This window comes from Syzygium oleosum, unplaced genomic scaffold (assembly GCF_021117445.2).
Source record: "Syzygium oleosum isolate NSW1041296 unplaced genomic scaffold, Sole_v2.1 Sole_v2.07, whole genome shotgun sequence".
Classification (NCBI taxonomy): domain Eukaryota; kingdom Viridiplantae; phylum Streptophyta; class Magnoliopsida; order Myrtales; family Myrtaceae; genus Syzygium; species Syzygium oleosum.
In genome coordinates this window covers 10,231,750-10,371,424 of record NW_026607491.1, presented here as the reverse complement: position 1 = coordinate 10,371,424, position 139,675 = coordinate 10,231,750, and the positions used below count along the sequence as shown (strand labels likewise).

The 139,675-nt window shown below is 41.1% G+C and overlaps 14 protein-coding genes, 1 long non-coding RNA gene and 4 pseudogenes across 19 annotated transcripts; 15 read left to right on the top strand and 4 right to left on the bottom strand.

The window, feature by feature from the left end:
- Positions 1-5,537: 5,537 nt before the first annotated feature.
- Positions 5,538-18,650, bottom strand: LOC115669873 (probable protein arginine N-methyltransferase 6). Of its 2 annotated transcripts, none has more exons than XM_030591033.2 (13): positions 18,244-18,650; positions 16,643-16,708; positions 14,718-14,786; positions 12,390-12,425; positions 11,846-11,911; positions 10,892-10,960; positions 10,635-10,712; positions 9,728-9,806; positions 9,025-9,119; positions 7,515-7,599; positions 6,922-7,034; positions 6,038-6,156; positions 5,538-5,948 (listed from the first exon to the last, which is right to left on the bottom strand). In XM_030591033.2, exons 1-13 carry the CDS (start codon positions 18,520-18,522, stop codon positions 5,906-5,908), a joined length of 1,197 nt encoding a protein of 398 aa, XP_030446893.1. In that variant the 5' UTR covers positions 18,523-18,650; the 3' UTR covers positions 5,538-5,905. The 2 variants fall into 2 exon arrangements, with proteins under 2 accessions (XP_030446893.1, XP_030446885.1); XM_030591025.2 differs by having other exon boundaries at positions 6,922-7,127; positions 18,244-18,648.
- Positions 18,651-23,457: 4,807 nt separating this feature from the next.
- Positions 23,458-30,056, top strand: LOC115684111 (mitochondrial import receptor subunit TOM40-1). Its single transcript, XM_030608843.2, has 11 exons — positions 23,458-23,809; positions 25,120-25,201; positions 25,303-25,402; positions 25,529-25,624; positions 25,727-25,777; positions 26,114-26,179; positions 26,977-27,078; positions 28,061-28,129; positions 28,216-28,299; positions 29,370-29,465; positions 29,555-30,056. The coding sequence occupies exons 1-11, from the start codon at positions 23,662-23,664 to the stop codon at positions 29,609-29,611; spliced, it is 951 nt and encodes a 316-aa protein (XP_030464703.1). The 5' UTR covers positions 23,458-23,661; the 3' UTR covers positions 29,612-30,056.
- Positions 30,057-31,260: 1,204 nt separating this feature from the next.
- LOC115684371 (uncharacterized) lies at positions 31,261-33,526 on the top strand. Its single transcript, XM_030609132.2, has 2 exons — positions 31,261-32,008; positions 32,918-33,526. Exon 1 carries the CDS (start codon positions 31,271-31,273, stop codon positions 32,003-32,005), a length of 735 nt encoding a protein of 244 aa, XP_030464992.2. The 5' UTR covers positions 31,261-31,270; the 3' UTR covers positions 32,006-32,008; positions 32,918-33,526.
- Positions 33,527-34,220: 694 nt separating this feature from the next.
- LOC115683798 (uncharacterized) lies at positions 34,221-39,797 on the bottom strand. 2 transcript variants are annotated; one of them, XM_030608671.2, is made up of 9 exons: positions 39,285-39,797; positions 38,146-38,348; positions 37,479-37,581; positions 37,340-37,405; positions 35,974-36,147; positions 35,778-35,874; positions 34,825-34,958; positions 34,649-34,737; positions 34,221-34,563 (listed from the first exon to the last, which is right to left on the bottom strand). In XM_030608671.2, the coding sequence occupies exons 1-7, from the start codon at positions 39,668-39,670 to the stop codon at positions 34,836-34,838; spliced, it is 1,152 nt and encodes a 383-aa protein (XP_030464531.1). In that variant the 5' UTR covers positions 39,671-39,797; the 3' UTR covers positions 34,221-34,563; positions 34,649-34,737; positions 34,825-34,835. The 2 variants fall into 2 exon arrangements, with proteins under 2 accessions (XP_030464531.1, XP_030464382.1); XM_030608522.2 differs by having other exon boundaries at positions 34,649-34,742; positions 39,285-39,796.
- Positions 39,798-40,096: 299 nt separating this feature from the next.
- LOC115684273 (succinate dehydrogenase [ubiquinone] iron-sulfur subunit 2, mitochondrial-like) lies at positions 40,097-46,688 on the top strand (annotated as a pseudogene).
- Positions 46,689-55,509: 8,821 nt separating this feature from the next.
- Positions 55,510-59,774, top strand: LOC115684197 (transcription factor SRM1-like). The gene is made up of 2 exons (XM_030608944.2): positions 55,510-56,621; positions 58,810-59,774. The coding sequence occupies exons 1-2, from the start codon at positions 56,230-56,232 to the stop codon at positions 59,318-59,320; spliced, it is 903 nt and encodes a 300-aa protein (XP_030464804.1). The 5' UTR covers positions 55,510-56,229; the 3' UTR covers positions 59,321-59,774.
- Positions 59,775-60,193: 419 nt separating this feature from the next.
- On the bottom strand, positions 60,194-62,742 carry LOC115684527 (reticulon-like protein B22). 2 transcript variants are annotated; one of them, XM_030609387.2, is made up of 5 exons: positions 62,729-62,742; positions 62,151-62,613; positions 61,882-62,023; positions 61,716-61,785; positions 60,194-60,521 (listed from the first exon to the last, which is right to left on the bottom strand). In XM_030609387.2, the coding sequence occupies exons 2-5, from the start codon at positions 62,318-62,320 to the stop codon at positions 60,412-60,414; spliced, it is 492 nt and encodes a 163-aa protein (XP_030465247.1). In that variant the 5' UTR covers positions 62,321-62,613; positions 62,729-62,742; the 3' UTR covers positions 60,194-60,411. The 2 variants fall into 2 exon arrangements, with proteins under 2 accessions (XP_030465247.1, XP_056168962.1); XM_056312987.1 differs by lacking the exon at positions 62,729-62,742 and having other exon boundaries at positions 62,151-62,649.
- Positions 62,743-66,582: 3,840 nt separating this feature from the next.
- On the top strand, positions 66,583-74,885 carry LOC115670738 (GEM-like protein 7). Its single transcript, XM_030592092.1, has 4 exons — positions 66,583-66,706; positions 67,554-67,634; positions 74,317-74,594; positions 74,712-74,885. Exons 1-4 carry the CDS (start codon positions 66,583-66,585, stop codon positions 74,883-74,885), a joined length of 657 nt encoding a protein of 218 aa, XP_030447952.1.
- A 2,063-nt stretch (positions 74,886-76,948) lies between these two features.
- LOC115670730 (disease resistance protein RPV1-like) lies at positions 76,949-83,755 on the top strand (annotated as a pseudogene).
- A 1,664-nt stretch (positions 83,756-85,419) lies between these two features.
- Positions 85,420-87,273, top strand: LOC115670772 (flavonoid 3',5'-hydroxylase 2-like). Its single transcript, XM_030592137.2, has 3 exons — positions 85,420-86,098; positions 86,220-86,461; positions 86,581-87,273. The coding sequence occupies exons 1-3, from the start codon at positions 85,435-85,437 to the stop codon at positions 87,211-87,213; spliced, it is 1,539 nt and encodes a 512-aa protein (XP_030447997.1). The 5' UTR covers positions 85,420-85,434; the 3' UTR covers positions 87,214-87,273.
- Positions 87,274-88,927: 1,654 nt separating this feature from the next.
- LOC130138651 (uncharacterized) lies at positions 88,928-90,205 on the top strand (annotated as a pseudogene).
- An 858-nt stretch (positions 90,206-91,063) lies between these two features.
- LOC130138650 (GEM-like protein 4) lies at positions 91,064-91,733 on the top strand. Its single transcript, XM_056313369.1, has 2 exons — positions 91,064-91,348; positions 91,466-91,733. Exons 1-2 carry the CDS (start codon positions 91,064-91,066, stop codon positions 91,634-91,636), a joined length of 456 nt encoding a protein of 151 aa, XP_056169344.1. The 3' UTR covers positions 91,637-91,733.
- A 2,719-nt stretch (positions 91,734-94,452) lies between these two features.
- LOC115670717 (disease resistance protein Roq1-like) lies at positions 94,453-97,984 on the top strand. The gene is made up of 6 exons (XM_030592056.2): positions 94,453-95,080; positions 95,300-96,293; positions 96,482-96,623; positions 96,740-96,820; positions 97,325-97,602; positions 97,721-97,984. The coding sequence occupies exons 1-6, from the start codon at positions 94,578-94,580 to the stop codon at positions 97,892-97,894; spliced, it is 2,172 nt and encodes a 723-aa protein (XP_030447916.2). The 5' UTR covers positions 94,453-94,577; the 3' UTR covers positions 97,895-97,984.
- Positions 97,985-99,835: 1,851 nt separating this feature from the next.
- Positions 99,836-111,941, top strand: LOC115670700 (disease resistance protein RPV1-like; annotated as a pseudogene).
- LOC115670660 (uncharacterized) lies at positions 101,842-105,096 on the bottom strand. The gene is made up of 2 exons (XM_030591984.2): positions 104,436-105,096; positions 101,842-102,084 (listed from the first exon to the last, which is right to left on the bottom strand). Exons 1-2 carry the CDS (start codon positions 105,094-105,096, stop codon positions 102,056-102,058), a joined length of 690 nt encoding a protein of 229 aa, XP_030447844.2. The 3' UTR covers positions 101,842-102,055.
- LOC130138577 (uncharacterized) lies at positions 102,093-104,582 on the top strand. Its single transcript, XR_008816941.1, has 2 exons — positions 102,093-102,291; positions 104,422-104,582. It is a non-coding gene; the product is annotated as an uncharacterized LOC130138577 (long non-coding RNA).
- Positions 111,942-116,695: 4,754 nt separating the features above from the next.
- On the top strand, positions 116,696-118,195 carry LOC115673515 (GEM-like protein 4). The gene is made up of 4 exons (XM_030595746.2): positions 116,696-116,922; positions 117,018-117,098; positions 117,292-117,566; positions 117,678-118,195. Exons 1-4 carry the CDS (start codon positions 116,790-116,792, stop codon positions 117,849-117,851), a joined length of 663 nt encoding a protein of 220 aa, XP_030451606.1. The 5' UTR covers positions 116,696-116,789; the 3' UTR covers positions 117,852-118,195.
- Positions 118,196-120,610: 2,415 nt separating this feature from the next.
- LOC115671331 (uncharacterized) lies at positions 120,611-124,025 on the top strand. 2 transcript variants are annotated; one of them, XM_030592878.2, is made up of 4 exons: positions 120,611-120,766; positions 121,315-121,408; positions 122,550-122,764; positions 123,551-124,025. In XM_030592878.2, the coding sequence occupies exons 2-4, from the start codon at positions 121,319-121,321 to the stop codon at positions 123,852-123,854; spliced, it is 609 nt and encodes a 202-aa protein (XP_030448738.1). In that variant the 5' UTR covers positions 120,611-120,766; positions 121,315-121,318; the 3' UTR covers positions 123,855-124,025. The 2 variants fall into 2 exon arrangements, with proteins under 2 accessions (XP_030448738.1, XP_030448746.1); XM_030592886.2 differs by having other exon boundaries at positions 120,614-120,766; positions 121,318-121,408.
- A 7,878-nt stretch (positions 124,026-131,903) lies between these two features.
- LOC115672343 (omega-hydroxypalmitate O-feruloyl transferase-like) lies at positions 131,904-136,483 on the top strand. Its single transcript, XM_030594138.2, has 3 exons — positions 131,904-132,347; positions 133,541-133,867; positions 135,953-136,483. Exons 1-3 carry the CDS (start codon positions 131,913-131,915, stop codon positions 136,481-136,483), a joined length of 1,293 nt encoding a protein of 430 aa, XP_030449998.1. The 5' UTR covers positions 131,904-131,912.
- Positions 136,484-139,675: the final 3,192 nt, after the last annotated feature.

Below are 139,675 nucleotides of genomic sequence, written 5' to 3'. Positions count from 1 at the left end.
AAATCCAGATGGCCCGTTGATCTGAGGAGCTTCCATCTGAAAGTTTAGTGAAAGAAACTAACCTAGATGGTCTAAATACATGTTTGAGCGCATGCACCCGATTCGAGCAATAGTTTCATTCTACACTGCTGATGTGGTGACATGAATTTCTTTTAAAAAAAATGCGTTCAAATCGAATATTTAACTCGATAGCCATCGTCCTATATGTATTCCTATGCCTATCTCCTTCGTATTGTTGCAACATGCTTAAGCTAATCAGGCTTGGGCATCACATAGTCATATATACATATGAACATGTAAATACAACCGTCACCTATGCCTAATAGCTTTAACTATTGGGTTTAGGTAGTTTGTAAACGACTCTAGTCACGATCTCGTGGTCTTCCAAAAGTTGACTACCAAGGGCTAATATCAAGCTAATTAAGCAAACGATCGAGTTGACATATAAATGCCAAAATAAATTGAAACCTTTACATCATTTCAATCTCCCTTCACCTTTCATCTTCTTTGGCGATCACAATTGTAAGGCCCCCTACTAAAGTCGCACATCTAGCCTAGTACACGATCATTTCCATAACTCATGGACATATATTTTACTCCTTATACTTAGCTTTTAGTACAAAATTCTTTGAGTCAACCAATAGAAGGAAAACTAAGGCTTCTTATGCTATTTTACAACCTCCTCGTGGGTCTCACGAGCAATCAACCTAACTATAGTTAACATAAACTAATACTCAACTTTATGTTGAAATCAATGCGATGTGGGTTTCATGAGTCAGATCTTGCTTTTCGGAATCAATGGCCACTTTTTTCATACTTCTCTGGGGGAGAACTATGTCAAGGGAAAAAGTGGTGCTTCTTTTGCTGATGGATTCATACACGAAGTGCTCATTAAAGTAGGTGTCGACATAAACAAAATGAAAATACACATGTAATGGTCGCACACATATGGCCACATTGCTTAATCATGTCCATCTTTTTGGTCGATGAGTGGAAGATTAGTTCAAAGGCAAAGATGTGGGTGGTGATTAACATGATAGTTTAACGCGATAATGGTGCGCTTAGCTCATCCCTTTGGCTTGAATCGACCAATCATGTATATAAGAACTCGTGATTCAAACTTCAGTTCTGATTTTGGTACTTCTTTTTTCCCATTTGGCCTGTACTTTTCCATGCATAATAAAATTGCATAAGGTTGACAGAATTTTGACGGAGTTTTCATGATTTTTTTGCACCAAGAACTACTTATAGTCTAATTTATACAATCTCGTTTGGTATATGTATGATAAGAAAGATAGGGAATTTGAGGGTGTGAGAGGAGATCAAGATATGGTATAGATATGATGGAACGCCCTAATGCGTAAGTGAAGACAAGACCAACTCACAAAAGCTTTGTTTTTTAAATAGAATGAGGATATAAAATTGGGCAAGAGCGAGTGCGAAAGTCACGTTGGAGTCTGAGATTAGAATATTAGATTCAGGTTAGGAAGTACACAGAAACAGAATATGCACGATCCACCTAATAGTTGAGCCATTATTACCACCTAAAAGTTGCCTTTACTCTTAATAATATCATTGTTCAATTGTTTAATCTCTCTCTGTCTCTGTGTGTGTGTCTCTCTCTCTCTTTCTCTGGCATCCAAAAACTCATGCATGAGACAGAAGAGAGAGCACTTGGGTCATGAATGTAAGAATTGCGTATTCGCATGCACTTTGTCTCGTGAAAAAATATCATTTGAAGGCAACTCCTCTTTTTGTTTATGAAAGTGAATTGAGCCTTCAGAGATTCATGATATGCAATAGCAACCAAAAAAATTACCAATTAGTTTCTCATAATACCGTTCGAGATAGATATCTCTGTTTATTCCCGCGGAGTTATTTGGCTCCGCACTCTTTAATACACAATAGTTCATAGTTCTCGGCGTCTTAAGGAGATCGCTACCGGCATCATTTGATTCTAGACCGATGAAATGTGACAACAGGCCATTTTGGAACTTTGATATCATGCTTCGGTTTTTGGCTTTGGATGCTTCTTCTTTTTCACTGGTTATCGTTTGTGTTTTATCCAAGAAAAGCAGAGAAACAAGAAATATACCAGAAGAAGCAAAAGATGGAGAAGTAGTCTTTGGTTTGTGTTTTCTCCTATGAGTATGGTTTACAAAATAATATGTTAATATGTAAAGCATTGTACATAATACAGTACCAGAGTAATCATATCCTATTTTATATACGTGCATGTGAAGAAGAAAATGAGAGAAATCCGTTTCATAAATTGCAGTTGAACGATGTTGCTTGTTAAGATCTTGCTTACACAAAGTGAAGAAGATCATATCCTATATTATGGCAAACTCAATTTCCAATACCTGCTTTTCCCGCATCATTTGCATAATAGAGAATTGCATTGAATCACACTTTTTCTTTTCAGTGGTTAAACCTTCAAAAAAGTTAGTCCCATTTGCAAAGTTTGTGTTGGGAACGCGCAGCGGAAGCCCGATACCTTCATCTGGGGAGATCGCTAATAGGGAGCTCAAGTCCGAGCCCGTCAATATATCCAGTTGACCCACCTTTACTCAAAAGCTTAAGCCAATGAGTTATGAGCCAACTAAGATATATTAACTGCTTAACACCACATCAATTATCCGATGTGAAACTTTTCTAACACAACTCACACGTGCATCCTAACAATCTCCCCCTCACGTATGAGCTTCAGTGTTAAGTTTGCTCCCCTTTAATTCAAATATCCTTCTGCACCAACATATCTCAACTTAAATCTCCAAGTCATTGTAATGCATCTGCAACTATGCACAAAGATCATCATCAACTGCTAACTTAGGATTGCATCACCCATGGTCTCTATTCGCGTCACCAAACCAACTGTTCATGATCACTTCTCACCAGACCAACCGTGATGGCAATTTCCACACGAAATAAGCATTGATCATGAGATTTTTTTGTTGAGATATTTACCAAATACCGGAACAGATTGGAGGCCCAGCAATCAATCATTGGCTCTGATACCAACACTGATACCATTTGTTGGGAGTGCGCAGCAGAAGCTCGATACCTTCACCTGGGGAGATCGCCAAGAGGGAGCTCAAGTCCGAGCCCGTCAATATATCCAGTTGGACTCACCTTTACTCAAAAGCTTAAGCCAATGAGTTATGAGCCAACTAGGATATATTAACTGCTTAACACCACATCAATTATCCAATGTGGGACTTTTCTAATACAATTCACACGTGCATCCTAACAGTTTAATTAAAATTAAAGTATAATGATTAAAGAAGCTTACAAAGCATTATTGATCGGAAGTGTGGCACGGTAATAGTAGCAAACTATATGCTTACAGCTCTAAATGTTATGTCGATATGTGGTGACATCCGATAGTGGAACTCAGTGAATTATTGTGACTTTGATCGCTTTCACTCATCTGTGGACCTAATGCAGCTAGAAAATGATATCGGTTGTGTAGGATTATGAGTGAAAGTATACTCGATCTCAGAAATTCCTTGTGCACTAGAATCAAATGTGCCCATTTAGATCATTTAGAATTATTTAAATCATAAACTGAACTCCTTTTGTTCATGAAGTTCCGACCAAGATCAGTCAGGATCTTACCCAATATATTTGATGTTACATACGTGACTGGTTCATTAGGAATGTGGCAGACATTTCACAGAAACTTCCTTGATTGCTAGTGTCACAACATCTTCCTCTTTTTTCATTAAGAAATGTTTTGAGGTGGAAAACAATATTGTAGCCTTTAATCACCACTCCTTGTCTCCGAAGCGCGATTATCGTTCACATCGCTTAGATTATACGAATCAAAAGGGACAAATCTGAGGGCCTTGGATGGGGATTGTGATAATGTTGGATATTAAAGGATGTTGTTGGGCATGCAGAAGTACGACAAGGCAAACCGAAGATGGGATAGGATATAAAATTGTGGGAAAGGACGTTGAGTGGGAATGTCACAAAGGCACTAGAGAAAACTTAGGGTTTCGAAGTGTGCGCACGCCCTAATAATTGAGCAATTATTACCTCAAAAAGTTGCCATGAAAACCCTAATAATGGTTGGTGGTGGTCGTCGCCCTCCATGACCATTAGATGCCTAGGAGCATAGTTTTAATTGGAGGGTTTTAAGTATGTCATTTTCACCTTGTCCTCATCAACTTATCTCCCCTTGACACAAATCACGCATCCACCAGTAGTTGTAAGAATCCAAGGTTCTTGAAGCGAGTATGTTTGTATTAGAGTTGTATAGTTTGTCCAACTTCGGTTTTTGCATACATCAAAAGAATTGCATTTGAACATCCACCGATGATTTTCTTTTCTCATAGTTAAATTGACGAGGAGGCAGGGGCGAGATATCAATTCAAGGTCAGCTTGCTAAGGGGTGGTAAATAGGAGAGAGTGATTTGCTGGTGGTTGACATGCAGATAGAAGTCTAAATCATCATGGCTATGGGGGGTAAATTGAGGTCGGTGGTCGTGGTCTCGGTGGCTGGTGAAGATGGAGGTGCTGTGTGGATGAGCAACGGAAGACGTGGTGCGGTGATGGTGGTCAAGTGGCGGTGCCCATGGTGGAAAAGGTGCATAGAACATTTGGAGTGGTGGTAGTCGAGAAAGGTGTTACACGCGCATGCACAGTGACATACTAGTGTCAGCCTAGAGATTCGAATTGTTCTCAAGGGTTCTTGAAGAAAGGACCGTAACTAATCCATCAACAAGGGGCAGACCTCAAGGATGCAAGTATGTTCTAGAATACTCCTGGGGTGGGCAATATTGTAATTGTATCCTCTTAGAACAAATGTAAGCGGACGCTAGTTGGAGAAATACGATCTCCATCGTTAGATTGATGAGAGATCTAGGAATACGATTAAACCTATACTTGTATATAAATAAGTCTCCTCCCTTTATTTGGACATCTCATTCTAAAATTTCGAAATGCTAAATTCAATTAACCCGTGCTACTAGTGTGAATGATGATCAAAGTGATAACTATGCAATAAGTTTTTGTTCTTTTAACCTATGGTGGAACAAAAGTATTTCAAATCACGATCGAACACCATGATACCCGGTTGAGGCACCAAGTTTTCTAGTCACACTAAGGAAGTATGGTCACTTCTTGCCTTTCTTTGTACCCTCCTTCATGTCTTAAAAAGCTTGTTCGAGTGCTAATCGAACGTCTTGCAAAGCAGTTCAAAGTGAATATTGAGTTTCAAGAAAAGAGGAAGATTAGTTTGGATTGAACGGGGTGCCTATTTCCAGATCGTGTGAAGCTTGATTGTGTTAGGGCTCACCACCATCTTAGACATGACATTGATAATGTAATTTGATTTGGTGAGGAAACATGAAATGCAGCACGTCCACATGATTTTACCTATGCGAAGACCAACATAGTAGTAAGATGATATTCTCACTCCGGTGCAAGTTTCGAGCATCGCAAAGCACTCGTATTAGGAGCCGTTTGCTGTTGGAAGACAGCAGTTAAACTAAAAAGAGCCTCCGTCGGCAACAACAGATATAAATAGCTAATTTCATGAAAATGTTGCCGCTATAATTACTTTTAATCTTTCAGTAAGTTTCCATGTTGAAATAATGCAGACACAGTAGCTCACTATGACAACAATGACCTGTCTTGTGGCCATAAAAGGGGCATCACAAGAGAAGCGTTCATCAAACAAGCATCAAAAGAACTCCGTCTCCTGTCCTACAAATAGTTTTAGACCTGATATAATCTGACGGAAAATAGGAATATATAAACTCATAGAGAGAAGATACGCGCTCTTATGTTAGCCCCTTGTGCTCACCACAATTGGGAAGTCCACAAACCTGACTGCTAGCCTCAGTTTGAGATATACATTCGCCTGATAGAAAATCCAACTCTAAGAAATCAAGGAATGTCACCGCATTACGGACTCTTTAACAAAAGATCGACCACCTGAGCTGCAAGAGCACAGAAATTTGCAATGTCACGACTTGCTTCTCTTATATACCTATTAAGGTGAATAAAACCAAAACATCACACCACTTACGTGTATTCAAGGTGAATATTCATGAACCGACGATTTTCTCTGCTTTGGGTTAATGTTAAAGAACCCTCAATGACTTGGTCTTGCTCAAGGTCTATTGGGTCGTAAAAGTATACCATAGTCTGCAAAACTTGCATCAAATAAATGTTAAAATGTCTAGAAAACATCCATCTTGAAAGCACATTGTGTGGGACATTCCTAAAGTTTTCATCAAACTACCATGCAATAAAGGCATTGAGCAAAATTACGAGAAAGACTCGCCCCCACCAGATCAGGCAACGTTCTGGTAGTGTAGTGACTAATTGTTATCTCATTCTAATGAAGGCTATCATACGACATCTTTTTGGGAGTTGCAATTCCTCTTTCTATTAGTAAAACAACAAAGAAGGAAGCTTTAAGCGAGTTCTGGAGCTTTAATAAACAGAGGGTTTCTTTATACAAATAGGGCTAAATCAATGTTCAAGTCCTTATGTCTTACTGTGTCAATGGACAAGCTAGCGAGTATATTTAGGATAATATTCATCGATGTAACCCTTTTTACTCTAACGAGACACCAAAAGATGCCAAACTGTCTCACCCAAAAAAAAAAAAAGAAACAAAAACAGAGCTCATACGAGACAGAATCCACAAGGTCAATCCAATCATTAACATCCAAAAGTAATTCTTACCGTGAAACAACCAGTTTTCCTAAAAGTTCACGCTATAAGGAAAAGGACCCATAATTTGTATCTAGAGACAAGTATACTAATACTGCATATGTCCTCTGTGCAAACCATATGTACATGCCAAATAGAAGTTAAAAAAAACTAACAGAAAAACATTAACGCGACAAAGAATCAAACACACTAAAAGCCCACTAACTGAGAAAAGGATAAACCTACAAATACCTGTTGCCAATGTGTTGGCGGGTCCTCCGGTGCAGTAGAAAGCACTAATGCTTCACTCGGATTACCTCGTTTTTTCCTCTGACTGACATCTGTGGATTGGTTGTTTGAGGACTCTATAAATGACGATGAGACGTGATTATTGGTGGGAGATATTGCATGCCCATTAAATTCAACATCAAACCAAAATGCGAACCCATGCAATGGAGCTGATGAGCAAGAACAAATAGAAATCATCAGTTAGAATAGTAGAGATAATATCACAAGAGGAAGCTAAGTAGCCAAAGGCAATATTAGAATTATACTGAGCGCAAGTACATGCGCAGACACGCAGAGTACTTGCTAAGTGTAGACAACTAGAACAAGATAGTAATTGCTGTAATTTCAGATAAAAACCATAACATGCTCAATATATGTTTCAGCACAGAAATGAAAGAAGACCTAGACATTTTAAAATTTTCCCAAAGAAAACCTGACACTGAAAATTGTCAGTTTAGATCACAAGAAAGACAAGAAAGCGTTTATATAAAACATCAAGTAATAGATCACAATTTGCACAGCAGGGGTTGGGACTGGAAAGAGAGAGGGAGGCATACCACGCATCATTGACTTGAACTTATATCTCGTTGTGACTGACTCTAGTTCACCAAGGGTAACAGTGTAGCAGTCCACATGCTTTACCTGCAATATCAAAATTAGCTAGCTAGTATCTTCTAAAAAGAGGGCATCTCAAAACCTCAGTACACACCAGTTGTGAACATGTACAGCAGATAAATGTGGGTCATCAGAGTGCCTTCAATCATATAGTGAATAAAAATTTTCCCTTTTATAATATACCGTTCTACGAAATCTGAGACTAGTAACAACAGATGCAGCCTAGCAGTAAAATCAGAGCAGATTCCCTACATTGCATACAATTTAGAGGGCATCACTCATCAGATCGATGTTAATGATTGGATGCCCTCTGATTCCCTTTCGATCTGATGAGTGATGCCCTCTGAGTTAAGCAGTCAACAAATCAGAGGGCATCACTCATCAGATCGAAAGGGCAGATGATGTCAGTTTATTTTTCATGTTAGAACTTAACACTATTAGGTTATGTCTTACTTCATGGTAGGCCTTGTCCCAATTTCAATACCTATTCTCTCTAATCCAACATAAGGGTTTCCTGATACAAACCAAACATCATCTAGAACCCCTAGAAGGAAGGTGAAGAAGTGGTCTACAAAAAAAAAAGCCTATAGAAAAAAACATGTGTACTACCAATAGCGTTGATCCAATTCTCAGCTGCAAGATAAATTTAAGGAGAAGCTTAACTCCTTTAATACTACCTGTTGACTTAATAATGAGGAAACCTAAATCCGAACCAAAACTTTAGAATTGTAATCCATGACAAAGCTAAATATAAATGTATTAGCAATCTAGAGTAGGACAGTATATTCAAGTACAATTTCGTCCATATTGAAAGATTACAAAGATCTCAAATGCATGAACATGATGCGCAATTCAGAGAAGAAGTCATTCTCATCAGATAAATGTGCTATCAGAAAGCATACACGAAAAGCCTTCAACTTATAAGTAAAATTGAAGGAAGAAAAACTAGGCATACAACACCCAATTATACTCGAATTGTAACAATCTGAAAAGGATCTTGCTTCCTTGGACATGGAGAAATTAAGAACTACAGACAAAATTTTACTTAACCGTATTGACTCTCAGTAAAAAGTTGCAATGCTTTCTTTAATCATGGGTAAAAAGTCCACGGGGCACTGGATTAGTGTTTGAGAGAGAGAGAGAGAGAGAGAGAGAGAGAGAGAGAGAGAGAGAGAGAGAGAGAGAGAAAGAGAGAGAGAATGCAATGAGTAACAGCAAGCAAGCCACTGGTTAAAGGATTAAGAGTGTGACTGGAGATGGTACAAATACTGAAATAACTGCAAATTTCTGGATGCAACTCAGTTTAATTCTTTTTTAGTACTAAGAAATAAAAAAATCTCATGGTGATGATGCAAAAGCTAAAAGTGAGAGAGATTAAGAGGAGAGGCAGCATGTTGTCCGGTGATACACCAGAAAGAAGCGTGCAACTTTTAATTAGCTCTGGAGTCTTACCACATGTGGCCATGTCAAAACATTTTCACCACTTATTGTCTCTATACAAGGCTCTTCAAAGGCACATTGTTTTGCTAAAGGCAACATAGCAGACACTGCAACCACAACAAGAGAACTATCATGGTTGAATTTTCGACCAGCAATAAGCATTATCATTTGAAAATATTAAAACAAAGTCAACGGTAATGATATTCAACCCATATAAAGCACAATATAAAAAGCTACAATCGTGCAATTAGCCTGGAATAAGTTCACTTGGAGGTGAAGTTGGACTAACAGCAGCTCATATATGCAATTAACCCAACCAGAACACTAACCCCATTCACCTTGCATTAACTTCGACTGTGAGTGCTAGAATAACTTACTAACCTAGACAAATAAAAGCAGAAGAATACAATTTGGCATAAGCATTCAAAGTGATGACACGTGCAGTTCAGGACAAGTGCAAGTTGTGCAATGACATCTTACAGGAGAACCATTTGCTATTGTCACATGGACACTTTCACCCAATTCCCAAATTGTCAAATTTGCATAAGAAGCAAAGAAAAGATCTAATAAAAAACCTTAAACAATAATGACAAGTTTCCCCCCTTTTCGATCTTTTTTGCCATCCTCCTTTTTAATCAAGGTCCAACAAAGAAGTGCCAATATTTGAACTCTTTGAAAATCAGAAAGCTGTATAATCCACATCAACAGTACTCACTATCAATCCCGTACACATTGCGCCAGAAATCAATGCTGTCACTATACCGGTCGCTATGTGTGACAGGGGCCATATACAACTGCAGTAACATAAACCAAAAATCAGCATCAATAGGACATACACTTCAATATCAAACTAAAGCAGAGGCAATTTCAACTGATCACTTCAGTATAAGATCGGGAGGAATATGGAGGAAGCAAAGACAAATTTTCTTCAGTAAGTAAAAGAACCCAATTTTTCACAGTCAGCAACACCAACATGCACCAACCCATATAACAAGACTGAACAAAGAAGGCCTGAGATGCCATGAGCTTATAGAAACTAATTGAATTGTCAACTGAATGAGAATCTAGAGATACTCTGTATAGGACAAGAGTGCGATATTCAGACGTGTTTTAGCTTAGAGCTTCATTAACTTAGGACAATCTGACAGAGAAAGGAAAAGTTTCAGCAAATAGATGTTTTCATGCAAGCAAAAAACAAAATGTATGGCTAAAAAGGTGGAATGAAGAGGTCTCTTAGCAGTTTTTGTATAGCTAAAGTGGCATGGGTGACAGCTTGGGCCTGGCAAGAAATCAAAGTAGAAAAAGAAGCCAATGATCATCAAAAGTTTCCCCTTTCCATTGTTCAGTTATGCGGGCGAAGAGAAGCAAGAGACTGAAGGGATCTAATTGTTTGCTTACCATACCTAATTGACATCATCAAACCTTAGCTATTTAAATGAGCTTCATTATTGTTTTGGAAGCTCCTTTTTCTACACAGGGTTAACAGGCAAGGTACCGCTCAATGGAACTTAACACACACACACACACACACACATATACATACATACATACATACATATATCGTATGTGTGCCTCTGCATGCGGCGTGCGCGCTTGTGTCAGAGAGAGAGAGAGAGATTTACCGTCGCATTTGAAGGAAGGATCAAGCCTCCAGGTTTCAGCCAGCGATCTCTCGCAGTTATGACACTGCCCAACATGCTCTACAATGAAATCCTCAAAAAAGTAAGATAGCAAAAGAAACAATTGCCTAAACATAGAGAATATTACTTATAGCATAAATTCATGCCTAAGATGAATGTAAAGGTTATATGATTGCTAAGACCTAGCAACAAAAGCTCCACCATATCCTGGTTTTCAAATTACAAGGAAAAGGCCGTACCTCATAAAGAAGCAAGTACCCCATCCACTCCGATATTATCACATCAACCTCCTCATCAATCTCAACATCCTGCAGATATCACAATCAGAGCAACAAACGTTCACGAAGTTTCCATAGAAACAAACTTTATTGTCAGGCATATTAAATGAGAGGACAGTAATTTGGCACCGACATGTATTGACAATCTTAATAATATGCCAACCCCGCAGTTTTTGCTTTTATTTCTGCAAGTACACTGTCTACACCCAAAAGCAAGTTAAATATTAATCTCAAGCAGTTTTGACATGACTACATATTTTAATTTCTCGATTCACCAATGCAGCAACTGTGGCCAGAAATTTCCACCTCCCCTATCTTGATTCTTCCATTTATAGCTATCTTCTAACTATTTTCCTTCTCTTTTTAAAAGAGAAAAGGGTGAAATGGGGCAACCAGCATAGCTGTCTCCCTGGGGCATTGCCACAGAAATTCCACACTCTACCACAGCATGTTCGGCTTGTGGGTGTGCCTAGTCCGACGTTGCATCGTCCCCACAGGACCACGGTAAATCAAAGCCGCATAACCTCCGAAGAGGTCTTCTTACTATGGCTGGGCCGTCACCATGACCCCAGCATAGTGCCAACTAGACATAAGCCCCCTTCAACATGAGTGGTTTGAAAATTCAATTCCTGGACTCTCAGGATTCAAATCTATGACCACCTAATGTTTTTGTCCAACGAGATCAACCAACTAATTGGAGCAAACTTGAACTGATAGAGAATGTAAGACTGAAACAAAAATTCCACTCCATCATGAGATAGCACACTTCAGTATAGTCTATTTTCATATGTCAACGCCAATGCTCCATAAAGGTAAAAAGTTGCCAATGTATCAAATGCCAAGTTGGAGGTAACAAGATAGACAAGCCAAGAAAAAAGATAATACTCGAGAATTGCCTCATCTGATGAAGCCTACCTCAACTCGTCCATGTAATACTATGACTGTGTCAGACAAATTATTTGCTTTTACAACTTCATTTGCCTGCATGATTGAAAAACATGAAAGCAATCTAGATCATCACAATTCACTTATCAGTTGATGATGCATTTATTACATCCAATAATGCTTGCTGTTCACTATAAAATGCCTATGAGAAGATATGAGAAAATTTATCATCCCATCTCAAACACTCCCACTGAAGCAGCCTCTCATTGTAGAACCAGCTTAAGAGGACCTCGCTACTGATAAAGCTAAAACGAAACAGCACTTTATGCAAGAATCTGTTTGTTCCAAGGAAACTATTTTCTGGTGGAAGAGAACTTTCTCAGGACCTTTCAAACTTTTTGAGAGAGATAATTATCTTAGAATATATTGAGAGAGATAGTAGATCAATGTGGGAAGAAGGACCTACAGACTTTTTTTAACACAAGAATTTCATACAATGAATGACTGCAAATAACACCATAAAGACAAGAAAAGTACAGGGAATAGGAAAATGGGCAAAACTGAGCTAGAGTACCTGCACCGCAATGTCACTTGCATCCACTGCATAAACCTGTTATCGTAGAAACATAGTGGATGATTATGATCATCATACAGAATCGTGAGATTAATCCTCATACTTGTGAAGTACCCAAAAGAAAAGTTGAAAGAGGAAACAAAATAAGAAAGGGAATAATGGCAACTTTTACATGCTAAATTGGTGTATGCTCGCTAAGGACCATGACGGACTACATAAGGTAGTATGGATTTAGAAGGAAAAGATATAAATTACGAGCCATGTGGACAGATTTAGGCGCTCATTTGCTGACTAGCAATCCTAGAAGTGATATGGAAAGTCGGCAACTTAGGATTAGAAATTAGAAAAAAGTCGATGAGTGGATGACTTCAAAGTCAGAAAGACTTTAAATTTAACCGTGATATGAATATGGTCACTAAATCTGACCTTCCCGACCGCCCCCCCCCCCCCCCCACTAGAGAGTCACACATTGTAATTTAACAAGTCATGGAAAAGTAATCCTGTCCACGAAACTTGATAGATGTTACTGCAGATTGACTAGTCAACGCTCTTAGTAATTTGGCAATATTTTCCTTCCGCTTTAATGCTCGTCATAGAGCTTTATATTTATCTCTAGCATTATCAGTGTCTCTAAAACGAAATAGTGTTTCAATCATTTAAAAGGTTGCATATGTTTACGACATGAACTCCAAAATCAAAGAGATGCTTCCACTGCCAAACTCCTACTACATACGCGAAACAAGACCAATCAAATGCCAACTTTCTTCAGTATTATTACGTATTATTCCTTTTCACCAGTCAAGCTTCATCGCATTTGTTATCGATAGTATCATCTAATCTTCCATCGTGAGAAGAAAAGGGCTAAAGATTTACAAAACTTGTAGACAAAACTTCTAGAGGAAATGGGTCGCGGAACAGAGAGACCTTTGTAAATTATCACCTTTACTGCCCCTTCTCCCCCAGTTTTAAATGATGGAAACTAAACTTCAGTGCATTAGGTAACTTTCTTGTCAAACCTCAATATAAAATTAAGCCTATCGTCCAAATGTTATTTGTTATTTTCTCAAAGCCATTACTATGTCTCCACATCGTTGGGTGCATGTTATGTTCACAGATTTGTTGTTAGTCATATGTGGATTTATTGCTGTTAGAGTAATTAAATATTAAATCAACGTTTTCATCTAACAGCTTAAGTTTTTAGAACAGTTGGCAGTGATCCCACCAAAATCTCACATGATATCAGAGCTAGTGGTCCTGAGTTCAAATCTTTCCAAGCCCCATTTGTCTCCCCAATTAAATATGGCCACGCTTAGTACTAGGCAAAAAGACCAAATTAAGCGTGAGGAGGAGTGTTAGAGTAATTAAATATTAAACCACACTTTCATTTAACAGCTTAAGCTTTTAGAACAGTTGGCAGTAGTCCCACCAAAATCTCACAATTGCTAGTGTTGTTGTGAATAATTCTCATTCAACCCACACATAAACGACTAGTTGCATAAAAAGAAACCCCATTGGAAAAATACCGATAGCTACCCAACAAGGCAGCATCCAAAGTAACTATGCATTTGCCAGTATCAGATAAAAATCTTGGAATTGGAAAGTTTCAACAATGCCACGCTGCATTACAGGGTCGAATTATCAGGTTTCCCATTACAAAAAAGCATTTGGACAAAAATAGTAACATGTAATCAGTCAATCTCCAATGCTTATTTGAATCTCTTCTCACAAAATTAGTAACCGGGCCACCATGCAGTCCCTAGCATCATGCTACATATTCCCCATTCCAACACTTATCTAACCAGCTCGGTATCCATACAAATTTTATCATCACTCAAAATCTTCTACGAAGAAAATTTTCAATGAACTTCAGAAACATAGAGTAAAAACAAGAACTCAATTTCAGCGTATGAATAAAGAAGGCAACTGCATCCAAAGACTTTAAACCATTCTTCTGATCATGGTAATAGCAAATGTTTTTAATTCTTTTAGAAAAGTAAGATGACAATATATTTCAGGAAAAAGAGCAATAGGTGCTCCCTAATTACACATCAGTAATTACATCTCACGAGATCAATCATCAATCAAAATCAAAACAAACCCCAGACTAGTAATGGCTTTTCCAGACCCCCAAAATTTCAGTTTGGAGAGGTATTGACTCTTTGTTGCGTGAAGAGGGAGAAGAATTTGCAAACCAACAATAACAATTTTCAGTAATTATCACAGGGTCTAGCAATAACTTTCAGTAACAAGGAAAAAATGAACATTAACATATAACAAGCATAAGCAAAATGTTACCCATTTAACAACAAATATAAGCAAAAAGTTTACCCGTTTGGCACCAGCCTGGGCACAAAAAATAGAGAGAATGCCGGTCCCACAACCAACATCAACAACAACCTGCAAATGCAACTATGATCAAAGGAGTGACGTCATAGGTAAAATTTGCAACAAAATCTTCAAAAAATGAAAACACAATTCAGGCTCGAGCAGATGATCTTTCAAAAAATGTACACTGTTAGATTGAAATCTACTTTTATCATCTTGAAAACAGGATGTGACTGAGAAATATCATACTGTCGTGAATTCACAAAATCACTGTAGCCCAGGATACACGCAGTTATACTTATGACAACCGAGAAAATGTATAAAATAAACCCAGTTGCATGCCTACAAGATAATCTCGATCTATCACAATCATTTTGTGACTCTACTGACCGATCAAGACACTTAAAAAAACATTTAAATCATAACGAGAGTTCAAAGTTTCTAGAATGATGGACAAAATTATTAACCACACCAGGTACAGGAAAGTTGGTAGAGTATTCAGCTTTCTCTGACGCACAAAGGCCTTAATGCTATGTTTGGGAAATGAAGGAAAATGGAATCTTTTATATTCCGACCTAAATTTTCTTTCCCTCACTCTCCCAAACTTAATGCAAGTACAAAGACGATCTTTTATTGTTTCTGCAAAAATTGGCTTAGTTCCTCATTTACAGACTTGCAGCTAAAGCATTCTCTTCCTGCAGGTTCCAATGAAATGTGATCAGACCTATGAAGTCATGACTTTCTTTCTCATTTCCTTTTACTTCACCGTCATTACACTTACCCAACACAGGAACAAAAATGGGACATGGGACTAATCATAAAAGCAGTAAGTGGTCGTCTCAATCCATTCGTCAATACTGGGCCAAAGGACAAGCACTTGTTGGGTTCATTCACTATGCAATTGGAAATTTAATTAAAATGGTTTACAAAACTACTTATCCCATTTTCCATTTGATTGAATTTAAATGAAAAAGACCACAATTGATTTTCACTTCAGTATCTATCTTTGAATCTTAAATTAGTGAAGGATGCTAAACTTACTTCCAAAGCTTCAAGATGAGCATCACTCCTTATCTTTTGAAACCAAAAAATACCTAGACACCCACGTAACTCTATAGTACTAGAGCCCATTTTATCTGAATTATAAGTGATCAATTCCAAGGTGAGTCAGTTCTAAAGCCAGAACAGCCGAGAACCAAACAAAGCTGGTCTGTTGTAATAGTTTATTATAGATAAATTTCCCTTTACAACCAAATGATGGTCTTAGTTTAGTGGTTGGGAGAGTAGAATCACTCCTCATGGTGAGAAGTTCGAATCTCCACAAGTGCAATTCCACCTCTCTCTCTCTATTTAAAGGGCAGTAATAGCCAGGTGAACCGGGGCTTTAAACAAACCAGGCTCGTTCTGACCAGTTCCCAGGTTGGACAGCACCCGATGCTCCTTCCTAATCCAAACGGTTGTTGTGTATTCATCTGCATTTTCTTAGATTGAACTTCATTATTAATTTCTTTCTACAATAATTTGCATATTCCAAATTGATTCTTTCATCTTGTAAGTGTATGAATGCTCTTAAAATCACATTCTAGTTTCGAAAAGAACGCACGCAAGTCATTCTGCATCTTGTAGAACCTAAACATATCACTGTCACATCTCTTGCTATCCATCCCATACTTCCAGCTGCATATATTGATTATACTATTGCTCTCCGTCCTATCAACAAGCATCCTTATTCTCCCCATTAAAAAGGAAGGAGGAATTCCTTAGCACCCCAAAAATAACATCGACTTCATCAAACTCAAAGTGGACAAAGCAAGTTTAAACATCTAAAAAGGCGAGAAAATGAGCACTAGGTTATACTACATGCAGTTAATGCAACCTATATTCTCCGAATCGAATTATAGCTAAGCTAAGAGTAACATCGAAATTACTTTGCCAGCAATAAAACTCTGATGCCGCATTATTGCTGCCCTGTAAGTGTCTGTTCGGATGCGATCCTGTAAAAGAGAAACTCCATTACTGACTGGAACAAACTTTTTTCAATTAGACCCTTACAGACAGCTCCATAAATCACAATCAATAAAACTTTCCACACTGGCACATAATGCCTTTCGCCCCTCCTAGCATTCTGCTTAACATCAAGCCAAAAAGAGATGAACAGATGGACTTCATAAGCATCACTGCACTAATAATCGAAATATGAGTAACATGGATCTAGGAAAAACATTCTATGAACGAAACAGAGTAAAAATTCCACGATAAAGGAACGTAGAAAAGAAGGTTCTAAAACGGATGAGGGAAAAACCCACGAAATAAAAAATGAGAGGTTTTTCACGTGAAGAGTGGTAGCTCCCATCTCCCGAAGGTTCTTCTACTCCTTCAAGTTGCACCAGATACATAATGTGAAGCTCTTCAAAATAACCTTTTAGATTCAGACTCTCACCTCTGTTTCATTTGCAGCCCATCAACATTTTGATACACATAACCAAAAATGAAACAGCTCTCTGTTCAATTATTTAATCCATGAATCAATTTATTCTCTGGAAAAATTATCCAAAGAAACAGGGAATATTATAATATATAATCTTGAAAGAAATCAAGATTAAAAACTAATTTTTAAATTTAGTCCCACTCCAGCACAATCATACAACTGTGCCAATCAACTTCTCAGTTCTTGGTGTTCAAAGGTGCTTCTGCTTCTTTATAGCAAGGGCTGCAATTTGCCATTTAATTTTCACACTACAAGAATTCTGAAATCTCATCCCCACTTTATCAATTTATGACAATTATAAGCTGTATAGCATAGAAAAATCCATTTTAAATTATACAAGAAGACGCCTGCTTGTCTACCTCTCCTCATAACAAAACATACGGAACTACAAGTAGGCTTAACCACACCCCACAAGTCCATACAAGGGAACCACAGTTCTGTATTCATTTATCTTGCATTCAGGTAGACTGCCAGCTCGTCGATCTTTCTCCAGCCTTTGCTGGTAATAATCTAGTCCTAGAAGCGTAACGGGTAACAGACGAGCAAACCCCCCCTCCCCCCCCCTCTCTTTCCTGTTAGACACTCCAAATTTCGTAACACCAGTTTACTGCGCAGATGCTTTCCTACAAAGGCGTCATTGAAGACCTGTGTCTCCCCTAAACTCAAACCCACACGAGCTCGTATTCAAGCAATCGCTCCTCCAATTGACCAGGTGAACCTTGTTTTGTACCTCCACCAGCTCCATCCCACCAAAGGAAATTCCTTTGAAGCATCTCAGTTCTCTTTGCTAACGCAGGAAGTAGTGGAAACAGTGATAAAGAGAAACTGATCGGAAAAATTCCACCGGCACACTACATAAAGCTCATTTCGCCAACTTCCGGTTGATCAAAATCTCCGACACAGCACAACTAAAAGGCAAACTCATCAAATGCGTACAAGCTCAAAGATCGCCATAATTCATCAAGTACGGGAGCATTCGCACAATCACACGCCCGCAGAAGCGCACGCGCCGGGACGCAAGAACAAAACAAAAAACCGGACCTTGATCATCTCTTCGTGAATGCCGAGGTGGGCGTACGAGTGAAAGTACGCCACGTCGAAGTCCGTGCAGGGCGGAGGCTTCTGCTCCACCCGCTGGTCGGAATCGGCAACCCTAGGGGCGCCGGAAGCGGGGGCATCGGCCGAGTCGTGCGACCTGCCCCGACGTCCCCTCCGCCGTCCGCGGCCCCGGTGGGGCGGCCGGAGGCTGTTGTGCTCCGGAAATGCGCCGCCGTCTTGGTGGTGGAAGTAGCCGTTACTGTGGCCGGGATCGGAAAACATTTCTCTCTTGTTGTCCTTGTTTTTACTCCTGACGGTGGTGCTTTTTAACGGACTAAAACAGTGGACAGTGTAGGGTTTTCTTTTCTCCTCTTTTTTCTTGGAATTCTCTTTTCTCGGTTTTTGGGATTATATATATATATATATATATATATATATATTAATATATGTGTGTGTGTGTGGAGTTAGGATGGAAACTATTTATTAATCGTGTCAAGCGGATCGACACAAGTTTAATATCAATTGGTGAAAATATTGTGTACACAGGTGACGCCATGTCATATTTATACTAGCCCATTTGATGAGCGACACGTGTCACTCTTGGGCTCACCTGTCAAGAATTGGCAAAGCCTATCTCCTCTCACTTCACGGTCTCTCTCTCTCTCTCGACTCATAGGCTATGCTCTCTCTTTCGCTGGGGAAATTGTCAAATCAGTTCTAAACCTATTGCACGGTGGCCAATTCAGTCCTAAACCTTTTAATTTTGCCAATTCAATCCTAAACCTTTCTAATTCTTGCCAATTCAGTCCTTCCGGCCAATTTTGGGCGGCCGGCGCTAACGCGGCCACCGACCGTCCGGCCAACGTTGACGTGGCAATTTTTTATTATTTTTTTTCAACTTTTTAATCTTTTTTTTTTTAATTTCTTCTTCTGGCCGGTCTGGCGACCGGCGGCCGGCCAGAGGGGAGGGCCGGCGAGGTCGACCTCGCCGCCGCCTGGTTCGCGACGGCGAGGTCGGCCTCGCCAGCTGCTTGGGCCTCGCCTCGCTTAGCGGCGGCGAGGCCGAGCCTCGCCGTCGCTGGTTCGCAACGGCGAGGTCGAGCCTCGCCCGGATCCGGCCGAGGCTCGACCTCGCCGTTGCGAACCAGGGCGACGGCGAGGTCGGCCTCGCCGGCCGCTAAGCGAGGCGAGGCCCAAGCGTGGCGAGGCCGACCTCGCCGTCGCCCGGGTCGCGACGGCGAGGTCGAGCCTCGGCCGGATCCGGGCGAGGCTCGACCTCGCCGTCGCGAACCAGGGCGACGGCGAGGCCGACCTCGCCGTCGCGACCCGGCGTCGGCATGGTCGGCCTCGCCGCCGCTAGGCGAGGTGAGACGAGGCCGACCTCGCCGTCGCGAACCGAGGCGACGGCGAGGTCGGCCTCGCCTCAGCAGCGGCGAGGCCGGCGAGGTCGACCTAGCCGGCCCTCCCCTATGGCCGGCCGCCGGTCGCCGGACCGGCTAGAGGAAGAAATCAGAAAAAAAAAGATTAAAAAAGATTAAAAAATTGAAAAATAATAATAAAAAATTGCCATGTTAGCATTGGCCGGACAGCCGGCGCCGACCGGCGGCCACGTCAGCGCTGGCCAGCCAAAATTGGCTGGAAGAACTGAATTGGCAAGAATTAGAAAGGTTTAGGACTGAATTGGCAAAATTAAAAAGTTTAGGACTGAATTGACCGCCGTACAATAGGTTTAGGACTGATTTGACAATTTTCCCCTCTTTCGCCTGACTCATGACGAAAACTTGAAAGAGAGATGAGCGGCGATTTGGAAATATGAAACGAAGGCAACGAAAGAGGCGGACGCGACGTGGTTCGCTGGTGAGGGTGGTCGGAGCTCGCCGGCCATTGGGCATGGCCAAGCCTTCTTTCGATGTCTTGATCGAGCCAAGGCCAAGCAACTCCTCCTCTAGATCTCAGCAAGGCCACGGCCGAGCCTTCTTCGGATCTTGGCTGAGCCATGGCCGATCAACTCCTCCTCTAGATCTTGGTTGAGCCATGGCCGAGCCTTCAGAAAAGATGAAACTAGGGTCGCGAAGCCCTCGTTCGGTCTCGTCTTAATGTAGGCGAGGCAAGGTCGCCTGGCCCAGATCTAGGCGAGGCGAACCTCGGGATGGCCTAGCCGCCTTCACTAGTGGCCACCTGTGACCATCGCCAGGTGGCCACGGTGGCGGCCGTGGCCTCAGCCGAGAGAGAGAGAGAGAGAGAGAGAGAGAGAGAGAGAGAGAGAGAGAGAGAGAGAGAGAGCAAAGCGTGAGTCAAGAGGGAGAGAGAGAGAGAGTGAAGAGAAAATGCAGAGACTTTGCCAATTTTTGACGAGTGGGCCCAAGAGCAACACATATCACTCATTGAATGGGTTAGTGTAAATATGACGTGGCATCACTTGTGTACACAATATTTTCTCAGGAACTTAAACTCACTAAATCCATGCCCCAGCGAGTCGTGTTTTCATGAAGGAAATTACCAAGAAAGTCATAAACCTATTATATTTGGGTCAATTCAATCATAAATTTTTAATTTGGTCAATTTAGTCTTGAACATTTGAACGATTTACCGATGTAGTCAATCTGATCAATTTTGATTAGAAATCGTGAACGTGGATATCGGTTGTTTTACATGACACAGCCAGCGCTAAGGTGGATAATATTTGGAAATTTTTAAAAAAATTTATGAATATTTTTATTTGTTTCCTTTTCCTTTCTTTCCCTTTTATTTTTGCCGGTGACTAACCACCAGCCTCACTTGAGCGAGGGTGAGCACCGACGAGGGCCCCCTACCAGATCTGGCAAGGGCAACCCTCACCATCGCCAACCGTCGCCTATGGTAGGGTGAAAAGGAAAAGGAAAAAAACAAATAAAAAAAGAAAAAAATTCAAAAAATCTATTAAGAAATTATCCATGTTAGCCAAAATTGACCGAATGGACTATATTTACAAATCGCTAAAAGATTTATAACTCAATTACCCAAATTAAAAGGTTTATGACTGAATTGACACAAATACAATAAATTTATGACTTCCTTAATAATTTCCTTGTTTTCATGTCCTATAAGATGTTAGAGTTTTATAAACGTTTTAACATAATCGAATCATTTGTCCACCCGATCGATAACGAATATAAAATGTTATACTTTTCGCTATCTTTTAATAAAAAGTATTATGCATCCAATATTTACCACATACTATTACAACACCTACTTAATTCGATACTAAATTTCTTTTAAAAAAAACTGACAAGGAACAAGTTCATGAGCTTTAGATTTATTAATTTATTATTTAAATTCTATATCATATCTTGATTTTCTAAAATTTTAACCAACTAATAAAAAGAGATTACCGACAACTTTAGCATAACCCTAATAAAGGATTGAAAAATAAATAACAATGAGCAAAAATAGACAAAGTTTTAATAAGAAATGGAAAGAGTTAGAAGGAGAGTAAAAATAGGGTTAGAATTTAGGACATAATTAAAACAAAAACGGTAAGTGCCATTTCTCTGATTATATACTCTATTTGGATGATATTTTTTTTCTATATTTCAAGAATTTTCCATGTAAAATTTGCAATGATTGTGGAAGAAAGTTGTCTACTCATCTTATTGAAATAGATATATCTAAATATCGTATATTCTATTATTTTGTCGCTTCCATCTTCTTTTTATTTTTGCATTCTCATTATTCCTTTTTTACGTGTGAATCGAATAAGACCCCTTCACAATTTAACAATATCAAATGTGACGAAGTGTAATTTTGCAATATAGGCCATTCTATTATCAAGAAAATCTAGACTAGCTATACTTTTATAGTATACACAAACAAATATATATATATATATATATATATATATATATATGAAACTAGGAAAATTTCACATGCTAAGTCTTACTCTTAGCAAAATATAACTACTAAAGCAATGGAAAAGGCCCTCAAAATGACAAAATCATGAAGAAATATAGAGGTAAAAAAATTGGAGTAGAAGTGCAATCTAGTTAATTTTTTTGGATTGGCAACAAAGAGGGAAAATGTAACCTAACATATACAACCACAATGCGTGATATTGTAGAATACGGAATGTGCGATTTAGTTCATAAATATTCTCATTAAAGCAAGTATTCATTATGGTGCAAGTGGGGTTAGAGCCAAAATTGTCTCACCACTGGCACAAGTCGAAACAACTCGACGGTGAATCAAGATTTCACAAGATTAAAGAGGATCAGAACTTGTGAATAAATGGAATTTCATATCACATAGAAGTAAAGTCCTACGACACTTGGCTAGCCATTACGACGGTTTACATCATAAAAGTGCAAATTGCTTTGAATCGGGATTATAATCATGCCCAAGGCCTTTATTAGTGGAACTTACAGAGAATTTCACGGGACCTTAAGGCTGCGTTTGGTTGTCCGGATTTCTAAACATGATAGAACTGGATAGGATAGGATAAGAAATCCTGGGATTTCTTCGTATCCTATCCATTGTTTGGTGGACTACGGATTTAAAGTCGGATATGATAATTTTTTTTTTTTGGCTATTCACGGGTCCGGAGGAGTCGGTGAAGGAAAAAAAGCCGAGAAAATTTTTTGGTGAAAGCGCACAAGGTGTGGGGATGAAGATGACGGCGAGTGGAGCGTAGGGTTTCTGAAAAAATAGGCATTAGAAATCCTATTCAGGTCTATCCCACCCCCCTCGGATTTTTTTATTCGGGCTATATCCGGTCTATATCCGACCTTATCCTATCCTGGACCACCACCAAACATAGGATATGATAAAACATATCCTATCATGACTTTTATCCGGTCGACCAAACGCAACCTAAGTAATCGGGCATTTGTCCCCGTATCCTGGATGACAAAACAAGGAACCAAAAGAACGATGTCTTTTTTGGTATCCCGAACCTGATCTGCTTAAAAGATGGAAATCTCGCCGGCAGAATGCCGAACTGGATGGATAGAGTGAAAAGGCGCATTTAACCGCGACATCCACTTATACAGTGTCGTGTCGTGAAGTGTCGTGATTCGTGTATTTGGCAACAAAATTTCTCAAAGCTATTGAGGAGTTTGTCGAACACTTGGCAAAGAGTTTTAAACATTTTTCCACCCCACTTTCTCCGAGAACTCAGAGGGCCCCACCGACCCAGCCCCCCCTCCTCCCCCGACAGCGATCAGCGCAATCACGACCGTCGGATGCGATCCTTCCGACCCCAACGAAGTAAAACCCTCCTTGAACCCTCGAAAGAGGGAAGTGAAATCCAGCAGTCCGTCGCTCCTCGCTGCGAAGCGCACACCCCTGTTCTTCCTCTCGCTCGCTCGCTCGCTCGCCTCCACCGAGAGCGTCGCGACCCCAGAAGCCGAGCGGAAGAGGAGGAGCAGAAGGAGAAAGGGGTCAGCAATGGCAGGTGTGGTCCCTCCCGAGACGGCGAAGGCTGCGGCGGCGGCGGCGGCGGCGGCGTCGGCGGAGCAGGCGGCGCCCGAGAAGGTGGACTATATGAACCTCCCGTGCCCCATCCCGTACGAGGAAATCCACCGAGAAGCTATGAGTGAGTCCGATTTCAGATCACGCCACGAATGGCTAGCTCCTATCGTTTGTTTTTCTTTTTCTTCAATCTGCGATTCCGTAGTTTGGTTCGAGTCCGGCTGTTGAGGTCGGAGCGAGCAATGAGTGCGTGGGGGTGTTCTGTTGGGGATGGGTCTGGCGTGATCGGTCTAGGTTTTTTGGCAGCAGTGGGTGGGGAACAGAGACCGGATTAGCTGATGGGTCTCGTGTTTGAGCCCGTGCTGGAGAAATGGTGAAATTCGTTCAGTTCGGCCGGCTGCACTGGGGGTGGTTTTCCTGTTTTCGCCAGCAGGGTCGTAATTGTTCGGGGTTCAAAGCATCCAGTGTTCCGAGACTAAGTATGGAGTATTCTTCGTTGTCTCGAACGGCATTTCGTGTTCTGTACACGCGTTAGTAAAGATTGATGGAGATACATTTGGGCTATTGGGCATTCGGGCATGAGATTGAGAAAGTCGAGAGGTGCGAGGGAAAGTCGATTTTCTTCCTTTCGAGGTGTTTGAGTATATTATTGAAAACAAGACCCTGGTAAGCCGTGGCTGCATTATCTGAAGAAGAGTTCACTTGTTGTGCGTGTTTTTTATTTTTATCTTTAGATTTTCTGTGAGGTAACCGCTAGACTTAGACCAATGGTGAAAGACATGGAGGATAGAAAGCTATACTGCTGTCTCTTCAGCTGCACGGGTTCCGAATATTAAGAGAATTTATCCGTCTTCTTTCCAAGTTACGGTCTCTGCAGGGCCACCCTGCCTTTCACCCGCACCGCAAAATCTGTAATGACTTGGCTATGCTTCAAAAAGTGCTCAAAATCCAATATAGTCTCTTTTTGGCGAGTGAAGATTTCTCTTGTTGCTTTTGGTTTCTCATTTTTGACTTTCTCATCAAAAGATGATTTTAATATTGTCAACTCTTCCTCATGCATTCGACCAAATGATTCTTGTGAATTGGAGATTTTGCAATTTAAGAATGACTAAGGAGTAGGTTGGCGAGGCGTCTTCGACAACATGTTTGTATGGAGAAATAATCATCTTTAATAAATGTGATAGACTGCTAACAACAAGATTTGGTTAGATTTAAAACCCAGGTTCTTTGGCTTCTGTTACTTGGCATATAGGAACTCCAGTTAGGAAGAACAAGCAGTTCTGTCTAATTCAATTCTTAATCCATCCAGAACATGATGGTTGCAGGTAATGGAAAATTTTACTGATGATGGTGCCTACTTATTGGATGAGGTCTTTAAGAAAGTTCTGGCAATATCTTCTTGTGCATTGACTAATCTTGTTTTGCTTTATACAGTGTCTCTGAAGCCAGACCTTTTTGAGGGGTTTAGGTTTGATTTTACCAAAGGACTTAATCCACAATTTGCTCTGAGTCACAGGTAGATTTGGCTTGGTTGCTTTATATACTTGGTTTGGTTGTATATTTAATTGAGCATTTTACTCATGCCTATGCTTATTTTAACTTGTCATTGTCCATCAGCGTGTCTATGGGAGTTGCTGAAATTCCTTCTCAGTCTTCTGAGACTATCAAAATCCCCACTGCCCAGTATGAGTTTGGTGTTAATTTTATGGACCCAAAGGTACGGCTGTTCTCCGTCAGATTTCTGGATGATGGTATCAATACTGTGGTGTTAGTAGCTTTTGTTACTACTGTCTTTCCCGATATTTGTTTGAAGAGAGTCATACTAATTTTAATTTAAATACAGTTGATGCTATTTGGGAGGCTTTTGACGGATGGTAGATTAAATGCTAGAGCAAAGTGGGATTTGACCGACAATTTTTCTTTCAAGGCTAATGGGCTGGTACACTTTTACTTGATCATCCTCTCTCTTCTTTCTCTTCTTATTTTGGTTTGAAGATCGTTTCTCATGTTGTGAATGATTAACCTGTAATATTTTTTGCAGCTTACCAGCGAGCCACATATGTCGCATGGCATGTTCAATTTTGATTACAAGGTCAAGTTTGTTATTCTTATCATCTATTTCCTCCTTGCGCAGTGTCATAGTTGAAGCTGTGCCTTTATTGTTACTGTTGGTTGAAGATATGCTCTCACACTAGTGTTATCTATACTAGAATTTAAGATAGCATTATCTTTTGCAAGAATCAGTGGGAAGTGCACCTTAGAGATCCCTTGCATCATAGAACTCAAAAAAGATACTTTGGGGTGGTTTACTTGTGAACTTCAGCCTTCATCTGATGGACTGATGTCTGTTGGGAATTCTACATTGATTGTGTTGCCACTTTTATACTATTGATGTCCTGCTTAAGCTTCTTTTCTGTTACTTTTACAGGGAAGTGATTACAGAGCCCAGTTTCAAGCGGGAAGCGGTGCCTTATTTGGAGCAAATTATATTCAGGTACATGATATATCTATTCATGCTGCGCCTTTAATATTTCTTTTTGCATGGTCAAGAATGTGAAAACTGAATCCATTTGTCAAGAGTGAGTGTCTGTGAAACTTAGTAACAAAATGGAAGCTCTTCCTTTTTATTTATTTTTTCTACTGATTAATGGGAAGCTTTTCACAATGTACAAGTTCGCATCTTAACATATTAAGTGTCGAGGAATCGGCTGTTTATGTATGTATAAGAAAGCATTTGCAAAATCGGCTATTTGAGGGGGTTGCTTACCCATGAACAATGATCTTTATTATATAAACGGTCAATGAGATCCACGATTAGACAAGCATTTGCAATAATCTCAAGATTGTAAAGTACGAAGCGTCTCTATCTAGTAATGAAAATCTCTAATCTAATCACGTGTCAAATTTTGTGTCATAAGTGTGCACAGACAATCTTTCCTTTCCACTTCTCAATAAGTTACAGTTCTGAACCTCTAGTGATTTTAAGAAAAGTTTAGTCCTTAGATGTCAACGATGATTGCGTTATGAGTTCATGTTGCCTAATTTACTAGATACATTGTCAAGGATTGCCTGTACAAGTTTCTTCATTGCTGCATTCCATAGAGAAGCCAAAAGTGCCAAAAGTTTATCTCAGTGTCATGAATTCATGAAATTTTGGTTTCTTTTTCTTTGATTAACAGCTATAGATCTGTTAACTCGGGGCAGCAGAATGCTATTACCTCTCATGTGGAGATTCTTTTATACTCCATGAAGTAGCTCTCATTGGCTCCTTCTACTCATCTTTTCTTGCAGAGTGTGACACCTCATTTTTCTTTGGGTGGTGAAGTATTTTGGGCTGGACAGCATCGAAAGTCTGGTATTGGATACGCTGCTCGATTCAGCACAGATAAAATGGTGCGATACCTTGGTCTTTGCCCTTCTTTGGTCAATAAGATTAAAGTTTGCTCTTTACTTAGGGAATTCCATTATCAGCATTTTTGCCCTTTGGATCACTATAAAACATATATGGATCTCAGCGAGCTCTGTTTTCAATCATTATATTACCTTTTTGCCATCTCATGTACATCTTCTGATGTGTTATGCTATTGCCATCATGGTGAGTGGTGATTCTTGATTGGCACTCTTATTATGAGATATGATGCTTAACATAAATGTTGGACTGTTGGATTGAATTCTCGACTATCAATCACTTATTTACGGTGTATTTAGATTGATTTTCACGCGATGGAGTGTGTAGAGAAGTAAGATATTTGGATGTCTGGCTTATTGGAGTAGGTTCTTCTGTCTCAGCTGATTTGTTAATAATAGATTTTCTTGGACATGCTATATGTGCATTCTCTAAAGATAAGCAATGCAATTATAATGCCCAGGTCTATGAGCTGAAGATTTTCATTACTTTGTTAAGACCTTTTTCATGTATATTATATTCTAACTCTTCGTCGTCAGAATCAAGGGCCTTCTTGAATTGCGAGATGATAGAAGCTATTGCGTTTCTTATCCATTTTTTTTATGTGAGCTTCACTTTGTAAACACTTCTCTTCTTTATAGGACTCATAACCTCTGTCACGGTGTGGTTTTGTCTATATAAAATATAGATTATGCTAGTCTTGAGATTTTTCTACCTGGTTTTCTTCATTTTAATGTTGGAGTTGCTGTTGACTATAAATTTTCTCGAGCATCTGTTTAGTGATTTTCAAAAGCTTAACAAAAAGGCGAGCACTTTGATGGTGCAGTTTACGTTTTTTGTAGTGTAGTTTATAATCTGTCAATGAGACCATGTGTATCGCAACTCACATCGCTTATAGATGTACTTTTCCTATCTGGATGTGCTTTTTGATTTTCTCATGGTCATTGTCATCGTTGCTAATGCATACAGGTCGCTACAGGACAAGTTGCTAGCACTGGAATGGTCGCATTGAGTTATGTTCAAAAAGTGTCTGAAAAGGTGAATAAGCTGGGCTTTCCATACCATTTTTTCCCTAAATTAGTGTTTTGGAGTGTGTTCTTAAGTTTTTTTTCCATCTCAATCAGGTTTCTTTGGCAACAGACTTCATGTACAACTACATGTCAAGAGATGCAACTGCGAGTGTGGGTTATGATTACCTCCTTAGACAGGTAGATCTTACGCGTGAAAATATATTCGTTGTTTTTTCATTGCTCAAGATATGACTGGAGCCATCAACTTTCCTTAGTTGCATTCTACTTGTGTTCAAAGTGGGTTGTATTTGTTTTTTGGATGGTAATACATTACTGCCTTATTAGGCAAATCTTATTTCTACTCTGTAGCTTGTGCATGACCAACTACAATGTTTACCCAGATTAGTGTTAGCTTGTCTATGACCACAATAATAAAACTTTCACCACTAATTTCTTACGTTCGTTATACACGAATTCTATTTTCCAAAGGCCCTTAATTTCCATCTTTATTGTTACTGCGTCTTCATCACCAGCAGCAGTGCTGCCATTGCTAGCACCAATACTGATTGCCACATCACATTTTGTACTACTACTGCCACCATTAACAGTGCTGCTGCCACAATCTGCTCTAACGACCTCTACATTTGCAATTTCCATTGCTTTGAATTAGCGTTAACAAAATCCATGCAAACTTAATTGAATTACAATGGCATCAGAAATATGAAATTTGAGTAAGTTCAGCACAGTGGTACCGAATTTCTTAATTCTGATTTAAGAAAATGTCAATCCTATAGAATTGCAAACCCATGCAATTAAGCACCTGCAAATTTCCCCATTTGGCACAAGAGCATGTTGCTTGATCTTGTTTGGATTTTCATCACTTGATCTCGCATTATTTATGATGATAGATCACGAAAGAGTAAGTTCAGCACAGTGGTACCGAATTTCTCAATTCTAATTTAAGAAAATGTCAATCCTATAGAATGCAAACCCGTGCAGTTAAGCATCTTTAAATTTCCCCATTTGGCACAAGAGCATGTTGGATGATCTTGTTTTGTTGATTGGATTATCATCACTAGATCTCGCATTATTTATGATGATAGATCACGAAAGATATCATTGATACTTCGGTGTCAATAATTTGGCACTGTTATTGTTTTACTTTAGTATGCACTTTGTTGCAGTTTGATTTCATATCCCATGCGAATCCCTATTGGGAGGTGTCCTGGGAATGCTTCCCTTCCTTAACCGTCTTTTGGTTGTTACAGTCTCGGCTAAGAGGGAAGATTGACTCTAATGGTTGTGTTGCTGCATTTCTGGAAGAGCGATTGAATATGGGTCTTAACTTCATACTGTCTGCAGAGGTAAGTAGCATGAGTTTGATAGACAATTTTCTGTGTCCCTGTCTTGACCCGATAACGAATGTGGAACGTGTTGCGTAAATATATTGCAGTTGGATCATAAGAAGAAGGACTACAAATTTGGTTTTGGCTTGACGGTCGGACAGTGAAATTTGATGCGTGGAGCTGTTGATGAATTCCTCCTTCCCTTATTGCTGCTGCAAACTGCAAGTTTGTGGGTCGTTTTGCCTTTCGATTATCAGAGAGCTTTTGTTGTACAATCCTTGAGCAAATTGGTTTAGCTAAATTTAGCCAGCTCTAACATTATTCAGACAGCTCGGAGCTGCTAATTCTTTTTGCTCTCTTTTTCTTAGAATCGTAGCTATCTTCAGTTGGAAGCTAGGTATCTTTCGTGCAAATTATGACTTGCTACGACTTTTAAGTTTGATCTTTCTTAGCGAAGCGAAAGCTCTTCAGAGGGATTCATACTGCAGATTGATGGCTGGACTTACTTTTGAAGCTTTACTGTATTGTCTTGACAAATGGCCGGGGACATTTTCCATGGTTAGATCTAACAGATCGAGTCAATAACATATTTACATTTTCTTTTTTTTACCTTAGCGAGATCCGGAGGAGTGCGCACTATTTCCCGAACAGCTTGATTTACCCGACTGAGTTTAGGGAGCGGATTGCATGCCGGCTTTTATCCGGCAGTAGGATATTTAAGCCAAGACCACCTAGGATGGGATATGGTCCTACCGAAGTTCTCATGTTTGGAACAGAAAATGGTATGGATTGGACAGTGGAGACTGCCTAGGATATGAGATTATTGGGTTAATAATAACGATACTATTAAGGTTATTTACTTGGATCTTCATTTCTAATCACTTTTAATGTGTAGTGGTGCTATAGTTGTCCTTCACAGCAAAATTCATTCACCGTTTTTATCGTTCCATCTGATCCGTCTGGTCCACATCATAGCCATGCCGGATTTTCCCTAATTCAAACTCGATACTTCCTTCTTCTTGTCATGATCCGAATCCGATCGACGTGGCGTGTTGAATTTGTCATGAAATGCTAGTTTTTTCGGAATTTATTTGATGGTATTGTGTTTATTATTATAGCTCGATCATTTTATTGGATTCATAGTAAGCACATGAAATGAGCAGGCTGGGTAGGCTATTGTATAATATGCCCTGGAGACTCAAATGACATTCTTTAGGGTGCGTTTGTTTGAGGGAAAGTATTTTTTGAAATCTCTTTTTCGGATTTTCGCCCGTTTGGTTCATTGAAAATGGTAAGTCAACTGAAAAGGAAAGTGAATTCCCTAATTTAAAAAGGTGAAAATATTTTCCGGGATTGCTTATTTTGAATTTATTAATATTTTTTTTCTTTTCTCTTCTTTCTTTTTCTTCTTTTTCTTTTCTTTTTTGTTCTTTTTCCTTCTTTCTCCCTCTGCTGGTTGCCGACCTTTCTTTTTCCAAAATAAAAATAATTTAAAAATACAAATTTTTTCGATAATTTTTCACTATCAAATTTTCTTCACCAGATAATTAAAAATATTTTGCAAGTCTTTTTTAGGTATTAACCAAGTACCGAAAAACGAACTCATTTTCCTAAAAAATAACTTTCTGGAAAGTATTTTTCAAAAATGATATATTTTCCGTGAAACAAATACGTTCTTAATCTTTTTTGCAAGTTGTAAAAGTAAAATTTCCCGATTTTGTCAGCAGTAGATAATGACTTTTTCTAATAATAACAATAATCAATTAATATGTTTTCAAGAGATTTACATATAAATCGACGAGATATATATTGGGAATCCGGCGATGCTGGGGGGGGGGGGGGGACGACGACAAGCCAAGATGAGGAGGAAGAAGGGAGAGGAGAGAGGAGGCGCCATTGACGAAGTGGAGGAGCTCCTGCGCGCAGCTCAGGACGACGTCCTCCTGAAGCTCTCCCTCAACTCCCACGTCGCCCGTTCCTCCTCCTCCGATCTCGACCCCGATCTCTCCCGCCGATTCCACGCCCTCAGATCTCGTCCCTCCGCCTCCGCCTCCGCCCCCGCCCCCGCCGCGCCGTCGCAGCCGCAGCCGCAGCCGCCGCCTCCTCCTCCTCCTCCGGCTTCTTCTTCGGCTTCGGCTTCGGCTTCTTCTTCTTCTTCGCCGTCTCCTCTTCAGGTCGATGACGAGCTGAAGGCCGTTCTGGGCGATGATCTGTCCGCTCGGTTCGCCGCGCTCAGAGGATCGCTGTATCCTTCGTCTTCGTCTTCGTCTTCGTCTTCCGATGCGGCTGCGGCTGCCGGCCCTAGCGCGGCGGCTGGCGGTCGCGATCGGCGTGAGGCTGGTGATCTGAAGAGCCACGGAGAGGAGGATCGACCAAAGGAGGAGGAAGATGAAGTGGAGAAGCTCATTCAGTGGGCGGTGGACGCCGCTCGTCTCGATCCTTCTCCGCCTTCGGATGACGACGACGGTCCCGACGACGACAACGACGATAGCAGCGACGACGACGACGACAGTGATGACGAGAGCGAGCAGAAGAAGAACAGGCAGAAGAGTAAATAGCGTGTAATCTCCTCACACCCCTTGTTATACTTCCGTGGCTTCACTTGAACACTCTCCCTGCACACGCTTATATTGAAGATGGCCCCCATTTGTGTGTTTAGGGTTAGATTGTGCGGAAAGCATGTTTTCCCGGATTTCAAATTGATCGTCACTATGAGGTTGTGTACTCAATCCAGGACTTGAGCGATTTAGACTCGTGAGGGGGTGGAGTAAGGATAGAATAGAGAGTGTTTTGTGTCTGTCTCGTGCGGATCAACGCGATACGCATCGAATTATAGTTGAGGGCATGAGCGTGGAGACTGACTTTTCCGTCCATGTTTTATCTTGAGTTTCCCATTGCATTTGGTGCGAGGTTTGGTGATTTCGGACGAAAAAGCCATCTCGAGAAGCTGTCTGTATATTGAATTTCGTCGATGCTGTTCAGTAACATGAACACGATACCGTTTGATCTTCGTGGATTGTTCGATTCAGGCACCATTACGGTATCCGCTTGAAATTGTGGCAATAAGGAAAAACAAAGATTTGGACTCGGCGAGTTCTTCGGCAGCGCTTTGGTGGTTTTTGGTGGCATGGAAACGGGGCAAAGTACGTTCGGCTTTACTGCAAATTTTTGGTCGAGTCATTCATTTTGCTTAGATGATGGAGGAACAGAGGGAGCTCTGCAATATGCAGACTTGTCATATGCTTGTTTTGTATGTTGTCAAACTCTTTTTCTTGATGTGCTGTAGCCTCTATCGTTCTGCTTGTCGACGCTGCTTTTCTCTTCCGATGTTCGATCCAATCTGCCTTTTAATACCTGCCGCCTACCAGAACCGTGAAAGTGTTGCTGAGAAGTGTCGGATCTATCATTTTGGCAAGGATGAATCTCATAAGAGCTGCTTCAAGGTGTTTCTTTTGGTTTCTCTTTTGCAGCCTGTGCGGCCTGGCCTTGCGAGGAATTATTCTTGCGCAATCGGCGAATTGCGTTTTACTGCAATCCCAGTTGTTCTTGAAGTCGATGCGGACATTTGCTTGGAGTTTGAAGACAGAACAATGTACATCTGCGCGTGATATAGGAAACGCGATACGATTGATGAGGAGACACTTCATGCGGCCTCAAACCTTTAAAGCTATTGCCCTACCAAATCCTCTTTTTCAGTAATGGTTGTAGCATCTGGATGCGTGAATGCCCTGCACCAGCGTCGAGCCGGTCAGATTATCTGCAAATGCTCGAGATGGTTGGATGACAGCGAAACCACGATATATCTCTTTGTGGTAGTGTGACTTACTTGTGAGGAACCGATTTTGGACTTCGAACCTCTTTTACGCATCGAAGGTAGAGAGCATGGGGATTCGTCTTCAAAAGAGTTTTTACAGTTTCCCTCTCTGAATAGCCGAACCATTCGAGGTGTGCAGTGCCGCGTGCCGTATGCACGCGTCTCGACTTCGGCAAGCTCTCTCTATTTGTGCACGTGCGTATTTCATTTTGGAAAAAAGGAAAATGTTGAGAACATCTCAATTGTCTTTCTGGATTCAGGTTCAGTCTCCGTTTGACGGGACTTCTTCGAAGTCTATTGTTGGCGTAAATAGGAAGTGGGTGCGCAACTGTGCGATGACAGGCAAGCTACGAAGGGGTGGTTCTTATTGCAAGAGAAGTGGCTCCGCCAGTTCAGCCAAATTTCACGGAGTTAACAGTGTAGTCGATTATCGCTTCGCATCAAACACTGTTTATCGCTTCACATCAAACACAGTTCACGTACGCTGGCTTGGTTAAGTCTCTCCCTATCCCTAACAAACAAAGGACGCTTTGGCCAGACGGTATAGGTATCCCCATTTAAAACCAAGGGAATGCGGTCAAATCGCGAAAACGTCGCGAGAACGGCGAACTGAGAGCAGCAGAACAATGACGTTGTTAGATGAGCGATCCTACTATACTTTCAGAGGCACATCGATTGTAGAAACAAATTTCTTTAGTTGTCATTCATCGATTATAGAAACAAATTTCTTTAGTTGTCATTAGGGTGTTGAAGTATCGAAAGTAACGCCAATTCTGTAATCTTATGGAAGGAGAAGGGCGGGACTAGTTACTCTTGAGCATATGATCCGATACCATCAGAAGTGGATACCCCATGTTGCGCAATGTTGCACAATGATGGCAAGTTAATCTCCACGACGGGACCATATATCTCATGATCGAAAGCAACCGTGAGTTTCCACATAAACAATGATCCGTATGTACACAAAAAATCTAATACATGAAACTAATGGAGATGTGCACATTTAGGTTTGGACCTTCAATTATTGAAGGTTTGGGACGAACATGTATGCTTAGATTGTTACAAACGCAAGCTAAAGATTTGCAATGTGGGGCCGCACCCGTATCAATCTACTCTATCGGTCCTTCCAGGTTCAAGAAAAGATGCTATAACTTAGTGACAAACAAATTGAAATAAAAAAAGAAAAAGAAACAGGAAAATAAGTCAGAAATATCAGATCGCTACAAAAATGTTCGCTACAAACTTTATATTGTCACAACAATACAATTGCAAGAGACTTTTTTCCGTGGTAAGCACCGATCCCTGCAATGAAAAGCCAAAAACATAAGAATGAAAAAAATTAATTTGCATGAGAAAATTAAAATGAACAAGGAAAGCAGATACTCACCACAAGAATCAAGTCCTCGTGACACTTGTTAAACGATGTTGAACCTTTCAGTAAATCGTTTAAAATGAATTCCTGCGTTTGTCGATGTCCTGGACTGGCATTAAAAGTCTAGAGCCGTAAGAGACAGGAACTGAATAGCCACCAATATGTCGGGAAAAGGGAATAATTGCTCTAACCTAGTATGAGATCAGCGGAACTCGTCGTGGTAATCATACTCATCTTCATCATCATTGAAGACGGCACTGTAAAATACATAGGGGTTGTCAATCATCTCCGTCAATGTTAGACGCCCATCCTTGTCATCATCCGCCTGCATTGACAAGTAACTAGCATCAACCAGAGGAGCACTCCATAAGGAGAAAAGGAAGCCAATCTAATGAATTATGCCAGCAAGCTCAATCAATGAAACAGTACCATCATACTTTAATGGTAATACACGAGTGCTTCCCAAATCAAGAAAGGACAGATTAAGACATCCGATAATTCCAGTCAAAGAGTAAATATTTTCATGAGGCCACTCCCTGGAAGATACGATCCTGGTATCAGCCAGGTTTTGGAGTCTGTACAAGATTAGAGTAGGTATTTCCATGTTCTTACAGAAACAGGGCCATTGTAACTTCATAAATGAGCACAAGATGAATAACAAGCGTATTGTGCTACAGGAGGAATAAACATTGAGGCACTACCCAATTGTCAGCTGCTCATGCTTCCAATGTTGGGCATTGCCGATCGAGTATTCAGACACGGCATGATATGCAAGTTAGTTCTAAAGGATGAAATAGAAACATTATCCCCACGAACTCCTCATTCCTGTCTTCTGTTTGGTATTGGAAAAATATATGAGACTTTTGAGAGCCATGAGTTTTCTTGATTTCAGTTGCATGCATATTTTTTAAGCACCAGATGACTCGAAATAATGGAAGTATTTTAGGATGTAAAGAGTCCATGGAGACCAATTGTCCCAAGCAACACTAGTCCATTGGTTGCCATAAAATGTGATAACCAGTATCAACAATCCTACAAAAATTACTATCGTGACCCATGATCGAGTAGCAAATTCCAACTACCTACTTCACACAAGCAAACACATGTAAGACCAATTCAAGAAATCCTTTTCACTCGAGAATACCTGTGACAAGATGTAATCTGCTTGTTGCTTGGCATAATAACGCTCCGAAGGGTGAAGCTTTCCAATGAGAGGTAGCAGTTCTACATCTGACAAGTATCTGCATAGGTAAATTTAAGCCCATAAGACAACAATTTCTTGGAAGCAGGATCAAGTTGATAATGGAACAAGGAAATATGTGGAGGAGGAAAATGAGTACCCATCACCATCTTTGTCGAGCTGATTATACAGTACTCTGGCAGGAGCCTCCATTGAATCATCAGAACTATGTGATGAATTATGGCTTTCTTCATCATAGTTTCTTACCAAGTCAAAAAGCCCATGAAAGAACTCTTTGAAGTCGACCTTCCCATCTTTATCGGAATCTCTTTCCCTGGGTGGAAGAGCAAATTGTAAAATCAGCCTAATAATGGTCACAAGTTACAGTCAAAGCCACAGACGGTTGAGAGAACATGGTTATTACAACTACCTTTTGGAAATAAATGCGCATTACATAAATGATAACAACATCAAGTGTGAGAACCGGTCTTTGTGACAACTTGATAAGGTGATCCAGGCAAGGGGTAAGTAACTACTCGATCACATTCACAAAATATAAATAATTTCAGGAGGCCCTTTTGCAATTAGTAATCAAGTGTCCATCATTTATTCTAGACCTAAAAGGAAAATTTCTACATTCATCCTTGTACTTTTGCTCCCCTACTTCCAATTTTTTTAATCAAGTCCTTCTACTTACACACAATGTCTACTCAAGTTCCTCCGGCACAAAATCCGACCAAAATCTAACTAATGTGGCCGTCAGGGGAAGCAAGAGGGTGACGTGAATTAAATATTAACAATGTGGACTCCCGCCGTGATTGTGGATAATGAATAGGTTGTTCGTGCTTCCACTAATTCACTATCCACTACGGTTGTCTACGTAGCGATATTTAATCCACGTCACACTCTAGCATCTTCTGACCGCACGTCAGCTGGATTTGCCCAGATTTTGTATCGGAAGAACTTCATTAGACATATTGTATAAGTACAAGAGCTTGACTAAAAAGTTGAAAGAACATGGATTTTATTAGAGAGGTACTAAAAGTATAAGGAAGAAAAGATAGAATTTTTCTAAACTAGATCTACTCGTAGAAGTAGCATGTCCCTGAATGAGAAAGATATGTCACATGCACAATCAGAGAACCGTTAATGGTTTTTTTGGCTAAAACTTATCAAAGGATTAGAAATCCATGATAATGCATGTTTGCTATTGCTATGAGACAATCTTTTTGTATAAGATTATGCTTGTCGGGATGGCCATAAATGTTACATTTGCTAGCATAATATCTGTTCCGACATTGGCCAAAGTTAAACTATGCGCAAACCCGACCTCAAGTCCACATTATATGATCTCCATCCAGAATTTATCCTTCTTACATAACAGAACTAACTTTGTAGTGACATTAAATACAGCAACCACGTCAAAACAGTAAACAGAAGACTCAGAAGATACTTTTGAGAGAATAAAATAGAGTATAGAAAATTTGAAAGAAAAACGAAATGCGTGATTTAGGAATTAATGTCACCTTACTTCCTCCTTGCTTAACCAATGAAGAAGCTTTGGATTGTTGCTGTCAGCTGGGTGGAGAAAGCTGTAATTATCAAAATATGCATAGTTAACTCATCTCGTATTGTAAATTGAAATTATGCTATTTCATTGCTTACTCATTGAACTCGGTAATATTGAGTAGGCCATCTCCATCTGCATCCGATGCGTTAAAATGCTCCTCTTTCCACCAGCCCATATTAAAAGCAAAGGAGTCGTTATCTGCAAGGCAGTACTGAACAAGTTTTCACACTTGAATAAACTTAATGCAGCAAAGCTGAAGGCCCAGTTTCTACAGAAAGATCTGAATTTGTAAGCACAGTTCCATGAGAAAGCCTTAACAAAAATCCCATATCCTGTTCCTTTAGAATGAAGCCCGGTCATTTCATTTTGATTTTCTTCACTTATGAAGGCAAGGGTGCCTTCAGTATCTCAAAAAGAGGCAAGAGTAAATTCAGTAGCATGCAAATGTCCTGACTGTCAACAAACCTTCCCACATCTTTCCGTGATTTATAGTTTTGAATATTATCCTTACTAATTTCTACTAAGTTTGTAGTTCTGTAAGCTAATTTAGGTTTTCCTGCTCAATGGTGAAAATTTTAGTTTATGAGGCTTCACACTTTTTCTTCATATATGGATGTGATTCACCTTTTATATATGACTGAGCAAAATAATGTTTGAGTTGGAATCCCTAAGAAGTTCAATTATCTTCATCTACAGCATTAGTCTCTGATCAAGATCTTGCAACTAGATGACAAGTAGAAGCAAAAAATATAGAACATCGACCTGAACTGTGGACCCAGCTAGGCGGCTCATATTCTGCAAATGAGACATAACCGTCTCGGTTCTTGTCGTGAAGCTCCATCTCTCTCTGAGTCCTATGCATGACCTCACTCTCGGCCTGCTGCAAGTTCCACTCTGTCAATTCATGCTCAGTCACGAACCCATCTGGCGGATCCACATCAATCTTTGGAAATAGCGAAACCAGCCTATTCATCCAGTTAAAATCTCCACAACCTCAGATCAAAATAGAGATCACAAATATCTTATGCATGCATGCCTCCTAGCATATTTACTCTAAGATGATCTTAGATGCCAAGAACGTTTGAAGCAAACAGTCTTGACAAATATTATTAAGAAAAGAATTGCACCAACCAGGAAAAAAGTACAGGGAGACAAAAAGAGGAAGGTAAAGAAGATGGTAGGATGGGTGATGAAGAAGTATCCCTTCAAAGATAGGACATGCAAGCAAATACTAAGGACATTCGGTGCCTGAAACTCACAAAGCCTGGTATCTAGGGATTATCAGTAATTAACCAGCTCTACAGCTTCATGGCCATAAAGAATGCATCAATTTCAAAGTCTGTAAAAAATTTTGTAACACTGGGCATCACCAAATAACCATGCACACTTGCTTGGACATGCCCCTTTCTTCCCATAACGGAATAAACAGCCATATCCACTACTCATTTTAAAGAATTGAACAGCTATCGCCCAAGAGAAAAAAACCACTAAGAACCCGACCCTGGATATTATTACGTTATTCCCCTCTATACCACACCCATTAATGCACGAAAACCGAAACTACCGTAAAGCATCAAAGCATAAGTTTAAAGCACCAAAGTTGTCAGTCTCTTAAATCCACGGATCACTCGCAAACAACAGTGCAATTCACGATGCTTTATAAAGTAACATAAAACCCCACCTCTAATCAACTAGACCTCACAATTCTAATCATCATCATCGTAATCTCAGCATGACCCACGATTGCACGAGCATTGCAAGAGAAAATGAAGGCAAAACTTGCAGTCCACCTACTTCTGGAACATACAGGTTCCATAGAGCCTATTCCAAGTAAAAATGGAACTCGCAAGCGATGTGAACTTGATAAAAGACAAAATGAAGCGAACGAAAACATCACCAACCTATTGGTGACATTGAACCTCTCCTCGTCATTCAAGTAATCCTCGGCGTCCATGAAATCCTCCCACTCCGGCTGCGACTCCTCCCCCGGCGCCGACTCCGCGGCGGCGCGCTGCACGACCTCCGGGTGCGCGTGCTCGAAGTACTCCCTCTCCCACTGCTTGTCCTCCCTGTGCCGCTCCAGCTCCGCCACGAGCGGATCGAACGGGACCGGCTCGCGGCGGGGGTGTTGGGCGGCGGCGGGGGCCTTGACGAAGGTGAAGTTGGACCGGAGCTTCAGGCGGCGGTGGCCGCGGCCATGGCCGGAGGGGGACCTCGGGGAGCGGGAGACGAGGAGGAGGAGGAGGACGGCGACCGCAATGTAGGTGACGACGGAGAGTTTGCCCATCTAAGGGGAGGCGGGGACCGTGCACGGAGATCGGAGGTAGGGAGGTGGCGAGGGTTTTGGATCTGGAAGGATTTGCAGAGAGGGAGGGAAGGTGTTTGACGAAATGGTGGACTGAGGTTTTGATGGATTTTGGCCGTGGGGAAGTGTGCGATTTGCGCGTTCTTTTGCAGGTTTTGCTGGTGACGAACGAACTCCTCCGCTCTAGAGAGAGAGAGAGAGAGAGAGAGACCTGAAATTATTGTTTTTTTTATTCTATAGTGCAATTCAAGTTGCATCATAGCGTATGATCCACATCTTGGTGTATATTTTTTGACCCATGAAAAATCAATAAAGTTTAGTTGCTTTCTTGAAGAAATTATTCGACACGAACGCTATAAGTGACCCCTGTTTCGCCGAGAGTGGCCTCGAACGAAAGATCTTTTACCGATGGGGAAGATCTTCGGCTTTTTTGTGAGTAACCGGATCCTGTGTCGTTTCGGAAAGGAAGCGACGAATTCTACGTTAATGGCGAACAAAAGTAAACGGACAAAAGGTAAATTGTGCTACAAAAAACAAAAGATAAATTAACGATGACAATTGAACAAACGGGATTACAAAAGGTATTATTTTCTATGGTCAATTTGACAAAAGGTATGATCTCTTGAAAACTATTTATAACTAACGCTAAAGAATAACAGCTACCGAATAGTTACTGTCTCGATTTTGGATTATTCGATCTTCTTCCTGATAATCGCTCCTTTTATTTTGCGATATTATCGGCACCAGATGGGTTAACCACTCTTATTTTTATCCCGATGTCCCAATCGATTATTGGTGCCGAGTTCTCGATATCCCATATATTGGGCCTTGTGCGACTTCATTACCCAGTCTACTGTTTAGCAATTTGAGTCTGTTGTATTCCTTCTTTCTTTTAACCCAATCGGCCAAATTTGAGCGCCATCAGACCTAAAATACAACTCAAATCAATTTCTATTTTCCTGAAATCAAAGAAGCCCGACCCGGTTTGTGTTTTTTGTATGTGTTTGAGATGAGGATTATGGTATGAATAGACAATGCGATCATGTTACTTTAGAAAATTTATCATAGAATAGATTTTTAATGGGGTTATGCTTTTCTTTTTTTGTGCGCGGTAGTTGAATATGGAGCAATTGTTTCATATATATATTTCTTCTCTTGCATCGATGCATGGTAATGATCACTTGTTTGGAGGTGTGAATTATATGCATACGTACGATAGCCAGACTTGATGGCTCTGTGTATAAATTCGAAATCCGAGGACACCATCCATTTAGCGTTCTGAAAAAAGTTTGCGCAAATGCACATGCTGCACCCAACATTTGCTCTTTTGATTCGAGCGCGGGGCCCTTATCAATGGTTGGGCTCTCTATTAAGGCTGCGCATGGCAACTTGCCAAATAGTGTTTGATTCTGTTCTTTTGTTCCCAGAATCAGTTTGGGAACAGAAATCCGTATGTTTAATTTTTTGATTACGGGCACAAATTCTTGCAAATTTGTGCCCAAAATCGGTTTTGGAGCGAGAATCGAATAAAAAAAAAGTAGCTTCTCGATTCTGGGAACAAAAATGAGAATCAGTTTTTTTTTCTTCTTTTTCTTGGTTTTTAATGTAGCTTCTAATATCCTGCGCGAGAGCTACCCTCGCCATATCTGGCGAGATTAAAATATTTTAATAAAAAATATTATTAAGAAAAAAAAAATTACTGGCAATGGCCAGCGACCAGGCTATGGCGAAATTTTTTTTTATAAAATTTATTAATAAAAAAATTTATTAATAAAAATTTTTTTACCGGCCATGGCGAAAAAAAATAAAAAAATATATTTTCGATAAAAATATTTTAATAAAAAATATTATTAACAAAAAATTTATTTATAAAAAAAATATTTTACCAGCCATGACCAGCGACCAGGCCATGGCGAAAAAAAAGAAAAAATATTTTCAATAAAATTTTTTTTAGTAAAATATTTTAATAAAAAAATTATTAATAAAAAAATATTTTACTGGCAATGGCCAAAAAAATAAAAAAAATTATTTTTAATAAAAGTATTATTAATAAAAAAATATTTTACCGGCCATGGTCAAGAAGGAGGAGAAGAAAAAAAGAAAGAAATATTAAATTTTTTATAATATTATTAATAAAAAGAAATTTTATGCCGTTACCAAACGTATTTATGTTCTTTTACTATTTCAGGAATGGAAATTTTGGGCTGTTACCAAACGCCTTCAAATGCTCAGAATCAATTCCCGGGCACAGAATCAAAAAGAATTATTTCTGAGCAGAATCAGTTTCTAGGTACAGAATCGTTGCCATGCGCACCCTAAGCCTCGCGACGTATATCTTTTCGAGGTGTCAGGAGATGTTCCGCATCAATGAACTAACTTCACATGCTGCAGCATCGCCGTCTCCCCTTCGCTTGCACCGAAAGTTATCACTAAAGCATTGTGTCTCGAGTTCTCAAAAGAAGGGAAAATTCCATTTTGGTACCCCAAGTGAAAGCGTTTTCTCAATTTGGTACCCAAAGTGGACACGGTGTCAAATAAGGGCCTGAAGTGCCAAATTAGTCTCAAATAAGAACCCGAAGTGTCCAAAAAGTCTCAAATAAGGGTCTGGGTCGCGGGGCAGCCAAAATTGCCTGCCGGCCAGCAAGAATGTTACTGTTCCTGCAACGGCGAGGTCGAGCCTCGCCCGACGTCGGCAAGGTCGAGCCTCGCCAGCGACCGGCGGGGCCGAGCCCTTGCCAGATCTGGCGAGGCTAACCTCGCTTAGCCCAGGCGAGGGAGGCCCTCGCCCGACGCCGGCGAGGGCCGCCTCCGCCTGAGGCGGGCGACCTCCGCCGACCCCGGCTATGGCCGGCGGAGGAAGAGAAGAAAAAAAAAAAGAAAAGGAAAAGGAAAAAAAAAGAAAAGGAAAAATAGAAAGGAAAAAATAATTAAAAAGAACATTCTTGCCGGCCGGTAGGCAATTTTGGCCGGCCGGACCCAGACCCTTATTTGAGACTTTTTGGGCACTTCGGATCCTTATTTGATATTAATTGAGTACTTCAGATCCTTATTTGATACCGTGTCCATTTTGGGTACTAAATTGAGAAAACGCTTTCACTTGAGGTACCAAAATGGAATTTTCCCTCAAAAGAATTGCGCAAACGGGACTAGACACGACAAGGATGAGCGAATGCGATAATCCGATTTCGAACCATATGAAATGAATGCTAAGGACAGAATAATGCGCGACCTAATTAACGCGACCCGTGTTTGAACTCCTTTCGTGGCAAAGCAAAGATCGGTACTTGTTCCCGGTCACGTGGACCATGGTCGACACACGAATCCCAGCAAACAAAAGCAAAATTCGGGAGCAACACTCGCCGAAGAATTGCCACGTCACTAATTCCCGCCCCCCCGACGGTCCAGAATCCGCCACGTCACTAGCTCCCCCCTGTAAACCTCCACCGATCCACGGTGCTCAATTAATCACCGCAGAATGGCCAGCGATCATTCCTGAAATCCCCAAAATGCCCCCGCGTTCCGCCCCCCTTGATCACTGTCTAAACCGACTCTTTCGGTCATTTCACCTTCCTCCCTCCTCCTCCTCAGGCTCTTCCCCCGAAGAACCCTCCCCTGCGTCCCCTCTGTGTCGTCTTCCTCTCGCTCTGCAAATCAGCTGCGCTCTCTCTCGCTAGCTCTGCAACAATGGCGACCGGCGTCTTGAAGCGGGCAATCCCGATCTCCAGGGCGGCGGCGGCGCCGTCGGCGGCCCGCCTCCTCCTCGCCCGGCGCCACGCGAGCGAGGCGCAGGCGCAGCAGGTCGAGCCCAGGGCCAAGCCCGCCACCGACCTCAAGACCTTCTCGATCTACCGGTGGACCCCGGACAACCCCTCGAAGCCGGAGCTCCAGGACTACCAGATCGACCTCAAGGAGTGCGGCCCCATGGTCCTCGACGCCCTCATCAAGATCAAGAACGAGATCGACCCGTCCCTCACCTTCCGGCGGTCCTGCCGCGAGGGCATCTGCGGGTCCTGCGCCATGAACATCGACGGCTGCAACGGCCTCGCCTGCCTCACCAAGATCTCCGACGGGGCCCCCACGACGATCACGCCGCTGCCGCACATGTTCGTCATCAAGGACCTGGTCGTGGACATGACCAACTTCTACAACCAGTACAAGAGCATCGAGCCGTGGCTGAAGCGGAAGAGCGCGCCGCCCACGCCCGGGAAGGAGATCCCGCAGAGCAAGAAGGACAGGGCGAAGCTGGACGGGATGTATGAGTGCATATTGTGCGCTTGCTGCAGCACCTCTTGCCCCAGTTACTGGTGGAACCCTGAGTCTTACTTGGGACCAGCTGCTTTGCTTCACGCCAATAGGTATAGTGCTTTTCAGTTAGAATTAAATCGATTCGGTTGGATTTGGGTTTCTTTGTTTCGTCATTGGGGATGTCATTATTGATGCAGACAAGAAATTGGTAAGGCTGGTCGAACTTTGTTTGCACGATGCTTTCTAGTTCAGTCAACTATTTACTATGCTGGGGCTTTGTTTTAGTTATTCATTTATCAGATTACTATGTTGTGTTATCTGAGTACATCTAAAATAGAACTTTTGCTTCGTTTGGGTTGGGAAATCAATGATTTTTTTTCTGGCGCTGGCTTTTAGCTTGAGAGAGCATTGTCGTAATGAGAGAATGTTGCAATCGAAGAGGGTGATTAACCTGGCACTTTGTTTAACTGAAAATCTGTAACTTCTTCGAATGTAGTTTGCGATAGAGAGCCTGGGCTCAGTGTTCACCTCAAAGAAGGAAACGAAGTATGAATTGAATTCTTGAGTAAATATCGTACAATAGTAGTTTTTTCCGTTTCCATAATCATTTGAACCATTATTTGTTCTTAAGCGGAGCTTCTTTGCGGAATGGTAGTGTCAATCCATCAAAAACAACTCTTCTTTTGACCTTCAGTTGGGAAATAATATTAAAAGGGCACTATACTACTCCTTTAAAGTCTCTTATGGTTTGAAAGCTGGGAAAATTTTTCCCCTTTGATCATCTCTATCCATTTGAGTTTGAGAAGTCGAAAGTAGAGTTTTGTTGGTCATGGTAGCTACTTGTCCTGAGGAGCTTGCATCATCCAGAGGTAGACATGACTGAATTGGGACCAAGTTAGTCCGCAAAGATTCTGTCTTGAAGTTTCTTTTCTGTTGTATTTTGGTTGAACTTTTCATTTTATAAGGCTAAGTGCATCTGTCCATCTCAAAGTTTGTCCTCAACTTTTTGACTGTAGTGCTTAGATCCCTCATGTTTCTGAATAATGGCATCGACATTCTCGCAGATGAATGTTTAATGTTTGACCCCTGGACTTTAAATTGTATATATAGAGCCCTGCATCTTATGTCTTTGGTTTGTGTAGGTCCAAAATAATCTTGCCAGAAAATGTTAAAATTAGGAGTGCCTCCTGTAATATTCCTTCTTTCCCATAGATTACCGCTTATTGTCATGTCTCTCAGTTTTTTTTTGCTGATCGAATGCCTACAGATGGCATTATTTGTAGAGTAAAGTAAAAGATTTTTGACCCCTCTGAACTTGTGCAATATAACTTTGCTTACAGTTTTTAACTTGGTTACATGTTGGTATGCAAAAGGACCCAGTCAAGGAGGTTTCCCTCCACTAGCTTTGACACTCTTAAACAAGGTGCTTGAGGGTGATTCTTTCGTGAATAAAATTTGAATGGGTTCAATTGTAAAAATGGAAGTTTGAGGTGGTTTAATTATGTAAATGGAGGGAGCCTTATTGTATTCACACTCTTTTAATACTGGTTATGGCTTCTTGGGGAACTTCATTCATAATTGAAGGGGTTGGGCATGTTCTTGAAAGGTCGTAACTTCCAAACTAGGAGTATCATACATTATGATGCTGGTCATCTCTCTCCTGTGCTTCAATAAGTCTTTGTGAAATATTTTAATGAGGGTGCTATCTTAAGATTCCTACATGCTCAGACAGTCATACACACAAACTCTGCATCTGGATTCCACACATGTTAGTTGCATGCACATGTACACAGTATCCGTCTTTCTCTATAGAGTGATTACATGCATTCACGAGAGTAAACATTACTACTATGACGCTTTCTATCAATGACTAAGTTCTACAATTAATATGAAGCGGTTTGTTATCTATCTCTCTTCTCTCCTTTTCCTGTTTTGCTGGTTTTGGACGGTTTTGTTGATCAATCTTTGTTGTACAATATTTCTGTTTGCCTTAGCGTCATTCGGTGTTCAAGGTTGAAGGTTTTAGTCTTTGTTCATGAATTCCAGCTACGTGTTAGCTTCTTGTCGATGCATTGCAAAATCTAGAGCTTAAGGATTGGCTTCATAGTTTGGTTAGCTGCTGTTGCACATTCAATTAGTTCCGACATCAGAACTTTGTAGACAGAACGCTAGCTTCACAGATAAGAATGAAGGCTGCTTGAGAGATTACCATGCATCATCATCTATAATGTTCAGATTGCTCTCATTTTTGCTGAAGAGACATTTGGTATTCAGAATTCCTTCATTATTTTGGTGAATGCAGGTGGATCATGGACAGCAGAGATGAATTTACAAAGGAGCGGCTTGATGCGATTAATGATGAATTTAAGCTCTACCGTTGCCATACTATATTGAATTGTGCTCGAGCCTGCCCCAAAGGATTGAACCCAGGAAAACAGATTACAAATATCAAGCAGCTGCAGCTTGCCAAGTAGCTTGTGGGAAGCATAAAAATGTTTTTTATGGCCAGCGACATGGGCAATTATTTTTTCCAGCTTTGTGAACTTTCTGTTATTTACCTAATAAATTGTGCGCTCAGTACTTTCCATCCGTGTCCTATTTGTTTTAACTCAATTCGATGCGCATGTATAGGTTCCGCCAAGTAAATGTTTGGTAACCTTCTAAACCAGTTCTAGATTAGTTTGTCTGGAGACTGTATGTTTTGATTGTGCAAAAACAAAGCAAAAGTCGGATGGTACTTGTATTTTTCTGAGTACATTGTAATGTTCGAGATGCGCAATTGTGGTCCTCATTCAGTCATCCTGGTCATTCATTGTGCATGTATGATATGTGAAACCTCTGAAAAATTCAGGAAAATGGTGCTGCTTATGTGTCAGTGGTGGTCCTCTCACAGCATGGGCAAGAGAATATTGCATCTTGTCAGAGAAGTATGGTATTTGAATGTTACTTTCCTCTTCTCAGGAATCCATTTCATGTAGATAGATGCCTGTCAGTAACGAACAGGCCAAATCACATTGGTATGTTAGTGCAGCGCTTGGAGAGCTAGATACAAGAAAGAAGTTGCCGAACCATCTGCTGTAGGACAATCAGAAGTTGTTTCGATTCATTCTACAGGTAACTTAACGAAGAACATGAAAAAGGCAATCTCTATGCAGGTTCTGTTTCTAAAGTTAAAATCCGGACTGAATTAAACAGATCCGATAGTGCACAAGAAATGGTTGCTTCATATGCTACTAGATTTGTTAGACTGGTGGGTCGGGTCGGGTTTGGGTCGAGTCATAAATGGTCCGATCCAAATTAGCCCATTGAATCCGTTTATGATCCGTTTATCACAAGGCAAATATCTCGATCCATATCGGACTCGACCTATACCCCATTCATACTCGAGCCAACCCATTTAATTAAATCTAGGAAAGCTTATTTCTATTAATTATTTTAATAAATTGTATTGCTAAGACATTTTTATGCAATACAAATCTAATGGACAATTTTTATATATATTTTAATAAAATTGAGACTCCGTTTGTTTCACGAAAAATATGAAATTTCTGAAAAATTATTTCAAGAAAATGACAATGTTTTTTTTTTAAATTTTTAAAAAATTGTATATTTAATTATTTTTCTTTTCTTTTTCTTTTTTCTTTTCCTTTTTCCTTTTCGTTTTTTATTTTTTCTTCTTCCCCACCGGTGGCCGGTTGTCGCCGTGGCTGGCCTCGGCGGAGGAAGAAGAAAAAAGAACAAAAGAAAATGAAAAGAAAAATAATATAACAAAATAAAAATAAAAATCAGAAAATTGAAAATGACATGTATATTATTCACTTAAGCTCGTTGGGTAACCCATTTGTAATCCATTTAATACCCATTAAGTTAATAGACAATCTATTAACGACCCATTCAAGTCTACTTTTAAAATTAAAATCAACCTATTTATAACCCACAATCATTAAATATGGGTTAATACACGGATTTTTGATCCATTTACCATCTCTAGATGGCACACCACCTAGCGGGTGATGTGAACATGCCTAGTGACTTTTCGGGTGGTCATTTTTTAGAACAATAGGGGGAGTCATGGGTGGGGAGTTTAATTGGTCGAGTTGCGTATTGTGCGGTGCTCATAGCGAAGTTACGAGCTACCTTTAGAGGTTGATCTCGAGCATGAGAGTTAACCTTTAGAAAGATGATTGGCGGAAGTCGGATATTAAAGGCGTCATCGATCCTGTAAAGGACTTTGATTTTGCCACACCGGGAGGTGCTGGGTTCCCATGTTCAAGAGAGTAATCCTCGTGCGGATTGGCCTTGCTAACATGGCTTGCCGCTCGCAAACGAGTTGACATTCATTTGAGATGCAGCTGGAGTGATGCCTTATCCGAGAGATTATATTACGTGTTCTTACTTGATATGAATCTGAATTAATTCTTACTTGTTTTCCATTTTTTTCCCTTCGAAATGAAAAAATAAGGGATAATGACACAAATGGTCCCTGAACTTTAATCCAATATGCAATGTGATCCATGAACTTTTAATTTGTTTAATGTGGTCCCTGAATTTTAATTCAATGTGCAACATAATCCCAGAATTTTTAGTGATAACGATATGTAACCTTATGCTTTTTAATGATAACTTTTGATGCGAGTGAGGGAGAGACCGTAATGCTGCACATGAGATTAGTTAATTGATGCGGAACATCTCGAAAGGAGGTACAATAGAGGCCCCCCCAACAATCGGCACGGGCCCCGTGCTCGAATCAAAAGAGCAAATGCCGCGTGCAGCATGTACATTTGTACAAATATCTTTAAGAACACTAAATGGGCAGTGTCCTCGATTTTTGAATTTATACACAAAGCCATCAGATTTAACTATCGTTTATGCACATCCGATTCAGACCTCCGAACAAGAGATCCTCGGGTGGATGCGTGACACTCGATTTGGGGCTCATGCACCAAACCTTCACTTCGCATTTATTGCACCACGCCTACATATAGGCCCTCTCCATCTTAACGAGGGTGCAGAACCTTCGCCTGTTTATCTTCTTAATCCTCACCACCACTGCCCCGCCCGGCTCCCTTCTCGCTGCATCTGCTTATCTCGGACATGATCTTACGTTTTATGTAATATGCAATCAAATGACCTAGTTCTCTTTTATATTGGATGATAAATAATAGTTTCCTCTTCCCAAATATAGATTGAATGCATTATCACACTAATTGATACAAAAAAAGGAAAAAAAGCTGGTCAGAGAGGCGGTGTGACGTCATATTTCAAGTTGAAATAATTTCATCTTCTTTTAATAATAATAATGTGTTCATATACGTACGCTCCACGTGGGTTGCACGTGAGTTGCATGTCCATTGTACGTCCATTGCATGTACGATGCACGAGATAAAAAATATTGATTGCACGTGAGTCATATTTTCATCCAATCAAAGTTAGGAGAACTATCGGTTGTCATATTCCGAATCACACTTGTTAAGTGATTTCTATGCACACTTTAGGCTATGCTCCTAGCAAGATTTCTCCTCTTCTGCTCTTGGAAAACCATATTCTCATTTTAAGGGCGTGTTCCTCACCAAAAACTCTACCAACACCGCGGTCTTGAACATCTGATCGCCCAACTGATTCGACAACAAATACTTTGTCGATTTGGTTAACCGCCAAGGCTTGCTTCACTTGGACCAAGATTTGTACGAGGACCACACGACGAGGGACATTGTCACTAGCTTCACCGAGGACTACACAACGAGGGACATCGTCACTAGCTTCACCGAGGACTAGGAATTGTTCTTCGAGAAGTTCGTCCTCGCTATGATGAAGATGGGGCAACTCGGCGTGTTGATGGGGAAGAAAGGAGAAATCCGAGCCAACTGCTCGGTCAGGAATCCGAGAATCACGTTCTCTTGATGATGACCCCTTTTAAGGGTGCGTATGTATCAACATGAACTGTCTTTGCTAGGGTCTGCAACTTTTGCTCCTCTTGCTTGCTTGTTTATAGATTGTGAAGGTGTCTAATAAATTGCTATAAGTATATCAAGAATATGCAATCAGAAGCTCAACATTTCTGTCCCTTGGCAAAATGTTGCGTGCGTCTCTTGTTGAAGAAACATCCGAAGGAGCAATTGTGTGTTTGTAAAGACTACATCGGCCACCTCATGATGGATTTGCCAGATTTGTGCATGTTGCCTCGGCTGCGTAGGTGGAGGTATTGGCGTTGGTTGAAACCCTAAAATTTCTTCTTGCACGAAGTGGAGAAAGCTTAATCTTGGAATTTGATTATCGTGAACTAATATGTGCTCTCTTAGGCACAACTCAACTGAAGTGGGAGGTTAGGAAGTGATCTACAGATGTGCTTTTCAAATCTCCAACTGGCCATTACTTTAGGAGTCTAATTAAGTTGCAGATTGGGTTGAAAAAGCCCAATGAAAGAAAAGCTTGTCGAGAAATTGGATTACTTACCCACCTCAAGTGGAAAAATTCTAAATAAGGGCCTGAAATAGATTTTGTCTCAAATAAGGACATGAAGTGTTCTTATTTTCTCACAAAAGGGCTTGAAGTGGACTTTGTCTTAAATAAGGACATGAAGTGCCATCATTTTCTCAAATAAAGGCATGACATGAAGTTTGTTTCAAATAAGAGTCTGAAATGGTCATATTAGTTTCAAAAAAGGGTCCGATCTTACCGGGGTCAAGGGCATTTTTGTCTTTTAATTTTTTTGATTTTTTCTTTTCTATTTTTTTCTTTCCATAAAAAAACAAATTCAAAAAAGAAAAAAAGGCTAAAGTTAAAAAAGAAGAAGAAAAAACAATCACTATGGCCGCCACCCCATCGACAATGGGGCGGCAGCCCCTCCCGCTTGTTTTTTTCTTTTTGAAAAAAAATGTTTATTTTTAAAAAATTTAATCTAATTTAACTATTCAACCAAAAAAATATAATATAACTAAAATTTACGTTAAAATTATTTTTTTGGACGAAAATGCCCTTGATTGGTTGGAAAATTTGGCCGGCCGACGAGCCGACGGGGTTAGGTTCTTATTTGAAATTGTTATAGCCACTTCAAACCCTTATTTGAGACATAATCTACTTCAGGCCTTTATTTGAGAAAATGAGGATACTTCATGCTCTTATTTAGAATTTTCCTCACCTCAAGCCCTTTGGGACTTTCTTTACTATGAAGCTTTAGATATTTATCCTTCTTTTTTATCTAAATGAACGAGAAAGGCTATTTCTAACCCAAAAATAACCACACCTTTGTTTAACATTTTAAACTTTTAGAACGGTTAAGAATGGTTATATAAAACTTACACTATCTAGTCATCAATCATTTTATTTTATCAATAGTCTTTTGACGATTATGGATATTCACTAGAATTTGCCATCACGAAAGAAAAAAATCCATATTTTTTGGGCATGAAAAAAAGAGTTTGCATTGTATTGGACATCATAGAGAATTTTATGGTCCTCTAGCCGATTAATCTCTCAATTTGATTTCACATGAAAAATAAGTCATGCATAATGGAGAGAATAGCAATTCCATTCATGCGGATGAACTTTTGTCACAAGCCACACGGATCGAGTTTCGTTGTGTTTGTGGGGTTCCAAACCTTTTCACATGTGTATTTCAAGCATTGTGTCATCTTCATTGAATCATGGTTTGAGACTCAGAGAAAAGTATTTCGATGTGTAAAATGTTCCTGAATCATATGCAAAATCATGATCAAATCTGCTGTCCACAAACTCCTGAACAGAATGGTACTGCTGAAAAGGAGTATAGAAATTCTCTTTGAATTGGGCTTATCGAGAGTGGTTTCAATACGAAGCACTTGCAATTACAACATCCGTTAATCGCACGCATATGTCACGGGCCAGCAATTGAGGTCGTGGAATAGCCCGTGCGAAGCTTGGCGAGTCAAGAAGACCTTAGGCCAGCTTTCATTCAATCTGATTTTTCATGGTTGCAACAAAGAAGATGATATGCAACTGAGTTTCAATTTCATATATGTTCTTTTAATGGTTAACAAAATCCACTTGCAAGAAGCAAGTATAGATCAATAGTACAAGAAGAAAAGAATCTCATTGAGTACCTTGTAAGGCATTCCTAATCTCGACGGCAAACTCTTCCCGGTGTTTCCTTTGATTGTTTAAACTTCTTAATTCTCTCATTGAAGCAGACCTGTCGACCACATTCAAACTATATATGCCATCTTTCTCTCTTCTGTAATTCGCGATGTGTGGTGTCGGTACTAGCAATGGTCTCTATTTTCGCCAACACCGGGGCTCATGCCTACTTTTGGAGACGACTTCTAGAAAGATTTGTTGTTCACTATACACGTGTTTGTATGTGCATATAAAGTAAAGTTGTTTGACAAACCTGAAATGAGTGATCCGAATTTGACGATTGATCCGAGCCCAACGAATTCACGTTGTGTCCTTAAGATAATTTGTCCCCTCTACCAGTACCCAAAGGTCATTGAACAATTGCCTCCCAGGATAGAACGGATCGCCTTTCCTATGAAGCGGTACTACTTCAAAGGAAATCTTCGAACGCAAGTTCGCAGAATAATCGCACAAAAGATGACAACGATGAAGAACGAGAGTGCAGCAGAATGCCGTGAAAAGATGAAAATACCAAGAGACTTTCAAAAATGTTCAATTCGTCATATATATTTATAATGAATAGTCACCAAGGAATTTCGGATATAGAAGGATGAAACTGAAGAGTCACCAACCGAACAATTTCGTTCGGTTCTACGTGAACAGTCACGAGCCGAGCCTTGAACCGGTTTGGTTCGTGAACAGGCGCGCGAAAGGGTTTCGGTTTTCGTTCGGGCGAACCGAACCTCACGAACAGACATGTTTGTTTGTCCAAAAAATAAATAAATAAATAATTTCTAAACAACTTGTCTGTTCGAAAAAATAAAAAATAAAAAACCGATAGAGAGTGGACCCGGAACCGAACCGAGCCGGCCGGACGGGCGGCGGCGCGCGGGGGGTGGACCGACCTAGCTTGACGTAGGTCCTCTCTCTTCCACAAAAGTGGGGTACCCCTTGGGGCCCAAACCCATTTGTGAGGCTCAACTATTTGAACCCATCTCCCATCTCTGTTCTACCCTATGTGGGACACTTTCACCCACACACTTCTCATTCAATTCTATGGGATTTTGGTGACAAATCCCAACAAGATTGTATGACGAGGACCGGAGATAACAAGAAAGGCGGGGCACTTTGCTTGGGTTGGGCGTCCTCTAGCCTGAACGAGTTGCTACTCGTGCTGCTCCCGGGTCTTGGCTTTTGGTTATCATTTTGTACCTATTGTACCCGCGTCCTTGAGTTCTGAACTTTGGCATAATATTGTCGACATTGAATATTAGTTGAACATGTATCAAAAGTTCATAAATTATACTGAATAAATTAAAAGTTCAGAAATTATATTACACATCGAGTTAAAGTTTATTAACTATATTAAATAAATTAAAAGTTTATGAATCATACTACATGTTGTGCAAAAATTCAGGATTGTGATTTTTCGACGAAATAGAGATGGGTGAACCAAGTCTACTGTTGGGTAGTTCAAGTTTCAAACTTTTTTTTTTTAGGGTTAATACCACGAAAAATCCTAAACTGGTACAGTTGTGACAATTTTACCCAAAACTATTTTTTTGACCACAAAAAACCCCAAACTGGTACACTTGTGACAAATTTACCCCGAACTATTTTTTTGACCACCAAAAATCCCGAACTGGTATACTTGTGACAATTGGGAAAATGACATAAATAGTCCCTGAATTTTGACTCAATGTACAATTTGGTCCCTAAACTTTTAATTTGTTCAATGTAGTCCCTGAACTTTAACCCAATGTTCAATATGGTCCCTGAACTTTCGATTTGTTCAATGTGGTCCCTGAACTTTTGGTACATGTTCAATATAGTCCCTGAACTTTATAAAAATGTTCAATGTAGTCCTTCCATTAATTCAAGTTCATGGACTATATTGTATATTTTCATATAGTTCAGGGACTAAATTGAACATTTACTAAAAGTTCAGGGACCAAGTTGAACAAATTGAAAGTTCAGGGACCACATTGAATATTGGGTTAAAATTCAGGACTACATTGAATAAATTAAAAGTTCAGGGACTAAATTGCACATTGAGCCAAAGTTCAGGGACTGTTTGTGTCATTATCCCTGTGACAATTTTACCCAAACTAATTTTTTAATATTATTTTTTTTTCGAATATATTGTTTTATTTTTCTTTTCTTTTTTTCCCTAATCTTCTTCATCTTCAATTTCTGGCCGATCGTCGGACCGACGACCAGCCAAAGGTGGAAGCCGCCCACTGGCCGCTGGAGAGGCTCGACCTCGCCGGCCGCTAGCGAGGGCTCGCCGGCCGCTAGCGAGGGCTCGCCGGCGGGGCCGAGCCCTCGCTGGCGCTGGGCGAGGCCGACCTCGTCGTTGTAGGGCCAGGCCGACCTCACCAGTTGTCGGCGAGTTCGAGCTTCGCCAGATCCGGCAAGGGCTCGGCCCCGCCGGTGAGGTCGAGCCTCGCCAACGGCCGGCGGGGCCGACCTCGCCGGCTTCCGCCTCTAACCGGTCGTCGGTCTGGCGACCGGCCAGAAATTGAAGATGAAGAAGATTAAGGAAAAAAAAAAATAAATAAAAAAAAATAAATAAAAAATTTGAAAAAATAAAAAATAATATTAAAAATTTAGTTGGTGTAAAATAATATTAAAAAAATAAAGCCGGTGAGGTCGGCCCCACTGGCCGCTGGAGAGGCTCGACCTCGCCGGCCGCTAGCGAGGGCTCGCCGGCCGCTAGCGAGGGCTCGCCGGCGGGCCGAGCCCCGCTCGGCGGCGCCGGGCGAGGCCGACCTCGTCGTTGTAGGGCCGAGCCGACCTCACCGGTTGCTCGGCGAGTTCGAGCTTCGCCGATCCGGCGAGGGCTCGGCCCGCCGGCGAGGTCGAGCCTCGCCAACGGCCGGCGGGGCCGACCTCGCCGGCTTCCGCCTCTAACCGGTCGTCGGTCTGGCGACCGGCCAGAAATTGAAGATGAAGAAGATTAAGGAAAAAAAAAATAAAAAAAAATAAAAAAATAAAAAATTTGAAAAAATAAAAAATAATATTAAAAATTTAGTTGGTGTAAAATTGTCACAAGTATATCAGTTCGGGGTTTTTGATAGTCAAAAAAATAGTTCGAGGTAAATTTATCACAAATATATTAATTTGAAATTTTTTATGATAAAAAATAATTTGAAATAAAATTATTATAATCGTATCAATTTAAAATTTTTCGTGGTATTAACTCGTTTTTTTTTATCGCGCGGCAAAGAGAGAAATAAATGCTCACAGGCTGTCGCATCGCGTTTCTCCTTTGTTGGCAGCCCCCCCCCCCCCCCCTCCTCCCTTTTCTATCCGTTTTGCAGGCAATCTCTCTCTCTCTCTCTCAGTTTTCATCGTCAGCGTCTTCTTCTGCCATCTTCCCCTCCATCATTGTCGGTTAATCCTTGGACTTTCCCACCCTCTCTGTGTCTCCCTGTCCGTGTCCGTGTGAAAATCTTTTCACTCTCTCAGTCACACAAAACTCTTTCACAGGAGGGTCCTTCTACTGATGGTGGAAGAGGTCGCTCGCCATTATTGCGTCACGGATATTTAGGGGACTTCACCGAGAGATATTTCTGCTCCATGGGCCATGCCGAACAGCGCCAACTGAAGCCGACCCTCTTCTCCTCCTCCTCCTCCTCCTCTTTCTGCGCTTTTGCCTTTTCAATTCGTCCATAGGTCAGCCACAGCCACAGCCACAGCCACAGCCCAACGAGAGAAAAGAAGGGGGCGAAAAAGGAAAGAAAGGAAGGAGCTTTTCTCTTTAATCGACTCGCGCAGGCGTCCAATTTCCCAAATTTCGGAGCGAATCCCCATACGATTCCTGCAGATTCAGCGGGAATTCCGAAATTCCTCTCCCCTCCCTATTTGGGTTTCTTTATTCTTGCCGAAAGAAGAGTAAAAAACCAGTCTTTTCGTCCGCGCTCGCCTTGTCGGCTTCTTCTTCTTCTTCCTCCTTCCTGCTCGTGGTTTCGCGGCGCCACTGCAACTTGCGGCCGCAGCGATAATTTGGGCATTAGCGGATTCGAATCCCGAGGAGGTTTTCAGGATAAGTGCGCTGCCAGGAGCTGGTATTGGGGGAATCAAATTTGGGTTCGAGAGCTTCCCGTGGATCTGTTCTTGGGTTTCGTTTGTGGCGCTGCCGAGCTGCGGAGTTGTTCGGAGTTGCAAAGGTGTGGGCTTTTTGAGCCGGGGTTTTTGCTTTGATGACTGCCGATGAAGCGGTGAGCCCTAGTGGTTCCTCGTGGAGTAGGGAACAGGACAAGGCGTTCGAGAATGCCCTGGCCACCCACTTCGAGGACTCCTCGGATTGGTGGGAGAAGGTGGCGTCCGACGTGCCCGGCAAAACCCTAGAGGAGATTAAGCTTCACTACAAGCTTCTGGTCGAGGATGTCGATGGGATAGAGTCTGGTCGCGTGCCCCTGCCTTCCTACAATTCGTGCTCCTCCTCGGATGGCTCCGCGAGTAACTTAGGGGAGGAGGACAGTGGGAAGAAGGGGGGCGGTTCGGCAAACGGCGAGTCGAACCAGGGAGGGAAAGGTTCGAAGTCTGATCAGGAGAGAAGGAAGGGGATTGCTTGGACGGAGGAAGAACACAGGTGGGGTCTTTTTCTAGTCAATCAGTAAAATTTTGTCTGAAATGTGATTTCAGGAAAGAGGGTACGTGTGCGCAATAGTTAATTGGTCGCGAGCAGATATGCGACACTGTGATTTGCTTTTGCTGCCCTTCCTTTTGTTTGGTTGATCTGTATTTTGGGGACTTGAGTGACTTGCAGATTAGTTGCCGATTTCTGATCTAGCTTCATTTCTATTTACTGGCATATCTGTTGGGTTGAGTTTAGTAATGTGCAGTTTAGCCCCCTTTTAATTGCCAGTTAGTGCTTATATCACACAAGAAAGCTTAGCAGGCCCCTGCGGAGTACAATGCCTTATTGCTCGCTGGGTCCTTGAGCGTGAACATTGAGGTGTACTCTTGAGTTGCTTTGATGCCCTGCATTCTCTTCCTTTGTATGAATTTTGCTTCAATTGGTATCTCTCTCTCTTGAAGAGGTTGGTACTTGGTAAATAGAAAGGTAATTCCTAATGTTCCAGCTAGCTCAAGACATAAGAATTACAACTTGAACTCAATTTTGGTGAGGAGTGACTAGATGCTTATTTTTTCCTTTTTGTATTCATTGACTGTCCAACCCATTAATCTAGTCATATTTATTAGAAGTTTGCACACCCGGAGCTTTGTCTATCCATCCTGCCTATCTAAATCTTCAATCATTTGATGGTTAGACATTGGCAAGCTGGATTCAAACCCACTTAATGAGGTCTAGCTTTCATTCTTTTGACATTACGTTTGTGATAGAGCTGCTAAAGTAATATTGCGGCAATTGAGCATTTTTTCATCTGTTGCAATTTTTTGTTAAAGAAAAAAAGGCAATCTGAGTCCTAAATGGAGACTGGCCAATTGTTCTATTCGAGTAACATGACTCAAACTGCTGAATGTTTCAATGAAGTTCTCTGAGTGCAAAGACGTATTAAGATCCCCTCCCCATTGGTGGAATAAGGCTTGGTGATGTGGTGGTTGGTTCACATGCTCAATTAGGCTGTAAGGTTAAAATGAACTAGGCATTGCTACTTCAATTGAACATGACTTGATACATCATCTGATATCATCGAGTGGAATTATAAATAAAATACCAAATACCAACCTTGGTTGGGTCAATGGCAATGATCTGTGAGGTAAAAACTGCCACTGCTGATGGAAGGGGAAGTGATGGTAACCCTCAGAAGGCACGTGAGCTCCATTTTCAGGCAAGAGTTGCTCGGAATTGTGCTTCTTGATGTCTTTATCAATGGAATTGAGAATTGACATTATTAAGGAAAAAGTCAAATGATAGCCTTTACCGTACCGATGGTGTTAATTTCGTTTTTGTGTAGTAGGTTATTCCTATGGACGTGGTAACTAAAGCTGCTATAGTGACTTAATGTTTCTTTGTTGGTTACAACAAGAGGAGATGGTTGGACATGTTATCTTGATTGATGGGCTTGTGAAAGCATTATGATTTAGATATGTGATGCTTGCACGAGATGGTTCTTTTCTTGTAAAGTTTTTGCTAAGCTGGTTTGTTGTTTGGGTTCAGTAGGATGATCTATGTATAAAATCACATGTTTCTCTTATCCAGCAGCCATGTAGCCAGTAGGCATGGCTAATGGCAACAAGCTACTTGAAGAGAATACCTTTCTAAGGGAGCTTTTTAAATCTTGAATATTTTATTAGTTGATGTTATGATCCAGATTTAAAGTTTTTATCATGGAAACTCTCTCTCTCTCTCTCTCTCTCTCTCTCTGCAATTACGGAGGACGTAAAGAGGTAATTAGAGGGTAGAGTCAGCTCATGCCCCTCACTAGACTCCATAACTAAATTTAGCTTGTTTTGTTTATAGGCTTTAAACGGAAAGTTGCAATCTATGATGTATGTGGTGAAACCCACCCGTAATTTAAAAGTTTCTAGATCTAATTGTAAGCTTCTTACTGAAAAGTTTGCATCTTACATGCGTGCTCATTGTTTCAAGCCCTTGATAGGCTAGACATATAAAAAAGTTTACTGCAACTTATAGCTGTTGCCTCCCCAGTTTCAATTTTGTTGCAGGCTGATCTTAACTATTTGTCTGATGATTGAATATATGGTGATGTTACTGTTTCGAATACATTGTTATGGTTTGATGCTATGCTATGCCTCTTTTGACCCATACATTTCAACCTTGGGTTTTCATATCAGTATCATTTTGGAAGCAGGTTATTTCTTCTAGGCCTAGACAAATATGGGAAAGGCGATTGGCGAAGTATTTCCCGGAACTTTGTCGTCACCAGGACGCCTACACAAGTTGCAAGCCATGCACAAAAGTATTTTATCCGACTGAACTCGGTTAACAAAGATAGGAGGCGATCTAGCATTCATGATATCACCACCGTGGGCAGTGGAGACCTTTCAGCAAGTCAAGGCCCTATTACGGGTCAAAATCAAACAGATGGCTCCACGGGAGGAGTATCTTCTGGCAAATCTAACAAACAATCTCCTCAACCTCCAGCTGTGACGTCAGGTGTTGCAGTTTCAGGTTCTCCATCAATTGGACAACCGGTGGGTGGCCCTTTTGTTTCTGCTGTTGGTACTCCAGTAAATCTCTCTCCCGCGCCGCACATGGCATATGGTGTTAGAGGTCAAGTACAAGGCACTGTGGTTCCTGGTGCGCCAATCAATATGGGCCCCATGACTTATCCGATGCCACATGCATCGGCACACAGGTGAAGCAGCTTAGGTTGTACAATATCGGAATGGCGAAGCTATTCTCTGCTTTCGCTCCTGTTGGATGATGGAATGCTTGCAGTGAATCTGATAATAGGATGGTTTAGTGCGAAGACAACTATTATTTCTGTTGCTTTCAAATAAATCGTAGTGGGAGGAATAACATCAATCTATAGTGGCATGGCGAAGATGTGGCATTTCAGGGCATCAAAGCGTACTGTTGTTCGTTTGTTTAGATCCACACTATGGTGCTAGAAGTAGTTCATCAAAGTTCTTTTCAGCGGTGTCATTTGTAAAGAAGTGTTTGGGTTGTAGCGATTAGCATTACAGAGAGCGACTTCATGGCAATGCATTTTAAATTATGATCTGCTTGCTTTTGCCTTGGGATATTCAATGTACTATGGTGGATTTCACCTTTAAGGAGGCAAACATGGGAAATATATAGATGTCGTGGCTATGATGCATCTCTCGTTTGATATAGAATTCGCTAGAAAGCAGATAGCGCTTAGAGTGAAAATGTTTGAAAATAGCATACTGAAATCATAGAATTGCTCAGATGCATCAATTTCATTAATATGTCCTTATTTTCCATTTTTTAAACATGGTCCATGATGTATCCGGTGAAAGGGATTTTACAATAACGAAGTAAATGGACTATGCACTTCCAAATTCATGTGTTACAGAAGATGATATGATAGGACCGGGTACTTATATAGCTTCTTAGCTGTATGATGAAATATAGAAACAGGATTGACGCAGCCATGTAATGAACTCCCCAACAGGGGGTACTATATCTGGGGGCATTGATTTCGTTTCTCAACATGAATGTGAAGAACATAAATTTCAGAGAGAGAGAGAGAGAGAGAGAGAGAAAGCTAGTTAAAGACTGACAACTTCTCCTCAAAATAACATCGATCGGTTGCACTCATGACCAAACATAAAATTGCACCTCAAAGTTTCCTGTGTGTAGCCGAAAACATTTATTCACTCACCCCAAAAGGGGGGGAAAAACAGTCACATATGTACGGTCACAAACTAAGGGTCCAAGAAGTGGGTATAATAAGAATTGGATATAGGTCAAGATGGTTTAATGGCTACGTGTTATCCTGCTCAGCAGCACCACTTCTCCTCAAGAATCGGGCAATGCACGTGCTGATTGAGGGCGAGCACTCGGCGAACATGTAAAGACAGAACAAGCATAATCCTGTCTCAAACATACAAAATAAGAGAGTCCCAATCAATCACAGCTTCGACACTGTTCGAAAAATTGACAGAGAGTATTGATAAATATTCAAAGAAGCGATCATGTGGCCCAGCGCAAAGTGCAGCTACACAACAATTGTGAGTGGAAAATAGGAAGAAAGTGTACCAAGAAAAGCGTTCTCTAACTTCTCCTTCATGAAGCATTTTCTAACACCGGCACAACCAATGGTGTCTATTGTGCTACAATTACTACCAATAAGATTTCATCATCAACTTTTGTTACCATCATAACCTTATAATTGTCATTAGCAAACATTTGTCCCAAAGGGCAGTAAACTTTCATCATTAAAAACCAAAAATATTGATAAGTACATCATACTGATGAGAGCGAAGAGGGAAGAAGAAGGTATATCTGTAAAATAGTTCTCGAACTTTTCCTCTAGAGAGCACGTTCTAACAACAACATAGTCGATAACGTCCATTGTGCTAAAATAACCGCTCCTCAAAAATCCAATATCGACTTTTGGACACTTTCAACTTTTGTTATGTTTTAGGGAAACTTTTGCTACAGCTCAGCTTATGACGCTGAGAAAACATGTGGCAGTCTGAGGTTTCCACTGAAAACCGAAATTATTGACAAGTATACAGGAATTATCCACTGCGGGTAAAATCTATGGTCATTTCTGCGTAAGTCTTTGGCGGGTTAGGTAAGGACCGTAAGGGGAAAAGGCTTCATGCATTGAGTCATGAGAAGAACCTCTTTCATTGCAAGGTTAATTTCTGACCTCCCCCACACATGTAATACTTAAATTGCAGGAGCCTTGTGCAAGAGGATGTCCTGTGTAAGGAGAACGCCCTAATGCAGCTACAGTCCAACAACGAAGACGGTATATTGATGTTCATTTGACAGGACATCACAGAAGGCAAGCTTTAAGGATCAAGTAAAACAGCACCAGGGAAAGAAAACAACGAAATAAGGCCATCAAAGAGCTATATCTACGAGAGGGAAAAAGAGACTAAGTAAATTTTGTAAGAACAATTCTTCGATATGCTGGCTGCCATATGATCATGTTTTCTCCCTCGTGCCAGGGGTAAGGCCATATAATAGTGAGAGGACTAAAATCTACTCCACTCCTCAAACGATTCATGGGAAACAGGCTGAAGGCGAAGCAGATTGATGAGAAAGCGAGCATACCAACATAAGCAACGGTGACGCCAGAGAGCAATCTCCCCAAAGCGGACAGAATGTAAAGGCAAACAATCACCTGAAAATGAGAATTATGCACACACTAGCTTAGGTCCATCACGACAAGAGAGCGAATAATTCGTCGAATCTACAACAGAAAGCAACCGAATGTGACCTTAACGAACAAGCGCTTGTCGTGGCCGGTGGCGGCAACCCTAAGGACAGACTCGGTGGCTCCGACGGTGTTGGCGAGGCAAGCGACGATGCTGCTGGCCGTGTCCTGCGATATCTGCCACTCCAGCGGGTCCACCGGCACCCTTTTCGACACCACCCAAAATTCAATCCTTTTCTTTTCCCAACAAAAACAATGGAAAAGCCACAAGAGGGGAAACGGAAATGGAAACGGAAACGGAAAGCCAAAGAAAAGAGATCAGAGAGAATTACGAGATGTTGAGCTGGCGGAAAAGGAGGCCGAGGATGGCCAGGGAGCAGAGGAGCACGATGAGGACGTCGGAGAGGAGCGACACGAGGCTCGAATTCCGGTAGGCGCAGTGGTAGTACACCAAGCTCCCGCACACCAACACGATCAGCGGCTTCCCTATCTCGTTCCTCATCCTTTCCTCACATGCCTCCTTCCTCCTCCTCCCTTCCTTCCTCCCTCGGTTCTTCTTCGTATACCGTCGAAAACAGAAGCGCTCGGGCACGCTCCGACCTTCGCGATGCGCGCGCGAGCACGACGACGATTCAACACCGCCGCCCCACCAACAGATCGCTAAACATAGAAACGCGATCGGATTCCGAACTCACCAGACGCACGAATCGCCCGGTCTCGCCGGCGATCGATCGATCGAAAAGCCCGCCCGCCCGCGACGCGAGGCCGGGAGAATCGGTGGTCGGAAAAACACCGCTGCGTCACGGATCAAACAGGGACGTTGAGACCGCGCGAGGAGATGATCTCCGGCGAAGAAGCTTCAACAGAAGATTCAGGAGAGAGAGAGAGAGAGAGAGGGAGAGGAACTCACAGGCGGCGGCGGCGTGGGCGGCGTGGGCGGCGACGGCGGCGGATCGGCGATCGGAGGGGGAGAACCGAGAGGAGGCCCTCTTTCCCGTTCGCGAGTCTCTTTCTGATTCGCGTGCGCGAGTGCCCCCTGCTTCGATTCGAACATGTGTTTTTCGGGTCGGGTTCCGGTTCCGGTTCGTGACCGGATCCCGAGTCAAAGATTTCGGTTCGAATCGTATATATCGGTTACGGTAGCTCGTATTCGCGTATTTGAATAGTTGACGTGGAGTGGGCTAACATAGGCAGGTCGAACATATCTAATATAATTTTTTTTCCTATTTTGATGACTGATTATTTTATAGGGGAAATTCCAAAATGTATGTATATATGTGAATTTTCGCAAATTTATTATAATTTTTATTTTGTTTTTTCTCTATAAGTTGCGGTCCTGATAAAAAAATGTTCTTTTAAAATATGGGCCCTGAGTTCGTTGAAATTCCTTTGAATCCGAGTCGAGGCCCTCGACTCGAGGGTTGACATCGCAAAGTAGATTTTCGACAATGCATTTTAGTTTTTAATTTACTTGCAGTCTGGTTACAGTTTTCCATTTCATAATGTTTCGTTTTGTTGAAAATTTTTTTTGGTTTGTAAATTAGGAGTGAAAATTATGAGCAAAAGCCACAAAAAACCCTAATTCAAACTTTTTTCTGTGATACTAAAAATTTCAAACTTATATATGTGTTATCAATGGAACCGTTAAAAATCTACTTACATGGATGCCAAAAAAAGTTTAGGTAAATGTGTGGCATAATTTTGGGTTAAGTGGGCTTGGTTTGAATTTTTTTTTTTATTTCTTCCTCAACCGGTCACCGGCCATGGTGATGGGCCACGAGCGAGGCTCGGCCTTGTCGCCCAAGGCCGGCGAGCTCGAGCCTTGCCTCGCCCAAGGCCGGCGAGGTTGGCTTGTGGTCGATCGCTGGTCGTCGCCATGGCCGGCGACCGGCAGAGAAAGAAATAAAATAATCAAAAGGAAGGAAAAAAAAGAAAAGAAATATAAAATATAAAAAATTCAAAAATAAAATAATTAAAAAATTATATATATATTTTAAAAATAAAATAAAAATTTATTAAAACGATTGCAAGAAGGAAAAATAAAATCAGATTTTCCATATCGAACGACGGGAATTATTTTCTAATTCATTTTTAAGTTTCAGTTGAACATTGAAAAATATTATCATTTTCTTGGAAAATGACTTTTCAGAAAATATTTTCCAGAAATGTTACATTTCCCGTCAAATGAACGGAGCCGCCAGAGGCTGTGAGCTCGCCGGCGACCCGCCGTGGAAGATGGAAAAGAAAAAGGAAGAAAAGAAAAGAAAAGAAAAAGAAAGAAAAAAGAAAAGAAAAGAAAAAAAATAAATAATTCGATTTTTTTTAAAAATAATAAAAATTTATTTTTTACAAAAATAAATAATAAATAAATAAAAATTCGAATTTTTAAATAAGTTGTTTTTATAAGAACAAACGTTTCATTAACTAAGGACCCGAGCCCAAGCACCACCGAGCCCAAGCGCTAAGAAACTGCACATGGCCTTCGTGGATTCGGGCCGGAGGGTCGGGACTAGAGCTTGAGCATCGGGGATCCAAGCACGGCCTTTATGGACCCGAGTTGGATGCTGGAGCATTGGGTATGGGCATCAGGGGTTCAGGCTTAGCCTCGATGGACCCGGCCATGGGTGCTGAGGCCCGGGCTCTAGATACCGAGGTCTCAAGCCCGGCCGCTAAGACCAAATCTTGAATGTTGGGACTCGGAAACCAACGTTGGAGTTTTTGTGCCTAAGCATAGAGTTTTGGGTCCAAGTACCGATAACTAGTCATTATTTGAAAAATGTTTTCCGGTTCTTTTCAAAAATCATTTTCCTGAATTTAAGCTTCGGTAAGGAAACATTTTTCGTTGATTAATTTTCCTTAGCAAATCAAACGCCAAAAAATGAAAAAAAGTATTTTCTTAAAAAGTATTTTTCGCGAAACAAACGGACCTATAAAGTTTTTGAATTCCGTTTGCTCACAGATGAACGATGTGTTGACAATCCAGTAGACTGGGGCCGCCGGCTTGCATGATCCGATAAAAACATTGGTTTTTTTTTTTTTTTTTCCGGTTGGAGAGTTCACTCAGTAGAGCTCGAGTCACCGAGTTGACTGAGTCAAGGACACCGCGAACTGAAACCCGAGGTGACCGAATCGCGGTGGGCTTTTTCTATTTAAAATTCATGTTGGACTTTCTAATTTCGGGCCAAGAACTCCGACAAGGACACATCAAACCGCCGGCAGTTTCAGACCAAATCGTGGACGACTTTTCCTATTTAAAATTCATGTTGGACTTTCTAATTTCCGGCCAAGAACTGCGACAAGGACATATCAAACCGCCGGCAGTTTCAAACCAACTTCTGTGCAACAGGACATTGCATAAACGTAATCTGCAACATTGGTTTGAAACTTTCATGTGCTGAGCGTATACATAATTCAACTCGGGTCAGGTTTGTTCAACGGGATCAAGCTGTTGGAAATATTAAAATTGTTTTTGGCACAATTCTAAAAAAATTAGAACATGGGAATTGCTTCAGTGTTGAAGTTGGTTGTATTTCCACAAGGAGGAGAGGTATTGAAGTTTGACAAGAAGACATCCAGCTGGTATCTTGAAGACTTCAAGAAGCCACACGTGGAGCTCCTGCTTCTCTCCACCGATTCCAACATTAATGGCAAAGAGGACAGATTGCATTAGCTGGAACAATTTGTGCTGACTTCACTTGGCGGTGGAGTCTTTTATATATATGTTTACCTGGTAGAGTCGTAGTAGATAGAGAGTGAGAGAGTTAAGCTTGTAGAGAAAACCTTGTAAGAGGGGGACTCTTAGTGTGTGCGTTTGTTCTACAAGTTGTAAGCTTACGCAAGGCATTTTGAGTATTATTATCTCTCCTTTGTGTATTTGGCTTCTCTCCTCATCAAAATTTTCAAAGTTTCTATATCCTTTTGTTTCCAACAATTGGTATTAGAGCTAGCAATGGCATCCACCAGTTCCGTTCAATTGCAACTTCCAAAGTTGAACGGAAGGAATTTCTACAATTGGTCTGTCCAGATGAAGGTTCTTTTCAAATCGTAAGATTTGTGGAACCTGGTGGAGAATGGCTACATCGAAGTAGCTAATGCTGAAGCATTCGATGCTTTGAAAAAGGAGGAGAAAGATTCGTTGGTGGAATCCCGAAAGAAAGATCAGAAAGTATTGTATGCGATCTTTCAAGCCGTGGAGGAGACGATATTTGAAAAATATCGATCGCTGAAACTGCGAAAGCAGCGTGGGATATTTTGCAAAAATCCTACAAAGGCGATGATCGTGTTAGGCGGGTGCGGCTCCAAGCACTTCGAGAAGATTTTGAGTCTTTACGCATGAATGACTATGAATTTATCTCATCGTACTTTGATCGTGTGCAAAACATCGTTAACCAACTGAAGGTTAATGGTGAAGAACTCCCAAATGTTCGAGTTGTAGAAAAAATCTTAAGGTCTTTAATCGAAAGATTTGACTACGTTGTTGCTGCAATCAAAGAAGGCCAAGATATATCAACCATGACGTTGGAGTAGTTGATGTGTTCACTATGCTCGCATGAGCAAATAATGAATCAGAAGTCCATCGATTCGAATCTCGAGCAAGCATTGCAGAGTTGGGTCGCTCACTCAAATCAAGGAGGCCATCATAGTGCCCGAGGTAGAGGTGGATATTCGAATTCCACGGGAAGGTATAAAACACGTGACAAATCAAAGGTCAAGTGTTTTAAGAGTAACAGATTCGGACATTACAAATCCGAATGCCGAGTAAACATGGGGCACGAGCAACCAGAATGTGTATATGTTGTCGATGCTAATGAAAACGTGGTGTTAGCATGCAAAACGGATGACTCGAGTACCATGGACACAAATATCTGGTATCTCCATATTGGGTGCAGTAATCACATATGTGGTCGAAAGGAGCTATTCTCCCAGCTAGACGAGACAGTTCGTGGTGAAGTCAACTTCGGGAATAAATAAAAAATTCCCGTTTTGGGCAAAGGTAACATTGATATCAAATCAAAAAATGGTACTAATGTTACTATTGCAAACGTTTACTTTGTACTTTTCTGGAATTTGCTAAGTGTTAGGCAACTTTCAGAAAAAGGCCATAAAGTTAACGTTGAAAATGGAGTTTGCACTATCAGAGGTGTAAACAATAAGTTGATCATGATGGTGCAAATGACAAAGAACCAGATGTTCCCTCTTTCCCTTCATACGAATACTCTGTTGAGTTTTCAAGCGATGACAAAAGATAGCAAGTGGCTGTGACATCTTCGATTCAGTCATCTAAATTTTCGTGGACTAAAATTATTTGTCCAGAAAAAGATAGTGACTGGCATGCCTTTGATCGACGGTCCAAAAGTCGATCAAAGGTGTAAACTCTTACTAAAGATCTAGATAAACTCTATCGTTCATCACACTGAGTAAGCACAATTTCCTCGCACCCGAACCCTTCTAAAAAGCTTCCACTTTTCTTTGCAGAAGACAAGGCAGAAGGAAAGCCAACTGCAGGATCCCGAGATAGGAACTTCGGCAATGTTCCCGGAGGCAACATCATCCGAGCATTCTGGACGACATCATCAAACAACTTCCCCAGTTGATGAATCGCAAAGTTCGATACAAAGTAGGAAGTTGTTCATCTCATTAGACTGACTTCTCTTTTTTCTTTTCATTTGTTTCATTTTGGCATCTATACATAAACTAGAGAAGTTTTTCTAACCTGGATGTTTTTGACATAACAGATAAAGTGAAGTTTGTGCGTGACAAGATTAATATGCTTGGGAAGAATGCAGATGTAATTGCACATGGTTTCCGAGAGCATGGTAAGATGATTTCTTCTGTCTGTTCAGAGTGTTATTGCATTCACTGAGATTCAGTAGGTGTAATGAAAAACAAGAAAACCGTCATATAAATTTTGTTGTACATATACGTGTGTTTGTATGAGCAAAATAAAGTAAAGTTGTTCGACAAACCTGAAATGAGTGATCCGAATTTGACGATTGATCCGAGCCCAACGAATTGACGTTGTGTCCTTAAGACAATTTGTCCCACAATTGCCTCCCAGGATAGAACGGATCGCTTTTCCTATGAAGCGGTACTTCTTCAAAGGAAACCTTTGAACGCAACTTTGCAGAATAATCGCACAAAATGACAATAATGAAGAATGAGAAAAAAATGAAAATGTCTAGAGTGCGTCGGGAAAATGTCTTGCCGGAATAAATATGCCACTAAGTGTCACCAGACCGAACTAAACTGTTCGTTATATAAATGGCGAAAATGAAGAGTCGCGAGTAATGAAGACTCGCTTGCGGTTCCCGTTCGGTTCGTGAACAGTAGCGAAGGCTCACTTGAACCGGTTCGGTTCGTGAACAGTCGCGAAGGCTCACTCGAACCGAAGCGGTTTTCGTTCGGGCGAACCGAACCTCACGAACAGACATGTTTGTTTGTCCAAAAAATAAATAAATAATTAATTTCTAACAAAACGTGTCTGTTCGGAAAAAATGAAAAACCGATAGAGAATGGACCCGGAACCGAGCCGGCCGGACGGACGGACCGACCTAGCTTGGCGTAGGTCCTCTCCCTTCCACAAAAGTGGGGTACCCTTTGGGGCCCAAACCCATTTGAGAGGCTCTTCAAAATAAACCATTTCTCATCTCCTCTTCTATCTTATGTGGGACACTTTCATCCACACACTTCTCATTCAATTCTATGGGATTTGGATGCCAAAATCCCAACAATCCTTCACATGAATGACAAGTTCAGATATCATGACTCTTCGTGTATGCATGAGATGCAATGTGCGATTATTCCACGACAGAACGTTGCATTGGGATAAGTAGTCTGAGGCTTTGAACTTTCCCTAGTGAGACCTATCGGACTTACTCGGTCAATCAGTAGACTTGATGTCTTTGAACTGTCGACCTTCGGTGTAAGTCAAGATAATAGAAATTACACAATTATCTCTCAAACAAAGTTGGTTCTCATTGTTGTGTTCATTTTGGCCATGAACACCGCCTGGTTTCATGAGTGCTTTGAAGAATTTGGCCTTTCAAATTCTTCATAGAAGTGGCCTTCACTTCACACTCACATAGGTGATTTCTGATTGTGTGGTATATTACGTACCCGAATCAGAATCATTAAAAGCTTACACTTAACCTCCACATGTTAGTACCGTCTCCATATGGGAATGAGTAAGAGTTGACAGTACACTACTCCGCCTGCATAACTTGGTTGTCCCTTTGAACCTAGATCTTGGGATCTCCAATCAACTAGGAAGGGTTTCCGCTATGATGACTTATTTTATAGGCCTTAAACCCATTCCCCTTGATGTTTTTACAACCAACTCTCTAGTTAGGCCTTTTGTTAATGGATTCGCAACATTATCTTTTGACTTCACATAGTCAATCGTGATAATTTCACTAGAGAGTAGTTGTCTTATAGTATCGTGTCTTCGACGTATATGTCGGGACTTTCCGTTATACATGACATTCCTTGCCCTCCCTAGTGCCGCTTGACTATCACAATGAATACACACAGCTGGCATTGGTTTAGACCAATTATGAATGTCTTCTAGGAAATTTCGAAGCCACTCAGCTTCTTCACCGGCCTTATCCAAAGCAATGAATTCTGCTTCCATGGTAGACCTTGCAATACAAGTTTGTTTGGATGATTTCCAAGACATAGCTCCCCCACCAAGTATAAACACATACCCACTTGTGGATTTTGTGTCCCTTATGCCGGTTATCCAATTTGCATCACAGTATCCTTCAAGTACCTCTGGATACTCTGTGTAGTGTAAAGCATAATTTTGAGTATGCTTCAGATAGCCCAATACACGTTTCATAGCTTTCCAATGATTTTCATTTGGACTAACTGTAAATTGACTTAGCTTGCTCACAGCACAAGCAATGTCTGGCCTAGTACAATTCATGACATACATCAAGTTGCCTAGTATACTAGCATACTCATTTTGAGCTTTGCTTTCATCAGTATTCTTTGAAAGATGTAAATTAACATCTATCGGAGTCTTTACTGGTACAATGTCTAGATTCTTGCACTTTCCAAGAATCGTCTCAATATAATGGGATGGTGATAGAGCTAATCCTCCAGATGTCTTGTGGATTTTAATTCCTAAAATAACATTTGCAACCCCCATATCTTTCATATCAAATTTACTTGTGAGCATTCGTTTGGTCGTATTGACAACCGCACTATCGCTAACCATTATAAGCATGTCATCTACATACAAGCACAAAATAGCAAAACCATTATAAGTGTTCTTAACATATATACATTTATCACACTCATTAATCTTAAAACCATTTGCCAATATGACTTGGTCGAATTTAGCATGCCATTGTTTTGATGCTTGTTTCAACCATAGAGGGACTTGATAAGCTGACATACTTTCTTCTCTTGTCCTGGAACAATGAACCCTTCGGGTTGTTCCAAATATATTTCTTCTTCCAAATCCCTGTTTAAGAAAGCCGTTTTAACATCCATTTGATGGATTTCAAGCCTATATACCGCTGCTATAGCAATTAGCATCCTTATAGATGTAATTCTAGTAACAGGTGAATAAGTGTCAAAATAATCAAGGCCTTCTCGTTGCTTATATCCTTTTACCACAAGCTTAGCTTTGTACTTATCAATAGTACCATCCGCTTTTATTTTCCTCTTGAAAATCCACTTACATTGTAGTGGTTTATTACCAGGAGGAAGGTCAACTAATTCCCATGTATGGTTTGACAAGATGGATTCAACTTCACTATTGATAGCTTCTTTCCAGAACGGGGCTTCTGGGGATGTCATAGCCTCTTTAAAGGTCCGATGCTCATTCTCTAACAAATATGTTATAAAATCATTTCCAAAGGACTTAGAAGTTCTTTGTCTTTTACTACGTCTAGGTTCATCCTCTATAGGATCGCTTTTAGGTGTAGTATCCCGAGGTCTCTTATCATTATTAATTGGCTCATATACTATATTATACGGAAATATATTTTCAAAGAACGAAGCGTCTCTTGACTCAATGATCGTATTAACATGTATATCGAGGACCTCAGACTTATGAACAATAAATCAATATGCATTACTATTAATAGCATATCCAATAAAGACACAATCAACGGTTTTCGGTCCTATTTTACCTTTTTAGGTTTAGGAATCGCAACCTTAACTAGGCACCCCCACACTTTGAGATATTTCAAATTAGGCGTTCTGCCTTTCCACTTCTCATAGGGAGTTTGTTGTGTCTTTCTGTGGGGTACTCTATTCAAAATAAAATTCGCCGTCAAAACAATTTCCCTCCACAAATTCTGTGGTAAACCGGAACTATTCAACAATACATTCATTGTTTCCTTTAAAGACCGGTTTTTCCTTTCCGCCACTCCATTAGCTTGTGGCGCATAAAGAGGAGTAATTTGGTGAATAATACCAAACTCAGAACAAATTTCTTCAAAAGGAAATTCATATTCACCTCCTCTGTCACTTCTTATCATCTTAATTTTCTTATTTAATTGAGTTTCAACTTCGGACTTATAAGTTCTAAAAGCATTCACAGCCTCATATTTGCTACTAAGCAAATAAACATAGCAATACCTCGAGCAGTCATCTATAAACGTTATAAAATACTTCTTACCACCTCTTGACGATATTGCTTTTAAATCACAAATGTCTGTGTGTATTAAATCTAAAGGTTCTGTGATTCTATTATCTATAGAATGAAAAGGAGGCTTAGAAAATTTTGATTCAACACATACTTGGCATTTTTCATTTGGACAATTGAATTTTGGCAATAGTCCCATGTTCATTAATTTCTTTATTGACTTATAATTAACATGTCCTAGTCTAGCATGCCATAAATTAGGAAACTCAAGCACATAAGCAGAAACAACTTTATTCATAACATCATTAGGTACAACAGTCATTACATTCAACTTGAATAGACCATCACTAAGGTATCCCTTTCCTACATACATCTCATTTTTGGAGAGTACAAACTTATCAGATACAAACACCAACTTGAAACCATTCTTGCTAAGAAGAGATCCGAACACTAAATTCTTGCGTATGTCTGACACATGTAGCACATTGTTTAATGTCACAACTTTCCCAGATGTCATCTTCAAAGCAACCTTTCCAACACCTTCAACCTTAGAGGTTGATGAATTACCCATGTAGAGTTTTTCATCACCTTCCATGGGCGTGTATGATGAGAACATAGATTTATTGGCGCATGTATGACGAGTTGCTCCAGTATCAATCCACCATTCTTTGGGGTTTCCCAGCATGTTGCACTCGGATATCATAGCAGTAAGATTGATATCATCAACACCATTGAAAATCTGTTCCACCATATTAACCTGAGTCATCTTTCTTTTCTTGGCTCTACAGTCTTTGGCACGATGTCCAGACTTTCCACAATTGTAGCATTTGCCAATGAATTTTTTCAGGCCTTGGGTGGATCCCTGTCCATAGTGTTTCCTCTTCTTGTTGGTTTTTGATCCTTCTTCAACAACGTTGACCCTTGAGACCGCCAGATTGCTGCAAACTTTCTTCTCGAAATTCCTATTGTCTTCCTCTATCCTCAATCGGACAATTAGGTCTTCAAGTGATAATTCCTTTCTCTTGTGTTTGAGATAATTCTTGAAATCTTTCCAAGACGGTGGTAACTTTTCAATGAAAGCAGCCACTTGAAATGATTCACTAATCATCATACCTTCAGCATGAATGTCATGCATGATCACTTGAAGTTCTTGAACTTGACTTAAGACGGTTTTAGAATCTATCATCTTGAAGTCCAGAAATTTGCCGACGATGAATTTTTTCAACCTAAATCTTCCGTTTTGTATTTCTTGTCCAAACTTTCCCACAACTCCTTAGCCATTTTCAGCGGACTATAAACATTGTAGAGGGAATTGTCCAGACCATTGAGGATATAGTTGCGACACAAGAAGTCAGAATGCTTCCATGCATCTACAGCAGCAAACTTTTCCTTGTTTGTCTCTCCTTCGTCCAACTTCGGAGCATCCTCCATGAGGAACTTTGCCAAGTTCAAAGTGGTGAGATAGAACAACATCTTCTGTTGCCATCTCTTGAAGTCAGCCCCATTGAACTTTTCTGGCTTCTCTCCATGAGTCGGAACAGACGCAATAGGTGTCATTGATGTTGTAGCCATTTCTGAAATCACATTGACAGAAATGATTGAGAAATGCAATTATACAAACACGATAGAAATTGTCTTAAGATTGTTGTTGCGTAATAGTGCTTGTATATGCAAAAATAGAGTTAGTTGTTCGACAAACTTGAAATGAGTGATCCGAATTTGACAATTGATCCAAGCCCAACGAATTGACGTTATGTCCTTAAGACAATTTGTCCCCTCTACCGGTACCCAAAGGTTGTTGAACAATTGCCTCTCAGGATAGAACGGATCGTCTTTCCTATGAAGCGGTACTTCTTCAAAGGAAACCTTCGAACGCAACTTCGCAGAATAGTCGCATAAAATGACAATGATGAAGAATGACAAAAAATGAAAATGTCTAGAGTGCGTCGGGAAAATGTCTTGCTGGAATAAATATGCCACTAAGTGTCACCAGACCGAACTAAACTGTTTGGTTATATAAATGGCGAAAATGAAGAGTCGCGAGTAATGAAGACTCGCTTGCGGTTCCCGTTCGGTTCGTGAACAGTAGCGAAGGCTCACTTGAACCGGTTCGGTTCGTGAACAGTCGCGAAGGCTCACTCGAACCGAAGCGGTTTTCGTTCGGGCGAACCGAACCTCACGAACAGACATGTTTGTTTGTCCAAAAAATAAATAAATAATTAATTTCTAACAAAACGTGTATGTTCGGAAAAAATAAAAAACTGATAGAGAATGGACTTGGAATTGAGCTGGACGGATGGACCGACCTAGCTTGATGTAGGTCCTCTCCCTTCCACAAAAGTGGGGTACCCCTTGGGGCCCAAACCCATTTGAGAGGCTCCTCAAAATAAACCATCTTCCATCACCTCTTCTATCCTATGTGGGACACTTTTATCCACACACTTCTCATTCAATTCTATGGAATTTGGATGCCAAAATCCCAACAAATTTCCTGCATTGATATGGGCTCAATCAACTATGCAATGTACAAGTGAGTTTATTCAAATCCCTTTGATATTAGGGTGCGCCATACTGTGGTTCCAATTTGCTAGGATCACTTTGAGTTATTTGAATCATCGATTGATCTGGCAATCCTCAATGGTTCTATCATGGACTGCTTGAAATGGGCTAGATCATTTGCTTCTAAGAGATAAATCACGAAAAGGGTAAGATTTCTGTCATTTGTTGTCACTGAAGAGATGCATACATGATGTTGCGGTCATGCATATTAACTTGGGCCATTAATCCGTGCAAAGGAAAGAGGAAAGGAGAGAACAAGTACAGAGTACAATTCCCTCAGTTAAAAGTAGTTCTCTAAGATATGCTAAAACAGTTGTCGCTTCGTTTTTCTGGAACTGCAGTGAGATTGAGTCCCGGAATCACAGTGACGGTGAGGGGGAAATTGAGTTTCGGGGCAAGAGCTCTTCAGCTTGGTGGCATTGAGAAAGTTTTCCGGGAATTGTTCAGTTGGGAAGATGGAGAAAAATTAATGGAATCTTTCGAATGTTATTGGTCAAGTTCAACCAGTCCTATTGCAGTGGGCCTCCTCTTTATCTCCACTGAAAAAGTTGCAATTTGGAGCGAGAGATCTGTAGAAGTGGTTTCTCCAGGTGGGGGATTAACCAAAATCCATTACGAGGTAAATTTATACAAGCTGCAAAAGTCGACTGTCTTTCGGTTAATACCAGTTCGCCATTCTCTGTTGTCATGTGCTTGTCAAAAGTTTGGTCCATCTTAATGTTATACTTATTTTCAGTTGAAGGTACCGATAAGAAAGATTAAGGCGGTGAACGAAGCTGAGAATGTGGACAGGCCGGCACAGAAATACATAAACATTGTTACAATGGATGACCGCGATTTCTGGTTCACAGGATTCTTCAATTATCAGAACGCACTAAAGCATCTTCGGAGGGTGATTCATCAGGAATAGATGGCTTCTAGTCCAGTCATTTTTAGAGTTTGAGATATTGCAAATCCATTTGAGATGACAGAAGAAGAGAACTTCTATGAGAAACTCGATATGACTTGAGACGTTGTAAGAAGTTTTGTGAATGAGAAAAATACTGTTTTAGTAGACAATGCACGACTAACTATTCTAACAGCTTAGTCTAGTCTTTTTGTCTAGTATTAAGCGTGGATATATTTAATTGGGGAGGTAAATGGGGCATGAAAAGATTTGAACTCCAGACCTTTAGCTCTAATATCATGTGAGATTTGGTGGGATAACTACCAACTGTTCTAAAAGCTTAAGTTGTTAGATGAATGCATGATTTAATATTTAATTATTCTAACAGAAACCCCATCATCGTATATAGCCGGCAAATTAACCAAGAAATGGTAAATAAATAATCCATACAGCGAAAGATGTGAAGAGAACAGGCGTTTATCTCTGTTCTCTAATCAATTCATTTGGTATCACACCAGAGCACGATCTCTCTCCTATAAAAGAATTCAGTTTTTCAACAAAATGTCTTCATATCCATACAAGGGTGTGAGCGTTTGAGCTTTGAAGTTGACTTTGCCTCTTCCAACCTGTCATGGAAGAAAACTTTGTCATCAATATTCTACTCGAAGGTTTCATCTTTATTGAGCGCGAGTTCTGCATTAGTATTTCATCGGTCTCTGCAAGTAAAAATAGTTTCTTTACTATTAGTTCATATGATATGGGATGCTCTTTTTCCTTCCAAAAGGCTACACCAGAGCAGGGATCAAAATGAAGTCTACATTCTAAAGAGAGGATACATGGTGCAACAGAATCTCTTCATGGGTAACAAACAGGTTGAGAAGTTTCCATTAAATTTCTATTTCGCTAATAGTTCTTCTAATCCATGGGTGAGAATAAAGGAAAAACCATATTCACATTCCTGAGACATGGAAGCTATTAATAATAATAAAAAGCTGCTAGCCAGTCGGGGTTGAAAACGACCTTGCCTTAGAGTTTCACCTCTTTGCCTAATAGTCTTCTCCAGTTCAAACATCCTACAAGGTCTTCTTTACCTAAGAGCAATCTGACATTCCTGTTTTTAGCCATGGAAGGTTCATCTTTAGATCTCGTCACTTCTTGCACGTGGATGAACAATGTGTTCTTGAGTTTTAGAGGCAAAGACACTCGAAGAAACTTCACCGACCACCTTTATCATGCCCTTAAAGATCCCAGAGTCAACACTTTCAGAGACGACGGTGCGCTCCCAAAAGGAGGAGAAATTTCATATGAGCATGTGAAAGCCATACAAGGTCCAGGATCAGCGATTGTTTTCTCTATTGTCAGATGCTTGTCAACAGCTTTGGTCAATTTCAACGTTGTACTTAAATTTAGGTGAAGTTACCACTAAGAAAGATCAAGGCAGCAATAGTAACTGAGAAAGTGGAGAGGCCATCGCAGAAGTACATGAATATTCTGTTACAGTTGATGACTTTGATTTCAGGTTCATGGGATTCTTCATCCATCTGTAAACAATGACCTGAAGCATCTTCCGAGGGCAATCTCAGCGACAAATAGCTTCAAGTCCAACTTTTTTGGTTGAAAAGTTTCAAATCCATTTGAGATGACAAGAAAATGGAACTCTTATGCAAAACTCGAAATGTTTCGACAAAGTTTAGTGAACGAGGAAAAAATGCTGTTTTGTCGGACAATGGATGATTTTCACATGCTATGATGAACAGTTACTTCTCATCCTTGGACAAGAACTTATAATGTGATCCTCACGACCCCGACAACTTCGCATAGGAGCAGCAAATTAACCAAGAAACGGTAAACAAGTAGTTTAGACATTGAAAGAAGTGAAGAGATCTTGTTATCGGTTCAATGATTTTGCATCCCGACCTGTAATGGAAAGAATACTTTGTCATGAATATTCTACTGAAAGGTTGTTTTTTTATCGACTGCGAGTTCTGTAATTTTATTTGATCGCTCTCTTCAGGTGAACATATTTTCTTTAGTTCATTTGTGCTGCTCTTTTTCTGTCCAAAAGGCAAAACAGGTCACAGATCACAATATTATATTCTAAACAAGAGGACACAATGTGCAACAAAGTCTCGTCAAGTAAGAAACAGGTAGAGAAGTTTCCATTAAATTACTATCTATTTTGCTAATAGTTGTGGATGATCCGTCATTAAGAAGAAACTCAAAGCATAGTTATTTCCTAGGACTTTGTGCTATAAAAACAAAACACTGAGAGCCGGCCGGGTTTGGATATGAATTTCATCTCTTTGCCTAGTGATCATCTTGTCCGATGCACACATTCTACATCTTCAGTGTCTTCTTACTCGACTTGAGAGCAATCTGCAATTTCTTCTTTTAGTCGATGGAAGGTTCATCTTCCGGTCTCTCCAATTCTCATCTGTGGATGCACGATGTGTTCTTGAGCTTTAGAGGAGAAGACACCAGGAGAAACTTCACTGATCACCTTTATCATGCCCTTAAAGACGCCGGAGTCGACGCTTTCAGAGACGACGATGCGCTTCCCAGAGGAAAAGTAATTTCATCTGAACTTGGAAAGCCAAACAAGGGTCAAGGATATCAGTGATTGTTTTCTCGAGGAACTATGCTCATTCAAGATGGTGTCTCGAGGAGCTCGTGAAGATAATGGAGTGCAGGCAGGAGCTGGGGCAGTTGGTTCTTCCCGTGTTCTATGACATCGATCCATCGGATGTGCAAAAACAGACAGGCAGCTTTGCAGAGGCATTTGCTAATCACGAAGAGCCATTCAAGGCAGAGAAGGACAAAGTTGCTCAGTGGAAGGCGGCTCTCACACAAGTGGGAAATTTATCAGGCTGGGATCTCAGAAATGTTGTAGATGGGTAAATTCTATTTGACCTTTGTAAATTGGGGTTCAAGAATATTATATCCTAGTCTATCAACCATCTAAGAATTCGATGACAGTTTGAGATTGGAATTGATTTTTATATAACATCACGAAAATACAATCCGATATATTTTTGTAATCATCAATTAATGTGATTTTGACAAAACTTTCAAAGGCATAATGTTGATCTTGGGACTACAGCAGTCCTTGAATTGGGTAATTAGCTTTGATATCTTCAGACCAAGATCAAAGAAAGCACGGCACATGAAATCTAGATTATCCTAATTCCTTAGAAACTCACTTTAGGCATTTTTATGCTTTTGTTGTCAAAAGTAATGGCTGGAGAGATTTTGATAAATTTCTCAATGATCTATTACATTCCTATGCAGTCTGCGTTAATATTTGGACTTTTTGATAAAAAAAAAAGAAAAGAAAAGAAAAGAAGAGTGGAAAAGTCATGGAAGAGAAATAAAAGAGAAAAGAAAAAAGGGGCATTTAAGCTCTTTTTAACCGGGAACTCACGGGACTGAGAAACAGAAAGGAAAGAGAGGAAAAGAAGAAAAGAGAGAAGGAGAGGGAAAAGAAAAGAGAAAGGAAAAAACTCGCGCGGAAATGTCTCGTGTCACGCCCCGAACCTCATCGAGCACGCGACACACTTCTCTGGTCGATTAATGCGATGTCTCAGGGTATCGCCGACCCAAATTGACTTATCAGAGATTTAAAACGATCAGCGGAAACAATCAATACCCGGACAATTAAAACTGGGGTAAATAGGGAGGATGCACATATTCATTTCTCATTTAAACTCATATAATATTCACAGTTTACAAACCACCATATACATATGCATACCGTACTATAAACCACCGATATTCAAAACGATCGATGACTTGGGTATTCTTTCACAAAAAATGGAACTCCTCAAAAAGCCTATTATCAACCCCTAAACCTAGCCTCTACGCCCTCTGCTTGGCGTCCACTCTGAATCTGATTTTTCGTCGTCTGAATCTGAGTTCCCCTGAATAGTCTGCTCCTCCGAAGTCTCCTCCGAAGTCTCCGGCTTGGCCTCAATCTCAATCGGGTGGTTTATATCACCCGACTCCGCTGGAATCTCGTTTCGCTCCTCAGAGTCGGACTCCTCATCAGACCCGTACTCTGGTACAAATTCGGGGTCAATCCACTGCTCATACGGAGGTATATACTCCGGTTCTCCTTCAGGCTCAGCCTCAGGCTCCTCAGGTTTCGCCTCCGGTTCTTCCTCTGGAATTGCCTAGAGGTCCACGTCCATTGGATCGTACCCCGCCTGCGATTCATCAGGTTCTGGCTCATGCTCGGCCTCCGAGGGCTCAGGTGCTGCAGGCGCTTGTTGCAATCCAGACTGCGCCAGACTAGTCTCCACACTAGTCAACTCGCCATCAGGAGGAGGTATAGCAGACGAGTCCCAGTCCCCAACTCCATCAAAGGGGACGTCAAATTCACGGACGGGATCAAACTCATCTACCTCGTCCCGAAAGAACCAAGCGGTATAGGTATTGGCTTGCCAGAGGGGTAACCCTACGTCTACCCAAACTACTGTCGTATGCTTAATCCAGGTCATATTATCATCTATAGGAAACTCTACAACGTTGTGATCGGTGTGCACCAGTACTCCAAAATGCTCGGGCGGCGGTGGCGGCGGAGGATTCATTGCTCAGGCCGGGGTTCTGAAATATTTGGTTGAAATAACCATGAGAATACATCTCAGCAAGCACACACCCTAAACCCCACCTAGGCTATCACGTACCTCCAGACAATAACGACAATAATCACACTCAGCTATCATACCGCAGGCACACAATCAATACATACCTGGACCTTTCCAGCGTGCAACCTGCACGTTAGTCACAATAGCACCATTCCACTCACATGCATGTTCTAATTACGTTTCATGCATTCATTCCGATCTCATCACATCTTTTCCACACCACTCGCCAGTGACCCGCGTAATGGTACCGCCTCAGGTTCACTGCGACCATCTCACACTTGCCTCGCCAGTGGCCCGCGTAATAGTACCGCCTCAGGCTCACTGCGACTAACTCATAACAACACTTCAAGGCCCGCGTAATGGTACCGCCTCAGGCCGTGTATCTTGCCCGCGTAGTGGTACCGCCTCAGGCTCAACACCCACCACCTATGACACAACCCGCGTAATGGTACCGCCTCAGGTTGGCCGTCCTCCGGTATTACTGGGCATCATCCCGCGTAGTAGTACCGCCTCAGGACGGATCAATTCCCCGTGTAATGATACCGCCTCAGGGATTTCCGCAAACACATACATTGTGTCACACATGATTTCTCATCCATTCACATGCTCAACACCCATTCGTCAATAAATTGGCCAATCACACGTGGCCCGTGCACGCACCAATTCACACACATCTCTCATGCTCAATAAGCATTCAACACGGCCAATCGACAATTGATTCAATTAGGCCCAAGCGTGCACATAACAATACAAAGTCTAATCATATAATCCACCACTCGACAAACATACATGGCCACTCACGGGCCCACAATCACAGCCACATTACAAACACACAATCCACATACAAATTGCCATTTTTCCACACCCAAACCACGGCAAATCAATTCTAGCCCTTCACGACATTTTCACACAATTAATCGCCGAATCCAAATACCCAATTTACATACCGGACAGCACATCACAGCACACATTTCAGCCACTCACAGTCCGCCTTTGGCCTCTAATTTTCCAACAAAATCTCCCAACTTCATTCCTAAGGCCCGCTAATCAATTCCGCCCCTAAAACCATACTAATCCGCGTCTAATTAAACCTGATTCCACCTCAAATTTGTCCGTCGATACCCGAAGTCCTAAATAAAGTTTAGGGCGCGACTTACCGAACTCTAGACTAACTCGGCTAGAGCGGAAAACGAGCGGCGGTCAACGGTGAGCGGCGGCGAGCGGCTCGGAGGCGGTGATTGGCTCGGCGACGGCGGCGGTGAGCGGCGACTTGGGCCGATTCCTCACGGCCACGGGAGAGGGGGAGAGAGAGAGAACTGAGAGGGTGAGGGGGACGGCGTGAGGGTGGTAGTGGCTCGGTGACCGTGCGGCGGCGATCGGGCGGACGGCGGCCGGACGGCGGTGGCGCGGCCGAGAGGGAGGGACGGTCGGCGGTGAGGGGAGGGGGAGAGAGATGGAGCCGAGAGATGAGAGAGAGAATGAGGAGAGAGAGAGTGTTTGGACTTAAATAGTCAAAAACCAATAATTGAGGGCAAATGACCATCATGCCCTTTCCTCACAAATCCAATCGATGGTCGAGATTCATTCTTATCTTGAGATCGACGGCCCGGATCGAATCTTTTCCAAAAATATCCAAGGGCAATTTGGGAATTTCATAAAATTCCAAGGGCAAAATTGTCCAACTCAAAAATTAGGGCAAAATGACCAAAATGTCCTTCCCCTTTAACACTTGCCCTTTATAATCCTTCAAGGGTAAAATGGTCACTTTCCATTTTCTTGCCGAATTTAAATTTTTCTGAAGGATTTGGGAAAATTCAAAGCTGTACGTTCCAACCACAACGTCGTCCTAACGCCTCGTCGTGACTTCCTAATTTTCCAATGCCCAATTTGGACTCTAATTAATAATTGAATTTTACTTAACGTAACTCGAGCGTTTCTCAAACTAACGGGCGGCTTTTGGGGAAATTTGCATATTCAACTCGTGACTGATAATAAATCGAGTCACGTGCAAGTTCATTCGGTTCGTCACAACTTCAGTTGTCATGTAATCGCGAGGTTCGATCACTAGTTCCGTCGGGTACGATCGTTCGGTATAGGTTCTGGATCATTCGTCAATTCATTTCGTGGTCCAGCGGAATCACCCGCGATCCACTACTATGACAGTGGCGAGCTGACCCCTGGCTATCCTCGGATCGGCCTACAGTGGCTCAAAATGTCACCTCATCAATTTTATGGTCGAAAATCAATTCACGATCGAATTTTCTTTAGTTGCACGAATTTAAATCCCTAATTAGCCTTTCCCTAATGGTTAGTATCCCAGGAATGATCAGTTCCGGGCGAGAACTAACTACGAGTACGTTCATAAAACCAGCATTTCATAAATTCCAAATGGGCAAATTTCAGGATGTCACATCTCGTGGGCCTTGACAAGTCAATTCAACTTTGCATTGCAAGGCCCGGTAAGCATTCGCGCTCCTCGTTCTCTCAATCGAAGTATTTTTTGGAATTAGGGCACAATTTCGAAGTTCTATGAAAATCAAGTCGCGAAGTCCAATTTTTGAGTCGTTGAGGTGCGTATATATATAATTGGTAGTTTAGGGTGTCGTGGAGCCATAGGATTTTACGGAACTCGATTCGGACTTACGGTTTGCCCGAAACAAAATTTTGAAGTTGAGCGCGCGTGATGAACAGTGTCCGACCAGCAGCTTTCATGCCGATTTTCGTTGCTTTTTGGCTCGATTTTGGGTCGGCCAAGTTGGGGTTCTTATAGTTCTTTGAATTGGCTTTCTTTTGACTATAAGCTCGCTTGGAATGGAGTTTGGTAGAGAAAGTTACAGGGTAACCAAGTTTTGCGCTCAAGCTCCGCGTTGCGGTAGGTTTTGGATAATTGCTTCGGACAAGCGATTTGTGGGCACCTTTGAGCTATTTCGTTAGCGATTAAGCGTCGTTTATCCGTTTTGTAGTTATTGTAGTATTTTACTTGGTTTTAACGTCGATTCTCGTTTAATTGTTAGGATCACGAGATCGTCGGTTCGAGTGCACCTTTGAGCTATTTCGTTAGCGATTAAGCGTCGTTTATCCGTTTTGTAGTTATTGTAGTATTTTACTTGGTTTTAACGTCGATTCTCGTTTAATTGTTAGGATCACGAGATCGTCGGTTCGAGTGAGCATTGTTGTTTGGTTTTGGGGCATTCCTAGGTGAGTGGTACTATTTCTTCCATGAATTTACAAACTCATGTCTTGAAAATAGTAGAGTTTTAATATAGTATGAGTTATTAAGAGCATATTTCTTGCATAAATTAGATCAAACTTTTACTACCTTTTTAGTCGATTGAAAAGGGATTGAGAATGTTTTATGAAGTGGTCTAAAATGACCAATTGTGAATGTTTTGGTTAAATGTTTAGTGAAAGGAATTTCGAAAAGTAGTTCGTACTGATTACGAAATGTTTTATGAAATGCATTTTAATTGATAAATGGAATTGTGAAAGGTTATGTGATTCGGTTTGTAAAACTGGTTTATGAAATAACTTTATGGTGTTGATTGTGCGTTGTTGGAGAAATGTTTTGGTTGATATGTCTCATATTGTTATGACAAGAACCTATTGAGGGGGGAGTATGCATATTGTCAGGACACCCTTTTGGGCCGAACCGTTGGCTATATAGGTGGTAGATCTAGCCAAGGGAGTAAAACTTGGTCGCCTTTGTCACGGTATTAAACGTGACCATAGTTCGATGATGAGCATAAGATTAGTCGATGGAATGGACTATCGACGTGTGATTGATGAGATTAATCAATGGAATAGACCATTGATGATTGTTTGTTATTGTTGAGTAAGTTTTGATAACTGATCTTGTATGTATGAAGTTTTGTTGGAAAGTTATCATACATTTTCGATATTTTATATTGAATTTGAGATAATGAGATTGATATCATTTTATAATGATGCATAGTGATGGTTCGATTCGCTTGGAAGAAATGTATTACTCACTGGGCCATGATAGCTCATTCCTTTCATCTTTCGTGTTTTTCAGGTTCCTTGATTAGTGGCCGATAGTTCGAGAGCGCTTTTGATGGAGACTTTTGAGAGTTGATTCTTTTGTTGGGTTTCAGGCTACGTCCTTCGGGAAGAAGGACAGTCGTGTCACTACCCCTATTCCTATAGGATTTGGGGGATGACAAATCCTATAATAAGTTTTAACATTACAGGCATGAAGGGAAGTTTATCAGGAAATCATTGGCGTGGTATTGAATGAATTGAAGGACACATACCTAAATGTCGCAAAATTCCTAGTGGGACTTGATCCACGCTTAGAGGAAGTAGTGTCCCTGCTACTGGCTGGCTCCCATGATGTGCTCTTCATAGGAAGTAGTGTCGCTGCTACGGGCACCTAACAATAATTCTTGGACATATAATCATCGAATAAACAACAACCTATCTCATGTTTTGTTTGAAATTTGTTGGAGTAATTGTCCAAAAAGTTCTAAATCTATTATATGGTGGCCAATTCAGTCTTAAACTTTCAATGGTGCCTATTTAATTTTAAACTTTTTGACGATTTGCCAATTTAGTTTTAAACCTTTTGAAGTTTTATCAATTTAATCATAAACCTCGTATTTGGATAATTGGCCGGAAGGATTATATTGGTAAATCGTCAAAAGGTTTAGAACTAAATTGGCACAATTGAAATGTATAGGACTAATTGCCAAATTGTCAACATGTTTAGCACAATCGAGAGGTTTAAGATTGAATTGACCGCCGTACAATTAATTTAGTACTTTTTGGACAATTTTGTCGAAATTCGTTCGTCATGTCTTCTCTCTAATGAACGTTTCTCATTTAATTTCGACAAATGCTTAACAATTTCGCAAATGACTTCATTAGATAATTGGTCGTTGTGTTTTACGTGATTAATCATAAGATATCATAATCCTTTGCTTTCATGGTAAGGCCGTTTCAGATGATATCAAAAACAGACTATCACCTTGAAGTTAGAAAATGCAGCGGCTGAGAACACAATCTCTATCAATCCTGGAAACAATAGTATTGCTGTTGTTCTTAACTGTCTTTCATTCTGAAATCGGGTGTAAAACCCGAATTGTGAAATTGGAATTAAGAAATTCATTCTGTTAATAGACGAAAGTTTTCGTTCGCGTGTGAAAAAAACAAAGAAATGATTAAGTGACGGTCCTTAATCTACTGTGAAATTAATAGCAGGTTCTAGATCACAAAAAATAAATAACGAATAATCATAAATTATTGTGAGATTTACCCTTTCAATAATTTGCAACTCACAACACGCCTTATTCTCACGGTGACACAAAAACTGCTATGCTAATAAAGTCTGGGTACACAGGTGGATACGTCTCGGGCTTTGAAATCTTCTTTCCGTCATGATTTTCTTCACACCGTCCGCGTGTAAACTTTAACAAATGGAGGTGCATTCCACACGTCCGTTTACGCTGATGGTCTACTCTATTCGAGGACTGACAAACGATAAACAATGCTAACGGCCGTTTCCCGTCGTCGTTTCAGGGGGGGAATAAGTTCTCGGAACGATGCACCATATGCTGCATTATACATTTCATGCATATCTACACTCTGCTCAACATCATATCACGTGAACTATGTCTTCGCCCAACATAGATATCATTTGATATTGTGTGCCGATCTATTCCCAAAATTCTTCAAGTAGAACGGTAGATCTCCAAGAGCTCACGGTGAAAACACTTTGTGTTCTTCCAAACCTTCTCTGCAAGATTGAGACACCGTGGTTTGGTGAGACATCTCGTGCTCGGGTGCATTCGACCTACCCCAGATTGTACTTCTGTTGTGTTTTCATCCGTCTATATAACAAGCAGCATACGACACACCCAAGAAAGTATCCATTCACAAATATTGGGTCAAGTCCCAACACTTGCAACACAGAGATGATGATTCTTGCCGACAAAGTCCTTGCCCGAGAGATCGCCGCGGCGACTCTCCTCTTCCTCATCACCCGATTCTTTGTCAAATCCCTCCTACTTCGCTTGAACTCCCGTAAGCTCCCACCGGGACCGACAGGGTGGCCGGTCATCGGCGCCCTCCCTCTCTTGGGGAACATGCCCCACGTAGCTCTGGCGAAGATGGCCAAGAAGTATGGGCCAGTGATGTACCTGAAAATGGGCACGTGCGACATGGTCATCGCGTCGACCCCTGACGCCACCCGGGCTTTCTTGAAAACCCTAGACATCAACTTCTCCAACAGGCCTCCGAACGCGGGGGCAACCCACTTGGCCTATGACGCGCAGGACATGGTCTTCGCCGACTACGGTTCGAGGTGGAAGTTGCTTAGGAAGCTGAGTAATTTGCACATGCTCGGAGGAAAGGCCCTTGAGGACTGGGCTCACGTCCGGTCGGCCGAGGTAGGGTACATGCTTCAAGCTACGTGCGAGTGCAGCAAGCGAGGCGAGCCGGTGGTGGTGCCGGAGATGTTGACCTATGCCATGGCGAACATGATAGGGCAAGTCATTTTGAGCCGAAGGGTGTTCGTGACGAAGGGCTCCGAGTCTAACGGATTCAAGGACATGGTGGTAGAGCTGATGACAAGTGCAGGTGTAGCATTCAACAAACATTCGAAACAAAAACACGAATACGCTTAGCTATCGCGCGAGTTGTTAATGCTTGAATCTATGACACGCTCACAAAGGTTATCCGATTCCCTTAATTGATGTAGGCTTCTTTAACATCGGCGACTTCATCCCGTCAATTGCGTGGATGGACGTACAAGGGATTGAAGGCGGAATGAAGCGCTTGCACAAGAAATTCGACCTGCTGTTGACGAAGATGATCGAGCAACACTCGGCAACTGCTCACGAGCGTAAAGGAAACCCGGATTTTCTCGATGTTGTCATGGCCAACCGAGATAACCCCGGGGCCGAGAAGCTTAATTTGACCAACATTAAGGCCCTTCTCTTGGTATATATATATATATATATATGTCTTAACGAATTTAACAAAATCTACCATGTTTATTCTTGGCTTCTTTATCAACATGTGACATTGTTTAGTACTGATCTTGTTATCTCTTTTTCTAGAATTTGTTCACTGCAGGCACCGATACTTCATCAAGCATAATCGAGTGGTCGCTGGCCGAGATGTTGAAGAACCCTAGCATCCTCAAGCGGGCCCACGAAGAGATGGACCGAGTCATCGGGCGGCACCGACGCCTGGAGGAATCCGACCTCGCGAAGCTCCCGTACTTGCAGGCCATATGCAAGGAGACCTTCCGAAAACATCCATCGACACCGTTAAACCTACCGAGAGTCTCGACCGAGGCGTGCCAAGTGAACGGCTACTACATCCCCAAGAACACGAGGCTCAGCGTGAACATATGGGCGATCGGGCGGGACCCGGACGTGTGGGAGAATCCTCTAGACTTCACCCCGGAGCGGTTCCTGAGCGGGAGGAACGCGAAGATCGACCCGCGTGGGAACGACTTCGAGCTGATCCCGTTCGGGGCCGGGCGGAGGATCTGTGCGGGGACGAGGATGGGGATCGTGCTGGTCGAGTACATACTGGGGACGCTGGTGCACTCGTTCGATTGGAAGTTGCCGGACGGTGTCAATGAGCTGAACATGGACGAGGCGTTTGGTCTGGCCTTGCAAAAGGCCGTGCCCTTGTCGGCCATCGTCACCCCAAGGCTCTCCGTTAGCGCATGCGTATCTTAAAGCTTTACTCGAAAGCTTTTCCACTGCGAGAATCCGACATTATCATCAGTGTCCTTAAAGTACTTTCAGCTCGTGATTGGTCGCTAGATGGGGTCTGTAATGAATGCGCTCTTGACTCTCCGCTCGTCCTTTGGTGTATTTTCTTTCTTATGTATTAGAATAATGGAGTGCTTGCAAGGCCAAAGGGAGGTCGTCTTTTATTTAGTTATCTTTCTCTTGTTGGGGTTCATGTGACTGTGATAATATAAACTTAGTGTTATGTATACGTGTGTGCTTCACCTTGATTACTTCCGCTTGAATCTAGGAGACACTTCTCTCGTGCATGGACGTGCGAATCCCGGAAGGAACCTGCACGATCCAGTTACTTGCTTTGCTTGATGCGTGAGGAGCAATGTTTTGCTTCCTATAACTTATAGCTTCAACCAAAAAGAATACATCTGCCAACATATTCCACCTCAATACAAACTGCATCTATGAATTGGTATGAATCATCCAACCCAGACCCAGCAGAGCATTCCTAAGAAACTGTAAATTGAAGTTACCATAGCATAGCCATTTCCGCTTACCCTTGAAGAACATGAAACTGTTACCTTTAATTACCAGAAAAAGTTCTTACAAGCAACAAAAAGATCCCCATTTCCCAACTTTTCTTGCTCCAGGCTGAGATTGAATCCCACCCGACAGTAACCAAAAGGCCTTAACTTTTCCTTTTTTCAGCCAATAACTGCTCCATCTATATCCCATGCTTCGGGCCATGAAAAATATGTACAGGAGCAATTCAAGCCAATTAAAAACCCAAGACTCTGAAAACTCAGAGGGCTCGAAAAAGCGATCTAAATGAAGCATTCTGCGATTTTCATTATTGGCAGATTGTGATGGCACCCTGGGGTGGTTATGTTCACCTTCATAAGTGACAATGAGCATAGACGAGTCCTCCAAGCACCTTTCCACATGCTTCCTTGCAGGGCAACCTCTCATGCTGCTACATTTGTAGTATCCCCCGCAAAACAAATAGAAGATTAGAAGGACCTAGCTTAACAAGACATCCCTACTTCAGAAGCCAAAGCAGAGAGCCTTGATTATCAAATAGATCACAGTTGCTAACTTACAATAGAAACTCAGAGCACCCTGTAAAGTCCCAAATGCAAATTTAGCAGCCGAATAACGAGATGTTAATCTTTTTCCTTTTAAGAACGACAACTCTACTAAAGCACCGTATCTCCAAATGAAAAACCATCTAATAGTTGTTCTAGGGAATTCTGGGAGTCCTAAAAGCAAATCAATGAAATTACAATAGGTAACAACTCCAATTGGCCCAAGCTCTTCCACCATACATTAGCCAAGATAAACAGAATGACAATCAACGAATCAGATAAGCACAGTTGAGAGCAAATTAGGGAAATATAACTCAACTTGCAAGTAGCTCACATATGATAAAGCAGAGGCAATCATACCTAGGATGAGGAGAACCCTTGATGGGCTTCTGCCCGTACTTCCTCCACGAGTAATCATCGGGAGGAATATCTGCGAGCTTGTTGCTTATAGCAGGTACCTTAATCGACCTCTTCACCCTATGTTTCCTGCAACAAAGTATAAGTGGATAAGCAAAGAGAATGTGGCCAATGTATCCACAAACAACAAAGGAAGTGAGTACATTGCAAGATAAATTATTCAAGCGAAAGCTGACCTCTTCTTAGAGCAATGACATCTACTGCTACCGCATTTCATGCTCCCATCCTCTCCACGGCCAGAGCACTTCCTCTTATGCTGCTGGCCGCTGATGCCGATGAGCCAGCCTCAGCTGCTGGGCGCGTCCAAGGCGATGATCCTGCCCCAGATTAGGACTGCGAGCCAGCCTCAGATGTTGTTGGGGCAGCGCCAGTCTCCAGCGTTCGGTCAGCCGATGTTGAGCAGGGGCTACAAGCCGTGGCCGCCTCCGCCGCAGCAGCAGCAGCTTGGGATGGATCCGAGTGCCAAGTTCCACGGCAGCTCGAAGCCCGGGTTCGGGGCTATGAAGCAGCAAGGTAGGGGTAATTGGAAGGGCAAGAAGCCGAACAACAAGCGTGTGGACTTGAGGAAAGCCCCTAATCCCTCGGTTAACGCCGTCATGGCTGGTGCGGTTGGCGCTGGGAGTTGTCAGCCCCCGAGCCTTAACGAGTTACAGTCCCAGAATCACTTGAAAGCTTGGAAGTTTTACCCGAAGAAGAAGTTTAATAATAGGTTCGCCCCTTATGCGCCGAGGAACACTTCGTCGTTTATCATGCGGGCGAAGAAATCCGGAGGGATTGCATCTCTGGTGTCCCCGAGCCCTGTCACGCCAGCGGTGCTGCCGAAGCCGAGGTTCTCACCGACTACGGAAGTTTTAGGGGACATGGTGCAGGAGGAGTGGGGTGTGGATGGGTATGGGTCGATGAAGGGTTTGATTAGGCTCCGTAACGAGGCAGGGTTTAGGGAACACGAGGAGGAGGAGGAGGAGGGGGAGGATCACGAGGAAGATGATAACGATGGGTCCAGCGAGAGTGATGTGGAGGAGGAGAAGAATAGCGTCCTTAGTAGGTTGGATCATGAGACAAGCCGGTTCGAGATGGTGTACCCCAATTATGGAGGTGATTAAAACAATATCTTGGAGAACAGGGTAGATGATCAGGATGCTCACATTGCACAGCTGGAGGAAGAGAATTTGACACTGAAAGAGAGGCTTTTCTTGGACATGTGCCAGAAGAGAGCTATCTTCAAGCCAATGACACCTGAAGAGCGCCAAGATTTAAAGCGAAAATGCGGGGGTTCCTGGAAACTAGTTCTTTGTTTCTTGCTGGCTGGGGAGATATGTTGCAGGAGGGAGAAGTCGCAGACGATAGCTGGGCCTGGCCATAGTATTGCTGTAACGTCTGAAGGAGTGGCGCACACATTTGGCTCGAACATCAATGGGCAATTGGGACATGACACCACCGAAGAGGAATGGCGGCCTCAGCTTATCAGGTTAATGACTTAACAGTCACTGTTGCTCTGCGAGAAAAATGAGAGAGAAATTGGGTGTGTGAAAAGTTAATGGAAGCTCGTGTGTTACAGATCCCTTCAAGGCGTCCGAATAATCCAGGCAGCTGCAGGAGCGGGCAGGACAATGCTGATTAGCGATGCAGGTCAGGTTTATGCCTTTGGGAAGGACTCATTCGGCACAGTTGATGAATCGCAAAGTTCGACACAGAGTAGGAAGCTGTTCATTCTCATTTTTTTTTTGGTTGTTACCTTCCGGCATCAATACATAAACTAAAGAGTTTTGCTAATCTGGATGGTTTCGTCAAACCGATAAAGTGAAGTTGGTGCTTGAAAAAATTAATATGCTTGGGAAGACTGCAGATGTAATTGCCCATGGTTTCCGAGAGCACGGTAAGATGATTTGTTTCTGTCTGTTCACAGTGTTATTACATTTACTGAGATTCAGTAGGTGTAATAGGAAAGAAGAAAACCGTCCTATATATTTCGTGCATTGATATTGGCTAGTCAACTGTGCAATCTATGAAAACAAGTTTATTTAGTACTCTTCCAGATATGGGGCCCGCCATACTGTGGTTCCAATTTGCCAGGATCAGTTTGAGTAATTGGGATCATCCATTGATATGGCAATCATCGATGGTTCTCTCTTGGCTTGCTTGAAATGGGATAGATTATTTGCTTCTAGGAGATTAATCACGAAGAAAACAAGATTTCTGTCGTTTGTTGTTACTGAACAGATGCAGACATGAAGTTGCAGTAATGCATATTAACTCGGGCCATTAGTTGTAGAATGGAAAGAGGAAAGGAGAGAACAAACACAGAGTACAATCCCTCAGTTAAACTAGTTCTCTAAGATATGCTAAAACAGTTGTCGCTTTGTCTTTCTGGAACTGCAGTGAGATTAAGTCCCGGAATCAGGGCAAGAGTTCTTCAACTTGGTGGCATAAAGAAAGTTTTCAGGGAATTCCTCGGTGTGGAAGATGGAGAAAACTTAATGGGGTCTTGCCAACGTTATTTTTCGACTTCAGCCGGTCCTATTGCGGGCCTCCTCTTTTTCTCCACTGAAAAAGTTGCATTTTGGAGTGAGAGATCTCTAAAAGTGGATTCTTCAGGTGGGGAATCAACCAAGACCCATTACAAGGTAATTTCACAGAGACGGCAAAAGTGGACTCTCTTTCGGTTAATACCAGTTCGGCATTCTTTATTCTCATGTGCCTGTCAACAGTTCGGTCAATCTTAACTCTGTTCTTATTTTCAGGTGAAGGTACCGATAAGTAAGATTAAGGCAGTTACCGAACAGAATGCGGAGAGGCCGTCGCAGAAATACATAAACATTGTTACGGTGGATGAATTGGATCTCTGGTTCATGGGATTCTTTAATTACAAGAAAGCTCTAAAGCATCTTGGGAGGGCGATTCATCAGGAATAGGTGCCTTTGAGTCCGGTCATTTCTTTTTGGCCGAAACGTTGTAAATCCGTTTGAGATGACTGAAGAAGAGAGAACTTCTAGGAGAAACTCGGAATGACTTGAGACGTTGCAAGAGGTATTGTACATGAGAAAAATGCTGTTACATGCTGATGACCAGTTTTGCTTTTCCTAGTCGGAAACGCCGTAATAGTATATAACAGGCAAATTACTGGTACCCGGCTTAACCTGTTTTACTCCACATGATCATGGTCTACGCCAAGTAAGCTAATACAGAATAGGAGAAGCTGATAGTCTTCCATTTTGGGTGGTTCCAGAATGGTCGATTCCCACCTTGGAACCTGAAACCGGACAGAAAGGGGTTGGTTCCAAACTTGTGGAACCGGGAACCGACCCTGTCCACCCTGAAATCGGAATGGATCGGACCGGTTGATTTCGGGATCCATTCGGGAATCGAGGGTGTTCCCTTTTTTTTTTAATTCTTTTTGGTTCTAACAGTACCAGAAACAGATTAATCTCCCAAACCTCATGTAAACAAATATAAGTACATTGCTGCCTTCGTACAAATCAATAACACGGAAGGGAAAGCAGGGACACCACGTCCTAAAAAGCACCCAGCAACGTCTACACGAGGAGCTACATCCGTATTGGCACATCAATCCGAGACGGACAGTTTTTAGAATGTTTTGCAAGGACCACCACACCTCTCATAGTTGTCAACCAGACAGTATAAAGAAAACCTATCCAACCTGTGCCGTGATGGAATTTTTCACATCTCTGGTGTTCGAAAACAAGGCATCCTGGCCTGGTTCTGTCAGTTTGGTTCGGTCGGTACGGCAAATCCGGTTCCCTGAGCTAAACTGGACTAGTTATTGCCATTTCCAAAATTTGGGACTAGGAACCATTTAAAACAGGCTGGTTCGGTTCGATTCCCGGATGAAATCACGACCAGTGCTCACTCCCTAATTTTGATAGCCATGGTTATTTCATCTGGGAAATTCCAAAGATATCTATATCTATATCTATGAGTTTTCACAAATTTATTATAGTTGTTTATTTTTTTTTCTTTGATTGAAAGTTGCGGCCATACACAAAAGGAAATGTTTGAAGTGTGATTTAAGTTTTTTGGAATTTGATTTTACCTTGCAACCAGTAGTAGAAGAAACCCTTGTCGTCAATATCCTACTGAAAAAATGCTCTTTTAATTCATTTCCCGTTGGCCTAATTTTCTAAAAATTCCTTAATTTTAGGTCGAGTTCCAATTCTGTCCCGAATTTTTTTTTGTCTAAAAAATAATTACCAACTTTAACTCTAGACCCAATTGCTCTGAACATTTTTTCTATCTAAAAAAAATCACGAACTTTCATTCTGATCTCAAATTTTCCCATGTTAACCATTCATTCAAAAGTCGCATTAGTTGTTTGACGTGTTGTTTCCACGTCAGTAACAAATCCACATGAGCAAGGTGACCAAAATGAAACCGTTCTTTGATATGAAAATTAGGAAAATTGGGATCGACTAATGGCAATTTTTGGAAAGAGAGCTACTAGGGGGCAAATTTAAGACTAGAGTTTATTTTTTTGGTCAAGAGACTAGAGTTAAGTTGGCGATTTTTTTTAAACAAAAAAAACTTTCGGGATAAATTTGGGACCAGACATCAAGTTGAGTTCTTTTAGACAAAAAGAAAAGTTTGGAGCAAAATTAAGACTGAACTTAAAAGTGGAGATTTTTTTAGGGGATTCGGCCATTTTATGTCCTCTGTTGTCTCTACGAACCATGTTATTTTTTTTTTATTATTGATCCATTAAATTATGATTTGGGATTTCGGAGTTCATTGGAATTCCTTTGAATTGGAGTCGAGTCGTTTCAAATCAATGATTGATATTGCAGTAATTTTTATGACGATGCATTCTAGGTTATAATTTACTTGCAGTTTGTGTACAGTTTTCTATTTCATCATTTTTCATTTTCTAAAGAAAAAACCTGTTTTGTTTGTAAATTAAAGATTTTCAATAGGAATGAAAATTTTGAAAATATGGTTAGTCTGCTATTTTCACCCTTGAAATAAAAAAAGAATTAATTTCGTGATTTATTGGTGGGATCGTGTCGCAATCTCCCACCCCAGAGGAGAGAGATAAAAGGGCTTCCATCCATTGCCATGTCACTCGACACGTGTCGCTTTTTGGGCGGGGCACGCGCGCCACGTAGGATGGTGACGTGTTAGTCAGCAACGGCCGAATATTTTCTCCACCCCCACGGAACTCCTCACTTCGCTTCCGATTCCGGCGATTATGGCTCCCACCGCCTTGGCTCCACCGGCGACGGTCGCCGTTCCGGCGAAGAAGAGTCTCGGGCACCTCGTCCCGTTGCGCGCTTTTCCCTCCCCATTTCCTCTCTCTCTCTCTGCATCTCAACCGAAGAAATCCTTCTATCTCGAAAAGCTTTTCGAATTCCGTCTGCTCACAGAAGAACCCAACTGGGTTCTCTTCGATGCGTTGACAATTTCTTCTGGGTGGAGAGTTCACTCAGTAGAGCTCGAGTCACCGAGTTGACCGAGTCAAGATCAAGGACACCATGAACTGGAACCCGAGACGACCGAATCGTGGCGGACTTTTTCCTGTTCAAAGTCCACGTTGGACTTTGTAGTTTCGGGCCGAGGAACTCCGACAAGGAAATATGATATCAAACCGCCGCGAGCTTCAGACCAACTTCCGTGCAACAGGGCTGATTCAACACGGGACACGTAATCTGCAACATTGGTTTGGAGCTCTCATGTGCTCAGCTTATAAATAATTCAACTTGGGTCGGGTTCATTCGACGGGATCAAACTCGAGGTGTATATAACACCTGCAAAGCATGAGCATTTCATAGGATTCGTCAGCTATTGAACCAGAGAAAACTATCAGCTGAGCAGAGAGCGATAGGTTGGTTTTGCTTTTCGGCAATGAGTGGTTCTGTCTGGTCTTCCGATGCCTCCACTCGTGGTAGGTGGACATACGATGTGTTCTTGAGCTTTAGAGGAGAAGATACGCGGAGAAGATTCACTGGCCATCTTTACTCTGCCTTGGAAGACGCAGGAATCAATGCTTTCAGGGATGACGATGCCCTTCCGAGAGGAGAGAAGATCTCATCCGAACTCCTGCAAGCTATAGAAGAGTCAAGGATATCGATTATCATTTTCTCGACGAATTATGCCAATTCCAGGTGGTGTCTCGAAGAGCTTGAGAAGATTATGGAGGTCAAGGAAATGCATGGGCAGCTGGTCCTTCCCGTGTTCTATGACGTCGATCCTTCAGAAGTGCGGAAACAGACAGGTAGTTTTGCCCGAGCATTTGCTGAACATGAAGCCTGTTTCGAAGAAGAGAGGGACAGAGTCGATAGGTGGAGGACAGCTCTTACAAATGCAGGAAATTTATCGGGCTGGGATCTGAAGAATGTTGCAGATGGGTAATTTTGTTTAACTTTTTCAAAGTTCTTCATTAAAATTCTTTGTTGACTAAGCTTTGATGGAACTAACATCTACTAGTTCATTTCTTATGCACTTTCGCGAGCGGCATTGGCTACCTAGATGCTAGAGAGACATAGATCAACTCAACCTGTCTTTCTTTTACTCCCTTTACCTTCTTTTACTGATGTATTCTGCATCAATTCCTTTTTGACATACAGGCATGAGGCCATACTTATCCAGGCAATCATTAACGACGTATTGCAAGAATTGCCAGACACATACCTGGATGTACCAACCTTCCGGGTTGGACTTGAAACTCGATTAGAGAAAATAAAATCTTTGCTAAACCTAGGCTCGGATGAGGTGCTCTTCATAGGAATCTGTGGAAGAGAAGGAATTGGCAAGACGACGATAGCTGAAGCTGTTTATAACCATTTCTTCCATGCCTTTGAAGGGAGAAGTTTACTTGCGAACGTGAGCGGAGATTTCTGGCAACTGAATGATCTAGTTAGCTTGCAAGAGCAACTTCTTTCAGACATTGTGAAGCATAAAAGCATAAAGATATGCAATATTCGTAGGGGAATTAGTGTCATTAAGAGAACTTTATGCAATAAAAGGGTTCTTGTTGTGCTGGATGATGTGAGGGATCTTATGCAAATCAAAGCACTAGCCAGAGAACGTGATTGGTTTGGTCCGGGCAGTAGGATCATTATAACAACAAGAGATCAATGTTTACTGCAGGACTTTAATGGGGATGGCACATATATGGTTGAGCAGTTGGATGACAATGATGCTCTTCAGCTTTTCAGTTGGCACGCCTTTGGTGATTCTCATCCCAAAGAAGAATTCATGGAACTTTCAAAAGAGATTGCAAGTCATTGTAAAGGAGAACCCTTAGCTCTTGAAGTCTTGGGTTCTTTCTTCTCAGATAGAAGTTTGGTTGAATGGAGAAGCGCATTCGCACATCTGAAAAGGACAGGTTTCGATTCGCTCTGTGATGACAAAGAGAAGGATGAGTTGCCCTGCATTGCCAAAGACTTTTTTCATTGCAGTCTCCCAAAGTGCGATAGTGAAAACAATGTTCGCCAGAGAAGGTGCCTAGCAAATGTTGGTCAAAAGAAGTTGATGTACCGTGAGTTGCTTCAGGCCTTGGGAAGAGAGATTGCCTGGGAAGAATCTTCTAAAAACCCCAGAAACATCCGGACGACATTGGTGAGTGTAGTGAGATTCATGCTTTTGTCATCGAAGAAATAAGCATGTTCATCTATTGTAATTTACAGAATACTAGCAATAAGGAACTCTTAGTATAGATCTAGATAAACTCTATAGTTCATCACACTGAGTAAGCACAATTTCCTCGCACCCGACCCCTTCTAAAAAGCTGCCCCTTTTCCTTGCAGAAAACAGGGCAGAAGGAAAGCCAACTGCAGGATCCCGAGATAGAAGCTTTGGCAATGTACCCGGAGGCAACACCATCCGAGCATTCTGGACAAAATCTACAAACAACTTCCCCAGTCGATGAATCGCAAAGTTCAATACCAAGTAGGAAGTTGTTCATCTCATTAGACGACTTCTCTTTTTCTTTTCATTTGTTTCATTCTGGCATCTATACATAAACCAGAGAAGTTTTGCTAACCTGGATGGTTTTGACATAACAGATAAAGTGAAGTTCGTGTGTGACAAGATTAATATGCTTGGGAAGAATGCAGATGCAATTGTGCATGGTTTCCGAGAGCATGGTAAGATGACTTCTTCTATCTGTTCAGAGTGTTATTGTATTGACTGAGATTCAGTAGGTGTAATGGAAAACAAGAAAACTGTCATTGTACATTTCCTGCATTGATATTGGCTCAATCAACTATGCAATGTAAAAATGAGTTTATTCAATACTCTTTGATATATGGGGTGCGCCATACTGTGGTTCCAATTTGCCAGGATCACTTTGAGTTATTTGAAACATCGATTGATCTGGCAATCCTCAATGGTTCTACATGGACTGCTTGAAATGGGCTAGATCATTTGTTTCTTAGAGATAAATTGCGAAAAGGATAAGATTTCTGTCATTTGTTGTCACTGAAGAGATGCGTACATGATGTTGCAGTTATGCATATTAACTCGGGCCATTAATCTGTGCAAAGGAAAGAGGAAAGGAGAGAACAAGTACAGAGTACAATTCCCTTAGTTAAAAGTAGTTCTCTAAGATATGCTAAAACAGTTGTCACTTTGTTTTTCTGGAACTGCAGTGAGATTGAGTCCCGGAATCACAGCGATGGTGAGGGGGAAATTGAGTTTTGGGGCAAGAGTTCTTCAGCTTGGTGGCATAGAGAAACTTTTCCGGGAATTGTTCAGTTGGGAAGATGGAGAAAAATTAATGGAGTCTTTCGAATGTTATTGGTTGACTTCAACCAGTCCTATTGCAGCGGGCCTTCTCTTTATCTCCACTGAAAAATTTGCATTTTGGAGTGAGAGATCTGTAGAAGTGGTTTCTCCAGGTGGGGGATCAACCAAAATCCATTACGAGGTAATTTTTCCACAAGCTGCAAAAGTCGACTCTCTTTCGGTTAACACCAGTTCGGCATTCTCTGTTGTCACGTGCTTGTCAGAAGTTTGGTCGATCTTAATGTTGTACTTATTTTCAGATGAAGGTACCGATAAGAAAGATTAAGGCGGTGAACGAAACTGAGAATGTGGAGAGACCGCCTCAGAAATACATAAACATTGTTACAGTGGATGACTCTGATTTCTGGTTCACAGGATTCTTCAATTATCAGAAAGCACTAAAGAATCTTCGGAGGGCGATTCATCAGGAATAGATGGCTTCTAGTCCAGTCATTTTTAGAGTCGTAATGTTGCAAATCCATTTGAGATGGCAAAATAAGAGAACTTCTATGAGAAACTTGAAATGACTGGAGACGCTGTAAGAAGTTTTGTGAATGAGAAAAATGCTGTTTTAGCAGACAATGCACGACTACTACATGCTGATGACCAGTTACTTTTCATCTCTGGAAACCCCATCATCGTATATAATCGGCAAATTTACCGAGAAACGGAAAATAAATAATCCATACAGCAAAAGATGTGAAGAGAACTGGCGTTTATGTCTGTTCTCTAATCAATTCATTCATACCATAGCACGATCTCTCTCCTATAAAAGAATTCAGTTTCTCCAACAAAATGTCTTCATATCCATACAAGGGTGTGAGCGTTTGAGCTTTGAAGTTGACTTTGCCTCTTACGACCTGACATGGAAGAAAACTTTGTCATCAATATTCTACTCGAAGGTTTTTTCTTTATCGAGCGCGAGTTTCGCATTAGTATATGATCGGTCTCTGCAAGCAGAAATAGTTTCTTTACTATTAGTTCATATGATATGGGTTTATCTTTTTCCTTCCAAAAGGCAAAACAGAGCAGAGATCAAAATGAAGTCTACATTCTAAAGAGAGGATACAAGGTGCAACAGAGTCGCTTCACGGGTAGCAAACAGATTGAGAACTTTCCATTAAATTTCTATTTCGCTAGTAGTTCTTCTAATCCATCGGTAAGAATAAATGAAAACCATATTCACATTCCTGAGACTTGGAAGCTATTAATAATAATGAAAAGCTGCTAGCTGATCGAGGTTGAAAACGACCTTGCCTTAGTTTTTCACCTCTTTGCTTAATAGTCTTCTCCAGTTCATACATTCTACAAGGTCTTCTTGACCTAAGAGCAATCTGACTTCCTGTTTTTAGCCATGGAAGGTTCATCTTCAGGTCTCTCCACTTACCCACGATGTGCGCTTGAGTTTTAGAGCCAAAGACACTCGAAGAAACTTCACCGACCACCTTTATCACGCCCTTAAAGATCCTGGAGTCAACACTTTCAGAGATGAGGACGCGCTTCCAAAAGGAGGAGAAATTTCATCTGAGCATGTGAAAGTCATACAAGGTCAAGGATCAGCGATTGTCTTCTCTATTGTCAGATGCTTGTCCACAGCTTTGGTCAATTTCAACGTTGTACTTAAATTCAGGTGAACTTACCGCTAAGAAAGATCAAGGCGGCAATAGTAACTGAAAAAGTGGAGAGGCGGTCGCAGAAGTACATGAATATTCTGTTACAGTTGATGACTTTGATTTCAGGTTCATGGGATTCTTCAACCATCTGTAAACAATGACCTGAAGCGTCTTCTGAGGGCAATCTCAGGGACAAATAGCTTCGAGTCCAACTTTTTTGGTTGAAAAGTTTCAAATCCATTTGAGATGACAAGAGAATGGAACTCTTATGCAAAACTCGAAATGTTTCGAAAAAGTTTTGTATATGAGGAAAAAATGCTGTTTTGTTGGACAATGGACGATTTTCACATGCTATGATGAACAGTTACTTTTCATCATCGGACAAGAACTTAGAATGTGATCCTCACGACCCCGACAATGTCGCATAGGAGCAGCAAATTAACTAATAAACGGTAAACAAGTAGTTTAGACAGTGAAAGAAGTGAAGAGATCTTGTTATCGGTTCAATTGGTACCACACCAGAGCACGCTAGGGTGAGTATTTGGAGTTGACTTTGCATCCCGACCTGTCATGGAAAGAATACTTTGTCAATGAATATTCTACTAAATGGTGTTTTTTATCGACTGCGGGTTCCGTAATTTTATTCAATTGCTCTCTTCAGGTGAACATATTTTCTTTAGTTCATTTGTGCTGCTCTTTTTCCGTCCAAAAGGGAAAACAGGTCACAGATCACAATATTATATTCTAAACAAGAGGACACAAAGTGCAACAAAGTCTCCTCAAGTAAGAAACAGGTAGAGAAGTTTCCATTAAATTACTATCTATTTTGCTAATAGTTGTGGATGATCCGTCATTAAAAAGAAACGCAAATTAAGCACAGCAATTTTCTAGGACTTGTGCTATAAAAACAAAACACTGAGAGCCGGCCGGGTTTGTATAGGAGTTTCAGCTCTTTGCCTAGTGATCATCTTCTCCGATGCACGCATTCTACATCTCCAGTGTCTTCTTTCTCGACTTAAGAGCAATCTGTAATTTCTTCTTTTAGTCGATGGAGGGCTCATCTTCCGGTCTCTCCACTTCTCGTCCGTGGATGTACGATGTGTTCTTGAGCTTTAGAGGCGAAGACACCCGGAGAAACTTCACCGACCACCTTTATCACGCCCTTAAAGATGCGGGAGTCAACACTTTCAGAGACGATGATGCTCTTCCCCGAGGAAAAGTAATTTCATCTGAACTTGGAAAAGCCAAACAAGGGTCAAGGATATCAGTGATTGTTTTCTCGAGGAACTATGCTCATTCAAGATGGTGTCTCGAGGAGCTCATGAAGATAATGGAGTGCAGGCAGGAGCTGGGGCAGTTGGTTCTTCCCGTGTTCTATGACATCGATCCTTTGTATGTGCGGAAACAGACAGGCATCTTTGCAGAGGCATTTTGTTAATCACGAAGAGCGATTCAAGGGAGAGAAGGACAAAGTTGCTCAGTGGAAGGCGGCTCTCACACAAGTGGGAAATTTATCAGGCTGGGATCTCAGAAATGTTGCAGATGGGTAATTCTATTTGACCCTTGTAAATTGGGGTTCAAGAATATTATATCCTAGTCTATCAATCATCTAAGAATTCGACTACAGTTTAAGATTATAATTGATTCTTAAATGACATCAAGAAAGTACAATCCAATACATTTGTGTAATCATCAATTAATGTGAATTTGACAAAACTTTCAAAGGCATAATGTTGAACTTGGGACTATGGCAGTCCTTGATTTGGCGTAATTAGCTTTGATATCTTCAGATCAAGATCAAAGAAAGCACGGTACATGAAATCTAGATTTTCCTAATTCCTTAGTGAGAAAGAGAGAGAGAGGGAAAAGTGTATTGTGTATTCACCGATAGTGTCCAACACATATACCAAAAATAAGTCATAAAGGTCCTAAAGACCACTTTACCCTTTTTCTACTCCTAACACTCCCCTTCAAGCTGGAAAATATATATTAATCATGCCCAGCTTGTTACAAATATATTCTATCCTCCCATTACGCAAAGGTTTAGTAAAAATGTCTGCAAGTTGTTCACCGGTTCGAATATGATTGGGAATGATCATTCCACTCTGTAACTTTTCCCGAATAAAGTGACAATCAACCTCAATGTGTTTTGTTCTCTCATGAAATACAGGGTTAGAAGCTATATGCACTGCAGCTTTATTGTCACACCATAAAGTCATGGGTACTGAAGCTTTGAAGCCTATCTCAGTTAATAACTGCTGAATCCACATTAATTCACATGTCACTTGTGCCATGGCTCTATATTCTGACTCAGCACTGAGCGGGCAACAACATTTTGTTTCTTACTTTTCCATGATACTAGATTTCCTCCAACCAAGGTACAATAGCCAGTAGTTGATCTCCTATCATCTGGAGACCCTGCCCAATCAGCATCGGAGAATCCTTTGACTCTACTATGAGCATGATTTTGGTAAACAATTCCTTTCCCTGGAGTCTTTTTCAAGTACCTCAATATTCGAATAACTGCATCCCAATGAGATGTACGAGGAGAACACGGAAACTGGCTTACCACACTAACTGGAAAGGCAATGTTTGATCGAGTGACTGTGAGATAATTCAGCTTACCTACCAGTCTCCTGTATCTCTCAGGGTTATCAAGAATTTCTCCTCCCTCAGCAACTAGTTTGACCCCTTGTTCCATGGGTGAATCAAGAGGCTTTGACCCCAACATACTTGTTTCATTGAGCAAATCCAGCATATATTTTAATGACTCGTGGCGGGTAACTAATACGATGTAATTTGCCAAGTGGGCATGACTCACACTCTAAACTAGAAAGGGATCTAAAACTAGAATCTAACTTCTGAAGGCTATGTAGAGAAGGATGACCAAGGCGACAATGGATCTGATGTAAGGATGCAACACTAGGACATGCAATGCAAGGAGCGTCTTCAAGTACATACAACCCCCCTGCCTCACGTCCTCTACCAATCGTCCTCTTCGTAGCCAGATCCTGAAAAATGCAAGAGTTAGGGTAGAATGTTATTGAACACTGAAAGTTTTTGGTTAATTTACTGACGGACATGAGGTTAAACGGAAATTGAGGAAGGTAAAGCACTGAGGATAATGGCAAGGAAGGAGTTGGATAAACTATGCCAATCCCCTTAACATGTGTAGATGATCCATTGGCTATGGTTACCATGGATGAAGATGAAGTAATGTCGCGACCTAAAAAAAATCGGGTTTTCGATCTTAGGCTAATGGATTACTAGATCAATTAAATTAACTAACCTAGCTCGAGTTCTCCCAAACTCTACCAAATCGCAACTTAGGTCCAATTGTGAGCATGCAAATATTTTCAATGGGAGTCGCCACTAATCATTTAAGGTAGGTTGATTAGAAACCTAAATAAAATAGCGGGAGTACTATTTTATTTCTGCGAACCAGAAATTATAAATTCGGGGACTTGATTACGCTAGATTCCCTAACGCCCTTTCGGTACCAATTTCAAGAGAAATACTCAATTGGACAATTTTGATAAATCCTGACTTAGAGTTCAAAGGTGCAAAAATTTTCTTTTTTGATTTTTTATTTATTTAAATGAAAAGCTAACCTATATGTAATTACGTGCAAAAATTGACTTGTGATTAATGCAACCTAACATGCAAACTATATGTCATGCGACGACGTGATCTATTTCTAAAGACGGGCATATTATTATTATTTTTGTATTTTTTCTTTAATGAAATTCGGAATTAAAAATGCCAATTATCTAAACATGCAATTTTAAACTAAAGAAATTAACCTATTCAAGAGTAATCTTTTTGGCATTTTTTTTTATCAAAATTCGAAATTAAAATCAAGTAAAAAATATAACCGCTAAATCTTTCGAATTAAGTTTCTATCTGAAGCCTGACAGATCGATCCTAAAATTCGAAATACCCGCTATGGAAATAACTCTATCTAAAGCTTGATAGATAGATTTATTTCCACGTGTGCGGTTGCGGATTAGGAAATTTTCCTAATCGATCACATCTTGAAAAAAATTAGATATCTTAAATATCTTGGATATATTCAAAAGATTTTGAAAATTCTAAATTCTATCCAAATTTGAAAAGTAATAGATATCCAAGATTTCAAAAAAGGAAATAAAATCCTAATTGAAATAATGCTTATTATCCAAATATGCAAAATTAGATATCAATAAGCACAAATTAGGCAACCAAATATTCGAATCAAATCGGGATATGATAATTACCTGATTTGCAGATTTCTTTCCTAATTTGAATCTGTAGCGGATCGGGATTGCGGATCGGCGGTGCGTCGGGAGCGGCGGCGTGACGTCGGGAATAGTGGCGGCTAGCGACGGTGACACGACGGGAACGGCGGCGCGGCGGGCGTCTCCGGGTAGCGGCCAACAGGCGGGGATGGGCGACTCTCCGGCGGCTGTGCAGCGAACAGCGGCAGCACAGGCGGTGTGATAACGGCGGTGCAGGCGGCTCCGGCTGGCGAGCAGCGGTGCAGGGCAGCTCTGGCTGGCGAGCGGTGGTGCAGGGCAGCTCTCCGGCGGCTGTGCAGCGAGCAACAACGACACAGGCGGGCGGAGTAGGGACGTCCAGGCGGCGGTGGTACCGGCGCGGCGGTGGTGTGCGACGAGGGAGCGGCAGGCAGGCGTGCAGCGGCGGTGGCACACGGCGAGAGACGGCAGCACGCGGCGAGGGGCGGCGCGCGCGGCGGTGGCACGCAGCGGCCGAGGGGCGGAGCAGCTCCGGCGTAGTGCGGCAGGCGGTGGCGTGGCAGGCGTGCTGTGCGGCGCGGCGGGCGGTCTCCTTCTCTCTCTCTCTCTCACTCTTCTCAAAATTCTCTCGTATGTCTCTCTAAAAATCCGATCTGAAAAATTATAAGAGCCCCCCCTTTGATTATGAGATATAAACATATATTTATAATGTAAACCTAGGTCAATTAGCCGGGCTTTCTAGTCCTAATGGGCTTAGGTTTAGGCTTTAATTTAATTTTAAATGGGCTGAATTAATTTGGGCTTTTCTTTAATTAAGCATAATGGGCTAATTTAAGCTCAAATTAAGACAATCAAGCCCTTTTGTGTGTGATTTTCGGCCCATGCTTTCCGAGTGAGCCGAATCTCGTTCGGTGCCCGAGCTCGATTTACGTAATGAATTTTAAGCTCGCTTACCACCGCCGATCCGATGCGAAATGCAGTTAATCTATATGAACCTAAACTTTATGCTATGCGATTTGTAATATTTTTGTTTAGGGATTAAAATTTAATCCATAATTTTCTATGCAATTAATCACTAAATGATGCGCCGAAATTTAGGTGTCAACAAGTAAGAGAGGAAAATATACCTGAAAGACCTGACATGTGGTCAGAAGCCCCTAAATCAATGATCCAAGGACGAGAAGGAGCTGAAGGGCATGCAGTAGCATTACCTGTCTGTACCAAAGTAGCAGTGGAAGAAGCAGGCTGTGAAATCTGAGACTGGGTGTACCGTGCAAACTCCTCATCAGACATAACAACTACCTTGCCTTCAGAAGACTGTGGAGGAGAATCAGTACCGGAAGCAGTATGTGGAAACTGTTGTTGCTGCCCTGATCTTCCATGTAGCTTGTAACAAAATTTCTGAATGTGGCCAGATTTGCCACGGTAATGACAAATCCGTATGGCCCCTGAGTTGTTGGTAGACACATGCTGTTGGCCTTGGCCTCTCCCTGTTCCTTCACCTCGGCCTCCCGCTCGACCACCACGTCCACTACTATATCCTTCACGATTTCCTCCATCACTCCTACTATCACTACCCCATCGAGATTGGAACACAAGAGCTGAATTATCTACCATAGATGTAATATTCTGAGGAGACTCACGAGATACTCGAAGTACCCGAGCAATTGTATCGGTGAGTGATGCGATAGCCTCTCCTCCAAGAATCTGAGACCTAACAGTTTCATATTCAGGACCAATGCCTGCTAGAAATGCCATTACAGCCAATTGTTCTCTTTGAAGTTGCATTTGCTGAACATTGGCTGAAATGGGAAGAACAGGATTCAACTCCTCATACATTCTCTTAAACTCAGCAAAGTATTGCGTAATAGGACGTCCCTTTCTTTCAGATCGGTAAAACTCCTACGATAACTCATAAACTTGTGACAAGTTATTTTGGCCAGAATATAATACATCCAAATACTCCTACATTTCTTTGACCGTGTCAATATGGGTTACTGGATCAACTATATTATTTTCCATAGCGTTTAAGATCTGACCAAGGATGCGTGCATCAACAATATCCCAATTTGCATCATCTTCGGGTCTCAGCTCAGTTATGTGTCTAAGCTGATTCCTACTTGTCAAAGTAAGCTTCACAATTTTCTTCCATTGATGGAAGTTAGAACTACTCACAAGCTTCTTATTAGTAATTCGATTAGACGAAGAGGACATCACCTCAGTCATCACAGGATTGTTCTTCTCAGAATCACCCATTTTTCAACAACAATAAGAGGATTCTCGCAATATTTTCGTTCAAGCACCTCAATCTTAACCACAACAATTCAGCAATCCAACAGACCGTATATTGGCACAACAATTCAGCACTCCAATAGACCGTATACTAGCTCCCAGGGCTTGTCAATGTTACCAGCCTTCCCCAACAACTCCACCAATCGATAAACCATAAGCCGATTGATCAAACACCCATAATCTAAGGTCTAACAACCAAGTAATCTAACCTGGCCAGACCTCGGAACTTCAACAGAGTCAATCACATCAATGGCGAGCCACAAGAGGAGTCACCGAGCCGCAATCTACCACATCACTTCACGACTGCAAGAGCCGGGAGTCACCGAGCCACAAGAAGACCTTCAATCACATCAATGGCGAGGAAACCTCCAGTCACCGAGCTCGCGTGACTTGTACGACCTGAATCGCGCGAGTTGGAGCCTCGCGCGAGCTGGGTCGCGTGAGCTGGAGCCCCGCGCGAGCTTGGGTCACGCGGCTGGAGCCTCGCGCTAGCTGGAGCCCAGCGCGAGTTGGAGCCTCGCGCGAGTTGGGGTTGCTGGTGACGGGTTGTTCCGGTGAGCTGGGTCGCGCGGCTGGCGCCTCGCGCGAGCTGAGGTCGCCGGCGACGGGTTGTTCCGGCGAGCTGGGTCGCGCGTATGGGGGAGAGGTTTAGGTACCAGGCTCTGATACCATGAGAAAGAGAGAGAGAGGGAAAAGTGTATTGTGTATTCACCCATAGTGTCCAATACATATACCAAAAATAAGTCATAAAGGTCCTAAAGACCACTTTACCCTTTTTCTACTCCTAACACTTAGAAACTCACTTTAGGCATTTTTATGCTTTTGTTGTCAAAAGTAATGGCTGGAGAGATTTTGATAAATTTCTCAAGGCAAAAGGACACTATAAGTGCCATAACTTGTGTACGGAGATCACTTTGGTGCCATAACTTTTTTTTCGGATCACTTTGGTGCCAAGTCGGAGGAAAAACGATCACTTAAGTGTCATAAGTTTTTTTTGGATCACTTCAGTGCTAAAATTTTTGAAAAACGATCACTTAAGTGCTAAAAATTTTTAAAAACGATCATTTAAGTGCTAAATTTTTTGAAAAACAATCACTTAAGTGCCAATCTCCGGTGAGCCACGTCAGCTTCAGAAATTAATAAAAAAAATGCCACGTCGGATTTCCGGCGAAAAATTGTGTACGGCACTGGAGTTGGCACTTAAGTGATCGTTTTTCAAAAATTTTAGCACTTAAGTGATCGCTTTTCAAAAATTTTAGCACTAAAGTGATCTAAAAAAAACTTATGGCACCAAAGTGAGCGCCGTACACAAGTTATGGCACTTGTAGTGTTCTTTTGCCAATTTCTCAACGATCTATTACATTCCTATGCAGTCTGTGCGTCAATCCTATAACAAGTTTTAACATTACAGGCATGAAGGGAAGTTTATCAGGAAAATCATTGGCGTGGTATTGAATGAATTGAAGGACACATACCTAAATGTCGCAAAATTCCTAGTGGGGCTTGATCCACGCTTAGAGGAAGTAGTGTCGCTGCTACAGGCTGGCTCCAATGATGTGCTCTTCCTAGGAATTTGCGGGATGGGAGGGATCGGCAAAACGACGATAGCTAAAGCCGTCTATAACCGGTTCTTTTACTATTTCGAAGGTAAAAGCTTTCTTGCTGACGTGGGAGAAAATTCCAAGCAATCTAATGATCGAGTTCGCTTGCAAGAGCAACTTCTCTCTGATATTCTGAAGCATGAAAAGATAAAACTAAGCAACACTCATAGGGGAATCAGCATCATTAAGGAAAGATTACGCAACAGAACGGTCCTTATTGTGCTCGACGATGTGACCAGTCTTACCCAACTAGAGACATTAGCGAGAGAGCGTGATTGGATCAGCTCAGGCAGTAGAATCATAATAATCACCAGAGACGAAAGTTTGCTGAAGGTGATAGATGCGGATGACATATATGGTAGAGGAACTGAATAATGATGAATCTCTTGAGCTTTTTAGTTGGCACGCATTTGGTAGTCCTCGTCCTAAAGAAGAATTCATCGTACTCTCAAAAGAAATTGTGAGTCATTCCAAAGGAATACCGTTAGCTCTTGAAGTCCTTGGCTCGTTTCTGCTCGATCGGAGTACAGTTGAATGGAGAAGTGCACTAGAGAAAATAAAAAGAATTCCACACTTCCACATACAGGCACAACTCCAAGTAAGCTTTGAAGCACTCAGTGACGACCAAGAGAAGCATATATTCCTTGACATTGCTTGCTTCTTCGTGGGCATTGGATAAAGATTATGCAGTCAAAGTGTTGGATGGTTGTGGTTTCTTTGCGGAGATTGGAATCAGTGTTCTCACCAGAAGGTGCCTCATGAAAGTCGAAAATGAAAAGTTGGTGATGCATGACTTGCTTTGTGACATGGGGAGAGAAATCGTCTGGGAGGAAAATCCTAGAAATCCTGGCAAACGCAGCAGATTGTGGCATCATGAGGACATCCTCATGATATTGACAAGTAACCTGGTGAGTGTCAATCTTTTGGATAAGTCCATCCATGAGCCTTTGAAAAGACTATATTCATTGGAACTGCTTGCACATAGACTTCAAGAAACATTCCTATCGTTCAGGGTACAGAAGAAATCGAAGGAATCACGTTGAATTTGCCAGAATCAATTGCAGTGCAAGTGAATGCTGAAGCTTTTGCGAGGATGAATCGATTAAGACTACTCCAACTCAACCATACACATCTCAACGGAAAATATGGATTGTTTTCTCAACGAAAGTTATCTTTATGGGGATGGAAGATTTCAAAGCCCAGCTCCGTGTCTTCATTCATTTGGTCATGGGTGACAAGAAGGGAAGATCTGCACAAAAATTTTATGCTGATCACATCGTTGTCGGGGTTAACTTCACTAACATCACTGAAATTGATGGACTGCAATCTATCAGACGATGCAATCCCGAGGGACATCAGAAGCTTGCTCTTCCTAGAAGACTTAGACCTGAGAAAGAACAACTTTTTCAGCTTACCAGATACAGCCAGTGGTCTCTCGAAACTCAAAAACCTTAAATTGGACGATTGCGCGGAGCTTGAATTGCTTCCTGATATGCCGACAAATTTATTCACTCTGTCTGCATCTAACCATACATCGCTGAAAAGTGTATCTGTATCCAAATTCCGCCATGTACCGAGGTTATTTCTCACTAACTGCAGCAAAATAGAAGAGATTTCTGGCTTGGACAATACACATGATGTGGTGCTACAGTTTATCGAGCAACTTCAAAGAGTTCCTTTTTCAGGTTCACACACTCTCTCTCTCTTCCTCTAATGTGGTTCATGCACACTGTTAGACAATTTTCTACCTTTTAGAATGCTCGATTGAATCATCGTGCAATTTCCTCTCATTGTACAGGACTGGTGCGGGCATGGTTATGGAGAAATTTTTCTACCGGGAAGCGACATTCCCGATTGGTTTAGCTATCAGAGCGAGAGTCCTTCGCTATCTTTTCAGATGCCTCCATTTCAAGGCTGTAAGCTACAAGGTTTCACGGTATGCATCGTCTATTCATCCAAGAGCGACACCAAGGAGCCGCAGCCGTTTCCAATAGTCACCATAATAAATAACCGCAACCAATCCATCTTTACTCATTACGCTGTGACCTATGAAAACATTCCAGTCACGGTTGAAGATCACATGTGGATGTTCCATTTTCCACCTTTCATGATCAACAAACAGCTTGGAAGTGAGAACCGAGTGGAATTGACAGTAGATTTAGGTGGCAGACCGGAATTGAAGAGGCTTGGTGTTCATTTTGGGAATCAGATCTGTCCTCATTGTCGTCTGTCGTGTTCTGGCGATACATTAGCTTATGGTAGAGCTTCACGGTTGACAAATACTCAAACGATAGATAGTCAACTTGATATTACAGAGAGTAACTACAGTCAGGCCAATGTGAATACGAAAAGATGCCTTAATGATCTTGAGGCTCGTCCTGGTCAAGGCCCTGTTGAGGAGGGGCAACATTCTAAAAGAACGAGGTATGCAATGCAAACATGGACCAGGAAGAATAACTCAGGACATTTAAATGGCTATAGGGGGAAGACAGACAATGTTACTCTTCTATGCATTTACTTGAATTTATGCTTTTTGGAATATACACAGCCCCTGGAAAGAAGCATTTTGAATAGAAGGTACACGATGTTATACCAGGCCTCTAAATATATCCAGGTGCCACCCAAACTATGTGTATCGTTCATTGGATTGGTGGACAAATGTAGAAAAAAGAAGTTTTTGCGCAAACACAATTTAATGCATGACACGCGTGTCCAAGAGTTCGTTTCTACGTGGCCCACTCCAATGGGGAGTATTAAAGTTCATTCTTCCATGAAGTGACCTAATGAAATCACCTGTACTACGTTGAGAACAGAAAGCGCAAGTGTTTGATCAACATGTCTCACCAGAAAAAGGGAAAAAGTACGTGGTCAACATGTGTGTGATAGAGATGATAAGGCTATGATGTGTCCATTCTCTTTCCCACAAGCAATTAGAGCCTCCAGTTTGGTGTGTGATTCCGAGATGAGCATTAGAAAAGCAAGACAAGCTTCTTTTTTAGGTGTTAGTGTGGATGGCCTTTGTGGCTTTTGCACACTCATGTCCACCTAAGGATGAGGGCCAAAGCTTGCTATGAAGCCGCACTTCCACATAAGCAAAACTTTTCCTTTGTGATGATTCTTCCTTTGTTCTTTTGCTTTTCTCTTTATTTGGGTTTCCAGGCCGATCAGTTAACCAATATTTGACTCCTTCAGGTCAGGGGTCTTGTAAGTTCTTATCTAAGACATTCATTTCGAAAAAAGGAAATAAATAAATTAAATCTCTGGACCAATTAGCCCTTGGATCAAGTTCAAGTGTTATACCTAATCCAAGTACCCTGTCCCAAATTATGCATTGTGCAATTTAGTTGGACTTTCATATCACAGAGCAAAAATATTTTCCAAGTTGAAATTGACATACAGAAATCCACCACCCTTTTATAGAAAATTCTTAAATCTGCAAGAAAAGGACAATGCCGAGAACCTTAATGAACGGTGGAGGACATTAAACACTTATTATACAAGAGCAGTATATTTAAACATAGAATATAGAAGTCATTTTCCAGTTCTTACAGCTAATACGAAGGCAGTATTATATTATCTCAATGTATTCACTAGAACCATAACGCATGGCGATTGATACGAAAGAAAATATTCTTTGTCGAGCCGATTCCGATATTTGCCAAAGTTCCTAAATACTTGGATGGTCACTTAGTCTAATATTATCCTAACGTTTGTCTCTGAGGCATGCCAAACCAGAGCCTGCACTAAGAATCCACTTTTCAGTATCAGAAAATTCTGTAGAAGATACAAAAGGATGTGATCATGAATCAATCACAGGGTCTTTTCCCAAACTGAGGATACATCAGCCATCTTAGAAAGCTTCCTTTTCACGTTCTATTCTGGTCTTTTATTCCTCTTGCGGATCCATTCCTGACTCCCGTGACGCTATATTTAAAAATGTCAGCATTTACATTGGACAATGATACTGTGTTCCGTTGAATACACTCGCAGGACATAGAGAATTGATCATCCTGAGCAAGCACATCTTCGTTGCTTCCGACCACTTGCAAGAGACACTACACCGATTTCTTCGCAGACCATCATACAGTAGAAACTCAGGCTGTGGATTAAATATGAAAAACCAATGTCAGGGTCTTGTCATTGGAATCCCTGTCCTGTCCCTGGACGCATCTGTGTCAGAATGCAAACATGGACCAGTGAATAACTGACAACACCTCAATGGCTATTTTAGGAAGACAGACAATGCATGTTTCTCCTCCATGCATTTTTGTCCAACTCATGGTTTTTGAAATCTAAACAGCCCTTCAAAAGAAGCATTTTGAATAGAAGGTACAGAATACACCAAGCCTATATAAATTCAAGTGGCGCCTAAATATTATTCATTAATTCGTGGACAAATCTATAGAGAAGTTCTTGCAATTAAGCTGCTGAAAATACGTGAAAATTTGTTACCACGCATGCCTCCCATTTCAATGATGATTGTTTGAATTCGTTTTTCCTCGAAGTGACCTAGTAAATCTTTGTACTATCTTTCATCCTTTATTGATCGAATCCCCATACTGTGTTGAAAACTTAAAGCGCAAGCGTTTGACCAACATGTCTCAGGCCAATGTGAATGCGAAAAGAGGCCTTAGTAATCTTGAGGCTAGTCCTGGTCATGGCTCTGTTGAGGAGGTGCAATATTCTAAAAGGAGGAGGATTGATGATACCGGCAATGCAAACATGGACCAGGAAGAATAACTCAAGACACTTCAATGGTTATAGGTGGAAGATAGACAATGTTACTCTTCTATGCATTTGCTTGATATTATGCTTTTCGGAATATACACAGCCCCTGGAAAGAAGCATTTTGAATAGAAGGTACACAATGTTGTACCAGGCCTCTAAATATATTCTGGTGCCACCCAAACCATGTGCATTGTTCATTGGATTTGTGGACAAATGTAGAAAAAAGAAGTTTTTGTGCATACACCATTTAATGCATGACACGAGTGTCCGAGAGTTCGTTTCTACGTGGCCCACTCCAATGGCGATTATTAAAGTTCATTCTTCCTTGAAGTGACGTAATGAAATCACCTGTACTACATTGAGAACAGAAAGCGCAAGTGTTTGAACAACATGTCTCACCAGAAAAAGGGAAAAAGTACTCGGTCAATATGTGTGTGATGGAGCTGAAAAGGCTCTGATGGGTCCATTCTCTTTCCCACAAGCAATTAGAGCCTCCAGTTTGGTGTGTGATTCCGAGATGAGCAATAGAAAAGCAAGACAAGCTTCTTTTTTAGGTGTTTGTGTGAATGGCCTTTGTGGCTTTTGCACACTCATGTCCACCTAAGGATGAGGGCAAAAGCTTGCTATGAAGCTGCACTTCCACATAAGCAAAACTTTTCCTTTGTGATGATTCTTCCTTTGTTCTTTAGCTTTTCTCTTTATTTGGGTTTCCAGGCTGATCAGTTAACCAATATTTGACTCCTTCAGGTCAGGGGTCTTGTAATTTCTTATCTAAGACATTCATTTCGAAAGGCAAAAGAATACTACAAGTGCCATAACTTGTGTACGACGCTCACTTTAGTGCTATAACTTTTTTTTGGATCACTTTAGTGCTAAAATTTTTGAAAAACGATCACTTAAGTGCTAAAATTTTTGAAAAACAATCACTTAAGTGCCAACTCCGGTGCCGTACACAATTTTTCGCCGAAATCGACGTGGCATTTTTTTATTAATTTCGAAGGCGACGTGGCTCGCCGGAGTCTCGCCGGAGATTGGCACTTAAGTGATCGTTTTTCAAAAAATTTAACACTTAAATGATCGTTTTTCAAAAATTTTAGCACTTAAGTGATCGTTTTTCAAAAATTTTAGCACTGAAGTGATCCAAAAAAAAGTTATGACACTTAAGTGATCGTTTTTCCTCCGACTTGGCACCAAAGTGATCCGAAAAAAAGTTATGGCACCAAAGTGAGCGCCATACACAAGTTATGGCACTTATAGTGTCATTTTGCCCATTTCGAAATAAGGAAATAGATTGAATCTCTGGACCAATTAGCTCTAGGACCAAGTTCAAGTCTTATACCTAATCCAAGTACCCTGACCCAAATTATGCACTGTGCAATTTAGTTGGACTTTCATATCACGGAGCAAAAGTTTTTCCAAGTTGAAATTGACGTACAGAAATCCACCACCCTTTTATAGAAAAATTTTAATGCTGCAAGAAAAGGACAATGCCGAGAACCTTAATGAACAGTGGAGGACATTAAACACTAATTATGCATGAGCAGTATATTTAAACATAGAATATAAGTCATTTTCCAATTCTTACAGCTAATACGAAGGCAGTATTATATTATCTCAATGTATGCACTAGAACCATAATGCATGGCGATTGATACAAAAGAATTTTCTTTGTCGAGCAGATTCCGATAATTGCCAAAGTTCCTAAATGCTCGGATGGTCACTTAAGGCCTGTTTGGTTCAACTTTGAAAATGCTACTTGGGGGAATGCAAATACCTTTGGGTGAAAGCCCATTGGGGAAATACAAATGGTGTTTGGTAAAAATATTTTGTAAAGCTACTTTGGCCAAAATATAGTGTTTGGTGAATTTTTTTTGCAAATGGACTTTGGAAATAAAAAAACCTAACTTATTACCCTTCGCCGGAGCCGGCGCTGGCGAGCCAGATCTGGCGCTGGTGGCCGTCGCCTGAGGTCGGGCGACCCTCGGCGAGGGTCGTGGGACCCAAGCGGCTGCCTGAGTCGCGCGACTTAGGCGGCCGGCGCCTGGGTCGCGCGACACAGGCGGCCGTCGCCTGAGGTCGCGCGACCCAGGCGACGGCTTGGGTCGAGCGACCCCAGCGACGGCGTTGCCTGGGCGATCGCCCGACCCCACGCCGGCCCTTCTCCCTTGCCGGCCACCCTCGCCGAAGAAGAACAGCAGCTTCAAACCCTAACTTAAAAAAAAAAAAAGGAGTGAACAGCAACATTCGTGGAATGTTAGCATGTGGTCAATGCTAGGTCAAATGCTGAACCAAACACTCCAGCATTTTGAGAAGGAGCTTTCGAGGCTCAAAGCCCCTTCCCAAAGCTGAACCAAACACCCCCTTAGTCTAATATTATGCTAACGGTTGTCTCTGACGCATACCAAACCAGAGCCTGCACTAAGAATCCACTTTTCAGTATCAGAAAATTCTATAGAAGATACAAAGGGATGTGATCACGAATCAATCAGTGTCTTTTTCCAAACTGAGGATACATCAGCCATCTTAGAAAGCTTCCTTTTCGCGTTCTAATTGGGTCTTTATTCCTCTTGCGGATCCATTCCTGACTCCCGTGACGCTAAATTTAAAAATGTCAGGATTTACATTGGACAATGATACTGTGTAGTTTTAAATACACTCGCAGGACGTAGAGAATTGATCATCCTGAGCAAGCACATCTTCGTTGCTTCCGACCACTTGCAAGAGACACTACACCGATTTCTTCGCAGATCATCATACAGAAGAAACTCAGGCTGTGGATTAAATATGAAAAACCAATTTCAGGGTCTTGTCATTGGAATCCCTGTCCTGTCCCTGGACGCATCTGTGTCAGAATGCAAACACGGACCAGTGAATAACTGACAACACCTCAATGGCTATTTTAGGAAGACAGACAATGCATGTTTCTGTTGTCGGCTAAGTTCGTACGTAAGAAATTGAAATCAAATGTTAGGAAAACTAACCTGAAAGCAGTACAAATAAATGAACAGAATGTTGATCCGAGCCCAACAAAGCCGGCCGGCCGGACGGACGGGCGGCGGCGCACGCGCGGGGGGGAACAGACCTAGCTTGGCGTAGGTCCTCTCCCTTCCACAAAAGTGGGGTACCCGTTGGAGCCCAAACCCATTTGTGAGGCTCAACTATTTGAACACATCTCCCATCTCTCTTCTATTCAATGTGGGACACTTTCATCCACACACTTTTCATTCAATTCTATGGGATTTGGATGCTAAAATCCCAACAGTTTCTCCTCCATGCATTTTTGTCCAACTCATGGTTTTTGAAATCTAAACAGCCCTTCAAAAGAAGCATTTTGAATAGAAGGTACGGAATACACCAAGCCTATATAAATTCAAGCGGCGCCTAAATATTATTTATTAATTCGTGGACAAATCTATAGAGAAGTTCTTGCAATTTAGCTGCCGAAAATACGTGAAAATTTGTTGCCATGCATGCCTCCCATTTCAATGATGATTGTTTGAATTCCTTTTTCCACGAAGTGACCTAGTAAATCTTTGTACAATCTTTCATCCTTTATCGATCGAATCCTCATACTGTGTTGAAAACTTAAAGAGCAAGCGTTTGATCAACATGTCTCACCAGGGAAAAAGTTTTTGGTCAACCTCTATGTGATGGAGCTGATAAGGCTATGATTCAGTTCTCCCTAGTCTTTCCCACAAACATTTAGATCCTGCATCCTGATGGGACTCTGAGATCTGGAATAGAAAAAGCAGGAGAAGCAACTTTTATCTGTGAATGGCCTTTGGCTTTTTGCACACTCATGTACAGCTAAGGAAGAGGGCAAAAGCTTTGCCATGAAGATTCAGTTCCACAAACAAATTGCACTTCAACCTATTCAAAACTTTTCCTTTGTGATGATTCTCCCTTTGTTCTTTTGCTCTTTCTTTTTTCTTTATTTTTTTTAATTGAGGTCGATCGATTAGCTAACTTTTGACTTTCTTCGGTCAGCGGTCTTGTTACTTCTTATTAAAGACATTGATTTTGGAAAAGAATCTCTGGACCAATTAGCCCAAGGACCAAGAAGCAAAAGAGAAGCAATTTGTCCAAGGACCAAGTTCAAATGTGATATCTAATCCAAATAATCTGTCCTAAATTACAAACTGGACATAAAAACATAAAGAAATCAACCCTTCAATAGAAAAATCTTAGTGCAGCAAGGAGGGGACAGTGTCAAGAACCTACCCACAAATGAAGGGCCAGTAAGGATGTAAACAACTTATTAAACATGAGCAGCACATTTCAACACAGAATATAACAGTCAATTCTCCAATTATTACAGCTAATACATATGCAGTATTATATTATCCTTTCAGTGTATGCAATCGATCCATAATGATTGGCGATTGATACGAAGAAGTTTTTTTTTTGGGTCGTGCAGATTCCAATTTTTTGTCAAAATTCCTAATTGCTCGGACGGTTGCTTAGTCTAATATTATCCTCACAGTTGTCTGTGGGGCAAAACAAACCAGAACCTACATCAGGAATCCACTTTTTAGTATCAGAAAATTCTAAAGAATGCACAAAAGGATGTGATCATGAATCAATCACAGTGCATTTTTTTTTCAAAAAGCGATGACACATCAGCCATCTTAGAAAGCTTCTTTTACGCGTCCTCTTCTGCTCCTTTATTCCTTGCTGATCCGTTCCTGACTCACACGACACTAAATTGAAACAGTGTCAGGATTCAGCATTTCCCTTGGACATTATCCCTTTAAATACATTCCCAGGACTCAGAGGATTGATCATACTGGGTAAGCTCTTCTTCCTTGTTTCCAACACCTTTTGAGAGATACTACACAGTTTATCATCAGACCATCAAATATGAAAAACCAACTCCAGGGTCATGTAATTGGAGTTCCTTTCCTGTCCTTAGAGGCACCTTCATCGGAGAATTCTTATCAATGCAATGAAATGTTCTGTCCATTCGATGGATCATCCCGAAAGTTGAAAAAAAGTGGGTGCTCATATCAAAGCAGCTGTCCTTTTCCAACATTCATTTAATTCGAAGCATCGATCTGAACTCTGACCTGTCTGGTTCCGACATTGCAGATAAGGTGAATTTGGTGCTTCATAGGATGAACAAGCTTGGGAAGAAAGCAGATATTCTTGCACATGGCGTTCGAGAACATGGTACTAACAATTCTTTTCTTATGACCACAATTTTGGGTATTCACGTAATAGGTATAGGTGCTTCTAGAATTCAAGGCCCTTTATTTTGGAGGATCAATAAACATTACATCTTTTGAGGTTAATTTAGTGGAAAAATGTTCATATGACATATGTGCTAAACTGCTTTTCACATAGTTTTGTTGCGGAACTGCAGTGAGACTGAGTCCCGAGATTACGAAAACAGTGAAAGGAAAGTTGAGAATGGGCGCGAGAGTTCTTCAACTTGGAGGAATGGATAAGGTGTTCATGGACTTATTTAATGTCGGAGATGGCGAAAGGCTAATGAAGACCTTCCAATGCTATTTGTCGACTTCAATCGGTCCTATAGGAGGTCTCCTCTTTATCTCCACCGAGAGAGTGGCCTTTTGCAGCGAGAGATGTATAAAACTGGTTTCTCCGGATGGAGAAACAACCAAAGTCCATTACAAGGTAAATTCGCTCATGTTGTAAAATCACTATATTTCTGTCAATAATCTATTTGCCAGTCTCTGTTGCTATGTTGAATCGCATTGTAATCGCCTTTTTGAATATCTATTCCAGGTGATGATCCCCATTAGAAAGATAAAGATGGCAAATGAGACAGAGAACGTGGAGAAGCCATCGCAGAAGTACATACAGATTGTAACTGTAGATAATTTCGATTTCTGGTTCATGGGATTCTTGAACTATCAGAAAACACTCGAGCATCTTCGGCGGGCAATTTCTCAAGCATAGGTGGTTCAAGTCGATTTGAATCGTCCGAAAAAGACATTCTTTTTGACCTTTTAATCCTTCTGTGTCAGATATATGTACAACTAGGATATGTCAACATTGTAAAAAAGTTGTCAATGAGGAAATGCTGTTAAATCCAATATCCTCTCTTTAGCAGCTTTCCAAGACAACATTCTCATCGGAGTAGTGGCTGCGGAAAAAATTGATCGGCGGTATAAACTTGCGAAACTATCTTGATTAGCCACCCGACAAGATGGTATCTTTCTTTTATTCTGGGGTCATTCCATTTTGCTCTGTCGTCATCTGTTGCTGAATTGTCAGATAGTACAAAAGCATTAAACATAGAATTTTTTGCCGTCCTAGCTCTTATCTGTCCGGCTTTAACTGGATGACCGTTTGCCGTCCTGACTCTCTCGTATGCAGCTTCAAGTGATTGTAATTAAAATGGTAACTGAAAAAGGACAGGATCACGAAGAAGATCCTATTCTGAATCAGATAAAACAGCAGCATCCAACATCCATCCAAGAAAGTTTCAGGCATGCGATCAAGCTTCTTCCTCTCTTCTTGATGATCCATTCACGAATCGTCAAGCAAAAACTTGAGATTGCGTGTCAACTCCTCCAAATGTTTAAGTTAACCCTCCGGATGCAGCCGCCATGGGACGGGACTGAGAAATATCATATGAGTACCGTAGCAACCATCCAAGATAGTAGACACAAGGCTGGTTTTAATACAAGACATAAGAAGAGAACCTTATGCCGCAGACAAAAGATGAAAACAGAAGCTGCCTTAGGGATCATTGGTACTGATTAGTATCGTACCGGGTAACACATTCTGCTTCTTTGTGCTTGAAAGCAAACACACCGGTTGCTGTGACCGGCACTTTTCAAGTAAAGCAAGTAATTTCTTTTATGGGTTATTTGATAACTCACTTGAGATATTGTCTGCTTTGACCTATCTCATACCGAGTTTTACAGTTTTATCACCCGTTCTGGTGAGCACGCATAATATTAGAGTTACAATGAGTGGTTGCGTCAAAAGGCACGTCTTTTAAGTTAATTCAAGTTTCACATATATAATTGCGAAATGTTCTCACCCGTTTGATATTCAATTCGACTTATTCTTATCTCATTTGTCATCCTAAAAGTCGGGATCCGCTCCTTGTCCAAACCCTCTTACCCTCGTGATTGCCCTCCATCCTCATCGAACTTGGTACATGTCGATAAACTTAGTAATCTCTATATAGTTTTTGCCGAAACGGTACTCAATCAGGAATTGGCAGAAGAAAAATATTAGGACCATCCCAATCAATTTTGACAATGCCAAACATCAGCAGACAAAATTAATAAGGGAGGAGACTCTTTAGTTAACTTGATCGCAACGTCAACTTTTTGAACTTATCATTCATCGACGTCTTTGGATTTACGCCTAATTTATTTCACTAATAAAAAATCTCATATAATTTTGAATTAATAAGATGCACATCAAGGACAAGGACTGCTTTTTCACCTTTTTCCCAACCCCAAAAATGGAAAAAAAAGGGAGGACAAAGTACTTGGCTGCTGGCAGGTCTGTTTCTATCTTTGAAAAGAAATTTTGATTTCAATTATCTGATGCTTAATTCGAAGAAACCTCTTGATCCTACTTTCCATTTCATTTTATGGCATTATCTCTGCACTTATACATTTGATGTATTATCAATCCATTTCTAACCTTAATTTGGTCGATTTTTGCAGAAGGGGAAATTACATATCTTCTTTGCCATAAATTTCTACAATGGCTAATTTTGCCTTTAACCAAATGTAGAGCACAGCACAGCACAGCACAGTATAGCACTCAAGCTGTGGACAGGGTCAATCTTCTGTTCATACTTACAAAAAAAAAAGATTACCCAAAAAATAAATTGAATCTCCAAAATTTTGTTCAAATTGGAGAGATGAATCTAGCCACAAATGCGTTTTGCCTCCCCCCTTTTCATTTAGACTATTACCCTTGCAGTTGCAGTACCGATTTACCGGGCAACCGCCCGCTTTTTTCTCTGCAGAACCACCATTATATCTTACATTTTTATCAGTGGCTAAAGTAATTACATAAGTTTCTAATATGAAGTTTTAGATATAACATATAGAATTTACAATATTACGTCGTTGTGCGCAACGCTTGCGTAAAGAACTAGTTTAAATTCACGTGAAACAAAATAGTCCCGACTTACCAATAAGAACTACTTAATTTTAAGTCGGGAACACATAAAGAATTTAATCGAAAGTGATAAGATTCGTTTTACTTCTGGAATTACGATTCTGTCCTTTGTTTATGTACCTCTAATAAAATCCTTTTTCTTTTCTCTATCTTCGGGAAATCATTATGGAAGAAATTGTAATGGTATCGCACACCGTCGCCCTGAATTTTAATTCGATTATGATCAATAAAGATATACGGCCTCACGTAGAATTTCAATTATTCACGTGAACTCCGATCTATCTCTATATAAGCGATCGTGGTTGGTAAATTTATTTCAATAAGCAAAGGGTAATTTCGGGGGTAACTTTGTAACTTCCTCACCGTCATTATATAAGAAGATTGGGATTATAAACCTTGAAAAGGAAGATTATCACCGAGGGAAAATTAGGATTTGTGATTTGGTAGTATCTGAAGAGATTCCAGTTGGCCCAATCCTTTTTACACATTTGCCCCTCGGCGAACGCCTGAATCTACCCTCGATCCCGTGAATGCTCGCGCTCCTAGCTCAAGGACATTTACGTCAATTCCTACCCACCTAACGTAATCTTCAGATCATTTAGCCGGGGATTCCGACTTTTGACTCACCCGAGTTGTTCATACTCTCTCTCTCGCTCTCGTTGAGTCTTGAACCTGTGGCGTTGCGTGTGGAATCAATCCATCCGAGTCACAGTTTCGAGGTGAGTTGTTGGTGCTCTTTCGATGGTTCTTTCTTTTGTTGTTTTTTTCTTCATTTGATTCGGACTGTTTTGGTTCAAATTTGTGCTTGTTGATCCTACGAGGCTGTCGAATTGTGCTTGGATTTCTTGTCGGTTTCGTGAATTCTGGGAATTTGGAGATGGGTCTTGTTCCTTGTTGGGTTGGTTGTATTTTTTTCTTTTGTTCAGATTTTGGGTCGGTTCTTTGTTTTGTTTTGTTTCGTTTGTTTGTTTTCAATTGATCGATCCAAGTTTTTCCTCTGAGAAATGGATGATGGGTTTGCTGAATTATGGAAGTTTTTTCGTTTTTGGGTTTTGAAATCCTATCAAAATCTTTTCTTTTTTCTCATTATGCTGTCTGGGATGGATTTTGCGCGCCGGACTGAGTCGAAAGTGAAGCCCAATCAAAATCTGTCACCTCACGGTGACTAGTGTGCGAGATCTTTTGCAATTTGTTCCTCAATCTTTTCCCGTGAGCGAGATAGATTAGTTGGTGGTATTCGTTTACTAATGTTGCAGTTCTGTTGCAGCAGAATGGCTGTTTCGGTGAAGCAGATGGCCCTGATTGTGGCCACTTTCGGTGTTCTGTCCTTCATCTTGGGAGTGATTGCTGAGAATAAGAAGGTGATTCATCCAGCATCTGATTGATTTTTTGTTTCCCTTGAATTGTTTATGTCTGGGGAAAATAACATGGATGGTTCTTGAACTTTTCTTCAATGTTCGATATAGTCTTGAACTTTTTTGCTTTCAATCTAGTCCTTGAACTTTCTAAAACACAATCAATGAAGTCCTTCCATTAAATTCTACCGTTTTCTAATGTGGCTGTGATTTTTCTGAACTTGATTGCCATGCTGGTGTCTATGTGGTTTACATCTGGTTTTTGTGTCATATCTCTCTCACTAATTTTGGCCAAAGAGAAAGGAAATAAGGAAGATTTGTTAATTTGGGGAGACGTGGCAGTTCACGTCATTATTTTGGCTTAATAAAAGATAACATGGCAGTCCACGTAAAAAAACTGCACATGACGTGGCGATATACTTAATGGAATGACTGCATTAAACTGATTTTTGAAAGTTTAGGGAATAGATTGAGCAAAAAAGAATTTCAAGGACCACATTGAATATTGAAGTAAATTTCGAGGACCAACCAACTCATTACCCCATCTATCTGTCGTTAGAGTAATTTTATGCTGCTTGAATGGTAGCTTATCTTGTCAGTTTGAGGTTCTGGATGTATTTACCTTCCGTGTTTTCGATTATGTTTAAGTTCAGAGATATGAATTTTCCAGATTTTGCACTATGAATAAAGGTTGATGTGTTTTTTTGTCTCCGTCTTTATGACATTGTCATGTTCATAGTTCTCGACATTGTTGATTTTGTCCTGTTCTTGGTGGACATTGGTTTATCATTTTATCTTCTTTTTAGATTCCTATTTCCCACTACTGTTATATTAATTTGGTTTTTTGTTGTCCTAATTTAAATAGGTACTTTAGTATAAATTATTGCGATAAGATTGGTTGCAATCATAAGATTTTTCCTTGTCTTAATTTGATAGAGATATAGGGGGTATGTGTTTGTTTTTATCCAGTCTGCTTGGTATCTGAAAGGATGTTTTACGTCAAGAAGGAAGTAATAGCTCTCAGACATCTTATAATCTCCGCATCCACAGTTTTAAACTTTTGCCTGGAATTCATACGTCAATTCACTTTCCTTTTTTTTTTCTTTCTAATTTTTATCTATGCTTCTTGTCGTCTATCTATCCACAGCCTGCAGCTGGAACTGTGATTACCGGTAAAGATGTTGTAATTTGCAAGTATCCATCTGACCCTACCGTTGCTCTTGGGTATCTGTCCTTTGCATTCCTTGTGTTGTGCACCGTGGCGGGCTACTGGTCTCTGTTTTACCCGTACAAGGGAAGGTCCGTCCCTCAATCAGCTTTTTTCCAGAATACTAGCTTCGTCGTCTTCTTCAACATTGCCTTGTAAGTAACTTTTTCCAGTATAATTTGCCTGCCTGTTCTTTTTAATGTTTCTTAATAGAACCACTTTGATTGAAACCGGGACACAATAGTACTGGGATAGGATAACACCTGCAGAGTGAAAACCTTTAACTCGGAAGTGGATTTCATTGTGCACACTGACCCTTATTCTGTAATTTGAGGACATGCCGAGGAAAGCGAGGGAAGTTGTAAATGAGGGTGCACAAATCTGCCTCCTATATCTTATAGCGGCTACCTTCTCTTATAGATGCTTCTGCTGTCGAGGCTAGTTGCTGTTCGAAACTACCATGTTATTGCCGCTGGTTTTAAATGTAATTTCATTTAAAAGAACAATTATGACCCGCTCTGTCTGAATCTCGGATTTGTGATTTACCCCATTCCAGTTCTTTATCAACTTCTTGCAATTTTTGGTGTTCACATGTAATGCTTCGTATGACTTGTGAATGTTCCATCAGTATGAGGATTTTGTTTATTTTTGGGGGCTCTCATAAGGGTGTTGTAAGTAGCAAAGGCATAGGCACTTGTTGAAGACTGATTTTACTCTATGGAATACTTAAAACATGAATTGAACACCAAGTTAGTTGACACGACCTTACTCCAAATATTGATCTAAATTTACTTTCTGTCAACCCATGTATTTTGTTCAGAAGTAGCAACGTATCTACTAGTGATATTTGGTCAACCAGTGGGCTCACAGATTCATTCATATTATCAGTTTCAATTCATTGCCTATTCCTTATAACGGTCAATTTTTACAAATCCACACAGGTTCGTGGGGGGGTTGGCAGCGGCTCTGCTGTTATGGCCGACAATTACTGAGCAACTGCACCAGGCGCACAATGTTCACAAGAACCTCAGCTACACATGCCCCACGGCCAAGACCGGTCTATTCGGTGGTGGAGCATTTCTGTCACTCGATTCGGCTCTCTTCTGGCTTGTTGCCCTTATGCTAGCGGACAACACCCGTGAGGATTTCTTTGACGAGGTTGATGGGCCCCGGAAGGATGTTGATCAAGGTCAGGTTCTCACAAACGAATATGAGGCGGATGGGCATATCAAGGGGGTTGCCTAGTAAGTGTGATCGGTTGGAAGGATTTGGCAAACATAAAAACTCTGTTATTCGCTTTAGGCCCTCTAGGGAGCCCACTAGGGATGCTGTAAATGTCAGTTGCTACTTAAGATATGGTCATCGAGCTCGGGACTGTTTTCTTATTTTTATAAAATGCTATGGGTTTAATGGTTATATAGAGCTTCATCTTTCTTGAAGTTATTTATCCCTTGAAATCGTGCGATTTTGCTGGACCGCTTTTCTTTTCTTAGGTTTGATCTGGACAGGGGCATACCCAAATGCGACGAGAGTCCTAGCACAGGCTAGAATGCCTTCTGCGTCTCTTGAGAGATGACCACCATCATTTGGCTTGCATGGTCAAAGCTTAGAGCTTGCCTTGATGCGCTCTCTCTCTCTCTCTCTCTCACTCACATGCGTGCTCGCACCATTTTATTTTTTCAAAACAGCCGGAGGGCTAAGAGGAAGAGAAGGATAATCACAGAAGGTTGCACATTCAACTGTTCGGCCAGCCCATGAATATTTTTTTGACCCTTTATGTAGTTATTAGCCATTTGATTTTCAGGATCTTAATCAACTCACACTCTGTTCCGTCAAAGTCATTTGATTTTGGGAACAACTGCTTCCGTTCATAAGACAATGGCAGCAGGAGTAGGACCAACCTATCATCTATGCCACGCACAAGCGTAACGTTGTCAACTGCTTCCCTTCGGCATACTAAGGTGGGATGGAAAAGTGCTATTCCTGTTTGTCCATGTCTATGAAGAAAAAGCACTTTACCTAGTCATATATATACTAAAAAGACCTAACGACTACGTTGATGAACCACTTCGCACTCTTCGAATTTGCTCTCTTTACCCGGTTTCTGCAATTGAGAAGCCAACTCTGCACAGACGAGAGGATCAGAAGAAGAAAGGCCAGCTTAGACTTTTATCAGATCTGGAACGATCTTTCCTGGGAAGAGACATTTGAAGAAAAAGAAAGGCTAACTACGGGGGGTGTTGGCTGTAATTTCTTATTCTTAACCATTCCCAATTTTGCATCTGAGCATGACCCTCAACGGCTTGAAATATCCCAACACAAACTTTGATGCATGTGGCTGCATCATGGAAACCTGGTGTTCTGTCTATACTGATTCCTTTCTTCCTTCACCTTGCCCCCTAGAAGTAATCGGGTTTTGAGCTTTGAGTAACGCGTTTTCGCTCCACAGACTAACAATTTCTTTGAAATTTCACGTATGCCAAGTTATGTCAAATTGGTATAATCTGTTTGGTGTAGTTGAAACTTGCAAGTATTAATTAGAGAGGCCGCGGAGGCCAAGTTATATCGAAAGTGCAGTTTAGTACAGCTGTCAGAAAAGCCACGGAGGTTGCAGAGTTGATTCACTTGGATGTTCGCAAGCTATTACGATTTTCTTCGAGAAAGAGTGTCATATTTATGCTAACGTTGTGGATGACTACTCGAGGAGGCCTGGATATTTGTGCTGAGACACAAGTTTGATATTGTTGTCAAGATCAAGCAATTAAAAGCTTTGATTGAAAAGGTGATCGATAAGACGATCAAGCATGTGCGAACTGACAGTAGCATGGAGTTCTGCTTAGCACTGTTTAATACCACGAAAAATCCCAAACTAGTATACTTGTGACAAATTTACCCCAAACTAATTTTTTGACCACAAAAAACCCCAAACTGGTATATCCATGACAAATTTACCCTTCGTCAGTTTCTGTAAAATTTTACCGTCAAATTTCTGAGTTAAATGACACATGGCAGTTGACGGGTGTACCGGTTCGGGGTTTTACCCTTCGTTTGTCATAGGTGTAACAATTTGTGATTTTTCGTGGTATTAATTCAATTTAATGGAGGGTAAATTTATCACAAATGTATCAGTTTGGGATTTTTTGTGGTCAAAAAATTAGTTTGGGATTAATTTGTCATAGGTGTACTAGTTTGGGATTTTTGGTAGTCAAAAATTGGTTTGGGTTAAATTTGTCACACGTGTATCGGTTTAAGGTTTTTCATGATATTAACCCTTAAAAGAATTGTGCATGAACGAAAGTATAGTGAGACACCACACTAGTGCCAATAAACCACAATGGGTCGCAGAGTTTATGAGCAGAACATAACTAGATACAGCTCATAAAGTACTCTAGTGCTAGTATGGCTAGGAAATTCTTGGCGAGTGTGCTTCATACGGCAAGCTACCTGATGAATATATCCCCATCGACTGCAATTCGATATTGGACTCTCGAAGGGGTGTGGTCAAGTAATGTTGTTGATTATTTTGTTCTTAGAGTATTTGGTTGCCCGTGTTATGTTCGAGCGACTGATGATAAGCTCAAAGGGAGGGAAAGAAAGTGCATATTCCTAAGCTATGCGCAAGGTGAGTGGATTTTTTGTTTTGGTGTCCGAAATTAAATTCATTTGTTGTTGGCAGAGAAGTTACATTTGACAAATCTCTAATACTTTTGAGTAGGAGTGATTGTGGCAGTGTTTATACAGATTTGGATGGTGTTCAATTTAAGGTGGAATTGTAACTAGAAACTCTTGAAGTAGTTGGTACTAGTAGAGCAAGCAACACATATAGTGCTTGTAGCGAGGTGGAACCTGTAGAGCCAATAGTTGTTATAACTGCTAAGTTTCACAAGATGTATATTCCATCTCCTAACAAATTTCGATGCAACGATAATTTTGCTTTATTTAAAATAGAGGAGATTGTGTTTGTGAATTCTGTGAAGTAGTTAAAGGTGCAAGAGGAGTTGGTATTATGATAAGGTCCACTATTTTGGCGAAGGTCAAATGCGGCTTGGACTTGGAAGATGTTTATGGTGATTGAGCCCATGACGGGCTATGTGAGAGAGTAGTAACAAAGTTCGGTTCCAGCGAAACGATTGTGACTTAGCTCAAACGTCGAATTAAGGCGAAGATTGTTGAAGATATGTCTTGAGTTTAAGCCTAAAAAGGAAACTTTCTTATTTGGGTGGTTTTATAATTTGAATTGGTTTCCTAATCTGGGATTTCCTATTTTGGATTCAATTGTCTTCTATGTAAGAGTGTGTTTTCTTTATGAAAAGCATGCAAGAGGTGACTTCTTCATGAATTACACTTTGAAGTAATCCGGTAGTGTTGAAGCCAATTAAATCTTATGGGTAAGATTTGTGAATTCCTATGTGAGATTGAGAGATTATTTCGTGAGTAATTATTGGGTTAAGTACTATGTAAATTATTGGGTGTAATTGAAAGCTGGAAAATACAAAAAATATTTGAGTGACTTGAATGTGGTTGTAATCTCTGTTGTATCGCTTGTTCTATAATAAGATTCCGTGCTGTTTTTCCTGCGGATGTAAGTTATACTGACGAAACCACGTAAATCTGGTGCTTAATTTATTTTCTTGTTCTTTAAATTTATTGCTCAATCACTTGTTCTCCGCAACAATTCTAGAGTCACCTTTCAATCATCACCCGAAGTTCTTTCATCACGCATTTATGGCTTCGTAAAATTGGGATGCTATGAATTTTGAAAGAACAAAAGAATTGAAAAACAGTTTTGATTCCCCCGAACAACAGGTAATGAGCAGCTGCTCCAGCTTTGTGGCGTTTCCAGCCCTAGTGTCGCGGGCTCGAAGCATGGCGCTCAACATGAAACCACACCAACTGTCGAAGCTTCTTCTTCTGGTTGACTGCAGGGCTAAGCTGAAACCGCCAGTTCCCAAGTACTTCGGGAACGCTTGGGTCGGAGCTTGTTGTCTCTGCACCACAGGAGAATTAGTCGCTGAGCCGATCTCTTCCACAGTGGGGAGAATAAAGAAGGCTATCGAGAGGGTGGATGACGACTACGTGCGGTCGTGCATACTCTTTTGACATGTATGAATGTGACTTCTTCTCGTTGAGCTCACTAGTGTTTACTTCATGGCAAGGGTTCGATCATGGCTCCGCGGACTTTGGATGGGGAAAGCCGAGGTGTTTTGGCACCGGTGACCAGCCAAGGACAGCTTGTGTTTTTACGACGGAAGGGAGTCTGAGGAAGGGCATTGTCACGTTGATGGGTTTGCCACTTTCGACCATGCACGCTTTCGAGAAGCTGGTCCAGTTCTCGACTTGCGAGCCCGAGACGCCTTCCATGAGATCTAAAGCTCGTCTGTGATCGGAGTGATGCTCCGACACACCAAATCCCCGCATGTCAAATGAGTTTACCAAGTGATAATTTGAGTTTGCCATAATCTTTTCATTCGTATCAAGCAACTCTGATGTTTTCTTGTTTTGTCGAAGTTATTACTCAGTTGGAATCTAAATATCTTGTGCCTTTTCATGTTTCTTCCCCGTCCATGCGAGATCAATCACAATGTATCCGATGCTCTTGTCGTGAAGCTTCGAGTTCGTTTTCTTCCCAATTTCTTAAGGGCACTTTTTCAGCCTTTCATGATGCCGATCCACATAGCTTGACATATATAAAAAAAAACCTAGATAAATATAATTACATCATTGATGAATCATCTCGATAACCCACGTTTCTCGGTTCACTTTCACTTATATATTGACTACCCCATTCAAGAGCAGATGCTTAATTGTCATAAAAATGGTTAATACTACGAAAAATCCCAAACTAGTACATCTGTGACAAATTTATCCCGAACTAATTTTTTGATCAAAAAAATCCAAAATTGGTATATCTGTGACAAATTTACCCCAAACTAATTTTTTTACGACAAAAAACCCCAAACTGACACACTTATGATAAATTTACCATCCGTGAAATTGGATTAATATCACGAAAAATCACAAATTGATAAACCTGTAACAAACGGATGGGTAAAATCTCAAACTAGTACACCCTTCAATTGTCACGTGTCATCAAACTCAGCAATTTGACTGTAAAATTTAACGGAAACTAACCGAGAATAAATTTATCACAGGTGTACCAGTTTGGGGTTTTTGGTGATCAAAAAATTAGTTTAGGGTATATTTGTCACATGGGTATCGGTTTGGGGTTTTTCGTGGTATTAACCCTCATAAAAACTACGAATGTATAGCATTTGATCTAGATAAAAATAAAAGTATTCCATTGCAAAGATAAACCTTGTAAATATATCCATGTTGCCGATATCAAAAAGGTTTCTTCATCGAATCAGTATTTTCTTCGTTATTAGTACCTGAGAAGTGATGCACATCGTTGTTCTCCGTGGTAACATAAACTTATGCTGATCCCGCAAAATAAAAAAGAAATTTGACAAAAATCAATAAAAAGCATCTCTATTCTTATCATCTCGCCTTTATGTTACTCATAGTTTTCAATATGACCGTGTTGAGAATAAGGAAGGACCGACCAATTTGATGGAGACATAATTTGTTGTCAATATTATTGTTAGAAAGTTCAACAAAAAAAACTTCTTACTGTTATGTTACCAAATTTAATTGGTCATTGTGCAATTGAAAATGGTCAGCTACAAAGTTAAAAGCAATCATCATAGGTTAATATCTCAAGTTAATATGAATGGCTATATAGTGGCATGGCAAATATCATCCACGTGGCGCAACGTCATTGGAGTTGGGTGAGACGTCATGATTCATATGCACACGTGTCATGCCAAATGGCGTAATTGTAAGAGAGCATATCCAACTTTATAATGATATATTTGATTAGATTGTAAATTGGTGGCGTTACTCTTAGTTCCTTAACGATCAAACTTTTCTTTTTCAGTAATTGTATCTTCATTCCTTTTCTCTTCCATACATATTTGCGAATTGATCTTACATTCTTATATTTTCATATTGTTGTTCTAACAGCTAGTTAAAACGTTGCATGTTTGGGGTAGGGTCCCCTCCTATTTGGAGAAAAACCCGTTATGTTTTGCAGCCCATGAAGTCCTTATTTTGACCCTTTGACTTTAAAATATTGTTTCGTTACTTGTTTAGTTGGTTTAATATTTAAGCATATATAATTAGTGATAAAAAAATCTTATTATTTTAACTTATGTCTTTTGTTACGGGAAAAGTACCAAAAATATCTTAAACCTATTGCATTGGTACCAATTCAGTCCTAAATATTTCAATGAACCAATTTAGTCCTAAACCTGTCGACAATTTGTCAATATAGTCTATCTGGTCAATTTTGGCTGGAAATCGCTAACGTGGATGTCCAACGTCGTACGTAGCATGACCGACATTGACGTAGACAAATGTTACAATTTTTTAATATTTGTTTTGAATTTTTAAATATTTTTTTAACAACTTTGGCCAGCAAGGGCCTAATGCCCTCGCTTGGATCTGGGCGAGGGCCCAACACCTTCGCCTGTGGCTGGCGAAGGTGCGGAGGCCCTCGCCTGTGGCCGGTGAGTGCTGCGACGCCCGCGACCAGACCGATTGAGGGTTGCTGGCCCTCACTTGTGGTCGGCAATGGTCGATCGGTGACCTCGTCAGCCCACAGTTGGGAAAAAAAGGAAGGAAAGAAAAGAAAAAGGAAAAAAAGGAAAAAAGGGAAAAAAGCAATAAAAATTCAGAAAATTTTTAAAAAAGTTAAAAAATTGTCTACGTTAGCGTCGATTATGCCACATAGGACGGCCGGTGTCAATGTCGAATTGGCTGGATTACTACATTAACAAATGTCAAAAGGTTTAGGACTAGATTAGTTCAATGAAAAAGTTTAGATTGAATTAGTATTAATGTAATAGTTTTATAACTTTTTTGGTACTTTTCCCCTTATGTGACAGTAGAGTACGTGTTTACAGCGGATGAGAATAACGCGTGGAGGAGCAAGCATGTCGAGAGAACTTTCGGTGGATCTAGTTAGATTCTCGTCATCTTTAAGCAAGGCAATCTTATAACCCAAAGGAGACAAAAGTTATTGTTTGTCGCCTTTGGTAAGACTTGGGCACTAGCTCCACAGTAATGTCCATGGTTGGGGCCGGCGATGACATAATTGACAATGGCACTATGTATAGATATGTTCGGCAAATATATGGTGGCTAGAGGTGCGCTGGCAATGGCCCCAGAGGAGATAGACAAGAGACATGGAGTTTAAGGTTTGATGTTGTTTCCGTTAGGACGAATAAGTGCAATTTAACATTTCCACATGCTACTCAATTAGTTGTGGACAAAGAGAGACAATTTTCTTAAGAACAATTGCACTATCGGTTCTAAATTTATTGTGTGGAAATCAATCAAGTCCTGAACCTTTTAATTGAATCAATGTAATCTTTGAAAAAAAATACAGTCAAATTTTTTTGGCCAAGTCTCACCGAATTAATCTGACATGACAATCCGGTCATCTCTAGTCATGTTCCGTGTAACGGCAATAGAGTCTCAACTCAAGGTTGATGCCTCCACTTTTAGCAATCAATGCAATTCCTTATCTTCTCTATTCCCTATCAAAAACTCCGCCCCTTGATTTATTTCATTGGCCATGGGAGCCTCCATGGGCCACCACACGTCACACCCCCACATTTTGTCCTTACTCTCTCAACCTCTTCTTGTTGTTCTTTTCTTCCTTATCATTAATTAAGAGCAATAACAACAACGTTATGTTTTTTAAGGAGTCCACGCTGACAATGATCTAAAAAATGAAATGACCAACTTGTCAATTAAATTGAATGTCGGGGAAGGACGGTAAAAGACACCCCAAGGAATCAAAGCTCGGCAAGAGGATGGTTAACACGACAAACTTAAAAAGCATCTCCACATAACACGACGATTAGAAAAATCACTTCCTTTTCGTCCCTGTTGCTAATGCAGGCGCTTGCGACTTCCAAGAAGCATCCGAGCAATCATAGACTCGGGAAATTATATTACTAGCATTTCTGGGTTCCTCAGGTGCTATCGACCGACCTACAAAATTTTTCATATGTTAAAGACCAAAAATAGAAACTTCGGGTCTATTTAAACGGCCCGCAGGAACGGCAACCTTCCAAGATCGGAAGAGAGAAGCCAATCAAATTTAAGGGTATGTTCATCTCTAATATCTCTCTCCACCATTTTCATGGTATTCTTATGTTTGACCCGACACACGTTCAAATCTTTGTTATTTAAGAGTGGGCAATAGCATAGGTGCCGAAGTATCGGACTTCTCCAATGGAGGCCTTCGAAACCGAGACGAAAAACGCCCTAATGGTAGAAAGATCAGTCCCTGTCGCCATCCTGCCCGAGCAAGAGACACCCGGCGGTTCCCTCTTCTTGAGTAACCTCGACCAAGCAGATTTTTTCATCCCCTCGGTTTATTCTTTCGATGGGAGCGAGGCGAACACTGTTGACGTGATTAAGCAAGCTCTGTCCAAAGTTTTGGTTCATTACTATCCGCTTGCGGGGAGGTTAACTAGAAACTCTGAGGGGAAGTTGGCAGTTGATTGCCAGAAGAAGTTAGGAGTGCCATTTGTGGAGGCATCGGCCAATTGCGACATCGTAAATCTGGGTGATAAGCGGCTTCTCGATTCTAATGTTTTACAAAAGCTTGTTTATAGGGATTTTCCAGAGGATATGCGAGAAGTTGCACCCCTTTTAACAGCACAGGTTAGGAACAATCACTTTCTTCCTTTTCTGGTAATGGTTAACACTTTACAATTTTATTTTGGGACAAGTGCATTAGAAATCTTAAAACTTATCATGAAAGTGCAATTGAGTCCTAAAACTTTCAAAAAGTATAATTAAGTCCTAAAACATATAAAATTGATCTAATCAAGTCCTTCCATTGATTGTACTTTTTGAAAGTTTTAGGATTCGATTGCACTTTCGTGATAGTTGAAAGTTTTAGGCCTCGATTACACTTTTTGAAAGTTTTAGGACTCAATTGCATTTTCCTGATAAGTTTTAGGACTTTCAGTGCACTTATCCCATTTATTTTCTTTGGCTTTGTCGTCTAATATAATGGCGATACCGTTTTGGTAGACTTAGAATTTCGTTTGATTTGTTAATGTTATGTTCCACATGCATTCTAGTTGTACTTAGTGACTTTACTGTAAGAAAAGATAACTTTTTGTTTATCATTGGTTGACAACTTTCTCAACTTAATTAATGAGTTTTCCGCATAAGTAAGTGTCGACTTATTTATAACTAGTAAATTCAATGTGACTTTCTGTAATCAAAACAGCTTTCTATAATCAACAGAAACTTTGACTTGTCAGTTTTTACAATAATTAACTTTTTTCAATGTAGTTAGGAACTTTTTTCGTAAACAAAGGAAGTAGTAATATTTTAGTGATTAATTTTTCTCAATGTAGTACATTTTCTTTTTCTGGAAAAATAATAACTAGCGATTTATTTACAATCAATATAAAATTGTCATAATTTTCTATATACTATGATAACTTTCAAGTCTTCCTACAAGCTTGTAGTTTTTCCATAGACGTTATGACTTCTCCTTATAGATAGTATTCATCGATATCAACCTTATCATCATCAAAATACCCCACGGATTTTATCCGCCGCATAAGAAATCTTCTTAGTCTCGTCTTGCTAGGGTCTCTTTGATTAAAAATTTGAGATGTTATAACGAAGATAGATGCATCCACTTTGGCTCACCATTGTTAAATTTGATGGGTCCAACAATATTCAACATCGGGACCATCATATAGAATGTTTCCATTGGAAGCCGGATGCATGCAATCGGTCCATGGAAAATGGCCATGTGAGAATTAACACATGTACATTCCATTTTCTTGCATTTGGTTCTAGGATAGTAGTAACTATGGAGACAATTTAAACAGGTAACACAATTTAGATGTGGAGGTTTCACTTTAGGGATCGCAATCAACCATTGCATGGTGGATGCTTCCTCGGGAATGAATTTCATGAACTCATGGGCTGAAATAGCAAGAGGTAGACCTTTATCCCTCGTCCCTTGTCACGATAGAACCATTATGAAGTCAAGGGTTCCTCCTCAAATCACCGATGCTTCCGACAACTTTGTTCACGTAAGTGATGTATCAAACTTGACGGCATTATACGAGGAAGAGCAAATCGTGTGGAAATCTTTCCACTTCGACAGTGAGAAGCTGGCAACCCTTAAAAACATGGCAACAACCGATGGACAGGTAGATGTTGTGTGTTCTTTGCTACATATACAAAAGTTATCCTTTATCATCAGCTAAATTGTCTTGTGATAATGGAGGGGTGGCAGTTCATACACACATCATGTAAATACAAGATACTAAAAGCTGGGGATTGTGTTGCAAATGAGCAAGAGTACTTCGGTCCCTCATCACTTACCGGAAGATCACTCATAAATAACTCTATAGCATTTTCAAATACAGCAGTACATTTCATTTAACTAAATTGATTTTGACTGCCGTGTTAATTAGTTGTAAATGACAATACAGATCCACTTACTAACAAGATGCCTGTTCATGTACTGCACGGGGGTCAGACTATACTTCCTAGAATATTTAAATGTTGGTTGCTCATTCTTTTTGAATCTATTTACAGTTCAAGTTAATTATTGGACACATTGTTCATTGTTGTAGTCGTAAATTTTTTAATTGTGCCAATTTAGTTCTAAACATTTTCATGTTTTGCCAATTGAGTCTATCCGGCTAATTTTGGCTGAAAATTGCTGACGTGAACATCAGCCGTCTTATGTGGCACGACGGCGCTGACGTTGACAATATTTTAATATATTTTTATTTAAATTTTTTATTTTTCTTTTATTTTTCCTTTTCTCACTTTTCCTTCCTTCTTTTCGTCTTTTGTATCCCATTCTGGCCAACGAGGATTGTCGGAGCTCGCCGGCCATTGAGCGAGGCCATCGCGGCTACGGGTGAAGGAAGCCTCTCCTGCGGCTGGCGAGGCCATGGCCGCCTTCGCCCGTGACCACACCTTGAGATGGTCTGGGTGAGCCGTGCGTGGCTGCGGGAAGGTCGCCTCGTCGGCCACGGGCGAAGGCGACCATGGTCTTGCCTGCTGCCACAATGGCCTTGCCCAGATTTGTACGAGGGTTGCGACCCTCATTGGCCACAATGGGAAACAAAAAAAAAGAAAAAGAAAAGAATGAAGAAAAAGTGAAGAAAAGAAAATATAAAAGGACAAAAAAAGGAAAAATAAAAAAAATTCGAAAAAAACATTAAAAAAATTTGAAAAAACTGTTAATGTCAGTACCGACCGTGCCACATAGGATGGTCAGTGGCCACGGTAGTGATTTCTAGCCAAAATTGGCCGATTGAATCAATTTGCAAAACGTGAAAATGTTTAAGACTAAATTGGCATAATTGAAAGATTTAGGACTAAATTGGCACAAGTACAACATGTTTAGGACTTTTTTAGTAATTTTCCCGTACATTTTGTGATGATGGATTTTGTTTTATCCTTTTATATTATTGATTTGTCAAATATTAGTCAAATGGGAGATAGTATGCCATAATAGGTACCCCTACACTTTAAACTTTGGGTTAATATCATAAAAAATCACAAATTGGTACACCTGTGCCATATTTACCCTCAACTAATTTTTATGTCACAATTCTTGAACTGATACACGTGTGCCACATTTACCTCAAATTGGTACACATGTGTCACATTTACTCCAAACTAATATTGATTTACAAAAAATCCCAAATTGATATACTCGAGCCACATTTACCTTAAATTGATGCACCTGTGACATATTTACCCCCAAAAAATCCCATTTTTATCACAATTAAAGTTAATGTGACATGGGTATATATCAGTTTGGGGTAAATGTGGTACAGATCTACCAATTTGAGATTTTTTGTGACACAAAAATTAATTTGAGGTAAATATGGTAGAAGTGTATCGATTTAGGAGTTTTTGTGACACATAAATTAATTTTGGGTAAGTGTGACACAAGTATACCAGTTTGGAGTTTTTTTGTGGTATTAACCCTTAAACCTTTAAAAAACTTGGTCATAATCCTCAACTCAAAATAATATACAGGACTTTGTTCAGATCAATTGTGAAGTAGATGGAATTATACTTGCCACAATTTTTTTTTTATCATTCTCTAATTATATAAAGATATTTCAAAATAGAATCTGTATATAGAGATATACAATTGTATTTAAACATTTATTTCTAAAATATACACAATCATATTATTTCTTGAACATCGATTAGAGATTTACTTCAAAATATTGAAAATACTCGCAATTGAACATGAACAACAGGTAATAAGCAGTTGCTCCAGCTTCGTTGCACTTGGAGCCCTAGTTTGGCGGGCTCGAAGCAAGGCACTCGATTTAAAACCGCACCAACTGTCAAAACTTCTTGTTCCGGTTGATTTCAGGTCTAAGCTGAAACCGCCGATACCCAGATACTTTGGGAATGCTTTGGTCGAAGCTTGCTGTCTCTGCACCGCAGGAGAGTTAATCGATGAGCCCTTCTCTTCCACCGCGGGGAGAATAAAGAAGGCGATCGAGAGGGTGAACGAGGACTACGTGTGGTCATGCATAGACTCGTTGGACGTGCATCAATTTGACCTTTTCTCGTTGAGCTCGCTAGTTTTGGTTTCATGGCAAAGGTTGGATTATGGCTCCACGGACTTTGGATGGGGGAAGCCAAGGAATTTTGGCACCGGTGACCTGCCGCCGGGTTGTCTATTTATGAGGGATGAGAGTGAGAGGAAGGGCATTGTGGTGGTGCTGGGTTTGCCACTTTCGGCCATGAACACTTTCGAGAAGCTGGTCCAACTTGAGTGATAAATGCTTGACACACCAAGTCCAGCATATCAAATGCGTTTATGAAGTGATATATGGAGTTTGTGACATCACTAAAAGCCCAGAATAAGTCATAATCTTCTCTCTCTCTCTCTCCGTGTCCAGCAACTCTGATGTTTTCTTGTTTTGTCGAAGTTATCAATCTGTTGTAATCTGAGCAGCTGGTGCCTTTTCATGTGTTTTCCTTGTCCTTGTGTAAGATCAGTCTAATAAAACAATGTGTATGTGGTTCTTGTCGTGAAACTTCGAGTTCCTTTTAATTCTAATTTCTAGGCGCTACTTTAGCCCCTTCACTCTGCCGATCCATGGCTTGAAATGGGCTTAGAAAATTTTCCCTTTTTCTGTTGTTAAAAAAAGAACTTGATTCACTGATGAGCAATAGAGCCTTTAAAAGAATAATCACAGCAATTCATCTAACAATTTAATTGACACTGTAGTACAAGCCTTGCCGCAATATGCCATGTCCATATTCAAAATTCCATGCTTGGTGTGTAGAGCGATTGAGCAAAGGATAGCATCCTTTTGGTGGAAACAGAATGAATCGACTAGCGGGCTACATTGGAAGAAATGGGACATCCTCAAGACAAGGAAAGACAGTGGTGGTATGGGCTTTCGTGACCTTATATCATTCAATAAGGCGATGTTGGGAAAACAGGCATGGTGGCTCTCTCAATCCTCTTCGGCTCTTTGGAGCAGGCTGTTCAAAGGCTTATACTTCCCTAAAGTTGATTTTTGGAGTGCAAAAAAGGGGTCACGTCCGTCGTGGGGATGGCAAAGTATGCTAGTTGGAAGGAATTCTATTCAGGGGGACATGAGATGGAATGTGGGAAATGAAAAATCGATCAAAATAAGAGAAGATAGGTGGCTAGAAATGGGAACTATTAATGGATCGGTGAACCACGGCGAACCCCAGAAAGTGGATGAACTGATCAACTAGGAAAATAGATCATGGAATGAACAAAAATTGAGGTCTTTTTTTGAAGAGGATGTTGTTAGCGAAATCTTAGCTATTCCCCTCAACAGTGATACCGAGGAAGACAAGATGATCCGGACAAGGAACAAAACTGGGGAATGCACAGTTAAAAGTGCTTACAACAAACTACGTCTAGTAAGTCCACAACAACAATTTGCGTTACCCTCCACCTCATTTCAAGTACCAAGATCTTTCTGGAATACTCTGTGGAAATTAAACACTCCCCCCAAGATTCGGATATTCCTATGGAGTGCATGCCAAAATGCCTTACCAACTAGAGAAAATTTGTACAAGAGAAAGATCGTACTTGACCCCTTATGCCCCTTATGCAAACAGGTACCGGAAAAAGTCAAGCATATCCTACTCCTTTGCCCATGGACAGCTTCCATTTGGGCGGATCCAACGCTAAATCTGCCATATTCGAGCCTATCAATCACACGCCTAGATAAATGGGTCTCACAAGTTTTGGAATCAAACACATACCTGGTGACAGTTGAGGAGATAGTCGGAATACTATGGTCGATTTGGAAATCGCGAAATGCCTTCGTCTTCAACTCGCGATGGCCAGAACCAAACTGAACTATAGACATCGCACTCACAGAGCAGGCAAGCTTTTAGAGATGGAATTAATGCAAAACAAACAGAACTGAACACAGAAATGGTTCAGATCTTACTTGGAAGCTGCAGGCGAGGGGATCTCTAAAGCTTAACCTGGATGGCTCAAAATCGGAAGGATTGTTGGACTTAGCGGTGGCTGGGGTGGTTCGCGACTATAGAGGAACAATGATCGATGGGTTTGTGCACTCCGTTCATGCTGGATCGGTCGAAGCAAGTGAAGCCCTACCTCTTCTCCATGGCTTGCGCTTTGTGGAAGAAAAGCTGGGAAGAGAAATCCCATGTGGGAGCAAAGTGGAAGTACATACCGACTGTACTTTGCTCATTCAGTGCCTAGTTCAAGGGGAGCAAAGTCCACGAAACATATGGTCCTGGATGGACAAATGCAGATCAAAGCTGGCCCAACTAAATTGGATGAGTTTGTCCTACTGTCCGACAGAAGCAAATCAACTTGCAGATTAGGTGGTCAAGGCAAAACAGAAAAAAGAACTTCCCCCGAATTGGTTGCTTTATCTCTCGCAATCTATGTTGGATATATTAGTTTTTGATGTAAACAGACTTATGCTGTGTTAACGAAATTTCATGCATTATCGACCAAAAAAAAAAAAAACTGACACTAATTTTCAAATGCATAGACGCCAAAGTTATTCACTCTATCAAAAAGCGAGCTGATGAAATTATGAAATGATCTAAATAATGGTTTGGCGTAAAGAATTGAGGCCATAATAGAATCACCACCCAACCTCAAAATATAAATGCAATTTCCTCCTACTAGCCCTTGATTGGTGGGTGACATTCCTGGAAAGTTACTCACAGGTAACTCTAAAACACATGGCCAAAAGTAAAAATAGGAAAGAAATAACGAGAATCAGCCCACCCCTTCATTGGAAGGGCACCTGAGAAGTCCAATACCTTCACATGGGTAGATCGCCAAGAAAGCCCGAGTTCAAGCTCATCAACATATCCAATTAGATCCATATATATTTGCTAAAAAACTTAAGTCAATAAGTTATAGATCAACTATAATATATTAACTATTTGTTGACACCTATTTTTAAATTGCCCAAAATTAATTGCACAAAATTTAGGAATTAATTTTCTTTAATTCCTAAAACAAAAAAATATTTCTATTTAAATGCATTGCATATAGACATTAGGCATATGTGCATTAATAGGGCCTATTAGAGCATATTTTCTTAAATTTTAAACAAAAATTAAAAAAAAAAAAAAAAATAAAATAAAATTTCGGGCCGGGTCGGGGCTGGGCCGACCCGGCCCTTTTCTTTTTCCTTTTCTTCCCCCCTCCTGGGCCCCGGCCCATTCTTTTTTTTTCTTTCTTTTTCTTCCCCCCCGCACGGCTGGGCCTGGCCCGGCCCAGCCCTTTCTTCTTCTTCCCCCTCGCCGGTCGCTCTCTCGCCCCTGTTCTTCCCTGTTCGCGACGTCACGCCGACGCACGGCGGCGCCGCTCCTCGCCGTCGCTATCTGGCCAGAGGAAGGCCGAGAGAGCACGCCGACGGGACTGGCATTAATTGCCAGTCCCGTCCTCCCCGTTGTCCCGGCTTCCCTTATCTCCTCCTCCCTCTCGC

Excerpts from the sequence above, each read along its gene's own strand:
- LOC115683798 (XM_030608671.2), bottom strand. The coding sequence starts at position 39,670 with ATGGGCAAACTCTCCGTCGTCACCTACATTGCGGTCGCCGTCCTCCTC. Across the intron at positions 38,349-39,284 it reads AGGTTCAATGTCACCAATAG|GCTGGTTTCGCTATTTCCAA; the intron begins GTTGGTGATGTT and ends CTGGATGAATAG. Across the intron at positions 37,406-37,478 it reads AATATTACCGAGTTCAATGA|CTTTCTCCACCCAGCTGACA; the intron begins GTAAGCAATGAA and ends TGATAATTACAG.
- LOC115672343 (XM_030594138.2), top strand. The coding sequence starts at position 131,913 with ATGGAGGCCTTCGAAACCGAGACGAAAAACGCCCTAATGGTAGAAAGA. Across the intron at positions 132,348-133,540 it reads CACCCCTTTTAACAGCACAG|GTAACACAATTTAGATGTGG; the intron begins GTTAGGAACAAT and ends CAATTTAAACAG. Across the intron at positions 133,868-135,952 it reads TGGCAACAACCGATGGACAG|GTAATAAGCAGTTGCTCCAG; the intron begins GTAGATGTTGTG and ends CATGAACAACAG.
- LOC130138650 (XM_056313369.1), top strand. The coding sequence starts at position 91,064 with ATGCTAAAACAGTTGTCGCTTTGTCTTTCTGGAACTGCAGTGAGATTA. Across the intron at positions 91,349-91,465 it reads CAACCAAGACCCATTACAAG|GTGAAGGTACCGATAAGTAA; the intron begins GTAATTTCACAG and ends TCTTATTTTCAG.
- LOC115670717 (XM_030592056.2), top strand. The coding sequence starts at position 94,578 with ATGAGTGGTTCTGTCTGGTCTTCCGATGCCTCCACTCGTGGTAGGTGG. Across the intron at positions 95,081-95,299 it reads CTGAAGAATGTTGCAGATGG|GCATGAGGCCATACTTATCC; the intron begins GTAATTTTGTTT and ends TTTGACATACAG. Across the intron at positions 96,821-97,324 it reads GCATGGTTTCCGAGAGCATG|TGAGATTGAGTCCCGGAATC; the intron begins GTAAGATGACTT and ends CTGGAACTGCAG.
- LOC115671331 (XM_030592878.2), top strand. The coding sequence starts at position 121,319 with ATGGCTGTTTCGGTGAAGCAGATGGCCCTGATTGTGGCCACTTTCGGT. Across the intron at positions 121,409-122,549 it reads TGATTGCTGAGAATAAGAAG|CCTGCAGCTGGAACTGTGAT; the intron begins GTGATTCATCCA and ends ATCTATCCACAG. Across the intron at positions 122,765-123,550 it reads GTCTTCTTCAACATTGCCTT|GTTCGTGGGGGGGTTGGCAG; the intron begins GTAAGTAACTTT and ends AAATCCACACAG.
- LOC115684111 (XM_030608843.2), top strand. The coding sequence starts at position 23,662 with ATGGCAGGTGTGGTCCCTCCCGAGACGGCGAAGGCTGCGGCGGCGGCG. Across the intron at positions 27,079-28,060 it reads GATTCAGCACAGATAAAATG|GTCGCTACAGGACAAGTTGC; the intron begins GTGCGATACCTT and ends TAATGCATACAG. Across the intron at positions 29,466-29,554 it reads ACTTCATACTGTCTGCAGAG|TTGGATCATAAGAAGAAGGA; the intron begins GTAAGTAGCATG and ends AATATATTGCAG.
- LOC115684527 (XM_030609387.2), bottom strand. The coding sequence starts at position 62,320 with ATGAGGAACGAGATAGGGAAGCCGCTGATCGTGTTGGTGTGCGGGAGC. Across the intron at positions 62,024-62,150 it reads TTCCGCCAGCTCAACATCTC|GGTGCCGGTGGACCCGCTGG; the intron begins GTAATTCTCTCT and ends GGTGTCGAAAAG. Across the intron at positions 61,786-61,881 it reads ACAAGCGCTTGTTCGTTAAG|GTGATTGTTTGCCTTTACAT; the intron begins GTCACATTCGGT and ends TCTCATTTTCAG.
- LOC115670738 (XM_030592092.1), top strand. The coding sequence starts at position 66,583 with ATGGGGCACGAGCAACCAGAATGTGTATATGTTGTCGATGCTAATGAA. Across the intron at positions 67,635-74,316 it reads ACATGGTTTCCGAGAGCATG|TGAGATTGAGTCCCGGAATC; the intron begins GTAAGATGATTT and ends CTGGAACTGCAG. Across the intron at positions 74,595-74,711 it reads TAACCAAAATCCATTACGAG|TTGAAGGTACCGATAAGAAA; the intron begins GTAAATTTATAC and ends ACTTATTTTCAG.
- LOC115684371 (XM_030609132.2), top strand. The coding sequence starts at position 31,271 with ATGCTGGGGGGGGGGGGGGGACGACGACAAGCCAAGATGAGGAGGAAG.
- LOC115670660 (XM_030591984.2), bottom strand. The coding sequence starts at position 105,096 with ATGCAACTTCAAAGAGAACAATTGGCTGTAATGGCATTTCTAGCAGGC. Across the intron at positions 102,085-104,435 it reads CCACATGTCAGGTCTTTCAG|GATCTGGCTACGAAGAGGAC; the intron begins GTATATTTTCCT and ends TGCATTTTTCAG.
- LOC115669873 (XM_030591025.2), bottom strand. The coding sequence starts at position 18,522 with ATGTTTTCCGATCCCGGCCACAGTAACGGCTACTTCCACCACCAAGAC. Across the intron at positions 11,912-12,389 it reads CAAGTGACATTGCGGTGCAG|GCAAATGAAGTTGTAAAAGC; the intron begins GTACTCTAGCTC and ends TCAATCATGCAG. Across the intron at positions 5,949-6,037 it reads AATATTCACCTTGAATACAC|CTCAGGTGGTCGATCTTTTG; the intron begins GTAAGTGGTGTG and ends GTGCTCTTGCAG.
- LOC115670772 (XM_030592137.2), top strand. The coding sequence starts at position 85,435 with ATGATGATTCTTGCCGACAAAGTCCTTGCCCGAGAGATCGCCGCGGCG. Across the intron at positions 86,099-86,219 it reads AGAGCTGATGACAAGTGCAG|GCTTCTTTAACATCGGCGAC; the intron begins GTGTAGCATTCA and ends TAATTGATGTAG. Across the intron at positions 86,462-86,580 it reads ACATTAAGGCCCTTCTCTTG|AATTTGTTCACTGCAGGCAC; the intron begins GTATATATATAT and ends CTCTTTTTCTAG.
- LOC115673515 (XM_030595746.2), top strand. The coding sequence starts at position 116,790 with ATGAAAAACCAACTCCAGGGTCATGTAATTGGAGTTCCTTTCCTGTCC. Across the intron at positions 116,923-117,017 it reads ATCCCGAAAGTTGAAAAAAA|ATAAGGTGAATTTGGTGCTT; the intron begins GTGGGTGCTCAT and ends CCGACATTGCAG. Across the intron at positions 117,567-117,677 it reads CAACCAAAGTCCATTACAAG|GTGATGATCCCCATTAGAAA; the intron begins GTAAATTCGCTC and ends TATCTATTCCAG.
- LOC115684197 (XM_030608944.2), top strand. The coding sequence starts at position 56,230 with ATGACTGCCGATGAAGCGGTGAGCCCTAGTGGTTCCTCGTGGAGTAGG. Across the intron at positions 56,622-58,809 it reads TGGACGGAGGAAGAACACAG|GTTATTTCTTCTAGGCCTAG; the intron begins GTGGGGTCTTTT and ends TTTTGGAAGCAG.